Source organism: Rhinolophus sinicus, chromosome 14 (assembly GCF_057876585.1).
Source record: "Rhinolophus sinicus isolate RSI-liver-muscle chromosome 14, RSI-T2T, whole genome shotgun sequence".
Classification (NCBI taxonomy): domain Eukaryota; kingdom Metazoa; phylum Chordata; class Mammalia; order Chiroptera; family Rhinolophidae; genus Rhinolophus; species Rhinolophus sinicus.
In genome coordinates this window covers 68,816,653-68,960,831 of record NC_142514.1, presented here as the reverse complement: position 1 = coordinate 68,960,831, position 144,179 = coordinate 68,816,653, and the positions used below count along the sequence as shown (strand labels likewise).

Below are 144,179 nucleotides of genomic sequence, written 5' to 3'. Positions count from 1 at the left end.
GAGAAAATTCTTTATTTCTTTTTCAGATGTTTCGTTGTTTAGGCCTGGCCCAGTTCTGAAAGCCATGCTCTCCCCACTATGCTGGACTATAGTACACATAATCATCACTCTGCTCCCAATCAAATCCTTCTTGCTTTCAGAGCCATAGAAAACGTCTATAGTTCTTTCCACTTTTCAAAGAAAACTGCCTTTTTAAACTACAAACATCACACTGCCTCTTTTATTTCTTTCCCTTCATAGCAGACTATTAAATATTTATTATAAAGGTAGAAGAAAGAATCACTAAACTTTTAAAAACCCTCAAATAGCAGTGTCCTACAGTGTTCATGAGAATGCTTTGACAACTAAGCCCTATATGAGAAAAATAAAATCAACGTGCTAAGTTTTCTCATAAACTAAATATATTCTTTTCTAAAGGACCAACTTTCATTCAAAAATTCTTTTCTTACTATTTATCTTATATTAACGTATCATTCTTTTATGAAATGATGATGACAGCAACTGGTAATTTCTTTTTAATGTCTTGTCTTGGTAATTATACATTTACTCAGTTATAAGTTCCTTCCACCCCCACCTTCCCACCTCTCCCCATAATTTTACTGGTCTAGAAACTGCTGCACTAACATATACCTTTTCTCTGGTTAATAAATTTACCTGTTTCCCCCTAGATCCTCCTCCTTTTCTTGTTACTGTTTATAAAATCTGATCAAATATAACAAAATCTCTACATGTCTTTGTAATTGCAACTGTAGCCTGAACAGGCAGGACTTTTATAAACAGGGAGATGTTAATAATACAGCTACTCTCTAAATTTTTTTCTCTGCAAAGAGTGAAAATGCTGTTTGCTGAAGTATCTCACATCAAACATGATACTAAATTACACCCATGATTATAAAAGCCAAACTGCCTCCATTAATGTGTTACCTCTCTTATGGAAAGTGACGTTCCGATACCAGAAGAGTGTACTGAACAGAACTGAAGTAAAATTATTCTGGTACTTTATGCAAAGACTTTTAAGGGAAAAAAAAACAAGATCTTTGACCACGTTTATTTAGTAAGACACTTGAAAGAAAAAACTTAGGTACAGGCGGTCATTCTTACAGTGTAATTTTAGAACCAAAAACAGTTTTCACCCCCCCAAGTATCTCCCTGCCAACCTATAACAAAACACAACTCGCGGGCACTGTGAACAGCAAGACTCCCACCAGAGGTGACTTTCTTCTGACATTTCCGTGGGGCCTAGGTTTCCTGCCCCTGGACTCACAACCAGTCTCCCTGTTCTCCTACATCGCTCTTCTCCCATTCTGTGGCAAATGATTCCATCAGACTTGTGTAGTAGTGTAAATAGTCTGTAAATAGTCTGATTCCATCAGACTATTTACAGTACAATGGGAGAAAACTCAGTCAGTTGCAAAATACTTGTAGATACAAACTTGGTAACTACTCTAATACTGAATTGTTTAACCCTTGATTCATGTTCACCTATCACTCCCTCTTCCTTCCCCAGAGTCAAACTTTTTTCAGTCATTTCCAGGTCCCATTCCTAGGGAACTCAGGCTTTCTCTTCCAGGCCCAGCAGAGTTCTGGAAAGCAATCTTGGCATTTGTGTCTCAGCTTCCTCCCCACCCCAATCCCACCCAATTCCAGGCCATTTTGACCTGGTTTCCTATAACCAGTGTTATGCTGGAGCGAGTTTATGCTGTCTCAAGAAAGCTGACTGTACAACTTTCCGGAACATTTGCACACCAGTTGTTAAAATAGTTATTATTAAAAATTAAAAAGTATAAACTTATAATGAAGAAAATTATATAAAAACAAAGGTAATAAATAGTCAAACTTCATCACTTCTTAATTATTTTACTCCATTTTACTAGTTTCTGTGCGTTTGAGCTTCTTTAAGTCTATCATACCTGTATGGCTGGGAAACTATACAATCGTGTGCCACTGGGCATCTCTTCCCAAGACTGAGTTCAGGGATATCACATTGGTAGCTTGAAGCCTGAGATGGTGGGAGTATTTACACCATTGCTACAAATCAGGATTTCTCCCATTGCACCCCCTAAAGCAGTTATGAAATATTTACCAGCACATTGCTGTGCATCATGACAGGAAAACCCAGCTCTTCCCTCTTTAGTACCTGAAGAAAACCACAGAGCGTTATATTGGTACCATATAAATTCAGAGTGATCAATTTCAGCAGGGCCCTCAGTGCTGCTCTGCAATCTTATTATGTTTCTCTGGTCAGTTTTCCCCTCAACTTGCTGGCTCCAAATCTACAAGTGAACCTGTGTCTGCACCCTGCCTTTTACTGTTACAATGAAATAGGTGTCCTTCCTTCTAAAGCTTACTTTTCCACCTGAGCCTGTTCTACCTCCTTAGGAACTTCCCTCTCTCCATTATCCCGTCTTCTGTATCTTGTAATTTCCCCCTCTCTGTTGTCTCTGCTTCATACAGTATTTTAACGTGTATAGTTCTCTCCTGTCTAAGCAAACAAACATTCTCAATCCTACGTTCACCTACATCTCCTGCCTTGCCTTACCTCTTCCCTTCCCTTCATAGCCAGGCTTAAAAGTATCTGTCCCTACTCCTTTGATCTACTTTCTTTTCTCCCTCTCTCTCTTCAACTTGTTACAAACTGGTTTCCCACCCAGTTCCACTGAAATGCTGTTGTTAAGACCACCAATGGCCTCCAAGTTGCTATGTCAAATGGAAAGTTCTCAGTTTTTATTTTATTTGACATTTCTATAACATTTGAACTGGTTTGAGGCGCTACAACATTTTGATCACTCGCTCTTTGAAATTTCTTCTTCACTTGCCTTCCCCCACACGTCTATATGGTCACTACTCAATATCCTTTGAATTTCCTTTTCTTATTTTGAGGAGAGCAAGGGAAAAAAATCTAGAAAACCAAATTTCAGTTGGTACTGATTTTTCTGTATAAGCCCTCTCCTTGCTGAGATTACCGTGTTTCACCGAAAATAAGACCGGGTCTTATATTAATTTTTGCTCCATTTTTGGATTAGCATTATGACTTATGTTCAGGGGATGTCATCCTGAAAAATCATGCTGAGGATTATTTCCCAGTTAGGTCTTATTTTCGGGGAAACACGGTATCATGAGCAGCAAACCAACTGCCAGCCATTCCACACACAAACATGATAGGAAGAAGGGAAAAAGTTCTCAAACGTGTCTGTATTATTAGGAAGTAGTAGAAGGAAGCAAGGAAAGGAACTAACATTTTTATTAAATGTCAGGCATTCTGTTAGTCATATTCATATATTTTATTCTATTTAATCTCCATGATTACACTGTAATGTAAATATTATCAACCTTATATAACAAATGATGAAATCATTTAAACATCTCACAGCCACCAATCTAGTTAAGTACCAGAGGTGGAATTTAAACCTACTTCTTCTGACCCCTAGGACAGTGCTCTTTTCAGAGACAGTGAACCTGGTCTGCTCTTGGTTTATAGAGACTCTGTGGGAAACAATTAAATACTTCTTCTGAGTGTGTTGACTTTGGGGGAAATGTCCTATAGTTGTTTAGAAGGAATGGGTTGGTGGCCTGACTTAATGGCCTCCAGGGAATATTCACCAGCATGGCAATAACTCACAAAGGACTTCGCAGGCTGAGTATGGTTTTCAACCCTGCAGGCAAGAAACTGTTTTTGCAGAGCACCCAGAAACAAGTAGTGTCTAGGGGACAGACTCATACCACTGAACTCAAAAGACTGGTATATAACGAACGCACAATGCCAATTTATATAACAATCAAAATTCTGATATTTACTCACTAATATATTCTGAGGCTGTGGAAAAATCTCTATGAGAAGTAAATTTTTAATCAGGTTACTGAGCAGGAAGTTGAGCAAGAAATCAGAGCCAGGTGAGTTACACTGATGATCTATCTTGCTAACAGAAGGAAGTATGGGGAAAACAATGTCAGGTACCCTTTACCCTGGTGTAGGCTGGAGGCCCCATGGCAAGCTCCCACGCTATGAGCCTCCAGGCTGGCCATCCATCCCACTTCTGCTCACATGATGTAATGGTTTTGCACTACTCAGGGCAGAAATTTGGGCAGAAATACCGCACAAATGCCAGCTTGTGGCTACAAATTCTCCTAGAAGAGTCCCTATCTCCTCCCCAACTGCTCAGAACCAGGGCAATTTTCCTCACTTACTCTAGCAGTGAGGGTTGGGGGAATTGCTTCTGGGTCATCCTAGCCCTTTTGAGTCTCAGCTTTATCGGAGGAGGGTTTCCCATTCGACTTCCTAGCTTGAATATCCCGTAGCCCAAACTATGAAAATTGCCCCTCAATTATTCCTTTTTTAGCAAATACCCTCAGAGCATAAACAGGTTTGGTTCTCAGTTACTCTCAGGATCCCCACCTTCACTTAGATTTTGGCTTGATAATTTCTTACCTAATGGTAAGATGCTTTTAGGAAGATATTTTAAAAACATATTTCATCCAGCATTTTAAATTGGTTTTAGCAGGAGGGTTATTTTAAAGAACTTGTCCTCATATTACTAATAGTAACATATCATACGTGCTCAGTAAAAGTCCATGAATATCTTGTCCAAATGGATAAATACTCAAACCTGAGTGCCACAGAATTCAGACCTACTCAACAGTTTCTCGAAAGCGTGCTCTTGCACTTGTCTGCATCCTTTGCCAGAAATGCAGATTCTGGACCCCATCCTGGGCCTACTGGTGAGAATTTAGGAGACCAAGTCACATCTGCATTTTTATAAGCTCTGCAGGTAATTCTGATGTGCACCGAACTTTGGAACAACTGATCTAAGGCATGGTTCCAAATTAGATCTCATACATTCCCAGAAATGCCTCATTTCTAAAGCCTTCTCACATGGAATATGCATTAGCAAAGCATTCATTTATAAGAGAGAGATTATTTCTCAGCACATCTTTTCATTTTCTTCATATGCATAATACATATTCAAAACAGACTCTTAGTAGCATCCTTAAATTACCATAAGAAGTGTATAAAACTTTAAAAATCCTAAGAATGCTTGACAGCATACCCTTCATAAAAATCTAGACACTGGAAATCCAATTATCAGTTGAGTGAGGAAATTTAGACCACCAACTGTAATTTAAATCACAAACCTAGTATTCCTAATCAGCATAAACCCTTTTATTGTTGCAACAAAATAAAACAAACCAAAAATCCCCCAGAAAACAAAAGACACTTTTTTTGATAGATGAAAGCATTATATAGTCTATAGATTATATTTTTGTATAATCGCATTTTCCTTTGTTTATTTAATACCACAAATATACCTCTGATTTCTTTATTTGAGATCTTATAAAAATTATATTCATATAACTTCTGATTCCAGTAGAAGTCTGGCTTGGGAAAGAACTACAAAAAAATGCTAATTTATTACAACCTAAAAATATCCTTATTAGCACCTACTTTTTTCCCTTAGTATTTGGAAATTTGTATGGGTAGATATGTAATAAAATAGCACAGAAATATTAATGGCAGGATCTGGGAAGCTGTATATGGGTATTTATTGTAATATTCTTTCAACTTTGCTTTATGTTTGAACATTTTTATGATAAAAGGGACCCCGTGCCTATTAGCGGGTGGCAGCTCTACCGCGTGTCCTCAGCGCCATACTACTCACTCACCCTAGGTCATCCTTCCCGTTCCATGTTCACTGACTAAAGTCTACTCTATCTTTGAGACTCAATTCAAAGATCAGGCTTTTCTGGTACCCCACCCCAACACAGATCTGGTCATTGTCTCTTCTGCACGGCTCCTTATATACCCCACATTTGTAGCTCTTATCACACTGGGTTGAGGTTATTAGTTTATATGGCCTATGGTAGATCCTATTTAACTGTAAGCTTCCTGAGGGCAGGGATCGTGTCATTTCATCCCTGTATTCTCAGGGCCCAGACAAGGTGTTGATGCAATTATGATGTCCTCTGAGAGGCCTTCCTGTCCCATAATAGGTGAGTTGCCCCCTCTGCACTTTCATAACATTCTGTACTTTTCTGAACCTTAATGCACCTCACACATTAGTGTAATCCTTGGTTTACTTGTCTTTCTTCCCTACTAGACAATAAGCTCTGTGAGGGTATGGACCATATCTGCTATACAACCACAATATCCCACATGAAGCATACCACAGAGTTGGTATTTTATAAATCTCTGTGAACTGAATGTTTAACACAGAGTAGGTGCTCGGTATACATTTGTTAATGAATCAATGAACGAGTGTTGCTCTCAAAAGGAGATAAGGCAAGAAAATGAAAGGCAAAGCCCACACAACACTAATGGTTCATCATTTAAAAAGCTTTGTAAAAGAACATGTTTATTAAATTTCCTCAAAACAAAGACTGTCTTGTATTAAAGGAAAGGAAACCATATATGGGACTAGTTTTGAGTCAAGCATTATGATGGGCAAGTAAGTTATAAGTGCCAGTGCAATGACTTTTACTAATACATGCTGAACATATTAGTTTCCTGTGTCTGCTGTAACGAATTACACACTTGGTGGCCTAAACCAACACATTATTCTTTTACAGTTTGGGAGGTCAGAAGTCCAAAAATCAGTTTCACTGAGCCAAACCAAGGTGTTAGAAGAGCTGGTTTCTTCTGGAGGCTCCAGCAAAGAATCCATTGCCTTGTTTTTTTCAGCTTCTAGTGGCTTCCCTGTGTTCCTTGACTTTTGGCCTCTTTCTCATCTCCCAAGAGCATCATTCCAATCTCTGCTTTCAGGATCACATGGCCTTCTCCTCTATACAGTAAAACCTCCCTCTTCCTCTTTCTTATAAGTCTTATACTTACTTAGGATTGTTACATTTAGGGCCCGCATGGATAATGCAGAACAATCTGCCTATCTCAAAATCCTTAATTCAATTTTATCTGCAAAGCTCTGTATAAGGTAACATTTACCACAGGTTCTGGGGGTTAGGACTCAAATATCTTTATTCAGCCTACCACACTCATTTTTTATAAAAATAAAAAACACAGGCATGGCTACTTTATTCTGAAGGTTCACAACCTTCTTAGTTTCCAATATTCTTTTCTTAACATTTTTTTTGATACATGTATTTGCAATATTGACAAGTAATGATACAAACAATACAAATATGGACTGGATCAAATGGACATACATATATTTCAGAATGTTTTATATGGGAATATCGTGAGCCTGGAAATGCAGACAGAATTTTAAGATCAGGGTGTATATTAGGCTATGATTCCCCCTATTTATCCTCCCCCCCCACACACACACAGTGTTGCCCTCCAACTCACAGGAGCAGATCCTACAGTTTTATTGAGTCTATGAGATTTTACATAGACTCAGTTGATTAGGTGAGGAATAAACACATCAAGCTGGGCCAGATTCTTTCTTCCAAGGAATTTGGAATTTTACATTCAGAGATGTTAATGCTAATGAATCTTAGCTACCACCTGAACTCAGGTAGCAATCCCTTGCCATACAGATGAAAAAGCTGAGAAAACTGGTCTACAGAAAGAGAAGAATGCAGCAAATGTTGAGTCTTCCAACAATTACCTCCACCTTCCTCTCTCTCTCTCTTTTTTTCTTTCCTTTTTTTTCTTGCTTCAGCTATTTTGAGTGTATATATCTGTTATTTGCAATGAAAAAATTCTTTCATCAGAACAGGGTAGAATCTTTAGTGATGCACTGTACTCTGATATTAGAACAGGAACAATGAGTGGGATTTACGAGTATGCTTCAAGACATAGAAACTTTTTGTGGATAGTATCTTAGCTTTAATGAAACAAACTAATCCATAAGTGAAGTTTTGCATTTTTGTGAGGGAGAGACTATTTTACAGTGAATTTCTAGACAGAATTGCATTTTTAAGGGATAAAGTAAGGATCCCAATTTATAGGAAAATTCTTTTCTCTACTTTTATTTTTCTTTCATCTCCTGATACCTCATTTTTTACTTTGAAACAATTATCTACAGGTTATACTTTTAAAACAATCCATTTGTCTATAACTAAGTGGGTTTTTGTTTTCCTTTGCTTTTAAAAAATGAATTTAAGTTTGGAAAAATCTGAATTTTGGTGCTTTTCCTTTATCTACAGATTGTTTTAAAGTTTAGTGGAAAAGCTTTCTCTAAATTTTATCTCTTTATTATGACTCCCAGAATTTCATGAAAGAGAATTTTTAAAATTGTTTTCTTCCTTTCTGCTTTGAACACCAATTAGGCACTGAAGACATCTGAATGAACCCCTCAAATATTAACCTTTATACTTGTAACTTATAATGAAAAAAATTAATTTCCTTGTCTGGAAAACAAACTGGTGGTCTCAGGTTTGTCCCATAAAGTTATGTGGCATATAAAAAAGTGATAGCAAACAAAACTTGAGATTTTAAAATTTCTTCATTTTGGATATTTTCTCAAAGGCTTGCATAATGTAGAAACCTTCCTATATATTCGGTTAAACAATATGAATCTTCTGATTGTCTGCTATTTTTGACTTTTAAAAATGGTAATTTTATATTGTTCAACCTAAAAATTTTCTCATTTATACATATAATCTTGGTCTGTTTGACAAATACTTTCCATTGTTCTGTTTTATGTATCTTTTCTTGGATACTTTCTATTTGGTGAAATGTTCATGGCTATCAAATGTATTTTTTGTTCATAGTGGTAAAATGAACAAGTCATTCCTATTTCTTCTCTACATTTATAAAATGATTTTCTGAAAAATGTAAGCCATATGTGCTTGTGTAGATTAAATACGAAAATATTACTTTTGTTTTAAAAAACCTTTCTTAAAACAGTTCTCCTATTTTAGCTTTCTTCTCTATGCTTGAATGAGGGACATCTGTTTCTGTTTTCAGTGTTCTTTTGTTACACAACGAAGTCAGATATCAAAGTTCTCCTCCTTCAACAAGGAAAGAATGCTGTAGTTTTGGTTTTTATTTCCTTTTATTTATTTTCACTGGTTTAAGAATTACAAATATTGTACAAAAAAGGATGAACTGCTCCCTGAAAAAATCCAAACAATAGGAAGTACAAAGTGAAAGCCCCTCTCTCATCTGCCCTATTCCTACTCTCTACAGGTAACCACTGATTGTATATTTCCAGACCTTTTCCTATGCACATATGTATACATGTATATATGAATGGATCACTAGAAATGAGATCATATTAAACAGATAGAACATGATTTTTAACCCATTAATAAATCATGAATACAAAGGTACAGGTTTGTGCACCTTTATTGACTACCATTGTATGACTGTGGTATAACTTATTCAATCATCCTCCACTGATGAAAATTTAGATAATTTCTAATATTTCACTACAACATCAAATACTGCAATGAACATTGAGATGCATGTCTCTATTCTTTCTGTAGCATAGATTCCAAGAGATGTATTTAACTGTGTCAACGGTCTATGTATTTAAACCTTTCAAAGGTGCTGCTAAATTGCTCTCCAAAGAGTAAATTGTACCAATTTATACTGCTCTGATACTGTATGAGAGCACAGTATCTACTCTTATTTTCATTAGAAATTATCAATCTTTAACATTTTTACTAACCTGACAGGCACAATTTGATATCTCATTGTAATTTTTCTGTATTGTCTTCCTAATCACTAAAGAGATTAAGCATTTTTTTTAGTTTTATTGGGGAATATTGGGGAACAGTGTGTTTCTCCAGGACCCATCAGCTCCAAGTAGTTGTCCTTCAATCTACTTGTGGAGGGTGCAGCTCAGCTCCAAGTCCAGTCACCGTTTTCAATCTTTAGTTGCAGGGGGTGCAACCCACCATCCCATGCGGGAATTGAACCAGCAACCTTGTTGTGGAGAGCTCACACTTTAACCAATGTGAGCCATCCGGCCTCCCCTAAGCATTTTTTTAAAAGTGTATTTGTTAATCCTTTGGGTTTTTTCCTCTATACGTTGACTATTCATAGCCTGTGTTAGTTCTCTATTGCTGCATAACAAATGACCACAAATTTAATGGCTTAAAACACACACATTTATCATCTCATGGTTTCTGTGGGTCAGGGTCTGGGCGTGATTTAGCTGAGTCCTCTCCTTCAACGTCTCTCACAAGGCTATGCTTTCTTCTGAAGGTTTATCTGAGGAAGGATCCACTTCCAAGCTCATGTGGTTGTTGGTAGAATTCAGTTCCTTGAGTGCATTGGACTGAGGGCCTCAGTTCCTTACTGGCTGTTGGTCAGAAGCCACTCTCAATTCCTTGCCATGTGGCAGCTGTTCAATGTATGTCTCACTGGGCTAAAGTAAAGGTGCTAGCAGGGCTGTGTTTCTTACTGGAGGTTCCGGGAAAGAATCTGTTCCCAAAGTTATTTATGTTGTAAGCTGAATATTGTCCTTTATGGTTATAGGATTAAAGTCTCCATTTCCTTCTTGCAGTTAGCTGGGGGCTGGGGGCTGCCCTTAGTTCCTAGGGGCCTCTCTGGTCCTTTTACATGGGCCCCTACATCTCTGAGCCAGGAACAGCATGTCAAATCTTTCTCTCACTTTCTGTCTCTCTGACTTTCTTTTTGGCCCATCTTTCTTCTTCATCTTCCACCATATCTCTCAGACTGCAGCTGGAGAAAGTTCTCTACTTTTAAGGGCTCACGTGATCAGATAGGGACCACATGGATATTCCAAGGAAATCTCCCATCTTAAGGTTTAAAATCTTAATTACTCTGCCATATAATATAACATAGACAGAGGTTGCAGGGCTTAGGACACTTTTTAGGGTGTGCGGGGCACTCTATCTCCATATTTTGAGGTCACATTTTGTTAGATTACTCAACAGGATGTGTGAGGTAATTTAACCAGAACAGAAGTGGGTAAGACTAGTAATTGAGTGAGTACTCTAGGTCAATGATGGTAAAGGACTGGAAAAAATAAGAAGGGCTGAAACTAAGGAATAAAATAGATTTTATACCCCTGCTTTGGTGACTGATTAGCGGTAGGGGTTGTGGCCAGGAAGACTCAGGCATGGCTCTCAAGTAGCGCCATTTGGTGGGATAGGGTTACAAGATCAGGCTTGACGGGAAGATGATAAATCTCCTGAGGCACTGCAGAGATTCCTGAATTTTGCTAATGAGTCATTTATGATTAGCAAATTACTCAAAAGGTTACGTTTCTTACTGTTTTCAGCATGGTACCCCTTAGAGGGATTCTTAGCATGTTAAGAGATTATCTTAAAACACAATTAACTGTATGTACTCATTCTTTTCCAAACTTTAACATTTGGTGTGCTCATAGCTTAGTTTTTCTTTGCATAAAGTCTGTCAAATCCTTTTTTCCCCTAGATATTTATAAATGGTGCTATATAATGTTTTAGTCCCGTCCTCTATTTAATAAGACAAATAGTTTCGATACCACAGAAATCACTGAAGGGCACCATAGATGATACAAGAGGAAAAGGCACAGTTCTTCCTGGCCTTGATCTTTGTCCTGGTCTTTGAAGGATGTTACAGGCTTGCATCAACAACAGCTGATTAATCAGAACATACTTAAAGCTGGTCCCTGTATTTCAAGGGAAAAGCAAGACAAATCCAGAAAAGGGTACTTGAATGGAAGTGACATTTGTCTAGAAAAAATTAGGAGACGTAGGTTCTAGCACAGGTTTGTTTATTTTTAAGAATAGCTACATTTTTCTGAAGTTACTCTTAACAAAACATCTCACATAATCCTTATAATAAATCAGAGAAGTGGGATTTTATTATTCCCATGATCCAGAGGAAGAAACTAAGCCTAAGCGAGGCTACATAACTTGTTCTAAAAACCATAGTTAGTAAGTAGTAGAGATAGAAAACAAACTGATGACTATTCGATTCCAACCTTCAGACTCTTTACGAAGCTCTGGGACTTCACTCTTGGAGACTCAGGAAGAAAAGGGACTTTCCAAACTACTATTTGTATGACTTCACTTTGGGGACTCTCCCTGATCTACCTGACTATGTCATTTTCTTTTACCTCCACGTAGCTCCACTTACAGCTCTTTTTGGACACTTGTCCACAGTTGTAAATTATTTGTGTAATTAATGTCTGTCTCCTCCCACTAGACAATAAAGTCCACAGATTAGGTACCTCATGGGTTTTTGTTTACCCTCAAATTATGGTTCTTAATTCAGGGCTCAGCACATAATAGGTGCTCAAAAATTATTTGTTCAATAAATGTATGCACGCGTGCATGAATAAATGAATGTTATTTAACTTCTCTAGACCACCAGTCAGTCGTCTTTAAAATGATGCAATCAGGACAGATGAATTCATTCAAAAACACTTTTGTGGGCTTAAGAAATGATCTATAGTTTTCTTTGTAGAAAGACAAAATACAGTGAAAAAATATATCTACTAGAAGTGTGTTTATATGTGTTTATATCTTTCTATATCTATCCGTCTATCTCTTTTCTGTGTATAACATTTCTTTTTCACCTATAATTGTTAGTTACCATTGGGCTGTTAATGAAACCCTTTAATAGTGAGAAAATTATTAAATATACAGAAGTATTTGAACACTAATATGTTCTATTAGTATCATTATCAAAGTTGATTTTTAAAAATGTGCCCTTTAATATTTGAGGAAACTTTATAGATTTATAAATGTAGTTAGGTTAGCTTTATATCTATTTATTTTTTACTGCAAACTCTTTTTATATTTTTCTTTGTAATTGAAGCTGATAACACAAAGCATTGAATATAAGAGATATAAAGTGTTTATGTTTGTTGTGCCTCATTTATTTCTTATTCTGCAGTTCTGTAATTGGAGCTACAGTGTTACATTTTATTTTCTACAGGCTATTGCTTGCTCTTTTTCTTTAGTTTATCTTAGTGCAAATGTATTTCACTTCCTCAAGTAGAAAAATTGTAAAAAACCTTTTTTTCACTCTACATAAAGGAAGGTTTGCTGTTATTGCTGTTTCATTTATTAAAGCTACTTTATACCTCTAGTATTTTTAAATATATGACAATAATAATATTTTTAAAAAATCATCCAGCTGTTTTATGTATTTACAATTTACTTATATTGGGATTGATATTTCAGCGACATTCTTTAATGTATATAAATTGTCTGGTTTGGATAAAAAGACTCATTTCAAGATGATATACTTTATCAATAAAATGCAACAAGAAAAGTCTTAAGATAAACAATGAACTCTAAAACAGCAATGTTTTCACCTGTTATTCTTCGTGTATTGAAAATGCTATCATAAACAATTCTTCCAAAGTTTTTAATGATCTTTCAATAACTGAAAACTATTCAGTATTTGAGTACTTATTTTCTATAAGATTATATATTTATTATGGATGAAGATGGACAAATTAAAGCGACCATTTCTTCAAGTATCTTAAACCTATGGAACAGAAACAGCAGAGAATGATTTTGACCCACTGATCTCTGCAGCCCACTCACCATACTGTCACTGCTTCTCTTTCTTCCATAGTAAACTACCAGTGTTAGTGATGTTCTGAATAACTTAGAGTATTTTCCTGAGAGCAGCCCTCCCACCTGCCAGTGACACTTACATGTACCTGTAACTAGTAGCTATAGAAGAAATTCCTTCTCATTTAAGAATATATGGTACAAACAAAAAGCCTATTTGAAGAAAGGAGTAGAAGTATTGTTGATTTTTTTCACCTGATAATAAAAGCAATCCACATACATACCTAGGTGTGTGGAGAACTACACCATATTCAAGAATTGGAACACTAACTATCGTTAAGATGGCAATTCTCTAAAAACTGATTTTTAGATTCTATACAGTCCTCTCAGCAGGCTTTTTTTTTTTGTATTAATTGAAATGGATTTTAAAATTTGTGTGGAAATGCAAAGAGCATAGGATAGCCAAAATAATTCTGGAAAAAAGAAACATGTTGGAGGACTTTACTCCTTATTTCAGAACATACCATAAAGGTATATTAACCCAAACAATATGATTTTGGCATAAAGATAGACATATAGCTCAATGAAGCAAAATAGAGAGTTCAAAAACAGATATAAGGTTAATTGATTTTTGGACAAAGGTGCCAAGCTAAATCAGAAGGAAAAGGTTTTTTTTTCTAAATAATGGTGCTGGTATAATTGGACATCTGTCTGCAGGCAAAATAAAACCTAAGCTCCTACGTTCTTCACTCATATACAAAAATTAACTTAAAATATATAGGTCTATAATACGCAATATAATATGCAATATACCTAAATGTAAACACTAAAACTATGAAACTTTTAGAAGAAAAGATGAGAAAAATATTTGCAACCTTAGGCAAGCAAAGATTTCTTAGACATGATACAAAAGGCACAAACAATAACATTGATACATTTAACTTTATCAAAATTAAGTATTTTTGTTCTTCTAAGAACACCATTTAAAAAAAATTAAAAGACAAGCCACAAACTGAGAAGAAATATTTGCAAGACATGTATTTTAAGATGAATTGTATTCAATATATATAAAGAATGCGTACAACTCAACAATAAAGACAAACCGCTATAAAAGACATTTGGGGAACCTTATTTACTAACTTCACTCAAGAAGACATACAGATGGCAATGAGCATGTGAAAAGATGCCCAGCATCTTTTTGGGTACTGCTGTGTACCCAGAAGAATGGCTAAAATCTGAAACTGACAATACCAAGTTTTGCCAAAAATTTGAAGAAACTGGAATCCTCATACATTATTACAGACATTTTGGAACAACTTAGCAGTTTCTTTAAAAGTTACTATATACACCAGAAAATCCACTCCTATGTATCTATTCAAAAGAAATGAAAACACATGTCCTCATGAAACTTTTTTCATAATAGCATTATTCACAATAGCCCAATATAGTCATATAATGGATAAATAAAAACTTCAGCAATAAAAGGAACAAACTATTTATATATATTTAACAACATAGACGAATCTCATAAACTCATGCTATCTGAAAGAGGCCGTACACAAAAGACTGTATATTGTATGATACCATTTAAACGATCATTTAGAGAGGGAAAAATGATAGAAAGCAGAACAGTGGTTGAGAGTGGGAGAGAAGGTTGGTGCAAATGGGTACAATTTAACGTTTCAGAGTGAGAAAAGTTCTTAAACTTTATTGTACTGGTTACAAAAATTACATACATTTACTAAAACCCATTTAATTGTATATATAAAGTGGTGAATTTTATGGTATGTAAATTATACCTCTATAAAGCTGTTAAAAAAACAAAGGACAAACACACTTAAAAGAAGTAACAGACTGTGAGAAAATATTTACAATATACAATTAAAGGATTAATATGTACAAAATATAAAAACTCCTTTAAAACAATAACAAGTAAAATAATTAGAATATTTAGAAATTAGATCTAAGGGGAAAAATTACTCTCATATGGCTATGAACATATTATCACATTTCTTTCCAGTCTTTTTTTAATGCATGTTATAACAATTGAAATTATAATTTTGTGAGCCAGATATATTTTTGAGAACCTTAAATTTTATTTTAATTATTTGGAATTGTGCTGATGAATGTGGCTGAGGAATTAGCAATGACCAAGAAACAACAGCTTTTCAAAGTCTCTATCTGGAGGGGAAGCCAGGCATTTTACAAATAATTATAAATAATTAAATTATCAAGCTCTGAGACTAAATCTGAACTCTGCGTTCATTAGCCAATGTCCAATGTATACACACGTCCACCCTTGGCCTTATATCTTCTATGCAGTATCATCCCCATAAGGTTTTGTATTTTTTTGCCCCTCGTTCAGTCTTGCCTCCGTTGCCTGTTTTCTAATCTCTTCCTCACTGACATCTGGAACTGCTCCAATATCAGCAAACTGGCCTACATTCCCAGACTCATCCTCCTCAAACCAGCTATTTAGTACTGAAATTCACTGAAGCTCAGCTTAGCCTCCTTCCCTCTCTATAATCTCTCCCCAGGTGATTGTGATCTATATGCTGACAGTTCCTAAATATCTATGTCCAATCCAGTCTGTACCCTTGAACTCCGGACATATATATATAATTGCTTACTTGACCTTTCCACATTACATCTTAAAGTTACCTGCAATTCAGCATGTTCCACATTTTGAATTTGTGGGTTCTGAATGCCCATTCTGAAAAAAGGAAGAGACAAAAGGAAGGGAGGGAGGAAGAGAGAGAGGGAGGCAGGAAGTGAAGGAGGGAGGAAAGGAAGAGAATGGCACCATAATCTATGCAGTTTTATTAGCAAGAAATTCAGAAGTCATCGCTGTTCATTGTCTCCTCCTTCCCCCAAAACCCATCTGAGATCTGAATAAATTATGAAGACGATTAAGTGTAAGGAAGATAGAGAGCAATGTGTCAGCTTTACTATTGATAAAGACCAGGTTGAAGAATGTGACTTAGGTACAAGGCACAAATGAGCTTCCTAACTCTGAACCACACCTTTAGGAAGATTTACCTTGCCTGTCTTTGGTTACACCACACCTCTCCAGCCCTCTCAAAAAATGTGACCCCTACGCAGACAAAGAGGACATGCTCCTTGCAGACAGGCCCGTCCTAAAGGGAAGTTAAGAAGGGCTGAGTCCTGCATGCTCAGTTACTCTACCAAACTCATCACTCATGTGGAAGGAGTATGAGGTGAGGCAAGAAGCAAGGAAAGTTTAAGGAAAATCCCTTTTCATGAAAACCAGAGGAGTAGGGAACCGCCCCTTTCTTAATGTAATACAATATCAAAGCCTGTTGATTTTATGTCCGAAATACCCCTGACAACATTACCTTTGTTCTGTTTCTATTAGCACTCCCTGATCAAAGCTAATATCATTTCCCGCCTAGATTTCTGCAATAGCCTTCTCACCATTTTCACTGCTGGAAACATCCATTCTCACCTATTTCTTACCTGTTTTCTACACATCATCCACCGCGATATTTTTCACAATGAAAATCTGATCATATTTTTTCTTCCCACCCCTTCCAGTTTCCCCCTTATCAATGGCTCTTAGCATAAAGACCCAAATCCTTTGCAGAGTCCTCAGGGCCTTGCAAAGTCTAGCCCCATCTTCTATTACAGGAGGTCTTATAGATGTCCCCTTGCTCTTTGCTCTCCAGTGACACTGGCCTCCTGTCTTCCTGAATGCATCTGAATCCCACCTGCCATAAGGCCTATGATATCTGTCCCCCTGTGAGAAACCTATCTTCTTCCAACTCACTGTTAATTCCTACTCAACCTCCAGGTCTAGACGAATCAGCATTTCCTTGGGGATGCATTCTTGTCCCACCAAGTCCTTTCAAAGCACCATGTACTATTTCATAGCACTTTTTATAATTACAATTTTACATTTACATGTTTGATTATTTTATAATTTCTGTCTCTCCTATAAGACTCTGAGCTATGTAAGGAAGGTTCTATGTCTTTTTTTCCTCACTAATATCTGACTCTAGTTCCAGACATAGTACCTAGCCTATAATCGGTTCTTGATAAATGTCTGTAATATTGAAACACCAGTTTAAGAGGGAAATTAGACATAGAGTGAGGGGTTGTGAAGGTTTCAATGAGGAAACAACCTTTAAATGAGACCTGAAGGCTGACTAAGAGTAGTTAGGTGACAAGAAGAAGAACAAAGCATTCCAGGCCAAGGGAACAAGTAGGAAAACTTATTAATCAAGCAATAGCCTGGATAGTGTGTCCCAGGCAACGAAAGCTTCAGAATGATTACAGCTAGGAAAATAATAAGAAGACAGGTTGGTAAAGAGTTTAGAACGTATCCTAAAGGCAATGGGAAGCCCTTGAAGGGTTTTAAATAAAGCAGTGATGTGGACAGATTTGCATTTTCTGGCTATTGTGTGGAAAAGTGGATTGGGTGGGAGTAAAATAGACTACATGTGGGGAGACAATATGAAATCTAGGTGGAGTATGGTCGTGCCAATGAGGAGAGCGAAACAGACTTGAGACATCTATATCTAAAAGGTATAAGGAATAGACTTGATGACTGATTAAATGTGGTGACAGAGAGGGTGGAATCAGGAGTGACTGCCAGGTTTTTAAATTGGACAGCATTTGAGTGGATGGTGATGCACTTACTGAGATAGGAAACACTGGAAGGGGCTTTGGAAAGGGGACAAGTTACTTTGGGGTATTCTAATTTTGAGGTGTTTTTAAGACAACCAAAAGAAGATATTCACTAAATAATTGGAAATATGAATCAGTTGGAAATTAGAGTTCATAACAGAGATCTGACATGGATTTTTTTTTTTTTAAAAGTGGGAATTATCATTTAGATGGTAATTAAAACCCCCAGGAAATTATTTGTAATGGATGAGATGCCTAAGGAGAGTATACGGAGTTAAAATAGCATCTCAGATAATCTTGAAGAACTCCAATATACTTATATTGGTAAAGGAGAAAGCCCCTACAAAGGAGACTGAGATGGACCTACCAGAGAGGCTGCAGGAAGCCAGGAAAGTGCGGCGCTGCGGAAGTCAAGGGAACAGTGTTTTTAGGAAGAAGTATCCTCCTATGTTGACAGCCTAGTTTCTACAATCTACATCTCAGTTTTCAGGTAGAAATGAATCTAAAATATTTTTCATTTACTGAGACTTTTTTGTTTCATCTCCCCCCCTCCTTTCTCTGCTTTGGGAAAGAGAACAAAATGTCTCATTCTATTACTGTTTTCTAGGGCACCTTTCACATTTTACTACTGTCAATTGCTTCCATGATTATCTTCGCTGTTACATCATGACCAGCATGACACCTGGCATGTAGTGAGTGGGAGGTATCAATGACAGTTGAACAAATGAGTGACTCAATCGATATAAATAATAAGAATATCTATCATTTATTGAATATTTCATGTTTCTGGGCATCTGTAATAGTGTTTGATCTATAATAACTCTTTTAAACATTGTAAAAACCCTACAGGGGGACATGATTATCCCCATCTTATAGATGAAGAAACTGAGGCTAAGACAGAAAGGCCACTTCTGCAAAGTTAGTAAGTTGTAGAGCTGCCATTCACAAACAAGTCTTCCTGATTCCAAAGTCCATGCTTTTAACCACCACCTCTCCCATGAGAAGTAAACATTCACATTTTCCAGACATCTGTGGAAGAGACATTTTAAAACTGGCAGCTTTCCCAATTCATCCCAAATCCTAGCACAAGCAACAGCCTGCTCTCGTTCCAAGAATGCTTTACTCTGGGTCTGAACGAGCCCCCACTGAGTTGCCCTTCCCCATCGCAAAACAATAGGCTTTTCCTTCACCTAAGCCTGTCTGCCTGAACAAACTCTGGCTTCCTAACCAGGAGGTCTGTCTTGGAATCAATACTCTAATTCCATTTTCCCCTTCCTAATAGTTATTATCCCACTTGGCCCATAGGATTAACTAAGAATCCTTTGCATTAAGTGCCCGGAGTAGTTTCTTACATACTAACTCCTAGTGTTGAGCTATAGTCAACACACTAGAATGTAAGCTTCATGAGGGCAGGGACCTTGGCAGTCTTCTTCATAGAATTATGCCCAGTATCATGAACAGTGTGATTCTCGCACCCAGTAGGAGCATGATAGATAATAATTGACTGAATCAGACTGAATCAGGGTGATGTAGCCCCAAACTTGGCTAATGGTCATAGCAACACAGACGTGCTGTGCCCTGGCACTTTACAGACAGTAAAATCATAAACTCATGGCTGCCAAATACCTATCAGAAGCTCAACTGAGAAAAAACGTTTTCAGGAAGGTTTGCCTGAACGCTCTGCAGGCCAATCCTTCTAGACACAAACAACAGAGTGAGTGAGGGGAGACAGAGTAAGTTGTCTTTGGGAGGAGGGGGGAAATCTTCACAAGTTACTATAGATAATTCACAAAGTAATCTGTCTTAAAAATGATTTAGAGTTATTTATATAAGTATTCTCTGATTATTTATCTAAATAAAAATACTGAAAGCACATTATAATAACACGCTCTAAAAACTGCAAAGGTTCCTAAAAGCTAGGGGAAATTATGAATTCCAGCACCAATCTTCTTCATATGTGGTGGGGTGCTGATCAAATTACAGTAAATTCATGGATCTTCTCCTATTTTGTTGTCATTTCAGCAATTTCTTCTGGCAAGTATACTCACAGGCAAAATATTACTAGTTGGCTAGATGTAACCTTTTGCACTTAATTATGAATGATGACCATCCCGGAATTTTCAGCCAGATTCCTTATCATGGATTCCTACACGGGGAACCTGTGCATTGACCTGATTTAGGTAAATATCTGGCACGTGATTACTTTTCTTATAAAAAATTCATTATTACCCGTAGAGATAGAGAGATTAACACTTCATGTCTTTAGAGATGTGTCAGGCAGAGTTCGTTTTTCCCATTTTGTTCCTTAGGAAAATTTCATTGTCACCAGAAAGCTTCCCTCAGGGACTATTGCAAGACCACTTTGTTTTCCTGTACAATTCAAAAAAATTGTTGCTTTTCTGGTCTTTCTTTGCAACATTTTTTTCTTATTAGTCAGGTTGGCTATCACTGCTGTTTTCCAAAGCCTACTGCCAAGCTCGTCAATTTCTATTCCCAACCCTTAGGGATTCATTTTTCACGAAAAGAAACATCCTTTATGCATTTGTGCATATTTTTAATTTTAATTTTTTTGGATTACAACAGCACTAGAGGAAAGAATATGCATATATTTTGTTATACCCTCTTTTTCTTTTGTTACTGGTTAGCTCTCTCTTCCAGTGGTGCCCTTATGGACAGAATATTGATAGTCAGCTAGATTACCACTGTACACTGGATTCTGGCCCAGAATCATCATCTCATATAGCATTTCTTGCTGTTCTCAAAGCAGACTTACAAAAGTAGAAAGAGACTCTTAATTTTCTAATCACCCCTCAAAGCAAACGTAATGTGATTTCTAACTCAACATTCCATATATATATATATATATGCATACAGAGGACAGAGGATGCCAAAAATATGTATACATATTTTAAGAAAGGAAAGAAACTGTATTAAAATTGTAATACTCAATACATACCAATAACAAAAGATGAATACAAATCACGTGTGACTTCTGCAATTACAAGAGGTGCTCAAAGTGGTTACCATCAGCGTCCAGACACTTTCAATCACAGCGAAGTACTGCTTGAACATAGATAACATCTTTTAAAATGTGCATACATTTTTTTTTTTTTTTTTGCACTCCCGGTATATACATACTCATGTATTTGACTATTTGGTATCTGGTATCCCTTAAGAAGATAAAGAAATAATTTAATGTGTCACTTCCATTTGATGCAGTACTGCCACATTGTTTAATATGTAAAGATTTCTTAATAATCTGTTATCCGAATGGGGTGAGACAGCAGTTTAGCATTCATCTTTAAGAGAAAGTTTCTTAAATTTCAAGGGAAGGAAATACCTAAAGCTGTTATGACAGTGTAGGTGGCTGTGTACATTTCCCTTTGCCCTTGATCTCTAGTTAGAGAGCCTAGGAATTCAGTGCTGGTCACATATTCTCCCAGCTCACCATACCCACGCAAGAAGGAATGTGACATGGATTCAGTTTGAAAATGGGGACATGCAATGGAGCCACCCTGATGAAGGGTAGCCAAGTGATCTGTAGCTGATATGAGTCCCAGAGGTAACTTGTATTTGGGAAGAGTCTGGTCCCCTGAGATCTGCAAGGAATCAGGGTAGAGCCTGGGGAAGCAAGTAGCTTATTTAGGCATGGAAGCCAGAAAGCAGGGACCACGTATATTTATACTACTATATGTTCAGTGCCATTAGACACCTCAAACCTGAGTCAAAGGGGCTCAATAGATATTTATTGGATGGATGGATGGATGGATGAATGAATGAACAAAAAAATTTCCTTGACATGTCTGGCAAATGGTGGAGCAGATGCCATAGAAACCTGAGCACTCAAAAAGATTAAGGAAGCTTCTGAAAGATAAGACATGTTCAGAGAAAAGAGAGGGCTGTTCCTTCACCTGTACTGCTGACTTGTGCTAGAGAAGATTAGATAATGATACAGAAATCCTGTCACTATAGTATCTTGGTCTCTAATACTATCAACAGACACCCCAGTGGTAACATGTAAGCTCACCCACTCTCCACAGCAGCTGTTTCAAACTCGCTCCACTCTGCTCAAGTTTTCTACTTCCTTCCTTCAGGTGACTTTGTGCAGAAAAGCTTGCTGCCAATTTTACAGACAAAATGGACAGCATCTAGCTAAAGAAATAATCTCATCTACCTGACACACCAAGTAGAAATGTGTTAAAGAGGAGTGTTATCTCCCCCCGTCCAAGTCTAATCTTAATGCCGTTCTATTTCACCACTTCAAGGAACTCACTCCTTCCATTATCTCTCTTTAAACATTTTTTTTAAAAAAACAGTTTTATTAAAGCTCTTTATTGGAACAATAGACTGTACGTATTTAAAGTGTATAATTTGGTAAGTTTTGACATATATCTACAACACTGAAGCCATCATTATAGTCAAACGAATGAACGTATATCCATCACCTCTAAATACATCCTCGGGTCTCTAGAATCCCTTAGCCCCACTCTCGTCCCTTCTTCTTTCTCCACAACAGGCAACCACTGATCTGCTTTTCATCACTGTAGATTAGTTTGCATTTTCTAGAGTTTTATATAGAAAGAGTCATACAGTAAATGTTCCTTTTGGGGGTTGGCTTTATATGTTCACCTACCGATAGACATTTGTGTTGTTTCCAGTTTGGAGCTATTCACTATATAGTGTGTATGTTAACTTCTTAAAGAAACTGCCAAGCTTTTCCTAAGGTTGTTGTAACACTAGATTTCCATGAGCAGTGCAGTAGACTTCTAGTTGCTACACATCCTGGCCACACGTGGAATGGTCAGTCTTGTTAATTTTAGCCATTCTCGTAGTTGTGTAGTGATATCTCATGGTGGTTTTATTTGGATATTCCTAATGACTAACGAACATTTTTCCTGTGCTTATTTGACATTAGTATATGTTTAGTGAAGTACCTGTTAATTCATTTGTCTATTTTTTATCAGGTTGTTTACTTATTGAGTTTTGAGAATTCCTTATATATTATGGATATATGTCCTTTAGCAGTATGTGATTTGCAAAATATTTCTCCCAGTCTGTGCATTGTCTTTCATTCAATTCACTTAACAGAGTTTTTCAACGAGCAAAAAATTTTAATTTTGATAGTCTACTTTATCAATTTTTTTTCTTTCATGAATTGTGCTTTTGGTGTCATATTTCAGAAATCTTTGCCTAACTGGAGCTCATGAAGATTTTCTCCCAGAAGTTTTTTGGTTTAGGTTTTACATTAAGTCTATGATTCATTTTGAGTTAATTTTTATATATGGATCAAAGTTCAACTTTTTGCACATGGATATTCAATTTTTCCAGTATCATTTGTTGTAAAACTGTTCTTTCTCCACTTTTCACTTTTGCCAAAAATTAATTCACCATGTATCTGTGGGTCTATGCCTGGGCTGTTTATCCTCTTCTGTTGATCAATTTGTCTATGATAATGCCACACTGTCTTGATTACTGTTTTCCATGATGGTTATATCATAGGCCACTTGTCAGCCTATGAATTTGGTTTTCTTTGGATCAGGTTCCCTACCATGGTCCAGTCAGCTGCAGCCAAGTGTTAGAGGGAACAGGCTTGCAAAGTACAAAGCAGGGCTTCTGAGGACTCTTTCTGTGTGGGCTGAGAACATGGCAATTTCCTTTAACATATGCTATCGTTATACAGGCACCAGGCTCGATCCTGAAAATATCCCTCTCTCTCTCTGCATTAAGTTTTACTCCCTTCAATAAAATTTTCATACTGTAGACCTTTCTAAAATGCAAATCTGATCACATAATTTCTTTTTAAAAATCCACCAATGTTTCCCACTGCCTTTAGGGTAAAGTCCAAGTCTCTTGACCTTTGAGATCTATCTGACTTCTGCTTCCCTTCCAGTTTCAATTGTTACCACTCCTCACTCTCCATTAATGTGCTGTACTCTAGCCGTATGAATTACTTGTCACTTCCCAAACATGCCATGTACTCTTGCTCTTCTTAGGCTTTTTCCACATTGTTCCCTCTGCACAGAATACTCTTCCCCTACTCTTTTCCCCAGTTAGCTTTTAAAAGTCTTTTAAGTCTCAGCTTAGATATAACATCAATTCAGTTCAGCAAATACTTATTAAGCAATTAATACAGATTAACTATACTATGAGTAAGGGAGGTAATATGAACACCTAACCTGTCCTCATGCAGTGTATAGTCCAGAGGAGAAGGTGGACATTAAGCAAGTAATTATAGTAAAATTCATATCTACAATGATGTGGAAAATAGCACGGAGTAAAATCATGTTCCCCGATAATACAAACCAACTATAATGCACCTGACCATTAATCCTGTCCTCTGCCGAGTTCCCGTTTTCAAAGGCAGTGGGTTTTAGCCTGGGATGGGGAGAGGCAGGTGGAATGGAGGAAGTGAGATGCTGCATTCTCAGTGTTCTCCCAACCCAGTCCGTCTGGATTCAGCAGACGAAATGAATACCAAGTGACTGGGAGATTCCTGGAAACAGTGCTGCGATCCGGGAATTCCCAGCTAGTCATAGGACCTAGAATCATACCTAGTGTATTCAAGCTGGAGAAGTCAGGTAGGTACCAGCAGATTGCTCTCAACTCTAGCTGAGACCAGGGTAGATTTTGGGCACACAGCCAGTCCCCTGGAGCTCTAGCCAGCAAACTATGTAGGCTCTCTCCAGCCATTTCATTACTTTCATAATATAATAATATGACCTTATAATTTTCAAAATCGAGTTTTTGGGGCCCCATTTGTTTAGTCATAGTAGAGTTGACTGTACATGTAAGATGAGTGTAACAATGGGAAAGTGTAGAGTGCTGTGGGGATGTGAGGTGAGGGGGTGGGGGAAAGCATCTCTGACAGAAGGATATTTAACTAAAACCTGAAGAATGAGCAGGAGTTAGCCCAGGTGAGGGAGTGGGAAGATGGTTTTAGTCAGAGAGAGCCTTCTCCGAGAAGCCTTCCCTGGTCCCCAGACTGGCCAAGGTCCTCCTCCTTGCTGTTTCTGAGGTGCTACTGGGTGCTTACTCCTATCTTATACTTATCACAATGTTTTTTTCTTTGTTTATCTCCCTCCATTAGAATGTAAGCTCCTTGAGGTCAGGGACTCAGTATTTAGGACCCACTGACCTATCAATTCCCTTTGTGTGAAGTAGGAAAGAGGAATTAGAAAAAGACCTTCCCTGGGCAGGGGATTGAAAAAGGTGACACTCTGTGCAGGAGAATTAGAAATAGGCTGAGGTAGGCCCTTGGGTGCTAGGATTATTTTGGAAGGAAAGGCAGTTTTGTGGGAAAAAGAAGTCATCCTTTCCTGAAGAAAGATTCAGACCTGTACTAAGGGGCATGATTTGGCGAGTGGAGAACAGGCTGGATTTTAGTATCCATTCACTATTTGGCTGAGTATCTTTGTGCAGTGCACAAACTCCACAACTGTACATAGACTGTATGGATTTTTCACTACAGTCTCAACAATGACTAGTAAAGGGCCTGACACATAGTAGGTAAATATTTTTAAAAAACAGTCTATAGAAATAAAAGTTTAGATGAACAATCCCAGTGATGTCTTACTCCCATGTGTATTCCAGACTGTGAGCTATGGGTATGGAGGTGCCTGGCCCCAAATGGTGGTGCCATGTGGGAGGCAGTCATTTCTAGTTGAAGGTCACAGTAGCCACTGACAATAGCTTATTGTATCAGGGGAATAATGAGGTAACTGGTGGGACCTATTCCTGAGCACACATGAGACTCCCTCAAGGAACTGTGCAGGGTTCTTAAGAGTCTGCAGCAACAAGTGGTGTCAAAGTAACTGTGAAGGTTACTTCTGGGTTACTTAAGGAGCAAAGAAAGAACTTGGCATGAACTGTCCTCCAATGTTCTGTAGCATTTGGGAACTCAGCTCAATTATAACAGCCTGATCAGCGTATGAATTAAGGAGATTAAAGCTTGACACTGTTTTAAACTTAGAATAATGATATATTGGGGCCACTACTAAGTTTATGGAAGTCAACTTACCAAAACAGAATTAGAGGAGTTTCTAGAAACATCAGGCCATTATTCTAAGATGTCACTGATTGAAAGATATGCCATTATTTTATGAACCCCTAAGAAAGCAAAAAATGCCAATTACAAACTATGGTAAAACACATCTTGATTTCAGAGATGTTACAATATTTTTTAAAAAGTGTTACAGAATTGATGACATTATGGATTATAAAATACTCTATCTTTTTGTGGTTTTAATATATTTTTACATATCTTTAAGGAAAATAAGAATTATTTTCCTGGTGAGAGCAGACTAACATGTTCAACTTCCCTTGACAGGTACATCTTCATGGCAGAGTGCAGTTTGCTATCAAAGTTTCATGACACCATCTGTTAAGATCATTTTTGTATAATTCTGTGCTCATTGAGCAAGTAATTTGGTATTCCCAGCACCCTTCTCTACAGGGGAGGGAATGTGATGAGCAGTCTGCCTGTGTACACCATTGTGTTTGACAGTCAAAACTTTTACTGTAAATTAATATGTTCACATGTGATTTATACATTAGTCTTTTATACGTTTCATGTGTCTGAGCTTGATCAATTCTGGTTTAACTGATTCTCAACCAGCAAAACTAAGAGTGAAACCATAGAGGAAAATTATTCAATGGCATTCTCATCATTATCTGAGGCACTAGTTGAACAATAAGCTGACCTTTTCTTTGTCAACTTTAAAACATAAGTAGCACTTTTTAAAAAAAAATAAAGTTTATTGGTGTGACAATTGTTAGTAAAGTTACATAGATTTCAGGTGTATGATTCTGTATTACATCATCTATATCTCACATTGTGTTCACCACCCAGAGTCAGCTCTCTTTCCATCACTATTTATTTGACCCTGTTTACTCTCTTCTAGAACACCCCTTACCCTTTGATAACCCCTAAACTATGTCTATGTCTATGAGTTCTTCTTTCTTCATTTGTTTGTCTTGTTCTTTTGTTGTTTTCAGTTTTATATACCACATATCAGTGAAGTCATATGGTTCTCTACATTTTCTGTCTGATTTATTTCGCTTAGCATTATAATCTCAAGATCCATCCAGGTTGTTGCAAACGGTACTATTTCATCTTTTCTTATGGCTGAATAGTATTCCATTGTGTACATATACCACAACTTCTTTATCTATTCATCTATCAGAGGACACTTTGGTTGTTTCCGTGTCTTGGCCACCATAAATAAAGCTGCAATGAACATTGGAGCACATATGTCTTTATGGATAAATGTTTTCAGATTTTTTTGGTAGATACCCAGGAGAGGGATTGCTGGGTCATATGGTAATTCTAGTCTTCATTTTTTTGAGGAACCTCCACACTGCCTTCCATAACATTCCCAATCTGCATTCCCACCAACAGTGTATGAGGGTTCCTTTTTCTCCATAGCCTCTCCAACACTTGTTGCTATTTGCCTTGCAAATAGCACTTTGAGTATATGACTTTTGATCTCTTTGACTATAAGAAATCTGAGAGCTGAATGTGTTCTATTTATTTTTACATTGTCCAAGAGCCCAGTACAATGCTTGGAACACTGTAGGCACTGCAAGAATATTAGAAGAGATGATGGGTCTATATCTTCAGTGCATCTCTCAGCTCTGGGTAAAAAAGAATTAAATTCATCAGCCTCCTGGAGACCACAGCCATTCTATGTTGAGGGTAAAGTATGGCAATCAGGAAGGAATCTGACAGTTTGTAAGAGACACTTCAATGTTCTGGAATAAAAAGAGAAATGGATCAGAAAAATAAAGATGACATCACCACGTTATATTTTTAGATCTGTATTTCTATTTCAGACTAATTGTTATCTAAATCTATTTTTGAAGGTTGCAACCACCATTCTTTTCCATCTTACAATATATTTAGAAAATTTAAGTAAATAATACATGATAGAGATTTTAAGTTTCAATTTGAAGACATTTAATTTCATTTACAATTAAGTTAGCTATATCAAAGTCCAATTGCTAATTATTATCATGTAGTTAAACATATTTGTACAATCTTATCCCTCAATTATTGATAACAAAGGAAATCAACACATATAGTGTAATATTTTGGCTTACTATTTTACGTTCATTTTCCTTAGTAAAGCACATGGATCGCTGAAATTACAGATGCCCTTTTTCCTTGGATGGATCTCAACCAAATATTCTGGAACATCTGGAATCTTTCACTCTGGAAAAAATAAACAATGAAGGCATTTCTTAAGTTTAATGTGTGTGGAGTTTGAAGAAGGCTAGTGAGAGTTTTTATCTTAACAGGAGAAGGCTGGCTGATTAATTACCAAGAATCCTCGAGCAGTGGCATTTACCTAAAACCTCCATTTGCCTCTCAGCCTTGTGAGTCCAGTTGCTAGGTTTCCAAAGTTGATCAGACTCAGTTACTATTTCCCCTTTCTTCCCTTTCATTTACTCCTGAATCCACCGCAGTGGGCCTAGCCACTCCACTGATCTTGTTCACACCACGGTCCCCAGTGATCTTCTATAGCCAATGGACACCACTTATCTTTCATAACCTCTCTGCTACATTTACACAGGATGTGCAGAAACCCTGCTTTGTGCCCACCAGTCCCGTTTCCTTTCCTACAGGACATAGAGCCTAACTACATTCCCCAGCCTCTGTCTAGAGTGCTGACTAGAGTGCTGACTAGTGGAAAGTGAGAAGTGACCTGTGCCACTTCCGGGCTTCGCCACTTCACCTTGTCGCATTCATGATTCTCTACATGTGTTCTCTCTCTCTTTGCAGAGGATGCAGTAGAAGACTCTAAGGGGATGGCAAAGGCATATACAAGTACATAACGGATGGACCTTAGGTGCTTGAATAACTGCTCCCAGGCCTCCACCACCTGCTTCCCGCTGACTTCAGTGGAGTGTGATGTGAATAAGAAATAAAACTTTACTATGTTAAGCCATGGAGATTGCGGTTATTTGTTGCAGCAGTAAGCTGTTACCAATAGCTCCCTGGCTCCTGTGATGTTACACTCTTGCTTGAATCTCCTCTTATTCCTCTGTCCCTTCATTTCTTATTTTCTTGGACTTTTTCTCTACTAATTCCTTAAATATTTTTTATCTACGTTTCTGTGGCCCACTGTTTGCTTTCCCTATATGTGCTCTGTGAAAAGGCTCATATACTCTCAAGGTCTACTTCTGACAACTGAGAGTTAGAGTAATAAATGTGTTCCTAAATATTAGATATATTTTTTACTAAATATAGTTATACTAAACATATTTTGTACCCTGTTTTACAAGGTTTTGTTTAACTATGATTTTGAAATCTTTATTATCTGTTTCCTCATCTTTCCCATACCCTGATAAATTGAGAGTTGATGATACCTTTTTGTCTAGTTCTTTTATTGGACTATACAAAGCTCCTCATTTATTTAACTACTACTTATTGAATATGTACAAGGAACTGTCTTATTTCTCTTTTTGCTGACAGTGCCTAGTACAGTGCCTTGCATAGAGTAAGCAATTGGTGAATGTTGGTTGAATTGAATTATTTATTATATGCCCATTATGTGTAAGGCTCTGTGCTGAGGTTACCGTGAGACAAAAATAAGGCTTGATCTCTGTTTACTTCTTCATCTCTCTCTTTGTCAAACATCCTCCTACCCCACCCTAATTAATGAACATATTATAATATTTGCAGTTTTACAGATGAGATTGCCTTGCACTTTTGGTACTCAGAGATGGATCCAGAACCATCTCTTGTGAGGTCCTAAGATAAATCCAAATTTTGACTTGACTTTATTACTAGGATGGTAGATTAATCAAGTGTTTCATTTTTTCTTTTTGCCTGGAATTCAGAAGTATTGGAATGTTGAGAATTACCTGCTTTTATCCAACAAAAACAATTGCATTTTCTTTTTGATTAAGTCATTTGAGACCACAGCTTATTTGAATATTTTACAGGGTAATTCCATTCACTGGAATAACTAATGGATTCATATATTGTCAGATTTTAACATATTAACAATAGCCAGGTCTTTCTTTCTTTTGCTCTCTCAGTCTCTCTCTCTCTCTCTCTCTCTCTCTCTCTCTCTCTCTCTCTCTCTCTTTCTCTTTCTCGATTCTTCATCAGGTGAATTCATCAGAGCATTATTTTATTATAGTGAGTAGATGTGCTTTGTGAATTTTCTCCCGGGGCCAAACTGTTTTTCACATCTTGATTTTCATTCTCAACTACAATTTCCTTTTAATGTTTTTAAATATTTTGGCATTGAGCCATATAACTGGTTCTTGGATTTTTCCAGTTTGCCTGCTTTTTACAATGTCTTTCCACGTTACCTCATTCAAGCGTTCTGCCCTTATCAAGTTTTCTCCCACTTAAAGAAAGTTTTTTGACATATATTTGTTTATAAACTTTCATCAACTATTACTACTTTGACTATTACAGTTACTATTACTATTTCTTTAATATTACCATTTAATTGTTGAATTCTAGTATAAAGAAACATCTTCATTAGTGAGATAAGTGTCTGATCATGATTGAGTTGTAAGTAGTTCAACTTTCTTGTGGTGTGCTCTGTCTGCACGTCAGTCAGTAGTGTACATCCACAACTGAGTTTTTGTTGTTGTTGGTAACTGTTTTTGTAGTGATACAATATTGTGAGTATTTCCATAGTACATAATACTTTTATTGTTTATTGTAAGTCCAATAGTAAACTGAAAATGTCCAATTTTAATGGATTCTGTAGATGAAATGACCCAAAGGACACCCCACCATTGGCTGAAAACATTTTTTTAAATATTTTATTGTTTACCAATTTGTGTAAGTGAAGAAAGAAAAATTGCATTTTGAAAGAGTCCAAAGAGATGTGTGACTTTGAAAAAATTACCTAACCTCTCTTTCCCTTATTAGGTTGGAATGAATTAAACAGTATTTGGCACATAGTAAGCACTCAGAAGTGTTAGCTATTATTATTCACAAATGCAACAAGTATACGTATCTGTTGTTTGGAACCTATGTTTGCTGCTGCTGCTGAAGTCACTATCTTACAGGAAAAACAATGTTTCCTACTATTCTCAAATAAGTGTAATTACAGTGTATTCCTCTGAATGCCAGTAACATCTTGAAGGTTTGGAGCAGCACAGATTATGGTAGCTGCTAAACTAATGAAAACTTTTTTCCTTTTTTTAAATGAGAAAACAGATTCAGAAAAGCCAAAGAATGTATTAAGGCAGGACTAGTAGATTGCTGGGGAACTTGGTTCATATGAAACATGTTAGCAACTTCTTGTTTGTTCAGTTCAAAAGCAAAGACAGAAATAGCCTCTAATTTGTGTTTCTCAAAGTGTGAAACTCTGCCCTCAGATTCCCGTAGTGAATGCTTGTTAAAAGAAAGATTTCCAGAACTCTCTTGGGGCCTACTGATTCTTTGAAGGTTAACCCATGTCTCAGGTGCTTCTTATATCGCTTTAATTTGGAGACTCATGCACATTCAGTAATGCAGAAAGTATCGTCACACTCAAATTGGACCAAACCCAGGGCACCTTTGAGTGTAGGCTGTTCCGCTAATTGAGATGCCACATTTGATGCTTTGCCTGGCGATCAAGCATCTCCCAATAATTGGTCCCCTTCAGATCCAAAAACCTTCCTCTGCCATTACTCCACAGTCGTAACTGGCAACTTGAGTTCTTTAGCTGTTTTCCTCAACAGTAGGAAAAGAAAAGGAATCTTGGCACGCTAGTGATTGTGGAAATCAAATATGGGCCTGTTCCACCTTAAAGAGCCTAGGCTTGCCTAAGTGTTTGGGTCTTGCAGAGTTTGGGCACCACCATATTTGGAGCGTGCCTACTTTGGGGCGGGAACCTCCTTGAGAGTGATTAGGTCAGCGCTGGGGGAGGTGACCTTGTTTGGTTTCTGGCACCCGACAACAGAGGTGCACTGTTTCTGCTCCCCGGTTTGTCTAATTGGCCCAGAAGCTCCACCAGCGCGAAGCTGCCCAAGAGCTCTTCCCTGGCCACCCCCGCGGCCCGCAGCTCGGTAGAGGCGGGAAAGCAGCGCGCCTGCGCCGTGGGAACCGGGGCCGGAGGCGAAAAGCGGGGAGCGGAGGGGGGCCGTTGGAGCCGAGTAGCGTACAGTGCAGCGTGTGACGCGGGGACGCCGCGCGCTCCCAACGTCGCCCCGGTTTGACGCACACGGCACCAAACTGTGAGTTTCAGGGGTTATTTGGTCGGATTCGCCGGGACCCGAGTGGGTTTCGGGACTCTGGGCTGTGGCGGCGGCGGGACTGAGGGTGGCGGAAGAAGTTGGGGGACCCGGCCTTCGGCGCTTGGGCCCGGGGAGCTACGCCCTAGGCTGGGTCCCAACCATCCAAAAGGACGCATTTTGCCGCACAGGCTAAGATGGCGGCGGCGGCCGAGGAGGCGGAGTTGGTGCTATACAAGGAGCCCGGGCCCCGGGTTCGGGGAGGTGGCGGCCGCGGCGGCCGCGGGGGGCGGCGGAACCTGAGGTGAGCGGCGGCCGCGCCGCTGGGCGGGACTCGGCGGAGGCAGTAGGGGGAGGACCTTTCCACGGCGGCGTCGGAGGACCCGGTAGCGGACACAAAGGGGCTGAGCTGGGCACTAGACTTGGGGGTTTTGTTTAGTCACATGAAGACGAGCAGCCAGTGAGCAGTAGGGGGAAGGGGCCCAGATCTGGCGGCTTGGGGAGCCTGGCGGTCGCCATTGCAATGCACTGAGTAACGGGGCGGTCCGAGAGCAGTCACCAAGCCCTCTCTTCGTGGCTGCTCCAGCTTGGCCGAAGCCCCAGCTCTAGCGTTAACTGTACACATCCCTCCCCTAACATGGGACCAGGACCGCATAGCCCTCCCCTCCCCCTGTTCTGCAAGATCTTATGCCGCTAGGTGCCCGGGAAGTAACAGCAAGAGGTAAATCGCTCAAAATATTTGGGTTGCCAGGGGCTTGGTGGGTGTCCAGCTAAAGCTTTTTGCTTCTCCAGGTCTGATTCCCTGGCCTTTGTGTCCCTGGGAGCTTAATCTCTGCCAGAGGAAAGCAGGTGTGCTCCACTTCTCCCGTGAACCTGAAGATGAGTTGTCCCAGACCCTTCTCAGTGATTGGAAACTTAGGTGGTGGAGCTAAAGGTTTCTTGTTACGAGACTTCCGCAGACGACTCTCGTGTTGGGATCCATCCATGGTTTAGCAACATTAGTGGAAAACTTTTCTTGAACTGTTTTAAGTAATACTGACGTAAATTTAGTTGTTATAGAACTTTTATGTTTAGACTTCAAATTTTGTGTGGTCATTAAGAAGTACTCAACAAAGGATAAATTCAATTGGGGGCCTGAATGATGGTCCTGTTTTATATACAAATTAAATAATTTCAACAGAAATACCAAAACACCATCATCTATTCTGGCCAGTCCTGACTAATGCCAGGCTTGTTGCATCCGGATGATAGATTAAATTTGCTTTACTAGTACATTGCCTCTCTGCAGTAGCTTGGTTACATTTTTTGGTCCTGCAAGAAAAGTAAAGCATTTCAAAAATAGACAACTCAAGTTGCTCAAAGAGAGGAAACCGGCTGTTTGCCTTCAGTGTCATGTGTAAGTATCCAGGGAACTTGATGGCAGCAATATTGCATTGGTAGGTTTGGAAAGAAAAAAATAGTTTTTATGAAGAAGTTATAATTTAGACATTTTAATAGGTGTAACATGAAGTTTTGACTAATATTAATACCATGGTATATATCTATTGCTGTTAAAATTATGGCAGTGTAAATGTTAGAATTTCTAACAAAGTTATACTGCGCTTAATGGCTGCATTATACTTTGTATATTGGTATTAACTAATTTTTGAAGTACAAAATTTGGAAACAACTCATGTTTTGACCACGTCACATTGACAAAATTATTCAGGTGACTGAAACAATATTTAATTAAACACATTTCGATCACTACCTTTAGATCTCTATTCAAATTTCAAGTTGAACTTTTCAACTTTATTTAAAATTTTCATTTTCCTTTTTTTTCCCCCTCCAGATTTCCCCGCTTTTAGCTTTTCTCCTAACAGAGAACAATCATAGGCGATACTAACATTGGCAAAATGTATTACTGAATTACACAGTTTTAGAGTGGAAGGAATCTCGAACAACTAGTCTTATTCTCTCTTTTATGTCTATATTGAAGGTCAGAGATGATTAAGTTAGTCGCATAATGGAAAATTCTCTTAACTTCTACCCCATTGCTGTTTTCATTGGTTATGTTGCTGTCATGAGAAGGTGACTCTGTAACTAATAATGGTTAAAAAGTAAAACAAGGAAGTGTGTTTGAGAATACTTGTTAATTAGGTGCTGTTTATAGCACTGACAAGTTCAAGACATTTAACATGATGTGGTAACTTAGTTTTTAAAGTACTTTCAGTGAAACAAATTCAGATTAAAAAATAACACATTTCAGAGCAATGTTGCTTTTGAATTTGGGGGTTTTCAAAAAGCAATCTTTTTTTTAAAACTTTTATTTATTTTAAGTGTGTTTTTCCAGGACCCATCAGCTCCAATTCAAGTGCTTGTTTCAATCTAGTTGTGGAGGGCGCAGCTCACAGTGGCCCATGGGGGGATGGAACCGGCAGCAACCTTGTTAAGAGCACCATGCTCTAACCAACTGAGCTAACCGGCCACCCCTCAAAACGCAATCTTGACCCAGATAAAAAAAAAAAAAAAAAGGTAGCTTGATAAACTTCTTGGAAAGTTTGAAATAACTGCCATTATTACCAGTTATTACATAAGAAATTAGATGCTGAAAACAATGGTACTAGTGCCTTTTATTTTGTAATTGTGTTTTAGTTGGGTAAGTTAACATGCCTCTTAATACTGGCTCTAGTTAGAAACAACGTAAGACTAACTACTGCTACTGAGTAGTAGTTCTGTAAAATCTATTAGGAAATTCAACAAGTAGTAAAATCATTTATAGTGGGACACTGTAGTTATCTTGAACTTTTTTGGATATCAAATTTAACAAAAATGGTTAAGTTGTATGGAGGTTTTAAAGCTTTTATTTAAGGTGCATTTAAATTATTGCCTTTTTAAAGAAAGTTGGTAAGTTATTTTTAAATTTTCAACACTATGTGAATGGATTTAATTACACGCTAGTCTCGTGATAATTAGAATTACTCCCAGAATATTTGTAATTATAAAGTGAATCTGTCATCTGCAAACATTAAAAATTTTGCAGGTTTAATCTGTCATTCAAGTTATAAGGGGGAGAATTTTGGTTGTGGTTGAATTGACATTGTTCTGGATAGCAGGAGGAGAAAAGAAAGACTGAAGGACAGTCACTAGAAGTGATTGGGATACCTGCACTTGAGAGAAATTGGTTGTCAGAAAAGATCAGGTTCACCTTTCTCTCATCCCAAACACACAGTTAGAGTTTTGAGTTACTTATTTAGACTCTTTCTCAGGTTGTGATTCCAAAGGAAAAGAGTGGACCTTATTCTTGTAGGAATGTTTTTCTCATGACTGCTTGCTTTGCAGGCAGATCTTAAGGCAGCTGTAGTTTGCACTGAATGCAGAAATTGGTATGTTGAATTACTTAGTCCTAATTTTATAGAACATTAATTTTAGGAGTCCTTTTAAAAAAAGTGTTCTTAATTTTTAAAAACATCGATTGCCCTATAAAATAAAAAAAACCCCATGAGAATAAAAGATGGCTCCTGTAATATTTTGAATAAATATTCAAATGAGCTTTTTTTTACATTTATTTATTAATCCCTCTGGTATAGAGAATGTTTTGTAAATACTAAACAAACTTAATGAGATATAGCACTGATTGAAGCAATTCTAGAAGTAGTGTTTTTAATTTAGGTTTATTAGAGGGAAATAGCTGCTTTTAATAGTGTAAGCCATTTATACCACTGAATTTTGAGAGAATTGAGAATAATCAAACAAATTCTAGCACTAGCTCACCCTGCTGGTTGGCTAAAGTATCTCTCTTCTTTCCCCTCGTAAAAAAACAACAACAAACAAAAACATAAAGATCACTTGAGACCTAGATGATAAAACACCAAATTCAATTCATAGTCTCTCTTCAGGGAGGTGGAGTCTCTATGAAAAAGGTTTTCTCATCTCATCTCTAGGGCCTCAGTTGCTCTCCTGTTAAATTTAATCTTTTCTTAGATCTGCCGAAGTTGAACGATGGAATTACTATTCTCTTTGAATTTACTGGGAACTCTTAATGTGATTATGGGGAGTTGGTATGTTTTTGTTCTTTTAAATTGAAGACATCCTTTGACAATTGAGAGATTTTAGCAAGAAAAACAGAAGTTCTGTGAGATAACTTCCCAGGAGGAGAAAAGCAGAGGATTTCAAAAGGGAGAGGAGGAGGATAATGTCAGGGCAGAAGCAACAGCAGTGCACACTTCTCTTGAATGGGGAAAGGTGAGACTGGATTATGGATAGTGTTTCTAAGAGATTTCCTTTACACTCGCCCTCTACTTACTAATCATTGTTCTACTGGGTCTACAAGCTGTAGCCTTCCCATTCATTTGGGATTCTGGGACCTGTGATCTTGTGAATAACTTTGTGAAAAGTATAGATGTGATTTGTTCCTTGAAATTTAGGAACAAATTAGTTAGTCTAGATTGTGGTGCAATTGAAATTGGTTAGAGTGATAAAGATTTTAGGTTATTAAGCATTTTACTGTGTATGTCATTCATTGAAGTTGCAAATACAGCTTTTAAGACTTTTTGTTCAAAATCCAGAAACGTAAATGTTATGAGCCAAACTTATCATTTAAAACAAAACAAAACAAAATAAAACTAATGTTAGGATTAATTTATAGTTTACAAAACATATTTACCTGTATTTTATCAATTATTGATAAATTTTTTTAAAAGATTAACATTTTTATCCTTCCATGGTGTTTATCCTTTTATTCAAAAGCATATCTTTTTCATCAGTTTCTTGAGGAAGATGTTAAATATAACTAGTACTTTCAAAACACCGTTTATTGGGGAGGGGGTGATTCCCAGTTGTTGAATGGTCTGTGAAAGTAGATAAAAACCTTGTCAAAGTTGGGATAATTGCCTGTTGCTCACTATCAACTTACTGAATATTATGTACATACACAAACATATGTAAGTGTGTATATACACAGAAAATCATAGTTACATTTCTAATTATGTACATGTAAATAAAGAGGCAGGATGAGATAAGATTTGAAAGTGTAAGCCTTGAAGTACAGCTGGTGGGGTTAAAATTTAGCTGTGTGTGAGCAGTAGTAAGTGGATTTAACAATAATACTGTATTACTAGCTTTCTGATATACAGCGAATGCTGAGTAAATGTTATCTTTTATAATAATAGTAATTGCCATTGTTTAATTTTTTGAAAATTTCACATGTGAGTGATTTGGATTAGTATACTTTTGCCAATGTTTCATTTTTAGATCCCTATCTACAAAGGGAATGCTGTTATAAAGGAAATCAGAGGTAGGCATCACACTGTGCCTTAACAGTTTTAACAGTTCAGTATTTCAGGAACACATTTCCCTTTTATGACTGTCAGCTGCTGAATAAATGCACTTGGGAATGGGTACATTTTATTGAGGTTACTTCTCAGCCAGTGTATTGATTTTCTTTTCTTTTTTTTTTTTTTTTTGGTTACAGCATCCTGAATTTCTTCCCTCTAAATTTTTGATCATGAGGATGGTGGTGACCATTAGCAGAGAGAAGAGGGTGTGTGACTATGTGTATTTGTATGTAATGTACATGTAAACCCTAGATGAGAGTGAGGAGTGATTCAACAGTAGCTAGATTTTGGAGAGGCATGTTATCTTTTCGTTGCTTAGTTTTCTCAGACAGCATTTCCTGTTACCATTTTCCTCTCTACACTTTGTTTTGTATATGTCTGTGCTGGTATGGCCTTAAACTTATTTCCCCCTTTAATTTTTCTTCTGTCTACCTCCCCTACCACCAACACAAATTTTAAGTTAAAAAAAAAATTATAAAAGGCAGCTAGTAAAAGTAATTTTAAGTTCACTTGAGGGTTGTGAGTATTAATTACTAGAAGTTTAATTGTGCTTAAAAAATATTTTCAGCAATTTGAAAAATGAAGGGGGGAATTCACCCATAATCTTAATTACCATTTGATATATGTGTGTATATATATATATATATATAATATATAAAATATATAATATATATAATCATTATATTGATTATATATAATCAATATATATAATCATATATAACACTAATATAATCATTAGTGTTAAAGGAAAGGGCGATGAGACTGATAATGCTTTTTTAAATACTGTGATGTATATATTTCCATTTTACATGCAAGGGAACAGACTTGGGTCAGAAAGTTAGTAAATAATAGAGCAGCCAAGTTTGAATCTAGGCCTATCTTGATTCTACAGATGAGACTTTCTATTCTGCCTTCCTGTCCTTTCTATGTATTTGTCCTTAAACCTAATTATATAATTTGTAAGTTTTATCTCCTACTTATAAAACTTAACATTGTAGAAGCATTTTTTTGCCTACCCTTATTTCAAATGGTATCTTATTACCCACATTGTTTATTCATACCACCATATAAAGGCTCTTTGTCTTGGCTGTTGGACATCGGTACAATGATATTGGTCAAAATGGAAGCTGCCTTTTTCTTTACTGAGTGACTAAGAAGAAAAATAGCTTAATCAGAAATAATATTCTCTGGGATTAGAAATGCTGCTGGTTTAATAATAACTATCCTTTCTGGGGAGACATTTAACTCAAAATTGGCTATATGTAAAATGTAGATGACATTTTCAATTTATAGCTGTATGTGAACTGAACTTTTCTTAAATTTTTACACTTCAATGCTTTAAGCTTCTTTGTTAAACTTTTAAAAAAGGATATTAAAAATAGGCACTTAATAGTTTAGTTACTATTAATAATTCCTAATGTAATAATCCTTAATTTATGGCGGAGAAAAAACTTAATATTGAATTTTTACACTCATTTTTACAGACATATTAAAAGATAGTTTGTGGGTCATTTATAAATAGATTGTATAAGTTAGCATTACCCAATAGAGGTATGTTAAACGACAAATGTAATTTAAAATTTTCTATAGCCATGTTAAATAAAAAGAAATAGGTAAAGTTAATTCTATTCATGCATTTTATTTAACTCAGTATATCCAAAACATAATTTCAATATGTAAACACGATTGAGATATTTTGCATTCTTTTTTTTTTTTCTTCACACCAAGTCTTCCGCATCCAGTGTGTGTATTATACTTGAGGCACATCTCAGTTCAGACTGGCTGACTTCAAGTGCTCAATAGCCACATATACTGTATTCAGCAGTACAGATACAGATAGTGTGTTCTGTACAAGTATGAAGAAAGGATAAAGTAGAAATTGAACCAAGCCTTAAAGGATAGCTGAGAAAAGAGTGTTATGGCGAAGAACATTCCTGCAAAGTGATGGGAATTAAAATGGGAGCTATAACTTGAAACCAGATAACAGACTGGCTTGAATCCAGGTTAGGGAATTTGGTTTCTATGGTGTGTGTGTGTGAGATATTCTATGTTGGAAGGTGCCTAATCCATGTATACGAGCACTTGAATGAATATGGAATTAATATTTAAGTGAATTAATATGAGGCAAAATAAGAAAAATTCTGGAAGAATACTGAAAAACTTTGTGAATCTTCTAAAAAGAAAGAGTTGCATTTAGGGAATATTCGTATTCTGTGATTAGCTATGTGATGGAGATGATCAAAAATGAGAGATTTTTGGGTTTGACCACTGATGACTTTTTAAAATGTTTTACTTAGATATAACTTACAGAAAAGTGCTCATATGATGAGTACAACTCAAATAAATTTTACATATAAATATACCCAGGTAACTTCCCCCCCCAATCAAGATATATAACATTCTCTGCACTGGTAAAGGTACCTTATGTCTCCTCTTATTAATTCCCCCTTGCCAGAATTACCACTATTATGACCTCTTATCACCATAAATAAGTTTGGCTTGTTTTTGAACTTGCTTATGGCATATTTGTCTTCCTTTCTAAGGGTAGTGAGAATTGATTCTAACCTCTTTTCTATTCTTGTTTGGCATTGTGTGAATTTGGAGGTTTTTTCCAGTGTGGTTTATATCACTATCAGAGAGGTGTTTCATAGTTTCATTAATAGTAACCCTTTAGAGGTTAGCTTTATCATTAGAAAATTTGTTTAGAATGTAGAAATTTGAATTGCTTCTACAGATAACATTAATTGTCTGGCTTGGTTTTATAGTATTCTCTAGGCATATAGCCAAGAAGTAGGTAGAGGTCTTGGATTGCCTCCTTATATAGATGCTTTTTGGAACCTCTTTAATAGTAGCTTCTAGGTATTATGTAAGTTAACTTTCAGGCATTTCAGGTTACTTAATAAGGTATTTGAGTATTTCTGGCTGTGATTGTAAGGGTACTAATAAATTGGTGTATTTATGCTTACAGGTAAGTATTCATTCTCAACCAGAAAGATTTTGACATTTATGAGTAAGGAACTAGAATGTTACTTTCTGGACAGTTGTACAAAAGTTTGAATGGTTAAACATCCATGAAGGGCACTTTATACACTGACAAGTGAAATGGAATTACTGATCATGATTTTTACTTCTAGTGCTTGAATCAGTTTTATTTTTCAAATGAAATTGATGGTTACAGCATTGTTTTTCATAAATATTGAGCAGCAGAAGCCTTATGGTAGTGTGATAATTGGTGCTTTTGGGATAAGGATTTTTTTTTGAAATATGTATTATAATAAAGTTGTAAAAAGTATATAACAATGAAAATATGTATCTTCACGTTCTAGTATGCCTAGTTTTGAGGAAAGATGTTTTATAAATTGTGCAGAAATGGACATGAAAATACTTTATCATTGTTTGGATTATGAATGCTTTTGAGCTTAAGAATGAAAATATATAAAGAAGTGATGAAGTTTTATTTTTTTGAATATGTAATAAGTTTGCTTAATATACTCTTGCTCCAATAATTTTAATAGTTATCTTGAAGAAATAAAACCTCATCTGTCAACTTTTCTTATACAGGTTTTGTATTTGTCAACTATAGAAGGTTAAAAGCAAAATTCGTTAGACATTGAAAAAGTATGTTTGTTATCTACAAAATATTAAGACTTTATATAATAACCTTTTTAGGCTAGATTTCAAAAACCAATTAGAATGTTATTAACAGCCTAAGAGCTGACTTCAATGTATAAAAAATACACTTACGGGGAACGTTAATTGTTTTCACAAAAAAATGAATGTTATATTTGAATTTAGTTTTGGGAGATTTGATTTTTTTGTATTCAGAGAAACCTTGTTTATGTGTTTATATTTTATCTGATCTTCGCTTGTCTTAATTGAGTTAGTTATTATACAAAATTCACTTAGTACCTCACAAAGGGTAAGAATGCAGATATACACAGCAAATGATATGGTTACTGCTCCAAAGATCTCATGGATCTAAGACAGATCTAAGACACTACTGAAGAACACTCAATAATGAAACATTTGAATTGAGACTGAGCTGACATAATGTGAATGGCATATAGTAAGACTTGATTAATTAATAAAGCTTCTTGGCAGAAAATTTTTATTTAGATTTTGAAAAAGTGATATATATATAGATTGGTGGAGAGGGAAGGGAATATTAGCTAGAGGGGAAAGCATGTTAAACACAGAGATGGGAATTGTGGAGTGCAAGCATTTTCCTTGCTCTAAGTATATTCTATTTTAAGTGAATTTAATGAAAAAATAAAGTTGGTAAGATTATGTCCTGAGTTGAAGGAACCTAAAGAAATTTGAATTAGACACTAGAAAATAAGGAGTACTGAAGGCCATTGAACAGAAATACGTAAAGAAAAATGAGAAAGATTAGCAACCAAAAACAACATGATTGGAGAAGAGATTGAAGTGAGAAAGGCCAGTTAGAGGTTATTATTGCGGGGGTGGGTCGAGGATATACAACGGAGCCAAAAAAATGTATATATGTTTTAAGAAAGGAAAAACTGTTAAAATTGTCATACTCAATATATACCAGTAACAAAAGATGAATACAAGTCATGTGTATACATTTTTTGGCACCCCGCTATACAAGAGTAAGGAGTGAGGGGCGGCGGTAGTTTTAAAATAAAGTGAAATACTTCCTCCTAAGTTTGTAGTACAAAGTTAAAATAAGAATGGAACAATTTCTTTTTCATCTTCTGGTATTAAAAACAAATTTACCTGGACACAGTTTGCAAGTACATTATCAACACTAATTGAGGTCCATCTGCCTTATTCTATAAAAAAACTGATGAGCTTTTTAAAAAGTTTCATTTGAAAACTTAAAACCCAAGAAAGTTATGCTATAGTGGTATTTTCTGAATTGCTAGTACTGTGAACTAAAAAAAAAAAAAAAAAAAAAAATGGAGATGAATGGTAAGACAAACTTGTAATTGCAATGCCGTATTTTGAGTTATAATAGTACATTTTAGCCATGGTTTAAGAGACATTCTAATTGGTATAAGAGTTTGTGGGAAAACAAGAGATAATAAAAATTAACAATCTGGACTTCCAATGTTTAAAATTTATTTTAAAATAGATACTTGTTTTAAAATTTCGGAACAGTTGAAAACACACTGCTTTTATAGGGGGGAAAATCCCTAATACATAATTCCTTTTGGGCAGTAGTAGTTTTTGATATTTATGATGTAAGGTACTTGTTTTTAACAGGAGTTTTTAAGAGTTCTTGAATATACACTAGTATGTCTTATAATGAGTAAGGTAATTATTAAAATAGAATTAGGAAAATGTGAAAAAATTATAGAATACAATTTAAAGAATCTTTTCTGCCTTCTTTAAAGTCAGTAAATAGGACAGAATTTGGGAGTTAATAGAATCTTAGAGTTTTAAGATAGAATGTTAGTCTTATTATGACAAACTTACATTTTAATGATTCTCACAGTTATAGGTTTAACTTTAGTTAGTAAAGAAGTTAGTGAGGTTTCTGGCAACATGGATAAAATAATGAGGTACATTCGACTCCATCCAAATTACCTGTTGAAGCATATCAGCTAAAGCAAAAGAGAATAGATTATCCCCTAATATCACTGGGAAAATAGATTTCATCCACACCTCTGAAATTGGGGGTTTCTGTATAGATAGTATGGTTGAAAAGGGATGATAGCAGAACTATTTACTGTTCCCTGATTATCCTATAAACTAGTGATATGGTAATAGGAAGCTTGTCTGGAAAATCCTGCCCTGAACTTCTTCCCTGTTTATACCTAGTTTTGCAGACTTCTTGGAAATAGACCCCTCCCCACCTGTGTATGCTGCCTTGGGTCTCTGCAAGCTGAAAAGCCATTAAAAAAATCGCGACATGCATGAGGAGAGGGAGCAGTTTGAAAAGGATGGGGACTAGGAAACCAAACTGACTATTTCATATACATTGATGCTACTGAAACAGCTCATAGTCATGCAAAAAAAGAGGTGGAGAAGATAGAGATAACTTTCAGTGGCTGTGGTGTAACCAAAAGTGTTGTGCTATGTCGGTGAATGTCTTAATGGTAGCAGTGCCATAAACAGTAATACACTCCCGGTTCATGTATTTTCCAAGCCCCATTCACTGACTTTCCTGTCAAATTTGATTACCTAATACTTTTCCATCAGTTTTTCTTAATTTAACTGGAATCGATTGCCCCCCATCCCCTTTTCAAATTGGATTAAAAATTCTTGTGTAGTTTGTTGTGTAGTTTTGCGAGTTTTATCTAAGTCAAATGCCACAAACGTTGAAAATAAAAGAATGTCAAAAATAATACTATTAAGTTTCATCGACATCAAGCAAAGGATAAAGCTTTTCTAGACCAAAACTTTTGAGTGAAAAATAATTTTTTAAATTAATAATTAGTACTACTAAACAGTATCCAGTTTGAACTTTTGTGTGATAAACTAATAGCACTGAAACATAGGAAATAGAGTTTTTTTCTTTTTTTAGAGAAATTGATAATACCTGTCATTTTAGGAGACTAATTCACCTCTCAGAATTTAATCAAGTAAACAAAAATTAAGTCTGTAAAGATTTGAATAGCAATATGCTTTATTTAATAGATGTATGTCAAACTTTGTTTTCAAGAGAGAATACATATTTCTTTTAAATTCCTGTGAATTTTTTGAAATTGTGCTTTGGGATTCTTAAAGGATTTGAAATTTTAAATAAGAGAAATAGTATAGACCAGTGTTTTTTTTGTCTATACTATAGTAAAACTAGTTAAGCCAAAGTGGTTGTAATTACTTGGACGATTAAAACTCTGTTCTATTGGAATGCGAGCTTAAATTTCATACTACAGTAGTACCTCAGTTTTTTAACGTAATCCATTCCGAAGACCATTCGAGTTCTGAAACATTTGAAAACAGCCGACAAGCAGGCTTCAGAATCTTGCACTCAGCGGAAGCTGCGTGACATGTTTGATTTCTGAGGCGTGTTCAAAAACTGAAGCATTTACGTCCAGGTTTACGGCGTTGGTAAACTGAAATGTTCATCAGTAGAGATGTTCGAAAACCGAGGTACTACTGTATTCAGAAATGAACAACAGTAAGGATGTAACACATCAAAAGTGATGAAATAAATATTCATTTAAACATGGTAGATTAAGTCACCATTTATTTGCTATCAAATCCCTACCAAAATAAATGATGGTTTAAAAAAAAAAAAAGGCATAGGGTGTCTTGGACAAAGAAAACTGGAAAGTTGATCACAAATAAAATTTTACAAGCTGGAAAGCAACAAGTGGTAACTAACATTGTAGATCCGAGAAAACTGAATTTTCCCGTTAGTGGGGAAGGCCTAGAATTGATGGTATGTAGTAGCGGTGGGATGCTTCAGAAATTGGGGGCTGCAGGTACCTTGAAAGAATTGTCTAAAATTCGGTAACAAGCAATGCATAGTGCCAGGAATGGGTCTGGGGTCTCTTACCTTTAAGTTTCTCCTCTGATACTCAAAGGGAGTATGTCTGTCCTTGAGAACACTAGGCACAGCTCAAGTTAAGGGTGTCAGCCTCTTTTCCCTTCATAGTGCTGAGAATACTGAATATCAGGCTTTTAATCTCAGAATATAAAATTGGAAAATTCATTCTGTTACAGCAAATTGATCATCAGGAAAAAAGATCAAATAATAACAGATTGGGGTCCACCAGAGAAATGGCCGAGACTGACTCCTATTAACAAAAATTCTTGACAACTTTTAAGTGTTTCATTTTAAAACGTGAGATTGAGGCTCATTAAACATATGAGGATAACCCCTATATAAAAGAGAACAAGGAAATACTTAGGTTAGTGTAAAAGTAATTGCGGCTTAAAAGGTTAAAAAATTGCAAAAACCGCAATTACTTTTGCACCAATCTAATAGAAACAGTTCAAGAAGATAAAAAAGTTATTGTTATCTTCGGAAGTAAAGGGGTAGTTATATCTTTGAAACAAGAAAGGATGCTATAAAAAAATAGCAGTCTTCAGAAAACAGCTCTTAGACATTTAGAATATGAAATAGGATTAGAATATAGAATACGAAATAGTAGAGTTAGAAATTTAGGATATTAAATTCTTGGTAGAAGTTTGGGAGATAAAATTGAGAAAATCTCCCACAAAGCAGGAGAAAAAGAGATATAAAGTAGGAGAAAATAAAGTTAGGATCATATTTGATAAGTACAATGTGTGAAAAATAAAAATTACAGAATGGGAGAAAATGGATGAAGGAAATTATTTAAGAATAATGGAAACAAAAACTTGAGTTTCCACATTAAAAGGGCTTACAGAATGCTCAGCATGTTGGTTAACAAAACAACACATCAAAGTACATTATGGTGAAATTTCAAACATCAGAAATAAAGGTACGGAGCTTTCGGGTATGGAGCATGCAAAGGATTAGGAATCACTAACATTGGAAAGTAATCGGTAATGGAATGTCTTCAAAACCCTGAAGGAAAGTTATTTCCAAACTAATTGTATACCTTACTGTGAAGTGTGGGAGTAGGCTAAAATTTTGAAACCTAGCAGGTAGTATTGTATGTCTCAGGAAGTTGCTAGAGAACATGGGTTCCATCAAAAATGATGAGGTGAATAAAAAAGATTTAGGATCCCATACAGGAGAGAAGTGAAGAGACTAGGATGATGGTGAAGGGAGATCCAAGGAGAGTGCTGTGCAAACAGGCCTGAAGAATGAAATGATCAGTTCAGATTGGACAGGAGGGCAAAGGGGTCTAGATGGTAATAGAGATGCGCGCGTGCAGTGCTGTTTCCGTGACTATTCATAAGGGATATTTGTAGTTTTCCTATGATGTTTTTCTTTGGTTTTGGTATGAAGGTAATAATGGCCTTGTAAAATGAGGCGGTGGTCCCTCCTTTTTGGGGGGGTAGGGGAAGAGTTTGAAAAGGATTGGTGTCAGTTCTTTAAACAGTTAAAGGTAGATTTCACCAGAGAAGCCATTCGGTCCTGGGCTTCCTTCTGGGAACTTTTTCATCGCTCCTTCAATCTCCTTGCTTGTGATAGGCATATTCAAAATTTCTGTGTTTTGATCAGTTTTAGTAGTTCGTTTTTTTCTAGGAGTTTTTCCATTTTATCTGTCATTTAATTTGTTGCCATACAGTTGTTCCTAGTGTTCCCTTATAATCCTTTTTATTTCTTATAACATCAGTAGTAATGATCCCCTTTTCATTCCTGATTGTAATAATTTGTCTTTTTTCATGGTCAGCCTTGCTGAAGGTTTGTCAATTTTCTTGGCTATTTTCAAAGACCCAGCTTTTGGTTTCATTGATTTTTCGCTATTTAAAGTTATGTTTTGCTTATTTCTGCTGTGATCTTTATTATGTCTTTCCTCTGTCCGCTTTGGGTTTAGTTTGCCCTTTTTCTGGTTTCTTAAAATAGATTTGAGGTTTTTTTAAAAATGTGAGCATATATAGTTATAAATTTACCTTTAAACACTGCTTTCACTTCATCCCATAAGTTTTGATGTATTGTTTTTGTTTTCATCTCAACATATTTTATAATTTCCCATGTGATTTTTTTTTTTCTTTAACCTATTAGTTATGTAGGAGTTTGTTACATAATTTCCACATACCTGTTGATTTTCCAAATTTCCTCCTTGTTTATTTCTGGGTTCATTCCATTGTGTTTGGAGAACATAGTTTGTATGATTTCATTTTTCTTAAATTTATTGAGACTTGTTTTATGTCCTAACAGATCGTCTATACAGGAAGGAGAATGTGCACTTGAGAAGAAAGTTTATTCTGCTCTTGTTGCGTGGAGTGTTCTATAGATGTCTGTTAAGTCTAATGTACAGTGTTCAAGTCTTCCTTGTTGGTCTTCGGTCTGGTGCTACGCATTATTGAAAGTGAGATATATAAGTCTATTTTTGTTTTGTATTTCTTTCTGTAAGGTTTGCTTCATATATATTGTCTTTGTTGTTAGGGGTATATATATTTATAATTGAATATAATTTTTGGTGGATTAACCTTTTTATTATAAAATGTTCTTTGTCTCTAGTAACAACTTTTTTCTTAATGCTTATTGTGTCTGATAAGAGTATGGCCACTTGAGCTCCTTTTTGGTTATTATAGTATAAGATTATATATATATATCTTTTGGTTTGTATAGTATATATCTTTTTCCATCCTTTTACTTTCAACTTATTCAAATCTAAACTGTATCTCTTGTAGACAGCATGTAGTTGGGTTTTGTTTTTTTACCCATTCTGCCAGTCTTTGCTTTTTGATTGAAATGCCCAGTTAATTTGCATTTAATGTAATTACTGATAAGGTGGGATTTGTGTCTGCCCTTTTGCTATTTTCAGTATGTCTTAAAATTTTTTCTGTTGTTCCTCTTTTCCTCTACTATTGTCTTTTGTGATGCTGAATAGATTACTTTCTACTACCATTTAAATGCTTTGTTGATTTTTGCACTATACATTTTTTCATTTCATAATGATTGCTCTGGGAATTACAATTAATAACTTTATTTCACTCTACTTTGGATTAATAGCAATTTAATTTCCATAATACACAAAAATTTTGCTCTCTTATATCTCCATTCTTTCCTCTTTTTTGTCTTATTTGCATGAAAATTACACTTTTTTTTTAAATTGGGGAAGGGGAGCAGGACTTTATTGGGGAATAAGGTGTACTTCCAGGACTTTTTTTTTCCCCCAAGGCAAGTTGTTGTCCTTTCAGTCTTAGTTGTGGAGGGCGCAGCTCAGCTCCAGGTCCAGTTGCTGTTGTTAGTTGCAGGGGGCGCAACCCACCATCCCTTGGGGGAGTTGAATAGGCAACCTTGTGGTTGAGAGGACGTGCTCCAACCAACTGAGCCATCTGGGAGCTCAGCAGCAGCTCAGCTCAAGGTGCTGTGTTCAATCTTAGTTGCAGGGGGCGGAGCCCACCATCCCTTGCGGGACTCAAGGAGTTGAACTGGCAACCTTGTGGTTGAGAGTCCACTGTCCCATGTGGGAATCGAACCGGCAGCCTTCGGAGTTAGGAGCATGGAGCTCGAACCATCTGAGCCACCAGGCCGGCCCAAAATTACATCTTTATATATATTTTAAATCAGATTTAAAAAAAAGTCACAAATTAAAAAAAATATTCTTTTTTATATTTGCCTACCTAATTGCCTTTACCATGCTCTTTAATTTTTCAGGTGGATTTGAGTTACTTTCTGGTGTTTTTTCATTTCAGTGTGAAGGACACCCTTTTGTATTTCTTATACATTAGGTCTGCTAGCAACCAGTTCTCTTATTTTTTGTTTATCTGTGATTGTCTTAACATCGCCTTTATTTTTGAAAAGTAGTTGTAGACTTTTGGTTGACAGTTTTAGTTTTTCAGTACTTTGAATATATCTTCCCTTTGCTTTCTGGTCTTTATGGTTTCTGATGAGAAATTCACTGCTATTTTATTGAGGATCTACATGTGACAAGTTACTTACCTCTTGGCTTCTTTCAGGATTCTCTTTATTAGCAGTTTGATTATGGTGTGTCTTGGTGTGGATCTCTCTGAGTTGATCCTATTTGTAATTTCTTGAGTTATTTTGGTGTTTAGATTAATGTTTTTCACTAAACTTGGGGAAATTTCAGTCATTATTTATTCAAATATTCTTTCTGCCTGTCTCCTCTCTCCTGGTAATGCCATTGTGTGTATGTTGATATGCTTAATGGTGTCCCTCAAGTATTTAGACTCTATTTCTTTTTTTTTCATTTCTGTTCTGAAAAGTAGATAATCTCAGTTGACCTTTCTTCAGATTCTCTGATTCTTTCGTCTGCTCAAATCTGATGCTGAAACCTTCTAGTGAATTTTTCATTTTAGTTATTGTATTTGTCAACTCCAGAATTTTTATTTTGTTCTTTTTTATACTTTCTTTTGATTGATATTTTCTATTCGTGAGACATCCATATCATACTTTAGTTTTTTAGAAATGGAATTCCTTTAATTCTTTGAGCGTGTTTAAAATAGCTGATTGAAATTTTGTCTAGTGAGTTCAATGTGTGGATTTCCTCAGGGGCATTTTCTGTTGACAGCTCTGTGTGTATGTGTGTGTGTACGTGCACACACGTGTATGAGTCATACTTCTTTTTAAAATATTTTGTCGTATTTTGTTGAAAAACGTACATTTAAAATAATATGGCAGCTCTGATAAACAGGTATTCTCCCCTTCCCACTGTTTGTTGTTGTGTTTGTTCAGTGGTTTTTCTGAACTAATTTTATAAAATCTGTGTTGTTTTTGTCATGTGTGGCCCCTGCAGTCTCTCTGCTCAATTAGCTTAGTGGTCAGCTAATGATTGGGCAGAGGTTTCCTTAAATGCTAGGGACCATTAAGTCATTGGGACCAGTCTTTGTTGAGAGCTTCTGTGTGTGTTCAGACATGGCAGCACTGAGCCATGAAGTTTGTAACTTTGCCATACCCTTCACTTCCGGCTGGTGCAGAGCTTCCAGGTTAGCCAGAGGTAAGTGCTTAGGGCCTTCTCAGGCCTTTTCCTGAGCATGTGCACAGCCATGGCCATGTGCAGAGCCCTTTGCATGCATGTGGCCATCTAGACTCTCAGGAATGAATATATTTGAACTTCTCTGAGCCCCCAGTTTTTCTTTTTTAATTTCTTTGGTTAGCCTGTTGCTTGTCTCAGCTCTTATCCACTGCCTCAGCTACCATTTGAAACAATTGCCTCTAATTGTTTTTGGCAAATACCTTTAGAAAAGACTGTTTTTTGCACTGGCTGAGCTCTGAGTCAGGTCACGTTAAGATAGCTTTGGGAGTGAGGTCTTCTAGGAAACTACTAGATATGTCAAATAACGACAGTCCTCTGGGAATGGGATAGTGAATATGCTCCCACCCTCTTCTGCCCCCGTCAGATAGCTACCAGGCTGGTGGTTTTCCCTAGACTTGTGGAATATTGGCTTTCAAAACTATGGGGCTGGGGTGGGTGGATAGGAATAGGGCAAAATAAAATGTCACATAGTTTGCTGGTCTTACGATTTAGCCATTTTTCTTGAATAAGCTCTCCTAAGATTGCTGCAAGCCTTTGGTTATTCTCTAGAGTTTTGAAAATATTGACTCTGACTATTTTGCTAGTGTTCTTGTTGATTTTATGGAGATTTTGAATGTCTTTATTTTGATGTTTTTTGCTGACGTGTTACTTTTGAGTTTTGAGAGTTTTTAGATTTTAGATACGAGTTTGTTGTTTGAAAACATTTTCTTCAAATCTGACACTTAAAAAAAACCATCTTAACAGATCTTTCACAGAGTAAAATATTTTCATTTATGAAGTCTAATTTATTAAGTCTTTACTGTTACGCACCCGCTTTTAGTGTTATTTCAAAGAATTTTTTCTAGCTCTAGATCCTGATGATTTTTCTCAATTACAAGATTAATAGTTTTTCATTTCACACTTAAGCCTATAGGCTGTTTTGAACTAATATAGGTATAATGTGTGAGATTCAGGTTGGTATGTTTTTTTTTCCCCCTCTATATCCAGTTGCTCCTACACCAGTTGTTGAAAAGACTTTTTTTCTCCATTGAATTGCTTTTGCATTTTTGTTAGAAAATCAGCTAGCTATCCTCATGTGGAGTTATGGTATAATTTGGGAAAATTACAGGAGGGATATTAAAAGAGAAGTTATTTTCTTATGTAGGAGGCAATCAGATACAAAATGAACAATCAATATACCAGTTTGACACTACTGCGTAGAAATGGGGAGGGGTGGGAGGGTTAGGGAAAGGGTGGTGGGTAGTGCTGTTTTACATAACAAGCTTTATTTGATTTTAAAATATGCATTTGTATAACTTTAATTAAAAACAAAATACTATAATGCCAATGCTTTACTTAGGGGAAAATTGAAAGCCTTAAATATGTTTATTTTTAGTTTTGAAAGTTTTTTTTTGAAGATTTTTATTGGGGAAGGGGAACAGGACTTTATTGGGGAACAGTGTGTACTTCCAGGACTTTTTTCCAAGTCAAGTTGTTATCCTTTCAGTCTTACTTGTGGAGGGTGCGGCTCAGCTCCAGGTCCAGTTGCCATTGTTAGTTGCAGGGGGCGCTGCCCACCATCCCTTGCGGACTCGAGGAGCTGAACCGGCAACCCTGTGGTTGAGAGCCCACTGGCCCATGTGGGAATCGAACCGGCAGCCTTCGGAGTTAGGAGCACGGAGCTCCAACCGCCTGAGCCACCGGGCCGGCCCAGTTTTGAAAAGTTTTTACTGTGGAAAAGATACTCAGAATAATGCATGGAAAAAATATACAATTTAAGTATTCTAAAGTGTACACCTGCTTAGTCACCCACAATCAAGAATTAAAACACTGCCATATCCTCCTGTACTCTGGCGCCTCCAATCACACATCTCCGTCTTTCCTTAGGAGACTACCAGCCTACCTTTTATGGTAGTCCTTTTTTTTGCTTTATATTTTTACAAGTTAAAACTACAGTTTTTCCCCCCCCTTTCTTCCGCCTTCCCTCCCCAATCCGGTTCAAGCTGTTGTTTTCTCACCTCAGTCTAGTTGTGTAGGACACAGCTCCCTGGCCCATGTGGGTATTATGAGCCTTGCGCTCCCCCCGCTGAGGCAGTCGGTCGCCAGTCGTGTGTCCGCTGCTCACAGCAGCTCGCGGCAGTGCTCTCGCCAGCTGCTGGCCTCTCACAATGGCTGCCGCCCACTCAACGCTGGCCATTGGCTACTCATGGCCGCACATGGTGGCGAATGGCAGCACACTGCAGCTCACGATAGTTGCTGACCACACACGCTGGCTGCCGGCCACTCACTGCGGCACACGGTAGCCCGCGGCAGCACACAGCAGCCCTCCGCTGCGCATGCCAACCTCCGGTACTCACGGCAGCCCGTCTCCAGGGAGCGCTGTTGTTCCCAATCTTAGCTGAGAGGGCGCAGCTCACTGGCCCGTGTGGGAATTGGACCTGCGACCTGGCGTTAGGAGCATGGCGCTCCAACCACCTGAGCCACCAGGCTGGCCCCTAAAAATACATTTTGGAGCTACATATATATATTTTTCCTGTTAACGAGGTTTATATAAATGGATCCTTACTTCCAGCATTGTTTGTGAGATTCATCTCTGTTTTTGCATATGTATAACTGTAGTTCAGTCATCTTTGCTGTACAGTATATTATTTGAATATTCTATTTATTAATTTTAGTATTGATGGAAATTTGGGTTGTTAACAATTTTAGGCTTTTGTGAATAACGTTGTTATGCATTTCCTTGTACCTGTCTCTAAGTGCACACATGCACACGTTTATATTTAGTAAATACCTAGGAGTTTTAATAGCTTGGTTTTAGAGTGTATTTATGTTAGATTTCAGAAGACACTTCAAAACATTTTTTCCTAATTGTAATAATTTATAGTCTCATCAACAGAGTTCCTTTTTCACTGTATCTTCATCACTTTATATTGTTAATCTTTAATTTTAGCCATTCTAGAGGGTGTGTAGTGGTGTCTCCATGATTTTATTTTCCATTTCCCTGATCCAAATGTGATTGTACCTTTTGTTTATTGGCCAGATTTTGTAAATATTTTGTGTGTATTTGAAAAGTGTGTATTCTGCAGTTTTTTGGGTGCAGTATTTGTATATGTTAAGTCAGTTTTGTTAATCATGTTGTTCAAAACTTCTACATCCTCATCAATTTAGTTTCTGCATATTGGTTCAGTTAGATTTGTTAATTTTCTACTGCTATTATGGATTTGTCTTTCTTGTGTGGCTATTTTTGTTTCATATATTAGAATCCGTGTTATTGAGGCACACACGTTTAGAGTTGCTTTATGTTTTTGATGAGTTGATTCTCTTATCATTGTTTCTCATTATCTTTAGCAATGCTTTTTGCTTTGAAGCCTACCTTGATTGATAATAACATAGCTACACCAGCCACCTTATAGCTAGTGTTTGTGTGGTTCATTTTCTCCCCAAATCTTTTATTTAAAAATTTTCTGTTCCTTTATGTTTTGGAACTGTTGTGTATACACAATATTGTTTTACTTTTAGTGCCATCTAACTCTTAATTATAAAGTTTATTTAGCTTTCATATAATTGATGTATTGAGGCTTAAATGTATGATTTCGTGTGCTTTCTATTTATTCTGACTTTGTTGTATTACCATCTTTCGCTCCTCTTTCCCCGCATTGTTTTTACTCTGTTTTGTCTGCTGGCCACAAGTCTGATTTTTGTTTATCTGAATGTATTTTTTTTTTTTTTTAACCTTCATTTTGAAGGATAATGTCACTAGATATGGAAGATGTTGTTCCAATTCTCAGTTATTTTTTGATGATAAGTTAGCCATTACTTGTATTGTCATTTCTCACATGTAACCATTTATTTTTCTCAGGCTGCTGTCAAGGTTTCTTCTTGGGCCTTTAGCAGCTTGACTGATATGTATGTGGAAGTTGTTGTTTGTGTTTATCCTGCTTGGATTAGTTGAGATTCTTGGATGTGTAAGTTAATGAACGTTGTCTATGAAATTTGAGATGTTTTTGGCTATTATTTCTCCAACAAAAATTATTTTGTACCTTTTCCACTCTTTTCTCCTTCTGTTACATCTTGTACATCTTCGTTGAATTGGGTTATATCTATGTTGGACTACCTGAGATTGTCCTACCGGTCTCTGAGATTCTGTTAACTTTTCTCCAGTCATTTCACGGTTTCTTTGGTTTGGACAACTTATTGCCCTATTTCAAGCTTACTAATTCTTCTGCCACCTCTAAACACCTCCTTCTGGTAATTTTTTAATTTCAGTAATTTTTCAGCTGTTTGTTTTTTATGTAAAGTTTCATTAATACTTTGAATGTATTTTAATTTTAATAACAGTAGCTACTTTGAATTCTTTATGTAGTAACTCCAAGATTCACGGTACTCAGAATTAATGTCTATTGACTCCCCCGTTTTCTTGAGTATGGATCAGATTTTCCAGTTTCTTTGCATATCCTGTAACTTTCGTTTGAAAAACTGGACATTATGAATATGTTTTAGTGACTCTGGATTGTTAATGTTCTTCTGAGTATTACTGGGTGAAGTTTATAGTCAGATTTTGTATCTTTCCCTGTGGTTTTCTTCCTTCTAGGGATTCTACTAATTACAAAGTGTTCTGCCGGGCTTGGGTTCTATTTTCTGACACTTCAACCTTGTAGGGTGTCAGTGTGCACAGTTGAGCAGTGCACACTGTTGAAAAAGCATCAAACTCACAGTACAACTCTATTTTTCAAGTGTAGCTTTTTCTCTGGCTCTGTCAACTCCCCTTCCCCCCCCCCCCCAACCCTTTCAGTTCTTTGTGCATACATAGTTTATTAGTGATCCAGTGATTTGGGCGAACATATATACTGAGAATTTTTGTTTTACTCCTCCTCTGATCCTCTCGCTGCTATGTTCTCTCAATTTAAATTTCCATCTGCTTTTCCAGGCCTAAACTTTAAGCCCTATGGTGATTCTATTTTTTTCTTTTGTTTGCTGAGGCACGCCTGGGGTCTCCAGCAGTCGGGTACCTTAATTAAATTTTAGGGATTGAGATTTTTTTATTTGGCTACCTAGATGTCTTTAGGTAGGCTGTGGTACATGCAAGGAAGAGTTAAATCCTTTGGGATCTCAAATAGTGGGCAGCTTAGCGTGGTTCTCACTATTTCTGAACCTTGCTCTCCCCTTTTGGTCCCTCTAGCTCTACAACAATATCATAAATGATTAGTTTCTCAGCTGCCTCATCTAGATTGGCAAATAATCCTCAAGGCAAAACATCCACGGGTGCTGGGTTTATGTCTGTAGGATTCCATCTTGTCTTGGATCTTGGCCTGGTCATTCATTACTGTTGTATTAGCTTTTTGATGTTTTCAAGTTGAAGATTTTGAATATTTTGTTTAGTTTCTCTAGTAGGTCTCAGTTAGGAGGGTGATAAGTATTACCTGTTCTATTACTGCAGTTACTTCATGTGTGTTTGGATTGATAGGTGCATGCAATATGAGGATAATGTCTCCATCTCTTGGTTTGGATTTTTTCTGTGGTGGCTTCATTCTTAAATGTATTATCTTCATGAGGTGGCAAAGATGGCCACTGGCTGCTCTAACCGACATTGTTCTCATAGCTGTTAATTCCACTGAGGAGTGTACCTTTCCCAGTACTTGCAAACATTCTGAGGATTCCACATGACCCACATTGGGCTACTCCCATCAATGAGCAGATTACTGTGGCTAGGAGGACAAGGTACTCTGATCAACCTGGGTGTCACCTGTTCATGCGTTGGTTCAGGGGCCTAGGATTGAGTAAGAGTGTTTCCTTAAAGGATAATCAGAGTGCCATTAACATAAATAGGAAAAGAAATGTTAGGCAAGATAGCAGATTGCCCTGTAACAGTTTTCATAGATTTTTGGAGTATCCTTTATGGCTGAATTCAGTAAAGCTGTCTAGCAACAAAGTTGAAAAATTATAGTTGACTGTTAAAATTACTTGTAAAAATGATTATGCTAAGTTTACGTATCTCTGAGATTGACAAACTGACGAAATGTTTTGTAGAGTCACTGCTAATAAAAGAATAAAAGACACTGTGTCTTTTCTCTTGCTATCAAAAGTTTAGAGGCATAGATCAATTGTTAATCTAAGATAACTCTTCTGTGGATAAGGGTAATTAAATATTGTATCTCTAAGATAGTAGTTGTGGTACCACGTGCAGGTGTTGAAAGATTATTCATTTGTATCTTTACTCTTTTGGTTATAAATGAGAATGTAGTTTTATATTCATTATTTCATTCTGACTTGCTGTATTAGCTATTGGTCTTTAGCAAATTATTCTAAAACATGGTGGTTTAAAACATTCATTATTAGAACAAGTCTATGCGTTAGCTAGGCAGTATTTCTGGTCTTTGCTAGGCTCATTTATGAGACTGTGTTCAGCAACAAGAAAGGAAGGTGGCTCTGCTGCTCTTGGCTGGGTTCTCTAGGATGACCTGGGGTGGGACATCTGTGCCATCTTCTCATCCTCCAGCTGGTCAGAGTGGGCTTGTTCTCATGCTGGTGGTGGCAGGATTCCAAGAGGAGCAGAAGAAACCTAGCTCAGACTGGCAGACTGACATCTGCTGCATTCTACTGGTCTTTCTAATAAGGTCAAGCCCATAGTTAAATGGTGAGGAAAGAGACTGCCTCTTGATGGGAGAAATTGCAAAGCTCATTGCCAAATGAATGGATAATGGGGTGGTGCAGAATTGGGGCTATTTTTGAAGACAGTTGTTTTGATTCATACTGTAAAATTAATTTTCAGTGTTCATTTAGTTCTAGGTTGAGTCCCATTATTTTCAGTAGGAATTGTGTTTAAGTATAGATGTTGGGGCAAGTATAAATTACATCAATCTGTTCAGTAGTCCAGATGACTTTAGTTATATTTGTTTCATAGGGCATGTCTGATGAGATTTTGGAAGAATTGTTTGTACATAGAATTACCAGTGGTGGGGTAATTGTCGTACCAGTTGGAGATGTTCAAAGATAATTCATTTGTACCTTTACTCTTTCGGTTATAAATGACAGTGTTTTTTTGTATTCATTATTGCATCCTAACTTTCTTAATTTGAGATTTGACTTCATTTTTTTCTCCAAGTTTGTTGTTTTCATATTGTGATTTTTAAAAACAGATTAATTAAAGGATAATTGATGTATAAGTTACACGTGTTTAAAGTGTATAGTTTGAACAGATTTGATGTCTGTATACACCCACAATATCACCACCACAATCAAGATAATAAACTTATTCTTTACTCTCAGAAGTTTTCTTGTGCACCTTCATAACCTTTTCTTATTCATTGCTCCTCCCCTTAACGCAGTGTGTAATCATTTTGTCTACATAGTTTAACTCCGCATAATTATTCTTAGATTCATCCGTGTTGCATATATCATAAGTTTAGTACTACTTATTCCATTACAAAGATGTAATGTAAGGATTCACATGTTGTTGGGACATTTACCCCCCCCCAGTTTTTGGCTATTACAAATAAAGATGAGCGTTTGTATGTAAGTTTTTATATGAACATCTTTAATTTCTTTGAGTAAATACTTAGGCGTGCAATGATAGGTGACCATTTAGTAGGTGTGTGATTGACATTTTAAGAAATGGTAAAATTTTTTACAAAGTTGTACCATTTTATTTTCCTGTATGAGTTTCAGTTCCTTCACATGTGCATCAACATTTGGTATGGTTGGTTTTATTGATTTTAGCTATTTTTATAGTTGTGTAGTAATAACTCGTGGCTTATTTGCACTTCCCTAATGACAAATGATGCTGAGTGTATTTTCAAGCATGCACTTGTCATTCATGTATCTTTGGTGAAGTGCTGCTTGAACTTTTCTGCCCATATGGTAATTGGGTTGTTTGTTTTGTTGTAATTGAGGTTTTGAAAACAGACTTGTTGACATGTAATTAACATGTTATGAAGTACACATATTTAAAGTGTGTAGAATGGTAAGTATCGAGATAACATATACACTCAGGAGGCCATCACCACAAACAAGATAATATATTTATCACCCCCAAAAGGTTCCTCATGCCACTTTGTAATTCTTCCCTCCTGAGCCTTTTGGGTCTGGCTTTCAAACAGCGTTTAATACAGGGTTACTCTAGTCAGGGCTGCCTGAATTAAGAGGTTTTCCACTCTGTCTTAAGGGAATAGGCATTATTTCTGGCTTTGTGTGAGACTAGGGCAATAATCCCTCTCATCCTTTTGGGTGGCTCATTTTTTGGCCTTAGGTACTGGATACTGAAGGGTGTTTTTGATCTGTGCAGTTGTCTTTTCTCCAGTACTCTGCCCTGCAATCTTTAGCTGTCTTGGCTTTTTTGGACTTTTAGCTCAGTCTCCTCAACTTAGGGAGACCACAGGCTCTGCCTGGGTACTCCTTCTAGGCAGTAAATTGGGAATTAATTGGAGAGCTCACCTAATTTGTTTCCTTTCTTTTAGAGTTCACCTTTGTTTGTTGCCTGTCTAATATCTGAAAACTGTCATTTCATATATGTTTCTGGTTCCTTAGGATTTTCAGGGAGAGGACAAACTCAATCGCTGTTACTCTATCTTGACCTTTGTATTTTTCTTGGTATTTATTTTTTAAATTGTGGTAAAAATACATAACATTAAATTTACCATTAATCATTTTTAAGTGTATAGTTCAATGGTTGTACAGCAGTCCTCTAGAATTTTTATATTGTAAAACTGAAAATCTCTCCCCCTACTGCCAACCCTTGGCAACCACTTTTCTACTTTATTTTTGTCTGATTTTGACTACATTAGGTACTCACATGCGTGGAATCGCACAGTATTTGTCCTTTTGTGCTGGGCTTATTTCACTTAATATAATTTTTCCAAGGTTCATGCATAATGTAGTGTTGCAGGATTTCTTTCTATTTAAAGGTTGCATGATATTCCATTGTATGTATACCACATTTCCTCTATCCATGCATCTGTCGGTGGCCATTCAGGTTGCTTTCACTTCTTGGCTATTGTAAAGAATGCTGCAGTGAGTATGGATACTTTGAATTCTATTGGATATATATACCCAGAGCTGGGATTGCTGGATCATACGGTAATACTGTTTTTAATTTTTTGAAGAACTGCTATACTATTTTCCATAATGGCCGCACTATTTTACATTTCCACCAGCAATGCACAAGAGTTCCAGTTCTCTGCATCCTTGCTAACACTTGTGATTTTCTGTTCTTTGGATTGTGGCCATCCTGTTGGATATGAAAAGATATCTCATTGTGATTTTGATTTGCATTTCTCATGATTAGCATTGCTGAGTGTCTTTTCATATAGTTTTGGTTATTTGTATATCTTTTGGATATTTGTCTATTCAAATCCTTAGCCCATTTTTAATTGAGTTATTTGATTTTGGTGTGTTTTTTTTTTTTTTTTTTAATTGTAGATATTCCTTATATATTTTGGATATTAATCCCTTATCAGATGTGATTTGCAAAAATTATTCTCCCCTTCTGTAGATTGCCTTTTACTCTGTTGGTTGTTTGCTTTGATGCACAGAAGTTTTTGATAGGGATTGCATTGTATTTTAGGTTGCTTTGGGTACTATGGATGTTTTAACAACATTAAGTTTTCCAATCCACGAACATAGGATGTCTTTCCATTCATTTGTATCTTCTTTGATTTATTTTAGTAAAGTTTTGTAGTTTTCTGTGTACAGGTCTTTTGTCTCCTTGGTTAAGTTTATTTCCAAGTCATTTTTTTTTATGCTTTTGTAAATGAGATTGTTTTCATAATTTTGTTTTTTTGGATTGATAATTATTAGTGTATAGAAACAACTGATTTTCATGTACTGATTACATATCCTGCAATTTTGCTGAAATCATTTACTAGTTTTAAGTTTTTTTCTTTTGTTTTTAAGAATCTGTAGCGTTTTCTACCTAAATGATCATGCTATCTGCAAACATAATTTTATTTCTTCCTTTCCAATTTGGATGCTTTTTATTGTTTTTTTTCATATTTATTTGCTCTGGCTAGTACTTCCAGGACTATGTTGCATAGAAGCAGTATGAGTAAGCATCCTTACCTTCTTGATCTTATAAAAAAAGTTTTCAGTCTTTCACTATTGAGTGTGATGTTAACTGTTGGCCTTTCACATATGGCTTTGATTATGTTTAGGCAGTTTGCTTCTGTTCTTAGTTTGTTGAGTGTTTCTATGATGAAATTGTATTGAGTTTTATTAAATGCTTTTTCAGAATCAGTTGTGATTGTGGTGTCTGACCTTCATTTTGTTAATGTGGTATATTACATTGATTGATTTGTTGAGCCATCCTTGCATTCCAGGAATAAATCCAACTTGTTTCACTTTGTGTAATTCACTTAATGTGCTATTGAACTTGGATTGCTAGTATTTTGATGAGGATTTTTGCTCAGTACCCATTAGGGATATTGGTTTATAGTTTTCTTGTTGTCTCCCAACACTCACCTAAACAATATCCCAATTGTACTTTTAAAGTATGGATTTAAAAAGTACAATCTATCAAAATTATAAAATCTCCTTTTAAAGGAAATACAGTGTTTTAAATTACCTGGTTTGGCTCTTGGGGAACAAATGCAATTAAAAGTTTTTTTCCCTAGACTTTGAAATGTAACTAAGACCAGAGTAAGAGAAAAAGATTAATAAACAGTTGAAGTCCGAGTTACCATGTTTCCCCGAAAAAAAGACCTAACCAGAAAATAAGCCCTAGCATGATTTTTCAGGATGACATCACCTGAACATGAGCCCTAATGCATCTTTTGGAGCAAAAATTAATATAAGACCCAGTCTTATTTTCAGGGAAGCATGGTAGCTATTGTGTGGGAGGAGTTTGTACTTTTTTTTACTATGGTAAAATGTGCACGTAATAAAATTTAACACTGTAAGCATTTTAAAGTGTACAGTTCAGTGGCATTAAGTGCATTCTTATTGTTGTACAAACAGGCACATCCTTTTGTATTTGCTAGGGCTGCTATAACAAAATACCACAGATAGGATGGCTTAAACAATAGAAATTTCTGGAGGCTAGAAGTTCAGGATTAGCGTGTTAGGTTTGGTTTCTACTGAGGCCTCTCTCCTTGTAGTTGGCTCTCTTCAGTCTGTGTCCTCACATGGCCTTCTCTCTGTGCATGCATCCCTGGTGTCTCTCATACAGATGCCAGTCATGCTGGATTAGGGCCCACCCTTGTGATTTCGTTTAACCTCGGTTACCTCCTTAAAAGCCCTATCTCCAAATAGAGTCACATTGGGTTTAGGGCTTCAACATGAATTTTACAGGGACACAATTTAGTCCATAACACCTTTTATGTAGCGCTTCTAATTTATTTCCTAGAGAACCTACAATCAGTATATTAGTTTCCTTGGGGCTCTTCTAACAATTTACTACAATCTATGTGGCTTAAAACAACAGAAACTTACTTTCTGGAAGCCAGAAGTCTGAAATCTGTTATCACTGGACAGAAATCAAGGTATCAGCAGGGTTGTTCTCCCTGCACAGGCTCTAGGGAGAACGTGTCCCTTGCCTCTTTCAGTTGTTGTGGTTGTTGGTGTTCTTGGCTATAGCTGCGATCTTTAAGGCCAAATTTCCCCATCTCCCTCTTTATAAGGATACATGTGATTGCATTTAGAGTCTTCGCAGATCCATGATAATCTCTCCAAGACCTTTAATTACTTCTGCAAAGACCTTTCCTTGGGGAGTGAGGGGGGCATATAAGGTAGGATTCACAGGTTCCAGGGATTAGGATGTGGATATCTTTTGTTGGGCCTATCACACTTCGATTGCTGTCACTTTGATTTATAGTTTCGTTTGTAATAGGTCCCAATATCCAGTTCTGGGTGGGTAAAGGTTGGTGGCAGTGGGTACAGAGAAAATACTCTCATTTCTTCTAGACATTACACAGAAAACTCTGTCTGTGGTTCTCAGTATGTGGTCCTGGAAGTAGCAGCATCAGCGTCACTTCAGGAACTTACTGGAAATGCAAATTATAGGCTCCACTCTTAGACTTATATAATCAAGAACCTTTGAGGGTGGGGCCTAGCATTCTGTATAACAAGCCCAAGTGATTCTGAGCATGCTCAAGTTTGAGAATCACTTTTCTAGATTATGGATATTATTAGTATTAAAACCAGATTTGCCTTCTTGTCTAACTCTTTTACTGCCTAAAGCTAATACTTAAATTAGTCTAGGACTTAGAGTCCACAGACTTTGTTTTTTGCAGGGATGCAAACATTTAGTACCAAAATTTTGGTGCTGATAATGAAGTTAATTCATTCATCCAATAAAAGGTTGCACTTGGCTGATTATTGTCAGTTGTATTTTTACTTAGACGTAGTTACTTCATAAAGTAGCATTACTGGATCCAAAAGTGATGTGAATTTTTTCCTCTGGTCTTTGAAAATGTGAATTCAACTCATTAGCCTGAATTTTATTTGTTTCTCTTCTACATTCCTATGTAAAATTTAGGATACAACACAAAATTTCTGTAGTCTTTGAGCCTACATTGTTATGCCTTTATAGTATGCCATCCAATGGAAGTGCTAATATGAGATAAAATAATTCTTGTCCACACTGTAGTTGAGAAAATACATGAGTAAACTAGGTTGATACAGAGCTATCACTAGTTGCTATAGCAATTGAGAAACACAGCTTTATGTAGTTGAAGAAATTAAAGAAGGATCTGTCAGGGTGACTGAGCTAAATATTGAAAAACTAGTAAAAATGTATTAGGAAAGTTAAAGATAAGGTAAGTATAGCTCACCATGTGAAGACATGAAAGCTGAGAGCATGGCGGCTCCTCTGGGAGTCAAAGGGGTTTGGGACAGTAGAAACGTGGAGTGAATGGGAGAGGAATGATTAAGGATCGATGGAGATGGCTGAGATCATTGATGAGTACTATTGAAGGACTGGAAGCATAGGTCTGACATCTTCAAGACAGCCATTGCAAAATGATTACTTAGATAGTTCTGGGAAGGATGAATTTGAGATGATAGTGAGTCTGGAGATAGCACAGTTACAGTAATTTAGGTAACAATGGCAGTAGGTGTGGTGGTGCCAGATTTCAAGAAAAGAATTCAGAAGAGTAACAAGCTGTTTTCAGGTAGGGGACAGGTGTAGAGTTCAGGCCAGGGCATAACTGAGTTTTCAGAATTTATGGAATGTGATGAAATTAGAGGTCGATAGATTTTTGAAAACTAAATTTTCAGTGGAATTTTGGGGTAGAGGTTGCATCACACTAGATTGAAGATTAAATTGAGGAAGTAGTGCGTATCAATGTATGCTATTCTCTGGAATAATGATCTCTGGCATTTAGTAAGTACTTAGTGTTAGCAATTATTATGGCTACTGTTGGTATATACTTTTATGCCCTCTCATTGTATTTTTTTTCTTCAGCTTTTTGGCATTTTTTTTTTGGATACACAGTAGTATTAGATAAACATTGATCTAGATAGTAGTGTGTGTTTTTTTAACAAATCCTGATTTTAATTATGGTTATTGCCATACCATTAAAATTAACGAAAACAAATTTTGTAAATTTATTTTGAAGAGAACTAGAAAGTTTAAGTTTTTCATTTGAATAGATTATTGTTTCTCAAAATAATGATACTTTGCAAGTTTCCTGAATGTAAAAATGATCGTGTTTTAGTTGAGCACTTTTTCAGGTAGATGTTATGTCAAGAAAAACTTTTGATTTGCAGTTTTTAACTTAAAAGCATAGTGTGTTATAGATGTACTTATTCATACCTGAAGCAAAAAACTAAGTGATGGTTTTACCTGTATTCTTTCAGGTTTGATTTAATTTCGAATGAGATTGTTCTTGCAGCAAGATGTTAATAAGGCACAATCTAGGTAAGTAGAAGACTACTTTGTTAAATGTTACATACTAAAGTAGGAGTAATATAAAATGTTTATTTTTTAAAAATGTGCTTCCAAGTCCAGAATCAAGTTTTTTAATAAAACTTTGAGATACGAAGAATTGACTATTTGATGCACTTGGTCCAGGTTATTTGATGGGAGTAAAAATACAGCTATCAAATTGTGAAGCTAAATTCTTACTTTTCCTTTTTATATTGAATTTTAGAATTTAGATGTGCAGTCTCCAATGACTATAAAACATGTTAGAAAATCAAGTTGGTGGTTGGTTTAGCCATTCAGAAACCAGTTCAATAAGAGATTTGTTAGATTGCTTCGGTGTTCTCCTCTTAGTTGATTATAGTACTTTGGTAGTCATTGCTTTTGTGAATTTTACTTCATTAATGAAACACTTCCATAAACTGGTTAAATTATCCAAATTCTGATTTTGTTATATAATGTTCAGAATTATAAATGATTGTTTTGATATTTTTCTTGTGGGTATCTCTACTGAATGATTTTTCTAATTTAGCATTCTGATTGGTTTTAATTTTTAAAGATTACTGACTTTCAGAATATTGAGCTATAGTCATGTTCTTTTGGTCTGGTATGTGAAAGTACTTTTTAATGACATAAACTGTTGACATGTTAAAAAAGATACGTTTACTGTCTATTGGTATGTGAACATGGCTTCAGGATATAAACAGATTAAGAATAATACTTTGATAAAATTGCAATTAACTTGGTTTTTCTCTAATCTAACTAGGTGTTTCAGCTGCCAGAAGCTTGCTGATTTCAAAGTTTTTTTTAAAAACCCTAGTTGAGAAGTGCTGTATTTGAGTGATATGTCATTAAATATATTCTCAGTAAGAGGATTAGGAATATTTTGAGCAAATTTTCACTTTTATTGCTATTATGTAATAGTAATAGTAGTTGTAGTTTGAAGAGTATTCTCTCTAGGTCATGTTAAGTGCTCCTTGTGCCTTATTAATCTTTATAGTACCTCTTCTAAGGTAGGAGATTTTTATTTTTTGGTTAATAGTGAGTGGTTTCTTTTTTTTAGGAAGAGGACTTTATTTCCATAGCATTTATTATGAATAACATTTGTCTATGTAACTTCCTGAAGAGGAGAAGCAGCTAGACTTTTGTATTTAAGATTGTCTAGGGAATTTGCTTATTAGTTGAATGTACAGTGTCTGTTGGAGTCTTTACTCTGAATTCTTATATGTTAGAAATTGCTTATGGGATGACACTGGTTTAATTTATTCTGACCTTATGTCACCACAATTATTTATGCATTTTTTTATTAAGTTCAAATTTATGTATAGTATAATGTGAAAAATGTAAAGTATATGCTGCATGAGTTTTTACATATATGTCCACGTGTGTAACTACCATCTAGGTCAAGATGTAGAACATTTTTATTGTCCCTGAAAGTTCCTCTTGCTCTTCCTTTCGAATCCAGTAGGCTTTCTTCCTGAGGCAAGCAGCTTTCTGAATTCTATCAGCATACCTTAATTTTTCCTTGAACTTTGTGTGTATAGAATAATATAACATGTACCCTTTTTGTATCTGTGTTTTAATTCAGTGTTTTTGAGTTTCCTCCATGTTGTATCAGTAGTTCATTATTTTTTATTGATGAGTAATATTCTATTGTATAAACATACTGCAAATTTTTATGCATTCTCTCTAATTTTGTTTCTTGGAGTCTTCAAGTCTCTGACCTCACTTTCCAAAATTCTACACTGCTTGCCTTCCTCTAGTTGTCCCTTTCATTGACCACCATCACCTGCCCAATAAAATGTAAGCTCTATAGGAAGGCATACAGTGATCCCCTGCAGCTATTCCAGAATGCCTAGAATTAACTAAATAAATAAAATGTGTTTCCTGTTCCTAGTTGTAGTCATATGTATCTGTTGTCCCCCTTCCCCAACCCCTTGCCTGCCAGCTGCCAGTGTCCTTCCTGCTGGATGTCCGCTTCTCTCCTGAATTAGTCCATCTCAAGCACCATGTTGGCCTTTGAGCCACGCCTGGCCATACTGCAGTAGTCTGTTAGCTCTTTGGAGGTAGATACCGTATATGTCCTATTTATCTTATGATCACAGTGCCAAAGTACTATGTACTTTGTGAATGTTTGTTAAACATGAACAATGAACAACGTTCTCTCTCAGACAAATAGGGATTCAGAATGTTTGCCGGAATGGGATGGGGGCATTGGCACTTTAGTTGCTGTTGGGCTGTAGCAAGGAGCCAGTGAGAACAATACAGAGGCAGCATTATAGGCATTATGGAAAGAGAAATAAAATATCCCCCAAGTGTTCTTTCAGTCCAGTTGGAATAAAATGACTAGTCATTGTTAATTTTGATTACTCTTTTCCAGGTGAAGGCATTAATCCATGTTATGGAAATTAAACTGTTTGCTACTATAATAATAGTATTCTCTTTGTGACTTTGTAGTAATTTCCTTAAATATTTTGAAAGATGTGTTAGACTAATACAAGTAGAAGATTAGGAAGACTGGTCACATCTGTAAAAAGTAAAGACAACTTTTCCTCATTTTCCTGAGGGTAAAAAACTTGGAGTAGAGGAAGAAATTGAATCACAGCCTGGAATTGTGATAACATTTTTGATTCCTATAGCTTAGAAAGCTTGCTGTTTGCTAAAAAGTGTTTTTTTAAAATTTTGTTTTGTCATCGTAGATGTGTAATATATTTAAACAGTATGTTTTCCTAAGAAATGAAACTTTAAAAAAAATGTAAAGCATTTGCACTAGTTTTCTTCCATATTTTAAATTCGGCTAGTTGGGTTGGCTATCGTAGTCACCTGGGGGATTTTTATGCCTGAAGCTTGATTGCCTTCTAGCAAGTCCAAAGCAAGGAGCGGTTCATTCCCACTGGGATCAATTTGTTGCTTTTCCTCTCTGCAGCTTCTGCTGTAAAGGTTGAACAGAGTTGGACATTGACCCCATCTCATGCTGTTCCTCTATCTCCCTTCAAGGATTTACTTAGACACAGATTTTTATTAAATGTAGACCCTCACTTGTTTCTTTTGTTTCATCCTGGATGTGAAATGTGTTTAGTTTTCTTTGTTGTTGTTGATTAATTTGAGTATTCAGAGAAATTTAACCTTGTGATTGTTTGACTTATGTGTCTTTAAAATATTTGAGACTCATTTTTCTCAGAGGCTGTTACGTATACCTCAGTTTCAGACTCTTCCACTTGATTTTGTGCTTCAGTATTTTATGTACCATAGTCAACTGCTGCTAAGCATTTCCATTTAGCAGAATCCTTGAATTCAAGGATTTGTAGTTCTTTATGCATGTTTGTCTTATATTAGTTTAATTTCCTTAATTTCCAAGTTAACTATCTGTGCTTCAATTTTAGTAGCACCGTAGATGTGTTACCCAGTGTTGTAATGTAAAAAAGAACCTTTTAATTAATAAAATTATGTGTTCTTCATTCTTGATGAGACTGTATAGTGTACATTTGACCTTTTTCAAATATATTGCCAAGCAACATTTAGTATTTTCAAAATTTTATTTTTTAAATAAAGTCACATTTGTTTATATATGTGAGCAAATAGTATAGAAATGTTTAAAATAAGATGTAAAACTTTCTTCTCTCACCCAGCACTGTACTCCTCATAAGTTACCCAAACTAACTGGTTTCCATTTACCAGTATATCTTGACCGTTTTTCAAATATGTGTTATATTTAATAAAATGTAACTTTTCTTATTGATAGACATTTGGATATATCTCAGATTGTTTTTTGCTTGAATAAGCAATGTTGCAATATATATTCCTGACTGTAGAGTATCTGTAAGATAATTTGTAGCAATGGATTGATGGGTCAGTGTATATGTGCATTTAATTTCTGATACATATTGCAAAATTGCAATGAGGTTGTAGCACTTAACATTCTTATTAGCAGTTTTTGAGAATATCTGTTTCCCTACACCTGCTAAATATTAACTTGTATTTTAATTCTTGCCAATCTATTCAGTGAAAGTGTTTATTTAAAGTATTTAAAAGTATTTATTTGACTGCATTTCTTTGTGAGATTCCTCAAAGTTTTGAAATGTCACCTTCATCATATCTTAATTCCATGGAAAAATATATAATTAGCAAAGGTTGTTTCCTTTGTTATTAAATCCATCAATTAACATACCTTGGTGTTTTATGTACTGCATTCAGTTTTTCATATTGAATAACCAGATTTTAATAAAAGTCATATATGCTTATGAGTGAGCAAATAGCTTTCTTGGTTTCCTTTGTACTATTTATTCGGGGTAAATATTTCCTGATGGTGAATTTCTTTATAATTTGGTATACATTAATGTTAGCATAGTCTATAAGTAAAAATATAATAAAAGCCATTACTAAGTATTAAGTTAATTAAATCTAGATTGACAACATGCCACTCAAAATCTATTGTCTTTTGCAACTCAAGCATTAGAAAACCCTCCTTCTTTGTGGGTTTTTTTTGTTGTTGTTGTTTTTTTACTGCCTTTAACATATGTGAAAATCTGTAATTATTAACATCAGATCCAGCTTTAAAGTCAGTGAACTCCTTTTTTCAAATTCTTTAATTCTAACAAGTGCTAAATTTAAGACCAGAAAAAAAGAGAGCTGAGGAAATCCCTAACATTATTATGATGGTTTCTCAGAGTTATTTTTAAGGATTAAGATAATTGCCTTTTGGGGGGCTGTTTTTTTGTACGGTATTTTCCAGTGTAATGCCTTTACTCCTGAACATGTTTATATTTCTCTTATTCTTCATCTTTAAACTCATCCTTGGTTTTACTATGTTGTTTCATTTGTTGAAAGGATTAGGTAGGCAGCGTTGATCTGTTTTTAAGCTGAGTTGTCAATTTATCTTTCCAAAGAAAGTTTCATCCATGACTCTATTTATTACAAAAATTTCTAGCCAAATCTGAATTGTTTTGCAACTTAACAGTTAAAGGCTAAGTGGCAAATGTCATTTCAATATCTGAACAGGAAACCATGAAACTGCCTTGTCAGACCAAAGAATTTTGCCGTTGCTGTAGTTGAATATTCTGTGGTAGGTCTAAACTGTAAATAAAAGTGCTAAATAAAACAAGGCATTCAGTAAGCCTTTATTGAAACATAATGTTCTAGGCACTATGCTATATGTTACGTGTGCATCGATAATTAGACTTCTCAGTGCCATGTATGTTATGTTACAAGTCATGGACAGAACACTGTCAGATATGTATGGTGTAGTGGGACTATGGAGGGAATTTTGAAGGCAGATATCAGGGAAGGCTTCATAGAAAGAAGGTGACATTTGAGTTGGACCCTGAAGGAAACAAAAGAATTTTGATGGTAGGATGACTGTGGAAAAATGTGGACAAGAGGGGATGTGAACTAAATTTTAGTTTCCAAAAGTTATTTTATAAAACAGTTTCATTTGACTCGATGTCCATGTTGTCAAAGTTACTGGCATTTTCTTAAGTGTACAGTTGACTACAGCTTAGGAATTCATTGAATTGTTTGTTTTTTTTTCAAACTTTTAAAACAAATCTTAATTTGAACCCACCAAGAAATAAATTATACTGTGAAAGCCTGCGTACTTATCATTAATTTACAAATTACAATATTACACTTAAGGGTGTGAGGTTCATAAATAATTGAAAACTGACTTGAGGTCAGATAGAGAATTAGAACCTAAGTCTTCTGACTTCTGATCTACTGCTCTTTTGAAAGGACCATTAAAGTAAATATTTGAAACCTTTTAGTCTTCTAGCTGGACTGAGAACTTTAGGCAGGTCTACCTGTCACATGATTGGTATTCAGTAAATACTTGTTTAATATCTTATTCATTCAATGTTTCATGAGTTGGTTATTGTAGTTACATTGGTTTTAGCTCATACTTGATATTTGTTATCAGTCTGAGGAGGAAAGATGACTAAATATGTAATTACAATAAAATGTGATTAGTATTGTGATAGTCTGTGTTCCTGAATGGCAAGGATCATGTCTGTTTTATTAATTAATATATAAACACTTAGGATAGCATTTTATTCATAGGCATTTAATAAATATATTTTGAGTGACTGAATGGAAATATGGCAAGACCTCCCAGAAGTGACATTTAAATTAAAACTCGGAGGAATTGTTGGTGATTTATCTAGATAAAAACTTAGGGAAAGACTGTTTTTAGCAGGAGAAATATAAAGTGGAAATGATGAGAGGTAAGAGAAAGGGAAGATTGGTAGAACTGAAAGAAATGTATGTTTTGAGTGTGGAGTTCTAGATCGAGTGAGGATGTGGCTAGTGTCAAGAGAGAAGACAGAGTAAAGCTTGAGCGATTTTATTGAGGGTTTTATAAACCACTTTAGGGAGTTTGGGTTAACAGATTAATGAAACACCACTGAAGGAGTGTAAGTGTGAGGAAGTGATGTAATCAGATCTGTGTTTTAGAAAAGGTCCCTAATTAAAATGTGGAGAATTCATCTGAGGAGATGCTAGAGTGGATTCAGGATGACCAGTTAGTACAGGGAGGATGCTGATCTGACTTTAGAGTGGTTGATAGTGGGGATAAGATATGGTTGGATTTGAGAGAGATTTAGACAACGGGATACATCAGTTTTGGTGATTAATTATAATGCAATTGGGGGTAGGAGAGTAAGGGAGGAAGGAGTTAAGGATGATATCCGTGTTTCTGTCCTGGGCAGTAATGCTGTATTCCCAGGTAGGAACTGTGGAGAAGAAGCATGTTTATAGAGAACACGAGCTAAAATTTTAGATTCTTTATTCTGAAGTAGCTCAAGACAGCTAAGTAGAAATGTCAGGAAACCATGAACCATAAACCAGGTGGAAGGAAGTTAGATATGAGACCTATAACTTAAGAAAGAGATCAGCATTAAATCTTCATAATGTGTCACAGATTTATTTTTTATTCTGGTATCTCTGCAAGATATTACAAAGCATCTTTTCTAAAATACTCACTTGACCTAATGATTGTTGAAAAATGACTTAATCCATATAGAATTATAGCTGGTGTTTTTATTAGAGATTCTGACCTCTGCGTATTTTTAATTAAACAAGATTTAATACCATTAATGAGTAATTAATCATGGTACTGATGGCAAGAGTCTTACTAAAGATACTTAAATAGCTAAGGGTGTAGTAAATGTGTTAAGTCTTGGGTTTCCATTAATACTGTCTAATACATAGTAGCTAAACATGAATTCTGATAATATTTGATAATGCAGACATTTTCTCCAGCATGAGTAGCAGTTTAGGTTAAAGTGGTCCTGAAGTCTTTGGGTTAATAATGATTCAGCAAATCATTCAGATATAAGATATACGAGGTCTGACAACTAAGTTCGTGGACTCATCCTAGACAAAGTGCTACATACCTCATTGCTGAATTATCACTACAGTCACCTTTGCAGTACTCCCCTTGGGGAGCTGTACACTGATGCCAGGGCCTAGTCTACCCTTCAAAGCAATTTAGAACTCTTTCTGGAATGGCCATCAGAGCTGTCATCGTATTACCCTTGATGTCCTGAATGTCATCAAAATGTCTTCTTTTCAATATTGCCTTTATCTTCAGGTAAAGAAAGAAGTCATTGGGGGCCAGCTCAGATGAGTAGGGAGGGTGTTCCCATACAGTTACTTGTTTACTGGCTAAAAACTCCCTCACAGACAGTGCCGTGTGAGCTGGCGCATTGTCATGATGCAAGAGCCATGAATTGTTGGTGAAAAGTCCAGATCGTCTAAGTTTTTCACGGAGCCTTTTCAGTACTTCCAAATAGTAAATTTGGTTAATTGTTTGTCCAGTTGGTTCAAATTCATAATGAATAATCCCTCTGATATAAAAAAAAGGTTACCAACATTGTTGCAACAAGTTCGTGAACTTGATTGTCCCACCTCGTATATATGTGAGAGTAGGTAGGACCTTGCCTGCCTTGTTCACCATTGTACACTCACCATCTAGAGCAGTTCTTGGCACAGAGGTACTCAAAGATTTATTGAATAATCAGTCAGTATTTACATATAATGTTTAGTATCTAATTAAATTTTATTTTTAGTCAAATGACAGCAGTGGCAGACAAGTTAGTTCTTCTAACTTAAAAGATGGTGTTAATAACTTTTATTTGAGTAATATTTTCCCTGATTAAGTTACACTATAATCATTCGTATTTATACTGCCTTGTTTCTTTGTATTTCTTTTCCAACAAACAGACATATTTCACTTTCTAATAAACATTTTTAATGGCATTAGTGAAACATGTCTTCTAATAAAAACATAATCAGTTAGGACATTTTCATTTGTGTATTCTGACATCACCATGTCTAAACTGGATTGATTAGTCACTTTTACTTTTTCAAAACCTGTTCTTGCTAGTGCCCCATTCTCTTGTTATCAAGACCAAAATCTGTGAATATTTACATTGTTTATTTTCTGTCATGAAGATTTGGTCAGTTACTAGGCCTTTTTGCTTCTATTTTATCAACATTGTATGTATCATTTCTTTCCATTCTCATTGCTATTTTGTTTATGGCATTCATCTGTGAATGATAGGTGTTTGCTCACTTCATTTTATTTGTCTAATTACATTTAATTCAGCTTTTTAGGGAGTTATATTAACCTGCTCAAAAACATTAAACTTCTTAAGGATACATTTTAATTCTTAGATCTTATAATCAGGAGCTTCCAAATCATGTTCCAATCAATTTTAACAGTTTCATCTCCTGCTATTTGTTTATAAGCGTGTTACTGCAGCCTAATTGATTATCATTGCTCTTAAAAAATCCTGACACTTTCACCATTATTCATATCTTTCTCATCAATCTCATCCTCAGTTCATCTGTATGCTTAAAATTTAACTATCAAAAAAAGTTCAACTCAAATCTTGCCTCTGTCTTGAGTTGATATAGTTCTTAGGAAGTCACTTTCCATATCTGCAGTAATTGTAAACTGAACCACCCATTGATTGAATGACTTAAAAGCATGAAAGATAATAAGATACTAAATATTAACATCTACAGAATCCTCTACAATTGACAGGCTCTTATATATTTTTTGACTGATTAAAAACTAAAACTGTGAGACTCTTAGATTTCTTTTTTTTTTAATTTCTTTTTTAATTGGGGAATATTGGGGAACAGTGTGTTTGTCCAGGACCCATCAGCTCCAAGTCAAGTCGTCGTTTTCAATCTAGTTGTGGAGGGCGCAGTTCACTGGCCCATGCGGGAATCAAACCAGCGACCTTGGTGTTACGAGCACTGCCCTCTAACCAGCTGCTGCCCCCACTTATTTTTTTTTTTAACAAAAGTTTATGTATAGTGTTTACTCTTTTTATACTTGACAAACAATTAGATTTTTTTTTGCCTTATTGGTTAAAAACCAAAACCATGATAAGCCCAGATTTATTCTATTTAACATTTATGTACTTTATGCCAGGCATTGTTATAAATACTTTAAAAATATTAACTCAATCTTCAGTTTTCAGATAAGAATACCGAGATACAATGAGTTTAATGAGTGGGAGTTACAATGAGTGGGAGAGCTAGGATTTGAATCAGGTAATTTAACTTCAGTATCTGTGCTTTTATAGGCTGTTAGTACTGCCTCTCATTAGAGCTGTAAAATATTTTAGCTATGAAGAGAAGAAAGTATACAGAAAAATGCTATAATGAAATATATAATCTTATCTCATTTAGACCCACTCATTTCTCCTTCATCCTTAGGTTATTTTGGAGCAAATCTAGATACTTATTGGTCCCCACCCTACCCAGATTGGTAATTAATAAAAATATATTGATATACTTTCATAGTTAGAGAGAAAAGGTTTAAAATAAGCCTGCCTTTTCTACCAATAATCTTTCCTGGAATTTGACAGGATTTGCAATAAACCTATAGATTGATTTGGGAAGAATGAATTTCCCAATCTATACATTTCTATTTAGGTCTTTGATTTCTTTCATCAGCATTTGTAATTTCAGCATACAGATATTTTATGTGTTTTGTTATACCTGAGTATTTTGTTTGGATTCATTGTAAGTTGCATTGTGATTTTAATTTCAGATTCACATATTCATTGCTAGTATATAGAAATGTAATTGATTTTTATCTTTGAGGTAAAATTCACCTAAAATAAATTATTAATTTTAAGGTATAAAATTCAGTGGCCTTTTTGATTTGCAATATTGTGCAACTATCACCTCTGACTAGTTCTCAAATATATCATCACTTCCAAGGAGGACACCCTGTACCCATTAAGCAGGCACTCCACATTCTTTCCTCCTCCCAGCCCCTAGGACCCTCTAATCTGCTTTCTAGCTCTATAAATTTACCTATTCTAGATTCTAGATGTTTCAGATAGACGGGATCATACAATATATAACCTTTTATGTCTTCTTTCACTAAGCATAATGGTTTTTGAGGGTTATCCATGTTTTAGCATATGAGTACTTCATTTATTTATTTATTTATTTTTTAATGCCTGAATAATATTCTGTTAAATAGCTATGCTAGTTTCTTTATCCATTCAGCTGTGAATGGACATTTGGGTTGTTTATATCTTTAAGCTATTGTGAGTAGTCTGTCTTTATGCCAGTACCAGAATGTTTTGATTACTAGCTTTGTAATTTATTTTGGAGTTAGGAAGTATGATACCTGCAATTTTATTCTTCTTTTTCAAAATCATTTTGGTTATTTGGGATCCCTTGAGATTTCATATTAATTTTAGGATGAATTTACCTACTTCAGCAAAAAACAAATGCCATGGGAAATTTGGTAGTGATTATTATGTTGAATCTGTTGATTGCTTTAGATAATATGGACATCTTAATACTAAGTTTTCCAGTCCATGAATACTGGGTATCTTTCCATTTATTTGTGTTTTTAAAACAATTTTTTTCAGGAATATATTGTGGTTTTTAGTGCACGAGTCATTCATTTCCTTGGTTCAGCTTATTTATAAGTATGTTATTCTTTGTGAAACTATTCTAAATGAGATTGTTTTTCTTAACAGTTTTTTGTAGTCTTTTGAGTTTCCTACATAAGGTCATGTTGTCTGTGAACAGAGATAATTTTATTTTTTCCTTTTCAATTTGAATGCTTTTTATTGTGTTTCTTGCCTAATTGCTCTTGCATAGACTTTCAGTACTATGTTGATTAGAAATAGCAATAGCAGACCGTCTTGTTGCTGATCTAGAGGTAAAGCTTTCAATATTCACTATTGAGTATGAGTTTAACTGTGTGCTTTTTATAGATGGGCTTTATTATGTTGATATAGTTTCCTTCTATTCCTAGTTTATTGAGTGTGTTTTTTTTCCTCCTGAAATGGTATTGAATTTTGTCATACTTTCTTTCTGTATCAGTTGAGCTGATCATGTTATTTTTCTCCATTCTGTTAATGTGGCATATTACGTTGGTTGAGTTTTATATGTTAAACCATCCTTGCAGTCCAGGAATAAATCCCACTTGGTCGTGGTATATAGTAATAGTAGTGTGTTGTTGAAGTCAGTTTGCTAGTGTTTTGTTGAGGATTTTTTTTTAACCAGTATTCATCAGGGATATTGGTCTCTAGTTTTCTTTTGTGTCTTTGTCTGGCTTTGGTATCTGTACTGCTGGCCTCACTGAATAAGCTTGGAAATGTTTTCTCTTTAATTTTTTGGAAGTGTTTCAAGAGAATTGGTGTTAATTCTTCATTAAATATTTGGTAGAATTCTCCAGTGAAGCTGTCGGTCCTGGGCTTTCCGTTGTTGGGAGGGTTTTGATTACTGCTTCAATTTCCTTACAGTTGTAAGTCTGTTCATATTTTTTTTTAATTGCTTTATGATTCAATCTTCATAGGCTGTATCTTTCTAAGAATTTATCTATTTCTTCTTGGTCATTCAGTTTTTTGGTGTACAGTTGTTCATAGCATTCTCATAATCCTCTTTGTTTCTGTTGCATTGTTTATAATGTTTCCTTTCATTTCTGATTTATTTGAGTCTTCTTAGTTAATGTAATTAGACTTGTTAATTTTGTTAACCTTTTCATAAAGCCAACCCATTCTCATAATCCTCTTTGTTTCGGTTGCATTGTTTATAATGTTTCCTTTCATTTCTGATTTATTTGAGTCTTCTTAGTTAATGTAGTTAGACTTGTTAATTTTGTTAACCTTTTCATAAAGCCAACCCTTTATTTCATTGATTTTCCTATTTTTTGTTCTCTATTTTTATTTCTGCTCTGGCCTTTATTATTTCTTTCCTTCTGCTAGCTTTGACTTAAGTGTTCTTATTTTCTAATTTTTAGAGGAGTAAAGTTAGGTTGTTGATTTAAGATCTTTTTTAAAGTAAGTATTTTCAGATATATACTTCCAACGCAGCTTTCACTGCATCTCACAAGTTTTGGTATGTTGTGTTTTCACTTTTATTTGTCTCAAGGTATTTTGTAATTTCCCTTTTTACTTCTTTTTTGACCCATCGTCTATTTAGGAGTATGTTGTTAAATTTCCACAGAATTGTGGATTTTCCAGTTTTGTCTGTACTATTTATTGAGTTCTAGTTTCGTTTCATTGTTATCAGAAAAAGATATTTGTATTATTTAGGTCTTCTTGAAATTGTTATGACCTTTTCTTGTGGCTTAACATGCTGGAATATGTTTTATATGCACTTGGGAAGAATGTGTAGTCTGCCGTTCTTGGGTGGATTATTCTGTATATGTCTGTTAGGTCTTCTTGGTCTGTAGTGTTGTTCCAAGTTCTCTATTTTCTTATTGATAATCTGTGTTGTTGTTCCATTACTGCTTTCTTTCGTATTTAGTTGATCTTTTTATTGTACATCATTGTGATTTCCTTCTCATTTCCTTTTATGTATATTTTCCAGTTATTTTCTTGTGTTTGCCTTGGCAATTACAATTAGCATCTTAAGCTTTTATAAACTAGTTTGAATTAATACCAGCTTTGTTTCAGTAGTGTAAAAACTCCGTTCTTCCACAGCTCCGTCCCTCCCGTTTTATTACTATCCCAAGTTACATCTTTATACCAGAATAGTAGGCTTTTATGTTTAGCTATATAGTTGCCTTTATCTTTGTTCTTTATTTCTTTTTATCGCTTTCTATTACCATACAGTACCTTTTTATTGATGTCTGAAGGACGTCCTTTAACATTTTTATTAGTGGTTAACTCTCTCAGCTTTTGTTTATTTGGCACTGGCTCAATTCCTCTTTCATTTTTGAAGGACAGTTTTGCTGGGTATAGAATTCTTGCTTGACAAGTTTTTTCTTTCAGCACTTTATAAATATATTGATGCTTTCTGGCCTTCATAGTTTCTGATTAGAAATTAGCTATTAGTATTATTAAGGATCTGTTGCATGGGACAGGTTGCTTCTTTATTGCTGCTTTTATTATTTATCCTTTGTCTTTGGGTTTCAACAGTTTTGTACTAATGTGACTTAGTCTGGATCTCTTTGCATTTATCCTAGTTGGAGTTTGTTGAGTTTCCTTGATGGTTATGTCTTTTATTAAATTTTGGATGTTAATAGCCATTACTTTTTGAAATATTGTTTCTGTCTCTATTTTTTTTAACCCCTCTATAAATATGTGGGTACACTTGATGGTGTCCACAGGTCTCTTCATCTCTATTCATTTTTCTCCATTGTTTTTTTTCCCTTTCTATTCCTCAGACTGCATAATTTCAGTTGACCTTCTTTCATGTTCACTGTTTCTTCTGCTTGCTGAAATCTATCTTTGAAACCCACTAGTGCATTTTTCATTTTAATTATTGTTCAGCTCCAGGATTTCTATTTTGTCTTTTATTTTCTAATAAATTTTTGTTTGATTTCATTATTGATATTCTCTATACTGAGACATTATTCTCCAGGCACCAGTTAGTTCTTTCAGTGTGGTTTCTGTTATATCTTTTAGCATATTTAAGACTGCAAATTTAAAGGTTTTGTCTACTCAGTCCCATGTCTGTGCTACTTCAGGGACAATTTCAATTGATTTTCCCCCCTATGAATAGGACATACTTTCTTGTTTCTTTGTATGCCATGTAATTTTATTGTAAAACTAGACCTCTTGAAGATTATTATGTAGTAACTGTGGCCATCAGGTTTTTCCTTCTGAGGTTTTTTTGTTACTTCCTTTGAATTGTAGTGTGACTTCTAAATTTTTTTTAAGCTATATTTTTGTCATGTGTCTTTGGAATCTCTGTTCCTTTAGTTTGTGGTCACCTAGTGGTTTGACAAAAATTTCCTTAAATGCCTGGAGCAAAAGAGAGAGGAGAGAAGGGGAGGGAAAGGGAGGAGAGGAGAAAACAAGAAGAGAGTGTAAAGAAAAATAATACTTTTTCTTTTTTGTTTGGGCACTCCTTTAATTCTTAGCCACATTACTTATGACTCTGCCTTACTCTTCTCTTACTGCTTGCACTAAGTCTAAAAATTAACCGGGGGTGGAAGCTTGGAATTTTTCTGGTCTTTTCTGAGCAGACACTGGGGTGTGGCAGGGTTTTCTACATCTTTCATTCTATTCACAAGCTTTTCAAAGCCCTCATTCACCAAGGTACCCTTCTTTCCAACTTTTAATCTTTCTAACATCCTCTGCTTTTCTGCTTTTCTGTGTTGAGGCATTTTTGAATTAGATGAAACAAAAGCATGTGCATTTTGTTACTCCATAATTGAACCCCCAGACAGGTCAAAGCAAACATATGTGTTTCTTTTGGAATAAGGTTGGCTCTGCTCTCTCCAGAACCAGGTCCTCAAAACAAGAATGCTGGCTGATGTCTTTTTCACTTTTGCAGTACTGTGCAGGGGGTTGGAGCTCAGCTAATTTAAAGTGCTACGAGACTTATCTACGATTTTTAAGTCGGATTTTTCTTGATTCAGCATTTGCTTTGTTGCTATAAACCTTTTACTATTTTCCAGGGTTTGGAGAAAGTTGCTTGTTCTGAGAATTTCAACTCTTTTTTTAGTTTTCACTGGCAGGGGTGGGGGTGGCGGCGGGGGCATGTCTTTTAATTTTCCTACTGTACTTGTCAGAGTTCTCCAGAGAAACAGAACCAATAGATGGTGTGTGTGTGTGTGTGTGTGTGTGTGTATGTGTGTGTGTGTGTATACTGGGCGTGCCAAAAAATGTACACACATTTTAAGAGATGTTATCTATGCCCAAGCTGTAATTAGAAGTGTCTAGACGCTGATGGTAACCATTTTGAGCACCTCTTGTAATTGCAGAAGTCAAACGTGACTTGTATTTGTCTTTTTTATCAGTATATCTTTAGTGTTATAACTTTAGTAGTTTTATCCTTTCTTAAAATGTGTATCGGGTTTTTTGGGCACCTTTTATATACATATATATACATATACCAAATTGGCTCATGCAGAAATGGAGGCTGACAAGTCCATAATCTGTAGTGTGGGCTGGCAGACTGGAGACGTAGAGAAGAGCTGCTGCTGGAGTTCAAGTCCAAAGGTTGTCATGCTGAAGACTCAGGAAAGATGTGGGGAGTTCATGTTTGAAGGCCATATGCTGCAGAATTCTCTCTTGCTCCCTGGAGGTCTTTTGTTTTGTCCAAGTTTTCAACTGATTAGATGAGGCTCACCCACATTATGGAGGGCAGTCTACTCAATCTATCAATTTAAATGTTAATTTTATCCAAAAACAGCTTCACTGAAATTTCCAGAATAATTTTGTGGGGTTTGGCAGGTGAGACCAGCCGCTTGTATTTTTTTTTTTTTTTTTAAAGATTTTATTGGGGAAGGGGAACAGGACTTTATTGGGGAACACTGTGTACTTCCAGGCCTTTTTTTTTTCCAAGTCAAGTTGTCCTTTCAATCTGTTGTGGAGGGTGCCGTTCAGCTTCAGGTTGTTGTTCTTTCAGTCTTAGTTGTGGAGGGCGCAGCTCAGCTCCAGGTCCAGTCGCCGTTGCTAGTTGCAGGGGGCACAGCCCACCATCCCTTGCGGGAGTCGAACCCGCAACCTTGTGGTTGAGAGGATGCGCTCTAACCAACTGAGCCATCTGGGAACTCAGTGGCAGCTCAGCTCAAGGTGCCATGTTCAATTTTAGTTGCAGGGGGCGCTGCCCACCATCCCTTGCGGGAGTCAAGGAATTGAACTGGCAACCTTGTGGTTGAGAGCCCATACTCCAACCAACTGAGCCATCCAGGAGGCAGCTCAGCTCAAGGTGCCGTGTTCAACCTTAGTTGCAGGGGGCAGAGCCCACCATCCCTTGCGGGACTCGAGGAGTTGAACCCTCAACCCTGTGGTTGAGAGCCCACTGGCCCATGTGGGAATCGAACCGGCAGCCTTCAGAGTTAGGAGCATGGAGCTCTAACCGCCTGAGCCACCGGGCCGGCCGCTCCAGAATAATTTTGACCACGTATTCGAGCACTGTGGCCCATCCAAGGTGACATAAAATTAACCGTCACGCACACTTTGCCATTTTAACTGACATCCTGCAGTTGATTTGTATGTTTATCTTGTATGTTCTGTCCTTGCTCTACTCCACTAGTTCTAGAAGGTTTTTTGTCAATTTCTTGTAACTTTTTAGGTAGGCAGTGATATGTCATGTGCACGTGAGGGCAGTTTAAGTTTTTTCCTGTCCAGTATATATCCCTTTTATTTCTTATTCTTGCCTTTTGTAGTGGCTGTAACTTCTAGTAATATGTTGAATTAGAATGGTGAGGTTGGACTTTTTTGCCTGGTTCCCAATCTTAGGTGGAAAGCATTTAGTCTTTTACTGTTAAGTATGTTAGCTATAGATGTTTTGTAGATGCTGTATATCAAGTTGAAATAGTTTCCCTTTATTTCAAAAGCTGAGAGTTGTTTTGTTTTTTTTTTAATCTTGAATGGGTGTCAGGTTTTTATTGATATGGTCTATGATTTTTTTCTTTAGCCTACTGATGTGGCAGATTACATTGATTTTTTTTTCTTTTTTTCTTCAAACGTTGAATCAATGTCACGTACTGTGTCACTACCTGGAATAAACTCCACCTGGTTGTGGTGGATAATTTTTTTTTTTAATCTTATTGAGGAACTTTGGGGAACAGTGTGTTTCTCCAGGGCCCATCAGCTCCAAGTGATTGTCCTTCAATCTAGTTGTGGAGGACGCAGCTCAGCTCCAAGTCCAGTCGCCGTTTTCAATCTTTAGTTGCAGGGGGCACAGCCTACCATCCCATGTGGGAATTGAACCGGCAACTTTGTCGTTGAGAGCTCACGCTCTAGCCAACGGAGCCATCCGGCCACCCCATATGATTGTTTTTATACATTGTTTGATTCATATTGCTTATATCTTAGAATTTTTGTATCTAAGTTCATCTGAGATATGTCATGGTTTTTATATTTTTGTACTGTCTGGTTTTGGTAACAGTGTAATACTAACTTAATAAAATGAATTGGAACATGTTCCCTTTTCTATTTTCTGGAAAAGATTAAATAGAATTGGTGTTAATTCTTTTTTTAATTCTTTAAAATAATTTTCCAGTTTGGAATTCTCCAATGAAACCATCTTGACCTAGAGATTTATTTTTGGGGAGAGTTTTACAGTTCTAAAATTCAATGCCCTTAATAGTTATTGGGCTATAATATATTAATTTCATATTAAGTGTGTTGTAGTTGGTTGTGTTTATTAAAATATTGGACCATTTCATCCACATTGTTAAATTTATGTCTGTAAAGTTATTCATAGAATGTCCTTATTAGGTTTATGATATCTAGGGTGTATAGCGATATCCGATTTTATTATTAAATTTGTAATTTTTATCTTATTTTTGTTAGTCTTGCTAGAAGTTTATCAATTTTATTGATTTTTTTCATGTAACTTTTTGTTTCAGTGATTTTTCTGTTATATTTTTGTTTTCAATTTCACTTATTTCTATTATTTTCTTTTTCTGTTTGCTTTTGAATTATTTTGCTGTTCTTTTTCTATTGGTATGAATGTTCCTCTTCTCAAATGTATCAGTGATATAAATTTCCTTGTTTGCATTGTTTTGGCTATATCTCATATTTAGATAAGTTGTATTTTATTTATATTAAGTTCTCTTTTTAAAAAACTTTTTATAGAATATTTGAGGCATGGGTTATTTAGAAGTGTTCATTTTCAATTGATAGAGATTTTCCTGTTTGTTTTTTTTCCACACTATTGATTTCTAATTTTATTGTGTTCAGAGAACACTGTATGATTACTATTCTTTTCATTTTGTTCAGGTTTGTTTTATTGCTGTGGATGTTGTCTGTCTTCATGAGTATTTCATGGGCACTTCAAAAGTGTATTCCTCTGTTGCTAGGTGGAGTGTTCTATTTGTGTCAGTAAGATTTTGTTGGTAGATTGTGTTCATATTTTTTATATGCTTGCTTATTTTCTGTCTAGTAGTTTTATCAATTGCTAACAGAAGAGTGTTAAAGTCTCCAACTACAGTTGTGAGTTCATCTCTTCTTCAGCTTTCAGTTTTTTTAGTGTATTTTGAGGTTCTGTTATTTAGTATGTATGCGTACACACTTAGGATAATTGTGGCTTCTGGGTTGGTTCATCCTTTTATCATTGTTTAATGTCACTCTGGGTTGCTAGTAATTTTCTTTGTTCTGAAGTCTACTTTAATAGAAAGTAATATAATCACTCTTGCCTCTTTAAAATAAATGTTTGTTGCATAGTGTATCTTTTTCCATACTGTTATTTTCAGCCTACGTGTGTCATTGAATTCTAAATGAGTTTTTTGTAAGCAACATATAGTAATGTTTATTTTTTCCACTCTGTCATTTTCTTTTTAAGATTTTTATTAAAATATAGCTAACATACAATACTGTATTAGTTTCAGGTGTACATCATAGTTATTCAGTAGTACCCACCTGGCTCTATATGTAGTTGTTACCATATTATTGATTATATTTCCTATGCTAAAGAAGTGATCACATGATAAGTCCAGCAACAATGTGACACTGTACCATGCTATCACAATGTTATTGACTATATTCCTTATGCTGTATGTTACATCCCTAAGACCTAGAAATTTAAACCTCTTATTTATCTTTTCCCCCTTTTAAAATTTTTCAATTAGAATTGACATTCAGTATTATTTTATATTAATTTCACGTGTACAGCATAGGGGTTAGACATTTATATAATTTACAAAGTGAACCCTCTTGACTAGTACCCACAGGGCACTATACATAGTTATTACCATATTATTGATTATATTCCCTATACTTTACATCCCCATGACTGTTTTATAAATACCAATTTTTATTTAATCTCTTCACCTTTTTCACCCTGCCCCAACCCCTTCCTATCTATCACCCCAATATATCTAGTACCCATCTGCGACCATACATAGTTATTACAGTGTTATTGACTATATTCCTTATGCTGTACCCTACATCCCCATGACTGCTGTATACAACCAATTAGTACTTCTTAATTCCTTTCAATTTTTTATCCATCCCCATCCACCCTCCCATCTGGCAACCATCAAAATGTTTTCTCTATGAGTTTGTTTGTTTTCATTTGTTTATTTTGTTCTTTAGGGTCCACATATAAGTGAAATTATATGACATTTGTCTTTTGTTGTGTGACTTAATACACTCAGCACAGTACCCTCTAGGTCTGTGTTGTCACAGATGACTAAATTTTTCTTTTTTACGGCTGAGTAATATTCCACTGTATATATGTACCACCTCTTCTTTATCCGTTCATCCATTCAGGGACAGCCAGGTTGCCTTCATATCTTGGATGTTGTAAATAATGTTGCAGTGAACATATGGATAAGCACGTCCCCTCGAAGTAGCTTTTGGGGTTTCTTTGGATAAACACCCAGAAGTAGGATTACTAGGTCCTTCTTTGTCTCTTGTTATAGCCTGTGTTTAAAAGTATAATTTGTCTGGTGTAAGTATTGGTACTCCAGCTTTTTTTTTCTCATTCCATTTTTCGTGAACTATCTTTTCCCATCCCTCTACTTTCCATCTGTGTCTGTCTTTCAGTCTGAAGAGAGTCTCATGTGGGCAGCATATGTAAGGGTCTTGTTTTCTTATCCATTCAGCCCACTGTCTTTTGATTGAAGCATTTAGTCCATTTACATTGTAAGTAATTGTTGATAGGTATGTAGATATTGCCACTTTTTTATTCATATATATTTTTTTATGTTACAGAAGTCCCTCTAACATTTCCTTGTAACACTATTTTAATGGTGATGAACTTCTTTAGCTATTTCTTGTCTGGGAAGCTCTTTATCTGTCCTTTGATTCTAAATGGTAACCTTGCTGGGTACACTAGTCTTGGTTGTAGGTCCTTGCTTTTCTTCACGTGGAATGTTTTGTGCCAATCCTTTCTGGCCTGCAACGTTTCTGTTGAGAAATCAGCTGATAGTCTTATGGGAACTCCCTTACAGGTAACTAACTGCTTTTCTCTTGCTGCTTTTAAGATTCTCTATTTGTTTTTAACGTTTGGCATTTTAATTTTGATGTGTCTTGGTGTGGGCTTCTTTGGGTTCATCTTGTTTGGGACTCTGCCATTATATCTATTAGGTTGGTGCAAAAGTAATTGCGGTTTAAAAGGGTGAAAATAATTGCAAAATCCTAATATTTCGTCACTAGGTTTGGGAAGTTTTCTGTCGTTATTTCTTCAGATAGGTTTTCAATTCCGTGCTCTCTCTCTCCTCCTTCTGGTACCCCTTTAATGGGAATGTTGGTATGCTTGATGATGTCCCAGATGCCCCTTCTACTATCCTCATTTTTTAAAATTTTTGTTGTTGTTCTGATTGGGTGTTTTCTGCTATCTTATCTTCCAAATAACTGATTTGATCTTCTGCTTCTTCTAATCTACTGTTAATTCCAAGGTATTCTTCATTTATGTCATTGTATTCTTAATTTCTGGCTGGTTCCTTTTTATTTTTCTATCTCCATTTTTATGTTTCCTATCTCTTTGTTTAATTTCTCCCTGAGACCATCAAGCATCCTTATAACCAGTGTTTTGAACTCTGCATCTGATAGATTGCTTGTCTCCATTTTGTTTAGTCATTTTCTGGAGCTTTGTTCTGTCTTATTTGGGACATGTTCCTTCATCTCCCCATTTTGGCTGCTTCTCTGTTTATTTCTATGTATTAGGTAGGGCTGCTATGTCTTAGTAGAGAGTCCTTATGTAGTAGGTGTCCTGTGGGGCCCAGTGGCTTTAGTGCTTTCCAACTGCTCCTTGGGTTTGTTGTCCTTGGAGGTAGATGGGTGATGCTCCAGCTCATTTCAAAGCTGGCCACTGGGTGCACCAGCCCTATGGCCACCTGAGAGAGGACCTGCTGCAGGTCAAGTCAGCCGCAGCCTGTGCCCCATCCAGAGTCACCTAGCAGGAGCCACAAAGCAATCTGCAAATGTCTGCTGTGCTGTGTATGGAAGTGACTCAAGAGGGTAAGCTGCGAACCAAGGCCAGCTGCGCTAGTTCTGGGGTTAGGACTGCTCAGCCATAGCTACAGGAGACGGTCAAGCCAAATGCTGCTTTTCTGGGTTGCTTGAACCTTTGAGAGATCCTAGGGAAATCTGCAGCATGAGCCAATGCAGGTGATTTGTACAAAAAAGCCACTGGAAGTGGCTTGGGTGTTCACGAAAGTTGGGTGGGACAGAGTCTTAGATTCACCAGGGTGTGGTGAACTATTACCGTTATCTAGCTTGCTGTATCCCAGATACGGCAGTGCCTGTGTTTTTACACTAGGAAGGGGGAGGACTCAACAAAAAACAATGGCCTCCACCGGTTCCTAAATCTGTGAGAGAGCTGCCCCTCCAGCCCCCGTCCTGACGCCAGTCAACTTAGTTCCCCACTATATGTCCCTGCCACCTCTCCAGCTGCTGCCCCAGCGCTGGAGCTCAGAGCAAGTGATTCTATGGGTAAGTCTGGTGCGATCTCTTTAAGAGACTCCAGCTGCTCTCCGTCTCAGCCACAATCCCTGCTGGTTTTCACAATTAGAAATTATGGGGACTTCTGTCCCTGGCACTGGAACCGTGGGCTGGGGAGTCTGGTGTGGGGTTGGGACCTCTCTCTTCTCCTCGGTGGGGGACCTCCACAGCTGAAATATCCCTCCCAATTTGTAATGGTCACATGCAGGTGTGGGACCAGCCCGTTCCGCGTCTCTCCACCTTCTACCAGTCTCAAGGTGGTGTTTTCTGCATGTTCTTAGTTGTAGGGCTTTCGTTCAGCAAGATTTCAGGTGATTCTCAATAGTGGTTGTTTTGTAGTTTAGTTATAATTTTGATGTGGTGTGAGAGAATGTAAGTGCAGTGTTTTACCTGAGGTGCCATCTTGACTGGGTGTCATTTTCTTTCTTTTGATTGATGTATTTAGACCATATACATTGAAGATAATTTTTTATATGTTTCCTCCGATTGTCATTCCTCGGTTTCTCTTTGCTTCCCTTCTTGTGGTTACTTGAACATTTTTTAAGGATTACATCATTTATTGATAGTGAATCTCGGACTCTATCTCTGTAATTTTCATAGTGGTTTGTTCTTCTGCCTTTAAAATATACACATGTAGCTTATGAAGAGTTTACTGGTGTCAGCGTTTTACCACCTGCAGTGAAGTCTAGAAACCTCACTTCCATTTGCCTTCCCTTTACCTTCCTCACTTTTAAATATCAGTGTCTTGATTATCAGATCGTAACTTTGTTTCCATCATGAAAGATAATTTATAATAAAAAGCATAGTCTGTTCTTGTTATATATACTTCTGTCCTTTTTATTTATTATTTCTTTCCATATGTTCCAAGATGTTTTTCTTTTATCATTTCTTTTGTGGCTGATCTTTTGCCGGTCTTTAAGGGTAGGTCTGCTAATGACAATATTTTTTTTCAGTTTAGTTTTCTTGTTTGTTTGTCTGACAGTGTTTTCATTTCCCCTTCACTCTTACAGAATTGTTTCACTGGATATAGAATTGACGGTTGATAGTTCTTCTGTTGCAGCCCTTAAAAAATACTGTAACTTCTTTCTGATTTCAGATGGGAAATCTGTTATTCACATTGGTTTTCTCTGTAGGTGATATGTTATTGGTTAATTTTTAGATGTTTTCTTTGTTTTTAGCTTTCAAATGTTTTAATTATATGTTTCTTGGCAAGTATTTGTTTAGGTTTTTCTTGTGTAGGGTTTATTCAGTTTCTTAGATTTCTCATGTGTCTTTCACCAGATTTGGGGGGTTTTCAGCCATAATTTTTTCATATATTCTGTTAGCCTCACTTTTCTTTCTCTTTTCCTTCTGAGACTCCAATGATATGAATATTGAATTTTTTGTTACTTTTCTCATAGCTCCCTAAGGCCCTGTTCTTTAGTTTCTCTTTGTTATTTACATTGAGTGTATCCTGTTGTTCTGTCTTTAAGTACACCGATTCTGACATCATCTTCATTCTGCTATTGAGCTTATCCAACAAGTTTTTGAAAATGTGTTGCGTTTGTATAATTTCTGTTTGCTTTTTTATAGGTTCTGTGTATTTGCTTAAGAAGTTGTAGCTTATTGAATCTTTTTTTTATAATGATTGCTTAAAACATTTGTCAGAGTATATTCTAACATTTGATTTTTATCCTTGGTGTCAGTTGATTTTCTTTCTCGTTAAAGTTGTGATTTTTCTGATTCTTTGTACGACAGGTGATTTTTCTGTTATGTACATTTTAGCTATTTTCAGAGATTCTGGACCTTTAAAAATTTAACAAGCATATACCTGTTCAGATATAGCATGCAGGTCTTGGTCTACTTTTGTGGGCTATGGTTTCAGTGACAGTCTGATTATCTAAGTATTGTTTTTATTTATGAGTACTTGATTTATTTCATACCTCGGCGGCTCCCACTTGTCCCTGTGGGTGGGGCTGCAGAGAGTGGAAGATGCTTTCCCAGACCAGGCCACCTGGTGCCTTTAGGTGAGGAGAGGTAGTCTCTGGTGATACAAAGAATGCTTTCTGGATTTGGTGCTTTTTGTGGGATCCCCTTGTGAATGCTCCCCATCTTCTGGGTAGGGGAAGGCAATCTCTCACCTGACAATGAAGGACAGTGCTTTTATTATCAGCAGAACTTCCAGTTGATACCCCTTGCTGCTTCTGCTAAGTTTATCTGGTTGGGACTACTGATTGGTCCAGAGAAGAAATGAGCCTCCCTGAGCTACCCTCTGGTGCTTTATTGGGAAACAGTGGACCCGGGTCACCTTCGTCTGTTGGGTGCAGGATCATAAGATGTCCTTCTAGTATCCTCCATTCCCAAGGTCCCTAGCAACATTCATCTTCCTCTTACCACCTTTGGTTTATCTCTTGTGTTCCTGATTTTATAGTTGTACTGAGTGTGTGTGTGGGGAGGAGGTGGGTGGGGGGAAGTGGAAGGGATTATTTTGTAAAAATCATTAGGTTTAAATTCTTTAAATTACTTGCCTTTTTAAAAAATAAATAGTAGTGGGATGGCCGGTTAGCTCAGTTGGTTAGAATGTGATGCTGATAACACCAACGTTGCTGGTTCGATCCCCGCATGGGCCACTGTGAGCTGCGCCCTCCTTAAAAAAACTAAAAAAACAAAACATATGTAATTAGTTGGTATATCAGAATATAGCAACTGTTATAGAGTGGTAGTCCTCAAATGTTCTAAATGACAAAAGTAACCTTTGAATAATTTGCCTGTAATTTTGTGGTAATGCTTTGGAAAGATCTAAGAAATTTTACAATTATATAATTTTTAATTTATATACACCAATTATAAAGAAATTAAACCTTAATTTATATTTACCTGTCTTTTTTTTTTTTTAATTTTTATTGGGGAACAGTGTGTTTCTCCAGGGCCCATCAGCTCTAAGTCATTGTCCTTCAATCTGGTTGTGGAGGGCGCAGCTCAGGTCCAAGTCCAGTCGCCATTTTCAATCTTTAGGTGCAGGGGGTTCAGCCCACCATCCCATGTGGGAATTGAACCAGCAACCTTGTTGTTAAGAGCTCACACTGTAACCAACTGAGCCATCTGACCACCCTACCAGCAGCTCAGCGGCAGCTAGTTGTCTTCAATCTAGTTGTGGAGAGCGGGCACAGCACACTGGCCCATGTGGGAATCTAATCGGCAGCCCTACTGTTCAGAGCTTGCTCTCTAACCAGCTGAGCCATCTGGCTGCCCCTATATTTACCTGTGTTGACCACTCCTTCCAATCTCAGAATATGCCTAAGTAGTTCTAAATGAAGTATCAGGAAATGGGAGAAAGAACAAAATGCCTGAAAGAGAATTCTACTCTACTTAATTCTTATGCCAAAATGACTATAAAACAGTTGTTTTTGTAGTGACTCTTCTCACCCATTCATACCTGCCACAGGTAAACAGGTGCATTAAATCTGCAGGTTAGAGAAATATTTCTGATTTCTGCCATTAGCTGTCTTTGAAGATATTTACCTTAGTAGTATCTTTGCAGTTCACTATTATTTATACCTACAGTGATAATGTGGGCAAGGATTTTTTAAAGATTTGTTTCTAGGTACCTATGTGGTCTGGAGGGATGTTTGGCCACTGAACTATTGGAATTTCTAGAACATTACCAGTTGCTTAAGGAATGTGAAACAAAATATTTGAAAAATTGGAACGTTTTATGGAGTCTTAAATTATGTAGGCTTGATCTATTATTAACTCAATATTTAGTCCCTCCTCACCCAGAGGATGAGGAAGGTGGGGCTGGAAAGTTTCAAGCTTCTAATTATGGCTTGGTCTTTTTGGTGACCAGCCCCCACCCAGGAACCCACCAAGAGTCACTTCATTAGAACAAAAGATACTCTTATCAGTAAGGAAATTCCAAGGGATTTAGGATCTTTCTGTAAGATTTTCCTATCACTCAGGAAATTAGAAGAGTTTTAGGTACTTTTTGTTAGAAACCAGGGGCACAGACCAAATACATATTTATTATGTGTCACAGAGTTCTTTGTGTATTTAGGTATATGATTTACTAATATATTCCCCCATTCCACAAGTTCCTTTGGTTCACAGAAGGTTTTAAGTTCGACTTAGTCCCATTATTCATTTTTACTTTTGTTGCCTATGCTTTTGGTGTCACATCCAAGAAATAATTGCTACATCAAATGTCATGAAGCTTTTTCCCTATGTTTTATTCTAAGAGTTGTATAGTTTTAGCTCTCATGTTTAGGTCTTTGATCCATTTTGAGTTAATTTGTGTGTATGGTGTGTCTTAGTCTATTTGGACTTGTATAACAAAATGCCACAGACTGGATAGGTTATAAACAACAAAAATTTATTTCTCACAGTTCTGTAGGCTGGAAATCCAAGATCAAGGTGCCCGCATGGTCAAATGTGAGGGCCCAATTCCAGGTTGGAGACTTCCTCTTGTGTCTTTACATGGCAGAAGGGGCAGGGAGTTCTCTAGAGCTTCTTTTATCAGGGCATTAATCTCTTTCCTCATGACCTAATCACCTCCCAAAGGCTCCACCTTCTAATACTATCAGATTGAGTGTTAGGATTTCTACATATGAATTTGGAGGGAGCACAAACATTGAGATCATAGCATGATGTAAGGTAAGAATCAAACTTCATTATTTTGCATGTGTTTATCCAGCTTTTTCCCAGCACCATTTGTCGAAAAGACTGTCTATTCCCGTCATATGATCTTGGCATCCTTGTCAAAAATCATTTGACCTTATAGGTGAGGGTGTATTTCTAGGTTCTCTATTGTGTTCCGAGTATGTCTTTATGCCAGTACCACACTTTTTTTTTTTTAACTTTTATTTATTTAAGTGTGTTTTTCTAGGACCCATCAGCTCCAAGTCAAGTAGTTGTTTCAATCTCGTTGTGGAGGGCACAGCTCAGAGTGGCCCACGTGGGGATCGAATCAGCAATCCTGGTGTTATGAGCACTGTGCTCTAACCAACTGAGCCATCCGGCTGCCCCCAATACCATACTGTTTTGACTACTGTAGTTTTGTAGTAAGTTTTGAAATTAGGAATTGTGAGACCTGCAACTTTGTTCTTTTCCAAGGTTGTTTTTATCTTTTTGGGGTGTCTTGAGATTCCAAATGAACTTTAAGGTTAATTTTTCTCTGTCCGTAAAAAAAATGCCACTGGGATTTTGATATGGATTGCATTAAGTTTGCTTTGGGTGGGACATTTTAACATTATTACGTCTCAGTCCATGAACACTAACTGTCTTTTTATTTATTTTGTCATCTTTAATTTCTTTTGGCAGTGTTTGTAGTTTCCACTGTACAAGTCTTTAGCATCCTTGGTTAAGTTTACTCCTAAATATTGTATTCTTTTTGATGATGTTGTAAATGGAATTGTTTTCTTAATTTTTTTTCTCAGCTTGGTCATTGTTAGTATATAGAAATGCAGCTGACTTTTGCATGTTGATTTTTTCTATCATTATTGTTTTTGTTTTTTCCAGTTTTATTGACATATAATTTACATGTATTGCTGTATGAATTTAGGGTGTACAGCATAATGGTTTGGCTTACATATATTGTGAAATGATTATTGCAATAAGTTTAGTTAGCATTTATCTCATAGGTACAATAAAAAGAGAAAGCAAAAAAAGATACAGAGAAACAGGAAATGTTGGTAAAAATAAAAATTGGTGCTGCCACTATGGCAAACAGTATGGAGGTTCCTCAAAGTATTAAAAACAGAACTGCCATATGATTCAGCAATTCTGCTTCTGAGAATTTATCTGAAAAAAATGAAAACATTAACTCACAAGAAGATATCTGCTCCCCCATGTTCATAGCAGCATTATTTACAATAATCAAGACATGGAAACAACCTAAGTATCTATCCATCAATGGATAAACAGATAAAGAAATTTTGTATGTGGGGTGTGTGTGTTAGATTCTACATGTAAGTGAGATCATACAGTATTTTTCTTTCTCTGCCTGACTTATTTCACTTAGTATAATTCCCTCAAGGCCCATCCGTGTTGTTGCAAATGGCAGGATTGCCCATTTTTTATAGCTGAATAATATTCAGTCATCTATCTCTCTTTCCTCTCTTTTTCTCTCCCTTCTCTCCCTTCCCACCCTCCCTCCTTCACACACACACACACACACACACACACACACACACACACACACATACACTCACAGACAAAGAGATCAGATTTGTAGTTACAAGAGGTAGGGGAAAGGGGATTGATCGAGAAGTACAAACTTCCAGTTATAAGATAAATAAGTACTAGGGGTATAAGGTACAACATGATGACTGTAGTTAACAATGCTGTATGATTTATATGAATGTTGTTAACAGAGGTCCCTAGGAGATTCTTTTAGTGTGTGTGTGTGAGTGTGTGTGTGTGTGTGTGTGGTCTTTTACATATAATATATATGTATATAATATTTTAATATTATTTAAAGTTAATAGTGCCAGAATCACATTTCCAAATTCTTCAGAGGGAGACTGAGCATCTGAATTTTTTAATAGGTCTCCAAGTGCAGACCTGTTTGAAAAACCTGTTCAAGATGATTCTGACTACATATTAGAGTTGTCTATGAGTACTTAAAAAATACTGTGGACCTTAGCAAAATTGAATCAGAAATGCCAAGGAAGAAGTTCTGCAACCTGTGTTTTTGAAAAGACAAGTTTTTTCTGAAGCACAGCTAGGTTTTTTCTGAAGCACAACTAGGTTTTTTTGTGGACCACTAGTCCACAATTTTCTTGGCCATAGAAAAGGACAGTTAGCAAAGTATTTTAATTATGGTCATTTGCAAAGGCCTCAAATATAAGGTTTTTTAAAATATTATGGGCTGAAAGGAGATACGTATGTGTTTTCTGTATCTGGCATATAGTAGCTAACTAAGTTGTTTTCTTCTTACCATTGAGGAAATTGATGTGTGTACCAATCCATCTTATTGCTGCATAAGGTTGCAGTACTATGGGTAGGCAGGACCAGCTTTTTTCTCAGGCAAACCTATTCATATGCCGAAACAGATATTCTTTAGGCCCCACCTGTTAGCAGAAAGCATGGTAGAGATGATCTTTGTATATTGAATAAAGCAAAAATTACTAGTTATTCATGTATAACACAATAATATGGAACCTTCATGTGTAATAGGTCTGACAATTAAGTTCACGAACTCATCCTAGAAAAAGTGCTACATACCTCATTGCTGAATATCGCTATGGTTACCTTCAAAGTACTCCCCTTGGGAAGCTATGCACCAACGCCAGCATATAGTCCACCCTTCAAAGCAATTTTGGAACTCTTTTTCTGGAATGTCCATCAGAGCTGTTGTCATATTACCTTCGATGTCCTGAATGTCATCAAAATGTCTTCCTTTCAATATTTCCTTTATCTTCAGATAAAGAAAGAAGTCATTGGGGGCCAGATCAGGTGAGTAGGGAGGGTGTTCCAATACAGTTGTTTGTTTACTGGCTCAAAACTCCCTCACAGACAGTGCTGTGTAAGTTGCTGCACTGTTGTGATGCAAGAGCCATGAATTGTTGGCGAAAAGTTCAGGTTGTTTTTGTCTTTCATGCAGTTTTCAGCACTTCCAAATAGTAAACTTGCTTAACTGTCCAATTGGTACAAACTCACGATGAATAATCCTTCTGATATCAAAAAAGGTTAGCAACATCATTTTGACTCTTGATTTGGACTGACGGAACTTTTTTGGTCGTGAAGAATTGGCTGACTTCCATTGTGCACTTTGACACTTTGTTTCAGGGTCGTATTGGTACACCCATGTTTCATCACCAGTGATAACACGGCCCAAGACATCGTCTTGCCTCTCCAAAAGGTCTTGGCAAACTTCGACTCTCCTTTGCTTTTGTTCATCGGTGAGCTCCATCGGGACCATTTTTGTACACACCTTTCTCATGCCAAGATTTCAGTTAAGATTTTCCTGTTGCTCTGTCGATGTTTACTTGGTCTGCGATGCTTCTCAGTCAACCGATGATTTTGGCGCACAATTTGATGAATTTTTGCAATGTTTTCATCAGTTCTCCTCGTTCCTGGCTGCCCTGACCTCTCTTCATCAGTGACACCTTCTCTCCCCTCATAAAAACGTTTAATGCATTTGTACACTTCCGTTTTCTTCATGGCATTATCCCCATCAACTTGGACTAACGTCCCCGATTTCACTTCCACTCTTGCCAAGTTTAACAAGAAATTTAATGTTTGTTCGTTGCTCTAATTCAAGCTCTGACATTCTTGTGATGGCACACAAAAACACGCAACAATAATGCCACTCAGCAAGACACGACCACATGTCAACACGAACACAACTATGAGACATTGATGTACTAAGGTTATGAGACCTCACTGAGCTATTTGTACAGTGCTGCCAATGTAAATGCATGGTGGCAAGTTCGCGAACTTAATTGTTATACCTCGTATGTGCTTCAGTGTTCATTGCAGCTCTGTTTACGGTGGCCAAGACATGGAAACAACCAAAATGTGTCCTTCGGTAGATGATTGGATAAAGAAGATGTGGTATATATCTATACACAATGGAATACTATGCTGTAAGAAAAGATGAAATAGTGCCATTTGCGACAACATGGATAGATCTTGAGATTATTATGCTAAGCGAAGTAAGTCAGACAGAAAAAGTTAAGAACCGTATGATTTCACTGATATGTGGGATATGAAACAAAGGAAAAGGAACAAGACAAAGAAACAGAAACTCATGGACACAGACAATAGTTTAGTGGTTACCAGAGAGTAAGGGGGTAGAGAGTAGTAGATGAGGGTAAAGGAGGTTAAATATATGGTGATGGAAGGAGAACGACTCTGGGTGATGAACACCCACTATGATGTATAGATGATGTGTTACAGAATTGTACACCTGAAACCTATGTAATTTTACTAAACATTGTCACCCCAATAAATAAAAAATAAAAAATAAAGACGTGTAACAGTATTCTAAAACCTTCAGTCTTTTACTGTGTGTGTGTGTTTCATTAATTTCTAAAGCAACTTAAGTCTTAAGAAAATACGGATTTAAAAACAACAAGCAACAAAAAGTAAGCACTACATTATATTCATATAGTTCCTTGCTTTCTAAGAAAAACTTAACATTAAAACCCTAAATCCATCATAGTAATACATACTTTGTCCCCAAAAGATTGACCTCTTTTGTTTTTAAACTTTTGTGCCAAGATATTTTACAGTCTTATTAACATTTATTGAAAGATTGATTTTCCATTTCAGTATTCTAGTATAACTTTTGCTGTTGCTTCAGAGTGATATTTTGGAAAAAGAATTTGCTACCACTTGGTGGCACTACTTGGCTTAAAAATGAATCAGAATGTCTGCTGTTAAAGTGTGTGCTGTTCTACATACATGTTTAGATTCAGAGGGCATCTATTTGATATTAAGCGACTTTTTATTATGAATGTTTGATCCTTATTTTGTATATAAAATAATAATTGGCATAAAAGTGAGTTTTATAAAATGCCACGTGGAATATAAAAATATAAATCAAGACTTAGTTTGGTGGGGAGGGAAGCATACAGATTTTTTTAGTATATGTGCTGCCAAAGCGAGCACAACATAAAAAGTTTTTATGTAAATCTCCTTTATTTAGTTCAGGCATCATTTATATTTTGCCTTAATCCTCTTTGTGTCTAAATGTTTGAAAAACATATTTTTAATATTAGAAACAAACATCTTTAACTTTAATATTACCATTTTCTAAGATGTGTGGTTATGTTGTCTTATATAAAGCTAAGAAACAGGATTTTTTTCAGGTGATCAAGGTAATGTAACACATAGAAAAGCAAATTTAAATACATTTCATTATGTCTTCCTGTAGCATACTGAAAACTCAGCCCTTTTTAAGATACTTTATTTAATTAGACAAAGGATCCTGAACTGTAAGATGTGGAGAGTTATGTTCCCAGACATGATTTTAATAGCTAAAGTATTTTTGTAATTATTCATTTCTAGGTTGCATATACAGCATATAAAAGGAGTCTTTTAAAAAAATTGGAATTTAATACATACAAGAAAGTGCACAGAGTGTATGTATACAGCTCAGTGAATCACCACAAAGTACCACCACAGATCAAGAAGTACAATACGACCTGCAATCCAGAAACACCCTATGTTTCCTTTCCCAATCACTTTCCCTTTTTAATTTCCTGGAGTAACCACTGTCCTGGCTTCAAATGATACATATAGAGCTTTATTTTGAAAAGCTGCATTTGGACTTACATGTAAATAGAATTATATAGTAGCAGTATTTGTGTCTGCTTATTTTGCTTATCAACACTATGTTTGGGAGATTAGTGGATATTTTCACATGTAGCTATAGCTGACTCGTACATTTACTTTTGCACATTTGGATTGAATAATACTGTCATATGAAGAGTCTTGTACATGTTTCTTGGGTACATTTATGTTGAATATTACCAGGAGTAGAATGGCTGGGTCGTTCATGTATACATGTTCAAATTTGGAAGAAAACACAAGAATTGTTTTCAAAGTGATCATACCTATCCATCAACAGGGTATGAGGGTTCCTGTTGCTCCATATTCTCACCACTACTTGGTATTAATAGCCTCTTTAATTTTAGCCCTCCTGGAGTATGCCTTCCTTGATTCCAAATGAGATGGAGTACTTTTTCATAAATGTATTGGCTGTTTGGATATCCTCTTCTGAGAGGTCTTCTCTCCCCCTACCTTTTTTCTTTATTATTACTGTTGGGCTTTCTATATTACTGATTTATAGGTGTTATATATTTTATGAATGTGAGACCTGTATTTTCTATTGGAGTTTCTGCCTTTTTCCTTTTGTTTTTAGGAGTTTTTATACGTGCTAGATAGAAGCCCTTTGTTTAGTTATTTGTTGGAAAAATATATCCCACTTTGACTTCATTTTCTCTGTATTAATATTCTCTTTTGATGAAAGGAAGATCTTAATCTTAATGTAGTCCGATTTATCATTGTTTTCCTTCATAGTCAATGATTCTTATGTACTGTTGAAGAAGTCTTTCCCTGCTCCAAGATTATGAAGATATTCTCTTATGTTATCTTTTAGAACAGTGGTTGCAACTACAACAGTGGTTCGCAACTACAAGCAATTTCCTTCTTCCCTCTCCCCACACCTTTCACCACCTGGGTGGGACATTTGACAATATTTCAAGATATTTTTAGGTTTTACAACTAGGTGGGTGGAATACTCCTGGCATCCTGTGGATTGGCTAGGGATGTTGCTAAACATCCTGCAGCACACAGAATACTACAGCGCACAAACAGCTCCCTAGCCCAAAGTATCACCAGTGCCAAAGCTGAGAGATACTGTCGTAGAGGCTTTATTGTTTTGCTTTCTACCGTCTTCCTGGAACTGAATATTGTGTATTATTTTGTGCATTGTTTATCATGTACTTAGATTTACCTTCTACCTTGAACTGATTCTGAATATTATGTTCAGAATATTCTAAGTATTCTTTTTTTATTATGGATACTCATTTTATGCAGCACCATTTGTTGAAAAGATTGTCTCCCCTCTGCTATACCATGTCTCCCTTGTCATAAATCAAGTGACCTTATACTCATGAGTCTGTTTCTGGGATCTGTTCCCCCCCCATTGGTCTACTTTATCTATCCTTATGCCAAAATGATCCTGTTTTAATTTACATGACATTATAACCAGTCTTTATATTTCAGTAAAGCAAGTCTTTCCACCTTGTTCTTCTTGACTCTGCACTTTTACATAAATTTTTATAGTCACATGTTAGTTGTATGAAAACTGAATCTTTTTAAATTTGAGATAGAGTTAACATCTTCAAGATGCTAAGTCTTCCAATCCATGATGTCGTATTATCCTTTTATTTATTTAGATCGGTGAATCTCACACTGTTCTCAAGACCCATTTAAATTCTTAAAAAGAACTTGTATTTGGTTATATCAGTGTTTCTCAACCTTGGCACAATTGATATTAGGCCAGATAATTTTCTATTTGGGGGAACAAGAATATCCCATAAAATATTAATATAAATAATGTAATTTTGTGAAAAATATACTTTCCAAAAGTGAGAAGAGTAGCATTGTTTTCACATTTTTGCAAATCTCTTTAATAGCTAGCTTAATGAAAGACACCTGGATTCTCATACCTGCTTCTGCTTTAATCCGTTGGGATATCACAAGACATATTCTGGATGACTGACTCCATTATACACTTGTAAAAGAATGAGAGTAAAAAGGGCAAATACGGTCTTAGCATTATTATGAAAATATCTGTGATTTTGAGGACCCCCTAATAAAGTCTCAGGGACCCCCAGCGATCTGCAGACCACACTTTTGGTAACTATTGCCCTAGAGATTGCAATGTGCATCCTTGACCTATGAGTCTAATTAAGATATTTTATATCTTCCAGACAATGCAAGGGACCCAAAACACTTTAATTCCATTAATTCCCCCTGACCCATTGCTCAGTGTATTTGCTATAATACTCATGTATTTTTACCTCCACATACATATTTTAATCTCCATCAGCCATCATCATTTTACATCATTATTTTAAATTTACCCACATAGTTATCATTTTTATCACTTTTTATTCCTTCCTGCATCTTAAGTTCTCCATCTGTGATCATTTTGTGTTTTTCCCCCAAAGAATATCCTTTAGTGTATGCTTTGATGTAGATTTGTGCCGAGAAATTCAGTTTTTGTTGTGTAATCATGTTTTGCATTTCACTGTCACTTTTGAATGATAGTTGTTCACCAGTTAGAATTCTGGATTGGCAATTTTGTTGTTGTTGTTGTTTTGAACAAGGATGTTATCCCTTTGTGTTCTGTCTTCTATTGTTTCTGTTGAGAAATTAGTTGTTACTCTTGTCAATGACCTCCAGCCAAAAAGACGAGCAAGAACACCTATAGTTGAACAAGTTTTTTACTTGCTGCAGTGAGGAATTCTGCACACTATAGGGAACCTTTGTTCGTGATTTTAAGAGGGTATTGGAAAGAACTTATTATAAAATTTGGACTTTTGTTGGGTAATTTTAGAGAGTCTCTAAGGAAGTAGAAGTTTGCTCTAAATTGGATGTTGTCAGAACATAAGGACATTTTATGATTGCCCCCTTTCCTTTTTAATTGAGGTGAAATTCACATAACATATATAAATCATTTTAAGTGTACAGTTCATTGGTAGTTGGTATATTCACAATATTATGCAACTGCCCCCTCTTTCATTTCAGAACTGTTTCAACATCCTCATATCCACTAAGTAATCATTTCCTGTTCCCCCCTTCCACTATCACCTGGTACCCTTTACTTTCTGTCTCTATGCATTTGCCTATTGTTGGTATTTCGTATTAAAGGAATCATATAATATGTGACCTTTGTGTCTGGCTTCCTTCCCTTAGCATAATGTTTACAAGTTTCATACAAGTTGTAGCATGTACTTCGTTTCTTTTTTGGGTATTTTTAATAATAATGCTATAAGCATTCATGTACAAGTTTCTGTATGTACATGTGTTTTCATTTCTCCCGTGTGTGTGGGGTGGGGGGGGGGGATGGAAAGTGAGAAACTAAAGACATGAAAGAGGACTTCCAGAACTGCTTCAGAAAGTGGCAAAATGATGGGATAAGTGTTTTCAAAGTGAGGGGGAGTATTTTGTGAGGAATTACGGCTGTGTATCTTTTACTTTAATAATTTTTTAAAAATTTAAACATACACCATATTGTTTGATCACACCTTGTATATCTAGTAGGAGTTGAATAGGTGGGTCATACATAATTCTGTCACCTTTTTTGGGAAACACCAGACTTTTCCACAGCGGATGTGCCATTTTGCATTCTCACTAGCAATGTTTGAGGGTCTCTATTTCTCATTTCTCATCAACACTTGCTGTTTTCCTTTTTTTTTTTTTTTTTTTAATTTAAAGCTAGTTGAATGAATGTGAAGTGGTATCTCATTGTGGTTTTCATTTGAATTTTTTTAATGACCAAGATGTTGAACATGTTTTCCTGGGCTTGTTGAGCATTTATATATCTTCTTTTGAGAAATGTCTGTGCAAGTCATTTGCCTATTTTTTAAGTTGGATCGTATGTCTTTTTGTTGTTGGGTTGTTTATATATTCTAGATATTAAACCCTTGTCAAATATGTTTTGATAATGTCCTTTGATGCCCGAGCTTTTTATTTTGATGAAGTCCAAATTATTTTTTTTCTTTTATTCATCATGCTTTTGCTGTTAAATCTAAGAATCATTGCTAAATCTGATGTCATACAGATCCTTCCTTAGGCCTTCATCTAAGAGCTTTACAGTTTAGCTCTTACATTGCTGATCCATTTTGATTTAATTTCTGTATATGATATGAGATAGGGGTCCAGCTTCATTCCTTTGCATGTGATTGTCCAGTTTTCCCAGCACCATTTGTTGAAAAGACTTAATTTTTGCCCATTGAATGCCCTTGGCAGGTTATTTAAAAAATCATTTGGCCACAGATGTTTGGGTTTATTTCTGGATTCTCAAATCTATTCCATTGGTCTATATGCCTACCCTTATGCTAGTACCACACTGCTTATAGTCGCTTTGTAGTAAGTTTTTAAATCAGTGCGTCCTCCTACTTTATTTCTTTTTCAATATTGTTTTTGCTCCTCACGACCCCTTGCAGTTCCATATGAATTTCAGGATCAGCTTATCTGTTTTTGCAAAAGAAAAAAAAAAAGGCCATTAGAATTTTGATAGGGATTACATTGAATCTGTAGATCATTTAGGGAAGTGTTGCCATCTTACTACTTCATTTTTGAATATACGAACATGGTTGTCTTTCCATTTATTTAGGCATTTATTTAATTTCTTATTTCCTTCAGCATTGTTTTGTACTTTTCAGTGTATAAATCTTTTGCCTCCTTGGTTACATTTATTTCTAGGTATTTTACTTTGGATGCTTTTGTAAATGAAATTATTTTTAATTTCTTTTTTAGATCATTCATTGCTGGCATAGAGAAACACATCTGATATTTGCATATTGATCTTATACCTTCAAATTTGCTGAATTTGTTTATTGTATTAGCCCTAAGGAAAACTACAATATCCTTGATCTGTTGACTTTTGGGGGAGAAGTGTTTAAAGCCTCCCCCTGTGATTGTCAGTTTCTTCTAATACTAATAAAAGTTTATTATTTATCTACTTTGTAGCCATTTTGTTTTATGCAGAAGGGTTCATGAATATTATATCTTGGTAGATCTTTTTTAATATATAATATTAATTGGTATATTTTTTTAATATATAATATCCATCTGTAGCAAATTTCGTGTTTTGTTAAATTTCATTTCATTTGATTTTTGATAGTCGTGACATCTTTATTTTTAACATTTGTCTAGTTTATCTTTTTGTCATTTTATTTTTAATCTCCGTGTTTCCTTTATAAACAACCTATAGCATCCTTAAAAACTAAACAAATCAAATATGAATGCCTTTTTCTTTATTTTTTAAATTGACTTAAAAAAAAAGTTTTTTTAAAAAAAAGTTTTTATTGGGGAATGTTGGGGAACAGTATGTTTCTCCAGGGCCCATCAGCTCCAAGTTGTCCTTCAGCCTAGTTGTGGAGGGCAAAGCTCAGCTCCAAGTCCAGTTGTCTTTTTCAAATCTTTAGTTTCAGGGGTCACAGCCCACCATCCCTTGCGGGAATTGAACCGGCAACCCCGTTGTTGAGAGCTTACACTCTAACCAACTGAGCCATCTGGCTGCTCCTCTGGAAGCTCAGTGGCAGCTCGTTGTCTTCAGTCTAGTTGTGGAGGGCGCAACTCACTGGCCCATGTGGGAATCGAACTGGCAACCCTGTTGTTCAGAGCTTGCACTCTAACCCAACTGAGCCATCCAACCGCCCAAATGCCTTTTTCTTAATGTATGAACTTTTCTGTGAATACTAATGTGTTTGGGCTTTTTCTGCTTTCTTATTTTTATTTTCTCTTTGGTATGTTCCATTGTTGTTGCTTTTTATAAATTTTTATTGGACCGGTCAAATTTTCTTTATTTTTTTAATTCTAGAGATTTGAAACTATTAGGTTGGTGCAAAAGTAATTGCGGTTCTTGCAATTTTTAACCTTTTAAACTGCAGTTACTTTGGCATCAACCTAATATATATCTTATTTAATGACTTTCATTAGTTACCCTTAAGATTTTAACACATTTTAAAAAAGATTTTCACTTAATCAGTGTCTACTATTCTAGCCTCCCATGTTGAAGTCTCTTTGGATCTTAGCGCCCATGTTATTAAGTATTATATGCTTATTCCATAGGAATCTGTTTTGAACAATTATCGACAGATTTAATTGCATGTTTTAGTGGTTTAATTGCTCATTAATTTTATTGATTTTTTGTCTTCTTTTTTAATATATTATCTTCTCTCTATGCCTGAGTAGGTCCACGAGTAATTATCTCATTTGTAGGTGCTAAACTTTTGGAATCCTTGCTTGTCCAAAAATGTATATGTTTTGTGGTTATACTTGAATGCTAGTTTATCTAGTTACAGAACTATGGCTTGAAAATTATTTTCATACCTTAGAGCATATGATACTAGCAAAAATGATAAGAATGTGGGGAAACAGGCACTTTTATACCTTGGATGTAGACATGCATTATTGATAGAGATTTGGGGAAATCTCTATCAGGTGGAAATGTGCATTAAACTAAAAAATACACATACAACTTTGAAGAACCTATGTTATTGAAATTAAAACACTACTATAAGGCTATACAAGGATATTTATTGTATTGTGTATAATATAATTCCATTTCTGTAAAGATAAACAAAACAAAAAACATACGTATATGTGTTTGTATGAAGAACAAAAAGGCGGATATACCTGTTACATTGGTGTCTGAAGTGGGAGAGAATGGGGAAAGTAGAGGAGATTGCAACAAATATGTTCTACTTTTGTAATATTTTTAGACAAGTTTTATTTTAAAAAATCACTTTCCCTCAAAAGTCTGACAACACTACTGATGATGAATTGTGTATTCTTGTTCCTTTGTAGGTAGTCTAGTTTTTGTTTTGTTTTCAGGACATGAGTAGAATTCTTCCTTTTATTCTCAGAGTTCCAAAATGTCCCCAGGACTTGTCAAGTGGCATGTCTTTTTCTTCCTCCTGCTGAGCACTGATTGAGCCCTGTTAATCTGAGGATTTCTGGTTTTTGAGCTCCGGATTTGTTTTCTGTTGTGTCCTCTTCTCCAGTCCCCTAGTTTCTTCTATAATTCCAACTTGGTTTAATTTGTGGATCTAGACTTTGTGTCTCCTAACTTTTCTCTTATTATTATTTTTAGTCCCTTCTTGCCCCTTTTTAAAAAAAAATTGTGTTCAGGAGAAATACCTCATTTCATCAACTGTATCCACTCTGCTGTTCCACTTACCAACTAGGGGTTGTTTTTGGTTTCTGGTTTTGGTTTTTTGTTTGTTTGTTTGTTTTCAAAGTAATTTTTCATTTCAGAGTTCTTTGTCAGCCTCTTACTCAAAGCATATTGTACTTCTTTACTTAAAACACAATAACAGAATCTGAATATATTAAGTATATATTGAGTATATTTACTTCCTCTTTTTAGTCTAGTGATTAAACATAATTTTAACAAGCATTTAAATTTATACATTTCCATCACTATTAATAATAAGTTTATCTATAACCTCATTGTTGTATAAAATAATAAAAAATACACTTAACATGAATTTCAGTCATTTTAAGATCCCCACACACTCAGCCTTTTGGAAAAATTTTTCTGAGATGGTGGTGAGTGGTAACATTTTAGAGGCTGTGTGCCCTCACATTTAAATATTATGTTATGTGTCTCTGTATAGAATTCTATAGTCAAAATTTTTACTCCAAACTCTGAAGTTATTGCTCCATTGACTTAACACTTAGTCTTGAGGGTGAAAAGTCTGATGCTATTCCAATTCATATTCTTTTGTATAAAATCAGTTTTTAGGTTATTTGATTGTTTTATTTGAGATTGCCATGCCATTCTTTGCAGCACTTGTCGATGACTATTCTAGTTTATGGTTTTATCTGCCTTGGTATGTTTCTCTCTTCTAGTCCATCTGCTTTCATTTCATTGGTGTTTTATGAGAGAGGAAAGATCAGTTCATGTCCTTGATAGACCCTAAGGAGTCAGAAACTCTTAAATTCTGATTGGGCGCTTCATGTCCTTTTTCATTAGAACACTGGGTCAAGTGCTGTAATTCCCCTCTTTGTTGCTTATTGAATAATTATTTCACCGAAGCCCTGCTTTATCCCCACAGGAGTATTATTATTCTAGCCCCAGCAACTCTTAAGATATGCTTCTTCTTCTGACTCTAGCTTCAACTCATATATCCTGTTTATTATACCCTGGGAGTGGTATAAAGTCCCAGGTATCTCTTTCTAGAATAAATTTCTGTTTGTGAAGGCTTCCTTCATCGCTAGGAGCAGTGCACAAATTAAGTGTCATCGTTCCATAAATGAAACAAGTTAATGGCAAGGGTCATAGGGAAATAACACTTAATGAGTGATTACTAAATGGCAGGCCCTATGCTACATGTTTTATTTAATCTTCACAGTTCTATAGGTAGGTTTTACCTTTGTGTTATTGATGAAGGCACTGAAATTTGGAGGGTGGAGTAACTTTGCACAAGCTAGAAGTTATGGAGCCACTTTTCAGACCCAGGCATGTCTATCTGCAAAGAGTCTCTTGGCACCGCAGTGTAAACTTGAGCCCAACCGTCTGTTTTGTGAAGCTTTTCTTAGCCATGGTATTTTATAGGACCTTGTATCTCCTCTGAAGTATAGAATGTGTAATACGTATTGCTCACTGGGAACATATGTAGTGCTATTTATTGACAGCAGTTTTTTCTATATGTGTGTCCTGTATAGTCTTCTTCAGTTAGATAGCAGTACAGTAAAAAATAAACAAAAAACAACTACCAGTGATACCATTTGATTAGTGTTAAGAAAATTTTAAAATTTCCCTGAAATCTCAATTTTAAATGTGCTTTAGTCACCTTTTATAAAACAGTATTGTACTACTGATAACATTTTGGTTTTATGGATTGAGTACATTGGAAGTCATGAGTTCTGTAAGTCTTATGGTTCAAAATTGCTACTCTTGACCAATGCCATCATTCTCCCTTCCTATAAGTAAACTTTAAATCATAATGGCTTGAAAAAGGCTATACATTTGATTACTAATAACTATTTGCATTTTCTAAATATTACGTAGTGTTTTCTGTAACATTTTGTGGTGAAATTTTGTAATTAAATTCACAATAAATAATTGTCTCTGGTTTTATAAGTGAAATTCCAAAATTGAACATTCAATATTTTAAAACTTGTTAGCAGCTCAAATGTTAAATAAGAAAAAAAACTATTGGCTGATTTGTGATTTGCCATCTCACACACACCCACACACATGTGTGTGTGGGTGTGTGTGTAGTTTTAAAAACTGGTCTTTGAGAGGTACATATTACTACATACTTTGTTTCAAGGAAAGTAATTTGAATTTTTACCACCCTACATGAAGATAATTGTAGAGTAGTGATTATCTTGGAATATTTTTTTAGAAGATAATTGGGTTTTCGGGGGCAGATTTTAGAAAGAAAAAAATGCGCATTGAGTAAATGATAATATCAAGAGGCGTTCACATTTAATAAAAATATTATTTTATAGAAAATAAAATTTCTAGTTTTGTTTTTCTAGTTCTCAATGAGAATGTCACACTTTCCCATCTAAATATATATGCATTTCAATTTACATACTAGAGTTTAAATATATATAATATAGGTGAAAGGTTAAGTATTTGTTACAGATTATTACAGAATTTCTTTTTATAATCTGAGGCCCCTTTCAATAAAATTAAATTATAAATCAGTGAAATTGATTCTCTGGTTGTCATTATGTTCAGGTTTACTTCCCATTAGACTATAAATGTATATTTATATTTTTAAAATATGATTAATAATGTGATTATCAAATGAATTAAAGTAACTTTTGTAATGAGATCTTACTTTATTAAAATTCTACAAAAGTTTTTTTAATGTATATACAGTTGAATCGGTGACTTTTTGAATTTGAAAGAGCAAAATTGTTTGAGGTTTAGAAGAAACTAGCATAACATTTGTTGTGTTCCAGGCAACCTATCTTAAGGCACGAACAGTCCTTCACCTGTTGTGAGGAATTTCTTGAAAGCCACAATTGTTTGCATTTGTAGTCATGACACTAACTTTGATGTGCATACTTTAATGGGCCTTGATCCTGTGGAATCATACGTGGTTGGGGCAGAAGTTTCATCAGTAGCACTATTTAACGTTCTTAACTTAAGTTCTTAAAGAAATTTGTAGCCTTTCCTGAATAGCCATTAGGCAAATAGACATCTGACACTGAAGCTGATTTTGTACTCAAAAGCTTCCTTTATCACATTTTCTTATCTCTTGCTGATTATTGTCAAATGTATAGGCACAGTAATGTTTAATGGTTGGAATTCTCTATGTCGTTCAGAATTATTTCAACTCTAAAGTAGTTCATTCCATATGCATATATAATATGTGTGTTATCACTTGAGGTATGTTTTTTGTCTCTGTTTTCACTCCTAATTATATGTTGTGTCTTCCTAGGACTGCTAACATACTTCTTTTGCACTTATTGGACATGATCAGTTAATACATAAAAAATATCCCAGAACTATGCACAAACAGCAAACTCATCATATACTGAAGAACACCAAAAGTAAATTACTGATTTATGGCAGTTAAAATATTTTGACCCGTGTTAGTAATACAATTGTGGTCAAAAGTTTGGTTTGAAAAACACATAAAAAAGTTATCACTCATTTTAATTAAAAAGAAAAGGATTACTCTTGTTAGAACAATGTGCATAGGTACGTTATTTACCCAATCAGAACTGAGATGATCACTTGTTCTGACCACATGCATAAACCACAAGCATAAACAACACAAGTAGTCGACCCATGCTGAATATGACAGTAGCCCTCTCCACTGGTTGCAGCTGTAGTTTATTGCCTTGCCTTTTCCAAATGCAAAATTCTCCGTTAGGAATTAATCTTTGATTAGTGAATATCCATTTATTTTTCTACTACAGTTGCTTCTCCTTAATTACATAATTTTGCCAGGTTGTTAAAGATAGCGCCTCTGTAGTCCTCCCCACCTTCCTTTTGTCCTTCCTTCTTGTAGTTACCTGCTTCAGTTTTACCATACAGCAGCTTTTTGATATGTGTCTCGTTATATTTTGTATTTACTATATACTTTGCAGTTAGAATCACTTTGTGTTTCTGAGTACTTATGATCTAGTACCTAACTATTTGTAACATCTTTTTATTAAATAATGGAGATTAAATACATGGTATCAGGAACAAAACTATTCAAGTTTAATGTAATTTGGTGGTAGGTGGTAAAATCACTTATAGATAGATCATTAGTTTGTCACATCAGTGCCACATGTTGCAGACAGGAAAGCATTATGTGCCCTATGTATTTTGTTTTTCTGATCATTATGTATTTTCTAGATGTTCAAACTCAGTGACAATGTTTTTTTGGTATCACCAGTAGAAAAAACCTCTTTGTATGTAATTTTCATGATGCAAGTGAGCTCTGTGGCCTCAGTGTGTTAGTCATTTGGTGCCATACTTTCCTTGTTCAAGACTCAGTTTATCCACATATTACAAGTTAACTAAAGGATTATTTCAGGTAATTTTGAATTTAGACAAGGCTTTTAAAGTCCAATAGTGTATTTCACTTCTGTTTTTTAGCTCCTTATTTGAAGTTACATTAAATGTTAATAATGTAAACCAGTCGTTAAACATATATAGTACATATAAAGAAGAACCTTAGAAATCATTGTTTCCAACCTCCAGTGCCATGTTTCCTTCTACATTGTTCCTGACAAATAGTTCAGCCTGCTGAGCCATTCAGTTTACTGTTGTGTTAAGATTACCTTTGCATTGTTGTATGGTTCCTGTTTCTAGTTTCTCTTAATCTAGAGATGAAATCCACATTTTTATGCTTCAAACACGTTAATTGTGTGTTCTTCCTTCTCTACTCCAAATCTTCAAACATTGAAAGATTGTTAATTGTATTGGTTGTTAGGCTAAACATACCAAGTTTCTCTTCATTTCATTCTGTGGCATGCCAGATATGCTTACATGAATGTTCTGTATTTTTTTAGTGTTTCCTCTCAGTGTGACATCCAGAGTAAGAGACTACCTGGATGATATGGTTATATGCTATACTTTTGTCTTCATTTGGCATTGTAAACTAGGTGAGACTTAGGTATATGTGCTTGTGCATTGAGTATAGTATATGTAGACCTAAATGCTGCAGTAATTTTAGATGTAGTATTTCAGTTAAGATTTGTTTTGCAATTAGAATGACAGTTGTGAATGATTTTCTCTTCTTTTTCTAGTCTCGTATATGGCCAACTGAAGTTGTCATGTGTTCCCAAGGATAATTTAAATGAACATAGGGTTTATGGAAATCTGACAAATCCTAACTGTAAACCTACTCAGCTTGTGGGCAACATTGTAATTTATTTATAGCTGTGTAGTATAGTTATTAATGTACTAATGTAAATCGAGAGCAAATTGTATTATATTTTTGTGTGAAATTAATACTACATGACAAGGTTGGCATTATGTAATAAGTACCCACAAAGTATTAACCTACTTGCAATAAATACAATTAATAATGTACATAAAAGTGAAATTAAGTTAATTTTCCATCAGAAAAGAATTAATTCATGAACAGAAAGTGGACAGCATAGATTTGATGACAGGAAGGTTGTATCTAATCTGAATTACTGAGTGACCTAGGAAGCTTGCTCAGAGGGATTACAGAATAATTATGTTAATATGCAATTATCACCTCATTTCTTCTGTAGTAACCTCAAGATGTAGTGTAGTGAGGGTGTTATAGCAAGTGCTGATAGTTTGCAAAAATACTGATGTTTGAGATTTCTGAGACAATAAGTCTAGCTTGAGGCATATAAGTGATGATCTGTCATCTTGAAGACAGATCTGACCTTTGTACCTCTTTTCTAATGCTCACAGTATATAACTACAGGCAGTTATAGCTGTAGAACTCATCATGATTTTCTAGAAAGTGAAAGATGTTTTATGTAGATTTAAAATTCCATTTGCAGCTTTTTATAAAGCATGTGAGTTTTTTAAAAGAACATTTTAAAATTCAGTTAAAAGAAAAATCCTATGGTTATGTGATTACATAGAGGACATAATAATAGTGTCTAAACATTTTATAAAATAGATCCTAATTGATACAGCAAATTCATTGAAATTTAGGGAGTCCAAACAATATAACATTAGTTTGTTTATTAACTTATTAGTTTCCCTTTTTTAAACTTAATGAATAATGCCTACCTTCAAATATGTCCCCTACTTAGTTATATTAATATAACCTGCTATTGATGGCTTTGTTATGTATATTTGACTATATAGAGATAGTTGGAAAAGCTATATGAGAGTGTGAAATTAGCTTATACGTCAAATGTTTTCTTGCTTGGATTCATGAATGTAGGGAAGTAATTTTTTATGTCAAATTCTAGATCCATTATTCAGTGCAACATATTTTTGATGATTCATTGTTCCTCATTGTATCTCAAAGCAACACCTGTGAGTCTTGAATACTGTTAAGAAAAAAATGTATTTTGAACATTTTTCAGTTAAAATGTGTTCTGAAAATTAAAACAGGAAGATTTTTCATTGTTGCTAAAATGCTAGTTTACTGAGTCAATTTCTTATAGCATATTTTTAAACCGATGGAGTAGATTTTTAATATTCATGTGCTAATAAAATATTCTGATAAAGAAAGACTTTTTGAGTAGAAATAATTATTAGTTTGGGGGCAAGTAAGGCATATTTCATTATGTAGGTGTAAAGGAAAACTTATTGTTAAAGACCTCATTTTAGATTTTTAACTATTTAATTTGATCTTTTGTTTTTCTTTTCACTAGGTGTGTTTTATAGAGAAAAGATCTGTTATGCACATATATTCTTTGTATGTTTTTGAGCAAAACAGTTAGTATTTTCAGCATGTGAACTTATTGAAGGCTCTTATAAAGCCATTTTGGTAATGAGGATACAGTCTTCAAGCCGACATGATATTCTCATAGTTTGTCACCCTGCTGTTCAGGGGGTACCACTGAAGTTGCTTTAAATGGGAAGCGTCTGTTCCATCTCTGAACCTCTAACACCAGAACAGATGGATAGAACGTGGAACATGGAAGGTTTTTACCTCTGAGGTGGTAACAGTGAAGCCACTCATTAACACTGAATTTACCACTTCGTTAGCAACGTTGCTTCCTGTTGAGAAAAGCTAATACAGCCTTTCACATTGACTGAGCATATATTTGTCTACCTCTGTGATTATAATAAGTAGGAACAGAAAGTGCCTTTCAGTATAGTTTTAAAAAAATTCTGTTGTCCATTTCAGCTTTATGAGATTGTTTCTATTTGGGCATTCAAGTTTTTACACCAAATTTAATCAGAAATCTCAGGAATAAGTAATAGTATAGCATCAATGTTTGCTTTTCTTTTCATTGACGTTTTGCGTACTCCTTCCTAACACGTTTATGTGCTGCCCATTTTTAACTTCTGTGTATGTGATGGAGAGACTCCTGCTGGGTGCTGCATTAGCACCATTTTGGGGTGATATCATTGAATATGATCTTATTGGAAGTCTATTTTTATTACTGTGGAAGTTTGCCAATCTAAGAACAGAATTCTAAGACCTTGAAGGGGCAGAGAAAAATGATTGTTGGTATAAATAATACCAAAGAAAGATATTTGTAATATGTATTTGTAATGTGTATTGTATTAAAGAACCTATCTGTTCGTAAGATAAGGTCATATTTATGAGTGCTTGTTCCAAGTTGTGAAATAAGAAAGCAATTAGAAATAACTATTTTATTCTTGATCTAGACTTACTGTTTTCCAAAGCATGTAATTTGGTACCATAAAAGACATTAGGCATAATAAACTTTATTGAAAATGTTTTAATTTTTAAATACCGGATTGTAAGTTCCTGCTGTTCCAAAATGGTATTACTCATTATACAAATTAAGAATACTATGAAAGAAAATGGAAGATTGTTCTTTATCTGAGAGCAGGAGCCTAGTCTGTCTTGTTTACAACAGTATCCCTCATACAAGAGCAGTGCTGGGCACCTAGTAAGGGCTCATTAGATACTTGGAGAATGAATGAACTGTACTTGCTACTCTGTACAAAAGGAAGAGAACTACAGAATTTTATGCCAGTACATCAAATAGTTAATACATGGGGTTGCCAAATACAGGTTGTTTAAATTGATTATTGGATATTTTGAAGGCCTTGCTACAGTTGGTGAGTCAGAAAATCAGAACCATGATGGAATTGGCACTATTTGAACAGGGGACCCAAATTCCGCAGGAAGAAAACTGTTTTCCTTCTAATATTTTAGGAGCTTTTGCGTTGATTTCGCAATTGTGTTTTTAGTCCTTATTCAACAAATATGGCCTGAGCGCCTATGCCAAGCACCGTGTTAGGTTCCAGAGATATGAAGGTGACTGGGTCACAGGCCCTGCCCTCAAAGAGCTTACATTCTTCCAAAGAGACAGGCAATTCCTGTGTAATGTGGCCATTTCTTAGAGCAGGATAAAAACAGGGTGCAAGGGAATTCTTCATAGTAGGGGCAGTAGTTATAGCCATGTGTGTATATAGGTTTCCCAAACTTTTAAGTCTTTTAAAAAAATATTCTGCTGTCTTCTCATAATGATTAAATATTTTGTCAAAATGCCTAGATAAAATTTTATGTTTTATATGAAGTCAACTAAAATCCTAACTTATTTATGATGTTTTAGAGTAAAAAGTTTTAGGCCATTGCAGTAGACTGTCAGATCATACATAAATGGGATAACTGCCTTTAGGAAATGCCTAGAATTTGTGAGCCCAGGTTATGAAAATTTAAAGTAACGTAAATCTTCATGAATTTTGACTTTTCTTATTTAGAACTAAGGATAACTTACATAAGGGATGAATGAAACCTTGTGAATAAAACATTTTTTAAATCAGTAGAATTTTAGGAGAATGAAATATTGAGAGCAAAAAAATTCCTGTTTCATGCATTAGCCATTGATGTTGATAGCAAATGTGTTCATTCAAGTAACGTTCTTTACTGAATGGTGTTTTGTTAACTTTTTCCAAGAATGAACTTTTAAGTGAAAAAAATTCACATTATTCTGTAGTATAGAGTGACTGTCCTTAATAAATCAACTTAAGTGAGGTAATTTTCTTTTTATTAGCAATCTCTATATGAGAGTTTAAAGTTTTTTTTTCTCCTGTCTGTGGCATCTTTATTTATATCATATATACCTCTGTGTATGTGGTTATGCTGCTTTTCCCTAGACATTTTGTGTATATACAGTATTGCGTTGTTGTGGAGCACAAAGAAAAATATTAACCTTTGAGACACTTTTAAAGTCTTTCTATTTTTCAGTGTTTCTTCATTCTTAGGAAATTATTAGGATCTCGATATAAAGAGTATAATTAAGCTAATAAAAATGTGTACTTTCAACTCTCCATACATTCTAATAGTGTTTTTCGTTCATGCAAATCTAAATTTCTTTTTTCCATTTTCTAGACTAAATGTGTTAAATGGCCTTGCCAACAATATGGATGATTTGAAGAAAAACACCGATATTACTGGTGCTAAAGAAGAACTCCTAGATGACAGCAATTTTATCTCAGACAAAGAGAGTGGAGTTCATAAACCAAAAGATTGTCAAACATCATTTCAGAATAGTAATCCATTCACTCTGCCTGAAGAACTGTCAAAGGACAAATCTGAAAAAGCCTTAAGTGGAGGCCAGTCTACTCTATTTATACATGCTGGTGCTCCTGCTGTTTCTATTGAAAACGTTATCTTGCCTAAAGGAGCTGCTGTTAATGGACCAGTTTCACACTCCTCCTTAACTAAGACTTCCAATATGAATAAAGGCAGTGTTTCATTAACCACTGGACAGCCTGTGGATCAGCCAACAACAGAATCTTGCTCAACTTTGAAGGTGACAGCTGATCTTCAGCTGTCTCCCCCGCAGAAAGCAAGTCAACATCAAGTTTTATTTTTGTTATCAGATGTAGCACCTGCTAAGAATCCAACCCATTCCATTAAAAAACTACCTACCTCTGCTTCAGTTGGTTGTGACATTCAGAATTCTGTAGGGAGTAGCGTCAAGTCAGGGAGCACTTTAATAAATCAAGTAGAGGTGGGTGAGGATAGTGAAGAGTTATTGGTAAAAGATGATTGTATCAATACGTTAACAGGAATTTCCTCAGGTACAGATGAATTTAGGTCAGAAAATGATACAAACTGGGACCCCCAAAAAGAGTTCATTCAGTTCCTTATGACTAATGAAGACACAGTGGATAAAGCTCCAGTTCACTCTAAAGTAGGTCTAGAAAAAAAGAGAAAGCGAAAAATGGATGTAAGCAAGATAACTCGTTATACTGAGGATTGCTTTAGTGATTCTAATTGTATACCCAATAAGTCAAAAATGCTAGAAGTAGACTTTCTGGAACAGAATGAAGAACTACAAGCAGTAGACTCACAGAAGTATGCATTATCAAAAGTGAAGCCTGAATCAACTGATGAAGACTTGGAATCTGTGGGTGCTTTTCAACATCTAATTTATAACCCAGATAAGTGTGGAGAAGACAGTTCACCTGTTCATACTAGCACTTTTATTTCAAGTACCTTAAAAAAGAAATGTGAAGAAAGTGATTCAGAGTCACCTGCTACTTTCAGCACCGAAGAGCCATCATTCTACCCCTGTACAAAGTGCAATGTGAATTTTCGGGAGAAAAAGCACCTCCACAGGCATATGATGTATCATTTAGATGGGAACAGTCACTTTCGTCATCTTAATGTCCCAAGGCCATATGCTTGTAGAGAATGTGGACGGACATTTCGAGATCGTAACTCACTTTTAAAGCATATGATTATTCACCAAGAAAGAAGACAGAAGTTGATGGAGGAAATTCGTGAATTGAAAGAACTTCAGGATGAAGGCAGAAGTGCACGATTACAGTGCCCTCAGTGTGTGTTTGGTACCAATTGCCCTAAAACATTTGTGCAACATGCTAAAACCCATGAAAAAGATAAAAGGTACTACTGCTGTGAAGAGTGTAACTTCATGGCAGTGACAGAAAATGAATTGGAATGCCATCGAGGCATTGCCCATGGAGCAGTGGTAAAATGTCCCATTGTCAGTTCTGATGTAGCTCAGAGGAAAACGCAAAAAAAGTCTTTTATGAAAGATTCTGTTATAGGATCATCCAAAAAATCAGCCACCTACGTATGTAAGATGTGTCCTTTTACTACTTCAACCAGAAGTATTTTGAAAAAACACACGGAATACTTGCATTCATCATCATGCGTTGATTCATTTGGTAGAGCTCTTGGACTTGGTAAAAGAAAAAGTGACGTCCTTGAAGAACCTGTAGATTCTGATAGCACTAAACCGTTAGCTAAGCAGCAGTCAGCCACATTTCCAAAGAACTCTGCTTTAAAGCAAGATGTAAAGCGAGCATTTGGGTCATCCTCACAGTCAAGTAACGTTTCAAAATTCCATAAACGGCCACACAGAGTACAAAAGGCTCGGAAAAGCATTGCCCAGTCTGTGTGCAATCAAAACAATTCTCACAAGACTGTAATGAATAAAAGCAGCATTGACCAAAAACCTAAGTATTTTCATCAAGCAGCAAAAGAAAAATCTAATGCCAAGGCAAATAGCAACTATATATATAGACACAAATATGAAAACTACAGGATGATCAAAAAATCAGGTGAATCGTATCCTCTGCATTTCAAAAAAGAAGAAGCTAGGTCATTAAATTCTTTACATCTGTTTTCATCATCAAGTAATTCTCACAACAATAGTTTTATTTCAGACCCTCAAAACTCTGATACCAAAAGGTCAGAAAGCTTCAAAGATCATAGGCGTGTATCTGTAAAGAGAAGAGTTAAGGAATCTAAGAAGGAAAGTTCTGCTGGAGGAGAAGACTTGGATAGCTACCCAGATTTCCTGCATAAAATGACAGTTGTTGTTTTGCAGAAACTTAATTCTGCAGAAAAGAAAGATAGCTATGAAACGGAAGATGAAAGTTCCTGGGATAATGTTGAGCTAGGTGACTACACTACACAGACTATAGAAGATGAAACTTACAATGATATTAATCAAGAACATGTAAACTTATTCCCTCTATTTAAAAGCAAGGTGGAAAGTCAAGAGTCTGGAGAAAATGCTACCCTAAGTTATGATCAAAATGATGGATTTTATTTTGAATATTATGAAGATGCTGGAACTAATAACTTTCTGCATGAGATACATGATCCTCAGCATTTAGAAAATGCAGAAACTTCATTGTCAAAGCATAGTTCTGTTTTTCATTGGACTGATTTGTCTCTTGAGAAGAAATCGTGTCCTTACTGCCCAGCAACATTTGAAACAGGTGTTGGGTTGTCAAATCATGTCCGGGGCCATCTTCATAGAGCAGGATTAAGCTATGAAGCGCGCCATGTTGTATCACCAGAACAAATAGCCACAAGTGACAAAATGCAACATTTCAAAAGAACTGGCACAGGGACACCTGTTAAGCGAGTTAGAAAAGGTAAGTTTTCATGTAGATAACTTGTCTGTATTCAAATTCAAAGGATTTCAAAGTTTTGCTCAAATTTGGTCTTTATTAGCATCACATAATGTCATATTTCAGTTAATTGGTTTTAAGATGGTCAATTTATAAAAAATTCTGATACCACTCTTAAAAAATTTTTTTTAGCTATAGAGAAGTCTGAAACCACTTCTGAACACACTTGTCAGCTCTGTGGTGGTTGGTTTGATACTAAAATTGGATTATCAAATCATGTTAGAGGCCACCTGAAAAGACTGGGAAAGACCAAGTGGGATGCTCACAAATCTCCAATTTGTGTTCTGAATGAGATGATGCAAAATGAAGAAAAATACGAAAAAATCTTAAAGGCTTTGAACAGTCGTCGTATTATTCCCAGACCATTTGTAGCTCAAAAACTTGCATCAAGTGATGACTTTCTATCTCAAAATGTTATACCTCTTGAAGCATACCGTAATGGCCTAAAGACTGAAGCTTTATCAGTGTCTGCATCAGAGGAAGAAGGGCTGAGTTTCCTAAATGAATATGATGAAACAAAACCAGAACTGCCCAGTGGAAAAAAGAATCAGTCTCTTACATTGATAGAACTGCTTAAAAATAAAAGGATGGGAGAAGAAAGGAATTCTATCTTTCCTCAAAAGATCCATAATCAAACTGCAAGAAAGAGATTTGTTCAGAAATGTGTTCTTCCATTAAATGAAGACAGTTCATTGATGTATCAACCACAAAAAATGGACTTGACTATGCACTCAGGTAAGAGGACATTTATGACTACTATCTGTAATTTAAACGACTTAATTATGCTTACTTTATTGGAATATTTGTAGAAAATACTTGCATAGGACCTTTTTAAGCTGCTTTTTTTGCAGAGCAAAGATTGGTTATACTGTCATTTCTATAGAAATCATCAGTTGATGCACATCAGCACTGAATTCTCTGTGCCTCATTTCTTGGTTAAAATGTAAGGTGAACAAAAGCAAAAACAAACAAACAAAAAGCTGATCTATAAAAATAAAATTTGCTATGACCGGGAGATGGTTCTGTGGATGGGAGGTTGACGTTGTTCAAAAGCATAGCATTACCGAAAAGGCAAGCCTCTTGTATTTTTGCCAGTGCTCAAAAGTGATAATGGTTTCAAGATTCAGCTGTTGGTTTTCCTGCAGTTTAGGTAAAACAGAACAAAACAGGCTCTTTAAACTGAACGGATTGGTGTCTGTTGTGTGTTGTGATTAACCCAAAGAAACTTCTTCCTCTCCAATTCCTCATTGTATTGTGGGTTAGTTTGGTTTCGGAGAACTGTTGTGCGTGTAAAACATTAGTTTGGCGTTTTAGATTTTATAATAGTTCTAACGGAACAGAAGAGATGTTTTAGCTTAGTGCTCGTGCACCAATAGTTTTTGCTTTTCAAAGGAATGTTTTGCGTATGTTGGCAAATGATGTGGCAGATAAACTAGCCAAACTTGGTGTTGCTAAGTCTGGTTTATACTTTTAGATTAGGAAAATTTTAAGTGTCTTTATAGGTTTCTTTTGGAGGTTAAGAATGTTGAAGGTTAACCTAGATGGTCTCATAATTTTAGCCCTGAGTTGAATGTATCTAAGTAAAAGTTCGTCAGTGAATTAATACTGAATAAAATTACTGTAATGCTGATTTGTTTACTTTGGGCAGACATTGGGATATCCCAAATATTGGCAGTGCCATTTTGACTTAAAGAAAGATTACCTTGTATTGTAAGTGGTCTGAAAAATAGTTGAGCTTGTATGGGCTTCTGGTTAATAGGGCTCTTTCCTTTGTATGAAGTCTTTCAAAGTCACTTTTTCAGAAGGATAAAATGTAAAGAAAACGTGTCAGCTGTGTTGACCAAGGTATAGTATACTTCAGAGAGGTAGAGCACATTCGTGGCTATTGCAATAGTGTTGAAGACATCAGTGGAAACATGTTGGGGGAGTGAGGGTTGTCTGAGAAGTTAGGGGTGTTTTATTGTGTCGATATGTTTTCTTTCCTGTGATGACTAAGATGCTAGTGTGTTGATCATTTATTTCACACAAAGATTTTAGCAAAAAACTTCAAATCATTAACTTTCATTATTGATTGCGCACTCAGAGTAATGAACATATAATGCCCTGAATAAAATGTCGTGTTTAACAGCTGTTCAGTGGTGTGTTTTACCACCTTTCTCCCAGCCTTCATCAGAAAGCCTAATTTAGTATTGAGTCTTTTACGGTTTTGTGGGTAAAACACTTTAATTACCACTTTGTTAACTAGACTTTTTCATTCTTTTTATTGATAATGTTATGAGCTTTGAAACTTCTTAACAGAACTGTGCTATCCAAATCACACGGTTGCATTTTAGGTTTAGGAAGTGATCTGCGTAACACAGAAATCTGCAAGGAAGTGATAATAGATGTTAAATCTAGAGGAGCTCGAAGGTTCAAGACACTCTTCTTCCACCTTTCCAGAGAGCATGGTTTGGCTCTAAATACTAACTACAAACTAATAATAGTTAACTTAATTCCCCCTCCTCATTTTAATTTAAGCTAACTCAATGAACGTTTCTTAAACCATCTTTATTATGGTACATTTCATCACGCTTTTAGCTGAGAAAATTTCACTTTTTGAAGTGAGAACTGGATTATAGTTTTCTTTTGAACGATAGGTATGCCTGTGAAGCTTAGAACATGTGTGCATTGCAATACGACGTTTACAAGTGCTGTTAGCCTGTCCAACCACTTACGCGCTTATGCACGAAAGAAGAGTGATGGACTTTTGACTGTTACAGGTATGTTTGAACAGATAACACAGCAAGTCTGTTTGATCCAGTACACTTTTTTTTCTCACCAGACTGGTGCTAATTCAGGTGATATTTGTAGCTTTCTTTGGTAAGCAGCATTTGAGTCTGAATACACATTAAATTTCAGCAACTTGTAAACTGTTAAGATATAATTTTAAGCAAATTACTATTATTTTTTTTTCATTTGGCTCTTACTGACTTGGAGAAAAAATAATCCGATAGAGGTGTGGAACTTTTTTGACTCTACATAATTCCCATTGATTTTTAAATGATACTATTTTTTGACTTTTAAATTTAGTTTTGTTAGTCAATTCCAATAAGACACCTCTCTTAGGTAAAAAAAAAAAAAAAAAAAAGTAATTCTTGCTTAGGAAAATGCTTTATTAGGAAAGGAAATTATCATGAAATTTCAACTATGTAGCTTGATTAGAAAACTAAGCAAACTAAAGACTTTTTATTAATCTATAGATCAAATCTTTAAAGGGGCAGGCCTTAATAATGGCCCATCTTGACAACTGAATAGATTTTTCTTTTATGCCCCTGAGCTATATTTAGGAATAATAAATACGGCTGTGCACATAACATGCACATTTCTGTGTTATTTTTGGTTGGTTAGCCCAACCTTGCAGATATCTCTTGAGATTGCTAGTTGGTGACAATTTTCTTAGCTTACGCATGTGTAACACTGCTTCTTACCCTACAAAATGCCTTGCTCTTTACTTGTAGGCTTTCAAGCTTCCCGGCTTTATTTAGCAGATCCTATTTTTCTCACATCTTAGCCTATACCCTCTTTTCGAAATAGATCTACACAAATCCTTTGCCTACAATTCTTTTTCCAATCTCTTTATTTCTCTTGCTCTTTTAGATCACTGCCTTCTGCTTTCTAGTTGTTGTTTTTCCAACTTTTGTGTTTTTTCTCATGTCTTCCTATGGCTTACTTCCAATATGTTCTTGGTACCATAAAAATACTTGTATTCATAGTAATGTCTTTTTCTGCTTCTTTGCTTGATCCTTTGACGTGATATACAAATGACCAGGGATGACTGTTGACCGTTTATATTAAAAGGAGGAGAATAGAGTAAGTTGTGCTTTACTGGGTTAGTCCTCCTACCTTGAGGTTTTAGTTTTTATGATATGATTTCCACTTTCTTCAGGCTTGGAAGGTGATTACAGACAGTAGAGTCAGGGAGGCAGTGAAAATAAAAGACTGTAGAAACAGAAAATCATCATTATAATTATCATAGTCACTAACTTTAACACTTACTATGTATCAGGCAGTGTGCTATGCAGCTTATGTGCCTAACATTTAATCTTCACAACCACCATATGAGTTACAGCTACTATAATTCTCTCAGTTTTATAGAAAATTAGGGCTTAGAGAACTTAAAGTAAGTTGCCCAAACTTATGTATTATACATAGCAAATTTGAAATTCAAATCAAGGCTGTCTTACCATACATAGACTTTTGTTTTTAATCACTACTATCTGTTATCTATCACAATGAAAGCAATCGAAAAATCCTAAAATAAAGTCAGGTTTAAGGCATGGAGCATTCTGGTGAAGTCTGAATAAATTAGAGCAGGGATCCAAAAAATAGGACTGGATTAGATTTTGGAAGATTTTAGAAAAAATTCTATTCTGTCAACTCAGGCACATTATTAGCAAGGCAGATCTGTCTAGTGCAGATTTTGCAGTCCACTAAAAACTGCTTTTACCTCATCTGAAATATTTTCAAAACATAGGACTGTTTATAAATAACTGGTAGTAACCCTCCATTGACCAAGGGAGCATTCTAATGAATACTTTATTATCTAAAAAATTTCAATATTAGAGAAAAAAAAGTAGTATATAATAGAATGAATGGGAATACATTTCTTTGGGCATCAAGGAGAAAAAGGGCACATTATTTTTAAAATATTAAATACTAACCAAAATGTCAGAAGTATTAGAAAATGTAAAGTGTATTTGGCAGTGTTAAGACAAAGAGAAGGGGAATGAAAAGCTGAAGAAAAAGTCCAGGATGATCTTTTCCACAGCCCATACCCACTTTCAAAAAAAATAAAAAACTCATGCTTTCTTTTCTTGGAAATTCTGAAACTTTCCCCTGATTTTAAAAATCTTCTTGACCAGCAGAGCTATACAGAAGATGTCTTTGCTGCTTATTCATGCCAACTAAGTAGTTTTTTTTTAATCAGTTTTAATAATGCTTTTGTTTTCCAAACGGAGAATTCTGTATTGTATTTATAAACTCCGCATGCGTACTCTCTTCCCCTGCATTAGCTTCACTGATATAAAGCACTGGTCCCAGCCTATGGTCCCTTTAAGGGATTCATCAGTTCATATGAGCATTATTTTTCAAGAATATGCTGTTTTGATGAATAAAATACAAAATCATTTGTTAAAACCTTACCTTAATCCAAGTATATCACAAAACAGGAACCAGTGTAAAGGGAAAATGGGAGGGACTAAAGCCTCCATAAGAATGTCTGGTGTCTCTATCCCTAGTTCAACCTTCATTTGTGTGGATTTTTGATTATGTGGCCTACTCTTCAAGAAAAACCTTAGATAGCCCCAGGCTAAATGCTAAAAACCTGCTTGGTCACCTGTGACAGAATCAAGTCCCAAGCCTTCTTAGAAAACCACCAGCTCCTGGCCTCTTCTCTGGGAACTGGTGGCCTTTGGAGGGGGAGAAATAACGCTAGTGGCCTAAATAGACTGAAGAGGATGTGACTCAAATACTTCTAATGTGATGGTTCTCAGTTTGGGGGAATTATTGACCTTTTTGAGAAGTTTATGAAAGCAGTGGGCCCATCCCAGAAACTTATGCACTTATTCATCACAGATAAAAGTTTTTCTATATATAGGCTTTGCATATCTTTTGAAGGTTATCATTCATGGACCTTTCCTCTGGCAGAAAACTGAGAAAGGGGAAATGCCAAAATAAAAATGAAGTGCAAAGAACACAGGAGCCCTAAGAAATCTTTTTTTGTTTAAGAGTTAAAAGATGCTTGAAATGCCAGAACTGTGTAACATCAAAACCAATTTTATATGGTCATAAATATAAATTAAAATACAATATTCTTCATAATTTTGGTAAAAGGAAATGATGAAGAAAGTAGGAAAGCTTTGGAACTGAAGACATGGAAGAGGTAGCCATACTTGGGACAGAGTTAAATTGTCAAAGAAGAATAAACTTCACAGATTAAAATTTTGCCCTGAACTGACCTAATTTATCATCTCTTGGGCAGGTTCAAATAAATTATTTACTAATTTCCATGTGCTTTCAGTTGTGGATAATTATTTATGAAGCTGTTTTACTTTTTAGTGGATACTTGTCTAAGGAGACTAGTACAAAAGGTTTGCTTTATATCCCATATTGTAAGTTCAAGGCATAATTCTAATGCAAGGTTTTATTCCAATTACCATGTTTCCCCGAAAATAAAACCTAGCCGGACTATCAGCTCTAATGCGGTTTTTGGAGCAAAAATTATTTTACTATATTTCTATAAGACTGGTTCTAATATAATATAATATAATATAATATAATATAATTAATATAATTAATATAATTAATATAATATAATATAGTATAATATAATATAATTAATATAATATACCGGGTCTATATAATATAATACAGTACAATATAATACCGTGTCTTATATTAATTTTTGTTCCAAAAGACGCATTAGAGCTTATTGTCCAGCGAGGTCTTATTTTCGGGGAAACACAGTAACATAGACAGCACTATTGGTAGATTTATTTTTCAAGTTTTGTTCGCTCATACAGACTGGTTACTGGTTAGTTCTTTATACAGTCTAATAAGAACATTATTTAATTTTCATTAAAATTGAGAAATTTTATATATTAAACGCTTTTGGACTTTAACTATTGGCCTTTTAATGTTGAATAATGTTTTAATTAAGTAATACCTTTTTTATACTGGCAATATTAAGAACACAATATTACTAAATTATTAACAGAATGACCATACACACTGATTTAGCCCTGTTGTCCCAACCAAATAATAGTGCCTCTTTCATAAGAGTCTTGGATTGGACAATAAATTATATGGTCACCCTGGTTATTAAAATTTCTAAAACATTTTAAATGAAGGCAAAGTGTATTCTGTCAACTTAATCTACAATCAGGAACCAAAAAAAAAAAAAAAATACTTTGAGGTCAAAGTAAGCATGAACTTCAACAGGTGAAGGAAGGGAGATAATTAAAATCTGAGTAGAGAGAATCTTGTGAAAGGAGATATATCAGTAAGATGAATGCATGTTTGCACAGTCTGTTACCTTGAAAAGAAGAAAGAATAACAGCAGTGTTCAGCATTTTTATGGGGACTGTATTTTATATCTTGACCCTGTACACAAATGCACAGTCATATACCTACTCATTCATTCACTCACCTGAATTGAGTGTGATACACTCTAATATTATCTATTTTATTCTTTTTCATTAAAAATCAATGCTGGTCATGACCCAGTAAGTGGATTTACTACCCACTAAGAAGTTACAACGCCCAGATTGAAAACATCCCCCTTATGTGACTCTTTTCTCTTAGGGACTGGTACTGACTGGAATCAACAATAGTCATAGTTTAGAAATCATAACACTTCTGTGGAAGCAAGTGAATTTTCTTAATGAATTCAAGTGTTTATCTGTAGATCATATTTTGTTACTCAAATGCTGATCTTTGGTATTTAAAGTAAATTAGAAATTTCTAGTTACTTAAAATTAATGTAAGAAAAATATTCTTATATGCAAATATATTTAGGGGAAGGGCTTCATTTTATTGTTTTCAGAACATTTCCATGGTAATATTTCGGAAATAAAGCATGATTGTTGCCATTCTGCAACAGCAGACTCACCATCATAATTAGAGAGTGACTTTTCCAATGAGAAAAAGGATAACTTAATAAGTACTGAAGTCTTTGAATCAATACATATATATCCCTAGTGCAATATATCTACATGCATTTTTAGTAGAGTCATTGTTTTATTTTCATACCATTTATTTTTTGTTGTTTGTATTTTTGAATTTTTTGAATTACAGTTGACATCTGACATTTTATATTAATTTCAGGTGTACAGCACAGTAGTCATTTACTTTTCAGTAGAATAGTAGATTACATATTGCTTAATAGGAGCTTTCCTTATTTTCAGCTGTAATGATATAATTGGCCATAGAGGCTTGCAACAAGTGCTAATGAACGTACAGCACAGTGCCCAATACTGACTTGGGTGTGTAAGTCACCAGAACAGTAATTCTTACATTAGGGAAAGTGCTGTATGAACACTTTCTGCTGTGATGGAAAGAAAAAAAATAGAAGTGTGAAAGCTTCTCAAGGTGCATTAAATTACTTGCCCTTTGTATGAGTGTCTCTGCAGTGTCTTTTTAAATATTATTAAAATACTTTATCTCCAAGAAATTGCATGCGTTTATAGTGATTCAACCCAAAAGAATATAAAGAGAAAGTTTTTATTTTCTTATTCTGATTAAACTCTCAAGGAGCAAATCAGCTTCTAGTTAAAGCAACTACCTTGATAATTCCTCCAGACTGGGATACATGATGGGGGATACATGAGCAGTATGAGACATGTCCCTGTCATCAAAGAACTTAGGAAAGATTATTGGCAACACATACAAAACTATCGAAATTATAAAACTGTGCAAGATAGTTTACAAATAAATGATGCGTAGGATGTAAATGTTGTAGGAGTTTAAGGCGTTTATTTTAGTCCAGGCCTTTTGAGGGTAGCTGGGAATTAAGTTGTGTTCCTTTCTTCTTGCTGCCTTTACTGCTTGTCTCATTGCTAAACAGAGCCTAAAAAAGAAAAATACTTCATGCAGGTATGTTTCTTGTCATGTTTAAAATGAGAGAAAAAAATAAAACCAGCAGTCGAAGAGAAATTCATTCATTCGACAAAAGTTTTAGTTGTATTACACCTGGACTGTGCTAGTAACTCTGAAGCTATAATGACCTTGCACCCCAGCTGCATAGACGTTATCATGATCCAATAGGATAAGTACAAGTGTACTGTTATGGAAAGCCTTATAATGTCTCAGCCAGGCCCTGAACTTGAGGGATGAGTAGTTTTAGGAAGAAGAGGTGAGTAGGCCATTCCAGTTAGAGAGAACATAGTGTGGCACAAAGGGATGAAATTTGGAGTCTAAGAGATGCTGGTAGATTGAGTTAAAGGTGTTTGGGAAGACAGTGATGCAGGAAAGGTAGGGTCGGTGCTTTGGATGCTTGTTAAAAAATTTAGAAAGTCATTGAAGGATTTTTTAAAATAAGGGAATGATGTAGTCAATCTTGTATTTTAAAAAGCTATCCCTGATAGAATAAAAGATGTATTTTCTTGGCTATACCTTATCTCTGTAGTGCTATTTTTTCATTAAAAGTATATATCCGTTATGTTATTTATCTGCACAGTAACGTGTCATTTATGCAGGATTAGCAAGGTAATGAATTGTTTAAGTTGAGTAAATTTTCCAGGTAATGGAAGACTAGTGTCAAATTTGATTTTATCCTAACCATTTTGATGGTAATGTTTCTAAAACATTCTTATTTCTGCCTTGTGAAACAGTAGACTGAATATGGTAACTTAATCATTTGAGTATTTAGAGCAACTTTTATGGATACTAATTGTTTTAGTATGCCAGCAAGAATTAGGCTATCTGCCCACAAGACTCAAAAGTTACTGGTTGATTATTCACCAGTTCAACAAGAATTTTTTTTCAGCTCTTCCTGTGGTTTATGCATTGTGCTAAGCACTACAGAGATAAATTGGATCTTACAATATAGTAGAAGCACATATATTCATATCTGTAACACAAGACAAATTGTAAGTGTCGTTGGAGAGATGTGCTTGAAATACTGTGGAAAATGAGAGGAAGAGGAAGGTACTTTCAGCTCGACCAAGACCCAGCAAAGCTTTTGGAAGTAGCATTTGATTTGGACCCTGTAGGGTAGCTAATTGAAATGGAAATGGATGGAGGTCAGGGGTGGGGAAGGAGCACATACCTTGGGAAGGGAGCAAGTTGGGAAAATGTGGGAAGTTTATTGAAAATACTAGAAAGTAGGAAATAAACGAATAGCGATGGATAGGTAAGGGACATAAGATGCTGGAATGCTAATCTATGGTGTTGGAATTAATTTAGTTAGGGGCTAATAAAGGTGGCTTTTTTTTTTTTTTTTTAAGAATTTGCTTTTAAAGAATTTTTTAAAAGGAATTTGTAAAGCTTGTAAAACTGCCTTTTAAATACAAGTTAAAGGATTTGGTGGGGAGATGTAGAAATTGTAGGTGAGGTCATTTGAGGAGTCCTGAATCAGGACAATGACAGTAGGAATGTGAAGGAAGTGTGACAGATGTCCGGATGATATTATGGAAGTAACAGTAAGCAAAATTTGGCAGATTGGTTAGAGGTGGAAGAATATGAGGAAAGAGACAGAAATAGCTCAGGTTTTAAATCTTGTTACCAAGAGAATGATTATACCAGTACAGTTAATGCATCTGCTACCATGGGGTCTGGTAAGAGAAGGGCAGTTTTCGTTACTTCACTCGCTGTCATGCAGCACTTCACCATCCAGCTATACACTGTTACAAAGCAAATCACTGTACTTACTGAATTAGTAGTTTTGTTTTTAGGAGAATGGAGCCTAAGAATTTTGTACCAGTGTAGCATAATAGATTTACATCTCATGATGCCTCCTTTTGCTGGTCATTGGTTATAAAATTTAGGAATTCTGTTTGGTTGATAATCTCTTTTGACCAACATCTTGTTTTTCATAAAAACCTTAACTAGTCTCCTAGCCTTTCTGTTGGTTTTGTTACTAATTCTCTGAGTTTTGCTTTTTATATCTTGTTTTGATTTTTTAACAATTGATTTAACCTGGATTTGATATATTTGGATTTTTCTAACATGTCTAATATCTTTATATCCTCAGTTGCAGTGTTGTTTGCTGTGATTTCTATTCTAACAATTTTTTGAGGGCTATTTATAATCTGGATTAAGATAGTTATGCCTTACAAAAACAAGGCATTGTCCTGGCCAGAGCTAAAGTGTAAGTAATCTGCTCTAAGCGACTTTATGGAAATAACAAGGTAGTAGGCAGATGTTCTCTTTGGAGATTAAGGCAAAAGGATGGCTTGTTGGAGACTGGTGGTCCCTCCATATCTATGAAGTAGAAAAGCTGGATTCACAATTTCTTTGTTGTGTCTGGAATTTGAGGGATAAGTTAATTCTTGCTGTCCAGTGTTTAGAATATATATTTAATTGTGGCCTTAGCAGGAATTTGCCTAAGACAGAAGATACCAGCTCAGCACCATGTTTGATTATAGATTGGATTTTGGCTGGAATGTGTAAAGCACTTCAAAATTATTTTAAAATCAGATCTATTGGGAATGTGGATTTGTGACATTTAGATTTACTATTATAATTATTGTGAGCCCTATCTAATTTAAGTTGAACATGATTGTATTAAAGGTAATTTGATGGGAAATTTTACAGTAAGGCAGTTTCGTTTCTTAACTAATTTTGTAATCAGGAACAATTATTTAATTACTCCTAAATATGAAATTATACTTTTGGAAATACTGAGACTTTTAGAGGCCAGGGAGTGATTATACTCAGATCATTCTAAACAAAAGTGATTTAAAGCAGATTTGTCACTATGATTTTAATTTTTATTCCAATTTTAGATTCATAGATTAGCGGTTGATAATAATAAGCACCTATTTTGAATAAAACAGCATGCAGGTCCACCATCTTACGGAGAAATTTTAAATGTCTTTTCTTACTTGTCACCATAGAGAAATAATATATTTACTCTCCTGACCAGTAAGCAACTTGTAGCTGGGGTATTGTTAGCTTTTAACTTTTGGCAAGCTGGAAAAACTAGTCTGCCTTCAATTCTCTGTTTCTAAAAATGTGTGAAGTATCAGATTTGTTTAACTTTTCCTCTCACATCTTGAAAATACTTGCTCAAAATATTCTTTTACTAGTCATCCCCTGTACTTTGAGATAACAGAGGCTTCTACAAATTACATGTGCTTTTCCTTCTCCCAAGGAGACCCAAGTTTAAATAAAGTCTGCCTTCATTTGCTTTAACTCTTTCTCTGAACCAAGGATATGAGACTGTTGGTACCCTTAACACAACCTCTGGACTTTATAGGGCAAACCTAAGCTACCTGTCTCTTCTAGACTAATACTGTTAAACCATAAAGCTCATGCTTAAAGCAAAGGAAATCTGCTTTTCAGATATTTTGCATTGCATTCTATTCCAGGTAAAATGTTAAACCATGCAGGATCTAGTTAATTTTGCCACGATTGCTCTGTGACTCTAGGTTAGTTATTTTTTAGTTATTGAGAATGGAAACTCAAAAACAAAATTGATGAAAGTAACTTAGGGTACTGAAAAAATACCCAGTTTTGGAGTGCAAATATCAAGGGGAAATAATGAAAATACACGTTTGAAGTTGCTAATTGTGTATATATAGGCTTAATTCTGATTGGAAGGGCAACATTGCTTTTCATAACAATAATCCACTTAAAAAGAAACTGCTTTGTATGTACGTCTTGGGAATAATGACTGGTTCGACTATGGCAGTACAGGAGCAAAGAATTGGTATTAAGAGGTAGGGAAGTAAGGCCTTTCCAATTTTAATGGACTGAAGGAGAGTGGGATTTAACAGTTGTTCTTAATTGCTGTTTTTTTGTTTGTTTGCTTTTTGTTTTTAACGGGCTACGAGATTAAGAGGGAGACCTGAGGGCTGCCTTTTTCATTTACGGTGGTAGGGACTTAGTACCCAGAACTGTCCACATCATTTGCAGGGTTCAGTGCAAAATGAAAATGTAGTACCTTGTGTTAAAAAACTATTAAGAATTTCAAGATTGCAACAGCAGAGCATTAAACCAAGTGTAGGGCCCTATGCGACATTGCAATGTACACCCTCTTTTAGGCACTTTATGCAAAAAGAAAAAGGTACACTGAAGAAATAAGAATTTGGCTTTTCAACAAATGGCTTTCCCTATCCCCCCATCCCTATGTTATGCAAGCTAACATTTCTCTCCCCACCCCTCAAAAAAGCCATGCTGCTTTTTCAGTTGAGGCTGAGGGAAAGAAAATGCTATTTGCACAGTCTTTTATGTGTTTGGGATTTATGAACCTTGAAGGATTCATGGCAGCAGCTAATCTTGTTTGTTTATCCGTCTCACACCGTGTACCCCTTGGGGCATATGCATCCTCTTTCCACCTCACTACTGCCACTGCCACCTCCACCACCAGCTTGTTAATGGTGGTGGAATGATGGCGTACCTGGTCATGTCATTTTTATCCTTACTGTCTTCCTGAATGAGTTCGTAGTTTCTGTTGCCTACCCACCTTATACAGGCTGACTAGTTGGGAAAGAAATTTTCTTCTCCCTAGTAAAGCGATTCCATGCCTCTTATTTTGGATGTATATAAGCTGGCCATTATATTAAGTTTCACTTTACCCCAGAGATGCCAACATTCATTGAGGAACAAAACAGATGAAATGGAGCTTTTTACTGAACGGTCAGGGGAGCATAACTGCAAATAAAAGTATTTTGCTGGTGAATTTTAATGTGGTTATGATGTGCTTCTTTACCACAGAAGTTTCAGGTGTTCTTAAGAAATAACTCCTCATTCTTGGAGGGCATTTGTGTAGTGAATTAAAAAGAAAATAAAATTAATTGAGACAGTTTTGTATATAATGGGCAGAAAGATGGAATGGGCAAAAGGACTATTTCATAATATTAGTGCCCAAAGTAAATTCTTTTTCTTCTTTGTATAAAACTAAATAATGTCTCAGAAAACAGTCTTGAATTTGTATTTTATGTTATTGACTGATTTGTTTTTCACCAATCCTGTTTAGTGCTTTAGACACAGATGTTGTTCTTGTGTTTCATAGCACAGCAGTATGGTGTTTTTTTTAAGGGCTCATAAGTCTATTGTATTACTCACTCCTATTTGATCAAAACAGCTTGTTTACCTAAAGGTATATTCTAAAAATTTTTGTAAGTGACCTTACAGCTCAATTCATTCTCCTCGCAAGTTGAATATTCCCGGTGGCAATTTCAATCTTTTATAAATCAGATAACTGCAAATATTTTCTTTTCACAGTCTTCTGGTTAAAATTGATCACTTAAACATTTTCTGCCACCCTGAATAGGAACCATAGGAATGTTGGAGTTAACTGAGTTTGTTCCTTTCTAAAGAAGCAATTATACTTACGAAGAAAATTAAGAATTTCTAAAACTAATCTAGTATTTTTTGTAAATTTTAAGTAAAGAAACAATGTTAGATTTAAAGTACTGTGGAACAGGAAAAATGGTGTTATATGTGTTTAGTTTTTGACATTAACAAGTAAGTGCAAATAAAAGCTTTGTATAAAATTATCTATTTGACAGGTTATTAAACAACTTTGTTAAACCTTTGGCTATTTATCAGTTAATATTGATAAGCCAGCCCCATTATATTAAAACTGAATGTGTTAGTGATATTCTTTTTTTAATGCACTAGTGATTCCTGGTACAATCCAGAATAAAACTGCTTTTCCCTCTAGGTATAATAAAATCTATAAAATGAAAACATTTGTATAATGGACATCATTTGTATAATGGATGTTTGTACATCATCTTTTTTATTTGATGGAACATTTTGTGTAAATCATCTTTGTTCGTATAGAGAATACCATATAGCTGTTCCCTTTGTGTGCATATTAATACGTTAAATACTCATTTAAAGCAAAAAAATTTTTTTACAGATTTTTCTCAATTGTTTAGGCAGTATTACAAGGGTAAATAAAGGTTTGATGTTGGTATTAGAAAAAACTATTCTTCTAAAATGTATTCATGTTTTACCTTTTAAATAAATAAGTGACATTTCAAGGGCTAAGACATTTAAAAATGATCATAGAGCTATTCATAGAGATATTCTACTGAAGTATTTAGGTATAATTAATTACCAGTGGCCCCAGGTTTTTATCCTTTATGGACAAGTTTCCAAGGATTCCCAGTGCATGTGATCTCTAAACTTACTTGGAACCCTGGATACTGGAGATAATGAATGACATGCTGGCAGAGTTGTCCTACTTTCCAAAGTCATAATACCTTCAAATATTAAACACTGTTAGGTTGGTGCAAAAGTAATTGCGGTTTTTGCAATTACCTTTAATCTTTTAAACCGCAATTACTTTTGCACCACCCTAATACAAAAACTATGACATTCTCATTTAACATTTAGATCTGATCATTCATAAAACAGCCTAAACTTCAGTTTCTAGAATCCATATAAAATCAAATTAGAAAAATTTTTTTTCCTCTATTAAAGTCAAAAACATTTTTACACTTCAGAATAAACGTGTCCAGTTGGAATTGAAAAGTATCACAGCATCTAAATGTAAGTTGAACACTTTGTAACAGATAAAACAGTCTTTTGCATACTTCCTCCTTGCCCTCTGCCCTTCTACAGTTTGTTCTACAACCTAACATTAGCATTCTGTGAACAATATTTTAAAGGATTGTTATAATGTATTCTATTTGTATCCTACAGTAATTTATTTACAAGGGAATTTGAATACAGTATGGCAATTTTGACAACCAGCAAGCTCATGGAAGTAAGATTCTACCTATAATCTCAAGATGTATCAAATGCTTGCTCTGTTCTAGGTAACAAAGATGGATTGTGTGTGGTTTACCTTATAAATAAGGAAAGATTAGTTGACATCTAACCTTTGAGTTCCTCAGACTCTTTTACTTCTAGTGTATGAATTGCTTTAAAATTAATTTAAATTCAAATTGCTCACCAGTGCAACTAGGAAAAAGAAAGTGCTGATTATAAAGTACATGATACCTCACTGTTCCTACTGGATGTGAAGAACCTAGTTTCTACAACTAAACTAGACTGACCAGTGAAGAATTTAGCAACATATTCATTTAAACAAATGATGCAGAGTTGTTCTACTGGAATACTACCTGTATGACATGATGGTAGAACAAATTTCCGTTCATATGCTATCTATAATAAATGTCAAAGGTTAAATTACTGGGTTTTCCTTTATTTTTTACTTCAGAAGTACTTGTTGAGTTCCTACTATGTTCCAGGCTCTTTACTAAGATAACTAATGAGAACCTTGTAAGATTTTTCTATTCCGGTTTTGGGTGAAGCTTTGAATTAGCCATCCTTTAATACTTGACTTCCTGTAGTTCTTATTAGATTCTTCTTCTGAGGATAAGCAGAGAAAGACTGTAGGCCCTAGATTTTACTTTTAAAGAGGCAGGTGACAGGAAGTAGAAAACCGGCTTGAATGAGATTTAGACTTGTCGTGGTTTTTAATTTTCTGTATGACGTTTCCATTCGTATGGCCACTTGACTACTGTAAGGAACTATGTTTACTGGTTTTGTAATAATAACATCTATTCTTTTGGAATCTGGACTTTGAAAAACTCATTTCACAGAATCATTGAACAGCCAGTTCCTATTCTCTCTTACCTAGAATTTTTCCAGGGGATTCAGGGTAACAGAAGAAAAGCCATTTGTAACTCTTCTGTTACATTTGTTTCCGTCCCCCTAGGGATCCCTAGATAAAAACTCTTTACTTTCTCTTCCTGTTAATTGACCAGCAGCACCCTGTAATACTATCATCCGTTTATCCAAAGGAATGGTGTAGATGTTTTCAAAGACCAATAAAATGTTATATCCTGACTATTCCTACCTATAAAAATTTCTGTATTTCCTTTATTAAATTAGATTTTTGTGGAATAACTGATGGAAGGAAAAGAGAAAATTTTCAAGAATAGCACTTAAATTTTGATCCACTTTAATATAAATTTCCCCCTTTTTAATCATTTTGAAAATAGCTATAGGAGAAAATGTAAAAAGAAAAAAAAGTAAAAAAAAAAATAATAATAACATTAATCTTCCAATCCATTTGTAAACTTGCATGAGATAATCTGATTTATATTTATTTTCTAGTAAAATGAAATATACATAATTGTACATGCCATTCTGGTTGAGTTAAAAAAGGAAAGTTGAGCTTTTTTTGCCCTTTCAAATGTAGGACATCATCTAATTTTAAGAGCTATTTCTTATAAAATTCAAAGTGATTTGCTATAAAATTGATTTTTCATTGAACTTTTTATTACATTGCTGATGTTCCTTTACTAAGTTTTTAAAGCATGTAAGACCTACTTAAATGGAGTAGTAATCAAATGCAAACTTAAAAGGCTGTAATTTTCCTGGAAATTAGGAAGATTTAACCATATGTTAAAATAATGTGTGTATGATCATAAGAGAAAAGATTACCATTATTGTAATAATTGACCAATTTAGTAACTTCAAGTTATTTAGTTACATTTTCTCAGTTCTGGTTTGGTATGGTAAAGCATTATTTAGAAAAGCAGTGCAGGAAGAATGTATGCAGATAGCATTACTGCTGTTTGTGCATGCTTCAGGGAATACAAATAAATACAGACTTTTTCTAACTTGATTTACATGGTCTGACTTCTCTAGAAATGTATGTATGTGTGTATAAGTACATACACACATGCATATGTGTATATATGTATGTATATACACATCTGTATTTTGGAATATATAAGAAATGTTAAGTCTTTCCCTTCCCTTTTTAAGCCTTAGATTGTAAGCAAAAGAAATCAAGGTCAAGATCTGGAAGCAAGAAGAAAATGCTATCATTACCTCATGGTGCTGACGAGGTTTACATTCTCCGATGCAGGTACATGCCTATATTGCCGAATCTACTTAGTTTCTTCAGGTTTTGTGTTGAGATGTATTAGTTGTTTCATTTGGGATTTTTAATTTGTGGCAAAGGTGCATTCTTAACAAATTATAAATGAATTTTTGGAGACAAGCTTAAAATCTTAGTTCATAATATGTTGTACTTCAGTAACTAATAGATCAACTTTTTTATATTAGCTAGGAGCCTCTATGATGCTGTGAATTATAAAAGTAGCTTTTTTGTTGTATTTTGTTTATTTGCTTTGTTTGGCTTGGTATTTAATTGTCTTGAGTTTCTGCTTATTGGGAACACATTTTCTCCATGCATACATCTAAGTATAGCTATACAAACCATTCACACCTCCTTCCATACTCACCCTTATACATTTTAAAGAATTCTGAATTGGGGAAGGGTCTTTTGAAAAGGATGGTATATTTTGGAAATAGAATTATTTTAAATGTTTTAAGATGTGTTGGTGTTAAGACCTTTTATGTAATATTAACCTAGTAATAGTGTTCCCATTTCTGCAAATTTATGAGAGTTATAGCTATTAAAACATATGAATTGGCAGTTTTGATATTGCATTAAATCATTTTGACTTTATATATATTTAGAAACTATTGTCAAGTACTATCTCTAATATAAAGTTTACTTCTTATGTTTTTGGGTTTAATGGGAATTGGTTTTAAAGGGAATTGGTCATGTTAAGAGAACTATCATCAACTTCTTCTGTAGGTTTTGTGGCCTAGTCTTTCGTGGACCATTGTCTGTTCAGGAAGACTGGATTAAGCACTTACAACGACACATTGTAAACGCTAATCTTCCACGGACTGGAGCTGGCATGGTGGAAGTCACGTCACTATTTAAAAAGCCTGCCTCCATTACAGAAACTTCATTTTCTCTACTAATGGCAGAAGCAGCTTCATAGAACAAGGAAACCTTTTAAATAGCAAATTTGAATTGGATGTAAATTTGAAATTCTTTGTCTTTTTTTTTTTCTAAGTCACATTAAATTATCCGTTTATAAATACTAAAGCAGGAAAATGGGGAAAGGTGAATTAACAGTGACATCAGAGCAAATTGAGTACTTCAAACAGTAAGTAGTTTATATATTTTACATAGGATGGAAGATGTGTTTTTAAGGTTACTGGGTTTTGTCAGTGAACTGTATTCACTCAGTAAAAGATCAGTACATGTAAGCAGTCATTAATAAACTGTTGCACATGGATACTTAAAGACAGACTTACTGGAAAATTATGTTTTCTGCAGTGTTACCAGAATCAAGGTTCTGTTTCTTCCCCACAAGACTTGCATTGAAAAATAAGATATTATATTTTGTTTGTATGTATTTAGTGTTTTGTATAATACCAGGAACCGCTAACTAAATTTACTCAATTTAGGGCATTAAATATCATGTACTTCATAGATTGCGACTGTTCACTCAAATAGGGCAGAGTACTATTCTATCTAGATGTGTAAGTGTTTTTTTTAAATCACATGGAACGGTTTTTTTTATACTAAAAAGTGGAGGGAGATTTGTTTAAACAAGTATTTCTAAAAGAAATATGTACATAGTCCTGGAAATTATTTGTGGTAAGGAAATATTCTTTACTCCAGTTGCATTTCTCAGACAATAAAGTGGTGCGTCCATGCTACCTCCTACTTTGTCAACAAAGATGCTATTTACCCTTGACATTTTTGTATCATAATAGATTTTAAAAATCTAATGTTCTTTATGGCAAGACATCCTTTTGTTAACAGATTTATTTCTTTTTAGTGTTTTACCTAAAATTTGACATGCTTACAGGACAGGTTTGCCTCTTACTTTATTTAACGTTGTAGAAATGTAATTAATAAACAATGCTCACTACACAATTTAGAATAGGATTTCTCATTTATATTCTCTTCCAAAATTGATCAGTTAGCAAAACTTAATACACCGATTGAAATATTTCTACATATGATGAGAATGTTTACAATTTAAATTTTAGAACTTGTTTTGGATGTGATTATATGTACGAAAATCGTGTAACACTATGCTTATGCTAAGAACCGACATAACAGAATTACTGAAATAAATGTGCTGTGAGGAATGGAAAATATGGTGCAGGTGTCTTGGTCATGATAAATCGTGATTCTTCTTTTAAACTTTTTTTTCAAAAGCAAATTAGTTCTTTTAAGCTGAAATCAGATTCCTTTACAAATAATAGTTTTTGTATGCAAGCACCATTTCATTTTATTTCATGTAGTATGGCTAATACTATAGTTGAAACAAGGATATGCATTGATACTTTTCTTCGTATGTAAATAAAGTTAAAAACATTAAATAAGGAGTATTTTGGTAGAGTATATACATACCTCACTGCCAGTGAAATTGCTTTCCTATGGTATATCTCCTTACCAGAAAAATCTCTAAATAAAAAAAGACTTAAAGAAAATTATAATGTGTATAGTGTGAAGCATTTCTTATTTTTATCACTGGTGGAAATAGTCCACTTGAGGTTGTGTTTCATTTGATTTAAATTGTTTATACTTAGCAAGTTACTTTATTCACATACCTTATTATAAAATTAGGAAGTTGGACTAGGTGGATCATTCAGGGGTCTCCTGATCCCTCGGGTACAGATAAGGGAAAAGTACTTGTAAGTTATTTTCATTTATCAAAATGCCTAATAGAAACTGTATTTTTCTTTATAAAGATGAGACTAACACATCAAATTACTTTTGACTGAAAAATATACTAAATCTGTAGACTAGTTGTCTCTTGAGCAAGTTTCATTGAGTATATTTTTTTGAATTGGAAGACATATTACATAGCAAATAGAGTTCAGAAGTTTAAAAAAAAAAAAAAGATTCCTGGTGGGAAGACTAGCAATCACTAGAGCCCCTTTTAGCTCTAATTTTTTAGTTCTGTAATTTTATCTTATTAAGCCAACTATCAAGATATAGGAATACAAACAAAATAGGTAGTTGACCACAAATTTCATGAAAAATCTATATTAAATTTTTTTGTTAACCTATATTTAAAACAATTATTTCTCCTTTTAGATCGAAAAATAATTCAAATTCAAATTAGAAACAGTAAATAGAGGGGTTCTTGAAAAGTAAATTGAACAGAACATTATGCATAGTGAAGATATTTGGATTACAAAATTTTAAAAATTCTTTAGGAAGCAGTTTATTTTTTTTATTGGACAGCTAGAAAGTCAATGATGTATTTTCATTTGACTTCCACTAGAAGAAAATTATAAAATGTTGTCTTAGTTACATGACAGGCTTTCATGTCAAAATATGGCCCGGTTCAGTATTCAATATTGCCTGATTCTCTTTTAATTCCTTTATTATTGCCTAAGATATTTCAGCTTCTTTAGTACTAAAGCTTTTTCCTTTTCAAATCTGGTTGAAAGTGTGGATTTATTTAATAGCATCAAGACCAAAAAGTTAACTTCTCCAAAAGTAATATTTTCCACCATGCTTCTTTAGAATGTATTAGAACCATGGCATAGCTAATACCTCTATTCATCTCTGTTTTAGATTTCACATATTAAACATGGGTTAGGGAGATGATAGCTTTTCAGTAGTAATTTAATAGACTTTTCTAAAAGACATACACATAACCTCTCATGTTAGTCCAAACATGTTAAAACATGTTAGTCCAAAAGACAGCTTTGATTTTTTTTTTCCTTACAGGAAAGTGTAATATATGTTCATTTTAGAAATATTAGGAAAATGAAAAAGTGAAAAATGGGGAAAATCACCTTTGATATCATTACTCAAAGACATTTACTTTTAACAACTTATTACATTTCTTTCTCTTGACTTACTGTTTCAGTATAATTGTGATTGTGATGTATTATAATGTATCTCATTTTCCCAAAGTTCATTTTACATTTGAGTGCTGCATTGTTTTAGACGAAACTTCGAGTGCTAGATCTGGAGCTTTTTCCATCACGAACAACTAATTCTCTGATTCTCCAGGCACCAACAATTCAGTTCTGGCACTGACTACCTGGAGTTAGCATCAGGTGCCATGTTTTAAAAAGTTCAGTCCTACAAGACTGCCCACATTTCAGATGCCAGTAGCAAGTATAAAGTCACCTGTACTTCTGACCAACCAGCTATAAATTGGGGATTCCCACAACCCCACCCCACTCCCACCCCCTCACCCCTGCTTAGCTTCAGTAATTTGCTAGAATGGCTCAGAGAACTCAGGAAAATATTTGACTCTGCCAGTTCATTATAAGGGGTGTGTTATTAATGAACGGCCAAATTGAAGACATGCGCAGGGCAGGGTAAGTGGCGAAGTGGGTGCTGTGGGGCTCCATGCCCTCTCTCTGTGTGTGTGCCATCCTCGCAGCATCTGGATGTGTTCAACCCGGAAGCTCTCTGAACCCTACGGATTAGAGGTTACTGTGGAGGTTTCCTTATGAAGGCATGATGGATTAAATCACTGGCCATTGGTAATTAACTTAGTCTCTCTTCTTCCAGAATGAATTACCAGCTGTGCCAGCATCATTTACTAAATGGTTCTTTGTTTAACAATTGAACCACTACTTTTGTCACATACTAAATTTTCATATAACTTGGAATCAGCATCTGGAATCTCTGTGCTGTTCAGCTGCTCTTTTTGTCTTTTTCTAAATCAGTAACATTTGATTACAGAGGTTTTTTTATGCTGTGTTCTGATAACTGGCAGAGTAAGGTTCCCTGTTCCTCTTTAGAATATACTTAATCTCCTTCACTGTTCTCCCACAGTGAAATCTTTAGAGTGATTTTACTACCTTTCTCTTTTGTTTCATGAGTTCAAGTTCCTCTTTTCACAATCCTGAGATGTCTGTTGTCATCCATGTACATTTAATTTTACATGGCTAACCAGGGTTTCCATTTCTCTTATTCCATCTTGAGGTCTGTTTCCTAGTTTGTTTCTTACTATTGCTCTGAAGGGTGAATAATAAATTGACTGAGTAAAGGATCCTTTTCTCTCGGGGCTTATGGATGCTGTTTGTCTCAGGGTGCATAGGTGGGCTATTTTGTTGCCAGTCTGACTTTTTTCCTTTTAAGTAACTAGTTCGTTCTGCCTGAATGTTTATAAGGTTTTCCGTGTATCCTTAGAGTTCGGGAACTTGATCAATCATGCCTAAATGTGTGCTTTTCTCATCAGTGCAGGCTGGAACTTAGCAGACTCCCGTCTTTCTAACTCAAGTAAAATTTTCTATTATCTGTTGTAATTTCATCTTCTCTCCATTTGTTCCTTTTTCTCCTTCTAGAAATCCCATTATCTCTTTGTTCTATTTCCTTGATCTAGTCTTCAAATCTTTTCTGTCTTGATTTTCCTTTATGTAAGTTTGTTTTGTACTTTGAGATATTTCATGCACTTGCAATGACCAGCCTACTCTTAAATTCATCATTTAAAATTTTGTTTTGAAAGTGTTACTAAACTTTTACAAATGTGTGTGTATGTATGCTCACTACACTTGAATCTCCTTAAGTACTGTTATTTTTATTCATATGTTTGTCTTCTCTAGCATTTCTATTTTGCTGATTTTTTTTCCTGTGTTCTGATTATTCTGCTGATTTTTGTTTCTGGTTGCTGGGCTGCCTTAAATGGGTTATTTTTCTTTTTCAGCTCATTGGGTTCAAATCTGTTTTTTGGAATATCCTGCATGTTAATAGTCCTCCAGCAGTGAAAAGTGAAGTGGCAGTCCCTGCTGAGGTCCCTGAACAGCATCCCTCACCTCTCAGCCCTCTGGGATCTCTCAGTCTCAAAGTCAGGGAGCATTCGATCTTCCCATTCAGTTCCTTCAGAAAGATGCAGTACACTTTCCTCCTAGTCAGGGAAGTATATGCAGTACACTTCCCTTCTAGTCAGGGAAGTGTATGCAGTACACTTCCCTCCTAGTCAGGGAAGTATATGCAGTACACTTCCCTCCAAGTCAGGGAAGTGTACTGCATCTTTGAGCCAGATATCCCTCATAGTCAGGCTCTCCCTAGGACCCACCACCTTCTGGTTCTCACCCGAGCTTCAACACATAGAGAAGAAAGTTCCCTATCAGTTGCCTTTCTTCTCAGACAGGACCCCCAACAGAGCCCCAAGCCTATTCTGCTTCCATATTATTTTTAATCAATAATTTATTGTAACTCTTAGATTTTTATTGGTTTCTCTGCCTTCCATGGTTTGATATATGCATGTTATCCTCTTGGAATTATCTTTGTTGGAATATCACTTTAAGGAACTTTTTTCAGAAAGGGCTTATGGGTGATAAACTCTTCGAGTCTTTGTGCATCTAAAGATGTATTTATTTCCAATTTGACTAGGGATCAAATTCCTTTAGACTTCTGAAAATATTCTTCCATTGTCCTCTTATATTCAGTATCATGGATAGCCTGGTACCAATCTGATCTAATTTCTTTGTCAATCATTTTTTTGTTCCCTCTCTGGAAATTTTAATATCTTTTCCATAATATTTTGAAAGTTCACCACGATGTGTCTTTATTTTTCATTCATCCTGCTCAGCACTTTGTGGACCTTTTCAATTTGAGGACTTAGGTCTATTTTCAGTTCTGAGATACTTATTATTTCTTTGTTTATTTTTATGCTTTCTGTTACATACTTGTGGAACTTCTTCGGGGTGTATATTAGAACTCCTAAATTTGTCTTCCATGTCTCTTACTTTTTCTTTTACATTTTTTATCTCTTTGTCTTTTGCACTGTGCTCTGGGAGAATTTCGTAGCTAAGTCTCCCAACATACTGATCAATTCTAAAGCTATGTTCATTCTGTGAATCAGTCTATCTGATGAGTTGTTTTGGGGTTTGATGTTTTGGTTGGTTGTTTTTTTGGCACTTACTTTTTATTTATGTTCTTTAATTGTTTTTCTTAAGAGCCTGTTTAGTTTCATGGATGTAATTTCCTTTTGGCTTTCTCAGGATATTAATTGTATATGTTTTTGAGTCTTTTTGTTCTATTAATTGTTTTCTCGGATTGATTTTGTTGAGTTTGATGTCTTTCATGTTGGTTTCCCTCAAATATGTGGTGATTCTTGCTTGTTTGATCATTTTGTGTTTCAGATTTCTTACTAGATTTTCTGCACATGTTCTATTAATTAGCCTGTTTCTGGTGTTTATAGTGAAAGAGTACAACTAGTATGAAGTCTTCTAGAAGTGTAGACTACATTTACTTTTTTTTTTTTTTTTTTTTTTTTGGTATTGTCAAGAAATACCATGCTTCTTTCATGGCTGAACTAAAAGCATCCAAACCTCTGGAGTCCTTACCACCTTTTGGAGCCATTTTCCCATGCATAGTTTGAATTAAGATTTCATCCTTCAATCAGATTCCATTTACCTTCTAATTTTTCAGGAATTACTCAGAATTTCTGATTAATCAAAATACACTTTTTTTCTTTCCCAGTACTGTTACAGACTTTTAAATTTTTTCTTTATGCCAGTTTTTAAGGATTAAGAGGATCCTAAGTATATGTTCAATCCAGATCTTAATCCGAACTTCGGAAGCTAATCAATAAATTGTTATGAGTTTATAACCTTCTTAATTCACCCAGATCACTTCTCCAATGGTTTTGTAATCATTGGTAAACTTCTCAGTATGATACACAGTTTAATGACATACTTTTACGTGAAAACATTTTTTGGATTGATAGGAGAACAGTTCATGTAAATACATTTCGCTAAACCATTATGAAGTCATGTTAGAAGACATAGTAGTTATGTTTCAAAACAGCATTCTTTTTAGTTCTTCAAATCCTCCTCTTTTCTGCATATAACTTATGTCAGCCCTTTTAGAGTATCAGATTAGTGCTTTCTACTCTCTGTAGTCACTAAATATACAGAGTGCCAAAAAAAAATGTATACACATTTTAAGAAAGGAAAAAACTATTCAAATTGTAATACTCAATATATACCAATAACAAAAGATGAATACAAGTCACGTTTGACTTCTGCAACTACAGGAGGTGCTCAAAGTGGTTACCATCAGCATAATTTTAATACAGTTTTTTCCTTTTTTAAAATGTATATACATTTTTTTTGGCACTCTCTGTATATTTCATGAAGATGCACAGAAATAGATAAGAAATGAAAGTATTTAGTTATTTTGGAAGTTAATCTAAAACATAGATGATTAAAATAAGTAAATCTTTTAACCTGTGGTTTAAATTTTGTATTCTACTTTTTTACTTTTTATTTCATTGTTTTTAGACAGTGACATTCATTATTATTTATTTCTCTTTGCTGTAAATGACCAAGCTGCTAAATTGAAATGTCGATTGTGGTATCATTTCAGAACTGAAACATTATTTACTAAAGGTGAAAAATATTCTGCTAACGTGGTTTGTCGAGATCCCTGCCATTACTTATATAGTATTTTCAAGCCCTTTGAGAAGCCCATAGATCATAACTTAGGAGATCTCACCTAGAAGGTCAATACAAATAAGAACTTAAGGCCATTCACTGGGAACATGAAGCTTATGTGCCCTTATATATAACTTTAAAGCTCCATTTCTCATTAGACATCTGTTGTATGGCCTCTTCCAAAATAGCAGGCAAATGCCTTCTCCCTAAGACTAACGCTATGTGCTGTTTGAATTGATTGGGAACTCTGGTAGAAGACACAGTCCACTGTGTGGTATTGGGCCTACATAGTTTAGAAGAAAGTCAATTCTTCACATAGTTACTGCTAAAATCAAAGGGTTTTAAATGGTAATACTAGCACAACAGTAAATCTTACTTTATTGTCATGACCCATTTTCTAGATGAGCTACTGAACTGCCTAAAAACACAGGCAAAATGAAGTATGTGCAGCTAGCAGTGAATACATTCAGCTAGGGCTCACTTTATGTAAGCTCTGCTAATAACCTTAATAAATTTATTAAATTTTATACCAATAACCTTTATAAACTTGATAACTCTTCAGAGGGAAGAAAGGTCTGATCCTATGTGTTCTTCGTTGCTACTTCTAGACTCTTCTCCTTCTCTCCTCTCTAAAAATCTTCAGCTTTGAAGCTCATGCTATCAGACCATACTACTCACTTCTGCTCCTTATTGCATTTATCTGACAATTTCTCAGTATACCACAGCCTTGAAGATTTTAGCTCCTAGTTAGTCTCTGCAACATAACCCATGTCCTAAACCTTGAAGATTTCAAAATCTATGCAAAAGTGACATTAGAGCAAATTGCCAAAGAAGGCGAGGGACTTTGTCATGCAATTATCTTGGGGAAAAGTGAAATGGGCCGAGGGAACAAGTGTAAAGACTGAAGCAGAGCATGCTCAGTGTGCTGAAGGAACAGCAAGAAGGTCATTATGGCTGGAGAATAGCAAGGGGAAAAGTAGAAGATAAAGTCACAGAAATAATGTAGAGCTAGGTCATAGGGGGCCTCTGTGGCACTGTACGGCATGTAAGATCATGAAGCCTCTAACAAATGTATATGCTTTATCTTACTTTCATCTTTCACTCTCACGACCATGCCCTAAACCTTGTCTGTATCCATAATTGCAACCCCATCTTTTTTCTCAGTTTTAATATTCCTACTCTGAACATTTTCTGTTCTTCCAATTTATTTATTCTCCCTGAGTCCCGTAATTCTTCATCCCAACCAGGGCCTATAATTCACTGATCTTACCACCTTTTTCCCTGACTCTTATTCTCCCTTACTCTTACCAGATTGCATTCATCAGTCCCTCAACAAGATTACTCTCTTGTAATCCCTCATCCCTTGTTCCTCTCATTTTGTGTACTCTCTTGACAGAACTGCAACCCCAGTTAAACCTGCTCTGCACACTTAGGATGTTTTTTTCTCCCATCTTTAAAGACGAAACAAAACAAACAAAAAAACCCTCTTTTGGCTCCCACTACCCTCTCCAGCTACCACCCATTTCTGTTTTTTCTTTTACAGCAAAGTTCCTTGTCAGAGCCAGATACAGTAATGATAACATTTATAATAACATTTATTGAGCATTTGCCATGTACCAGGCACTATTCCAAATAGTTTACATATATTAATCTTATTTGGTTCTCATAGCAATCCAGTAAAGTAGGAAATACCATCTTTTACAATGAGAAAAGGTCATGAAGTGCTTACTTTCCCAACAATTGGCAAATAGTGAAGCTAGAATTCAGATCCAGGCAGTCTGGCATCAGAGGCTGTGCTCAACTATTAACCAAAACAAAGTATTTCTAAATCTCAGTTCTCAGACATGTTAACAGCACATTCCAGTTTCCAAGAGTGAGTACCCCCTACCCTAATCCTCCTTCCTCATGAGCGGTAGTGCTGATAGGTTCTGACTGCCTATCGTGGCAATGGAAGGTGGGTTTCTCGTGTAACCAGAAGGTTAAAAGTGATTGCTTCTAGGCTGAGGACTCTTTCTCTCTTGTAATCTTTTGACTTTACCTCTTTTTGGTTTCCTTATGCTTTGTATTTCTCATTGGTTAGGCGCTCGAGGCTGCCTGTATCTTGGGTAGAAGCTCCTAGTATGCTAAATAGGAACCAGAGGGGGGTCTAGGGAAAAGGAAGTACAGGAAAGAGTTTTCTGATCCTGATGTCTGGTCCAGGAAAAAGAATCCCTGAGCTGAATCAGATTAGTAATAAACAAGATTTCTGTCTCTGAATTGCTACTTTGGAATCTGGTGGCAGTAGATGGTGGATTAAAAGAAAAAAAATCGGGAACCTTCCAGTACCTACCAAAGGGAGGGGGGAGGGGCCAACTAATGACATAATTTTAAAATTCTTCAATTTGAGTTATTTTCTTTAGACCCTAACCTGACATTTCCTTAGAGAACGTCTTAAAGAATTGCCTATAATCCATTATTTATTTGTCACTTCATACTTATATCATCTTTGGAGAGAGAGAAACATTTAGTAGGAGTATTTTATAAATAACTGCTGATTTTAAAAAATTTTACATAGTAAATTCTCAAGATCAGTTAAGTTTTTAAGTTTTAAGAGCAAGGAAACATCAGAATCACTGTGGCTGACTAAGCTCCTCATGGCAGACATGGCCGAGGTCACATGCCCCTTCCTAAACAGTTACTGGCAAGGCAGAAGCATTCTGATGATTGATTGGCTTTTCCCTTTCCTGAGTGCAAGAGGTTGTGCAGTCAACCACCATTCCTACAGGGGAGTTGTTTGTATTTCTTATTTACTGTTTTTTGTTCGATTTGTTTTTTTGGTTCCCTCTCGAAAGTTATCCTCATCAGAAA

The 144,179-nt window shown here is 35.5% G+C and overlaps 1 protein-coding gene and 1 long non-coding RNA gene across 15 annotated transcripts; both read left to right on the top strand.

Annotated features, from left to right (window-relative positions):
* Positions 1 to 31,909: 31,909 nt before the first annotated feature.
* ZNF644 (zinc finger protein 644) lies at positions 31,910 to 135,413 on the top strand. Of its 14 annotated transcripts, XM_019753129.3 has the most exons (9): positions 31,910 to 32,214; positions 33,004 to 33,607; positions 37,664 to 37,732; positions 63,809 to 63,869; positions 112,363 to 115,391; positions 115,560 to 116,162; positions 118,064 to 118,186; positions 132,864 to 132,966; positions 133,705 to 135,413. In XM_019753129.3, exons 4-9 carry the CDS (start codon positions 63,826 to 63,828, stop codon positions 133,895 to 133,897), a joined length of 4,095 nt encoding a protein of 1,364 aa, XP_019608688.3. In that variant the 5' UTR covers positions 31,910 to 32,214; positions 33,004 to 33,607; positions 37,664 to 37,732; positions 63,809 to 63,825; the 3' UTR covers positions 133,898 to 135,413. The 14 variants fall into 14 exon arrangements, with proteins under 14 accessions (XP_019608688.3, XP_019608715.3, XP_019608665.3 ...); XM_019753156.3 differs by lacking the exon at positions 33,004 to 33,607; XM_019753106.3 differs by lacking the exon at positions 37,664 to 37,732.
* Positions 93,140 to 94,664, top strand: LOC141572130 (uncharacterized). The gene is made up of 2 exons (XR_012497299.2): positions 93,140 to 93,366; positions 93,467 to 94,664. It is a non-coding gene; the product is annotated as an uncharacterized LOC141572130 (long non-coding RNA).
* Positions 135,414 to 144,179: the final 8,766 nt, after the last annotated feature.

What these genes read in the sequence shown, in the direction of transcription:
- ZNF644 (XM_019753114.3), top strand. Translation starts at nt 63,826, where the DNA reads ATGAGATTGTTCTTGCAGCAAGATGTTAATAAGGCACAATCTAG. An exon ending in GGACTTGACTATGCACTCAG is followed by an intron (nt 116,163 to 118,063) that starts GTAAGAGGACAT and finishes TTTGAACGATAG; the next exon opens with GTATGCCTGTGAAGCTTAGA. An exon ending in TGGACTTTTGACTGTTACAG is followed by an intron (nt 118,187 to 132,863) that starts GTATGTTTGAAC and finishes TCCCTTTTTAAG; the next exon opens with CCTTAGATTGTAAGCAAAAG.